Source organism: Cibotium barometz, chromosome 18 (assembly GCF_041138505.1).
Source record: "Cibotium barometz isolate CiBa-2024 chromosome 18, ASM4113850v1, whole genome shotgun sequence".
Taxonomy (NCBI): Eukaryota; Viridiplantae; Streptophyta; class Polypodiopsida; order Cyatheales; family Cibotiaceae; genus Cibotium; species Cibotium barometz.
This window is the reverse complement of record NC_141063.1, coordinates 42,294,436-42,438,614: the sequence shown is the minus strand read 5'-3', so window position 1 is coordinate 42,438,614 and position 144,179 is coordinate 42,294,436. Positions and strand designations below refer to the sequence as shown.

The following is a 144,179-nucleotide window of genomic DNA, read 5'->3' as shown; positions in this document are numbered from 1 at the left end:
CTGCTAGCCGAGGTGGCTGTCCGTAAAACTGGCAGTAGGCAGATATGAGCAGGTAGGAAGTGTAAGATCACAGAACTCTAGACTAGAAAGGCAGAGGCTATTCATTCATGTCAAGTGCTCCTCCTGCTGACAGATCCCATGACGGATGCGTAATCCAACATTGCTGGGGCTCATGTCGCCTTTTGCCTCAACAACAGCAGCAGCATGGAAAGGGTGGTCTGGACTCTGTCTCCTTCTCCGTCGTAAGGTTAAAAAAGGGTAGACTACTCTTTGGAAGCTAGTGCATGTGTTGGCTTCCAAAGCACAGTTTGCACCTCCAAAGCACAGTCTGCCCCTTATTTTTTCCTTGTGTTGTATGGAAACTTGCTAGCAAGTTTATCTTTTTTGTGTGATAAGAACCAGTTTAACTTTTGTGTGTGATGATTAGATAAGAGAAGCTTGTATGGTGAGTTGCTACACGCCATACCATTTCATAGAGTTGAGCTTGTACATTTGTGTGTGATGACTAACCTCTTTGTTATCACCAGGAGCATGCCATTTGATAGTGGCACAGTGAATGGAGTGCGACGGAGCTCAATGGAGTTCAAAGTGAGGGGTAGGTGATGGTAACTTTAGGGTTTACAGAGGCAAGCAATGGTAAAGTTTAGGGTTTAGAGAAAGAAATAGAAATGGCAAAGCGAGGGAAGAGATAGAGAGAAAGAAAGAGAGAGAAGAAGGGTGATTGGGGGGAATTGATTTACCATAATGTCTTTCACGTTAAGTAAAGCTTAATACTTATACATGTCAAAACTTTAGGTTGTCTCTGCCGAGGAGCTCACAAACACGCCAAGGACAAATCTTGCATACTCTAAAGATGGGAGCTAGATGGCAAGAGAGGGTCATAAGAGAAAGATAGCATTATATGATGCATGCGTATCAGACATGGCCAACTCTCTATTGCAAAGTGCAAAGAAGCATGCATACATGTTGGGAAAGCATGTAGGATTTGGACATAATCTAGAGACATTGATGGCTAGGATTGCTAATAGGAATGTTCCTCGTGCACTCGAAGTGGCTCCGGCTTGTGGAAGGAGGAGTTAGTGGAACTCCAATGTATCAAGATAATCGAGTATTAGAAGGTGATAGGAAAACTATGTATCGAAAGAAGGCCATCTCATGTGGTTAATGTGGAGGATAATAGTTCCCATCATCTCGAGTATAATTATGAAAATAAAAATAAACAACCACGTGACCAACCAAGGAGAATCTATTTCACAGAGCAAGATACAACACTCCAACATGGCACACCTACAACACAACTCTGATGTGGATGGAAGGTGTGGAGGGAAATTAGGAGGACACCTTTAAATAGTACGGTAAAATGCCTTAGGTGGATGTCCATGTTTTTTAAGAGAGAAATCACCTAGGACTAGGAGGTAAGAGGCACACAGGAAAAGAGAAAATCTACTCATGGCACTTACATTGATGGTTGGATAATTTTTTGGCACTTATGATTGCATAGTTTTTTGGATAATGTAGAGTTGATATTGTGACACCTAAACTTGAACATTTTTTTGGATAACATAAGCCTTGTTATTTTTTTTTTGATTTTGTAGATCTATCCACTTGCCATTGCCATGTTTTTTCAATATGAAAATAATATATTTACTTCAAATGTACCATGCTATTAATAATTTTTTGGATAACATAAGCCTTGTTATTAGGTTTTTGATTATGTAGATCTAGATATCCATTTACCATTGCCATGTTTTTTCAGTATGCAAAAATATATTCGCTTCAAAGGTGCTAGTTGTTAAATAATGTTTCTTGAATCGATATCCTACTAAAATATTTGGAAGAAAATCACGAGGCCTTCCTCAAAAGCTTGCTATAGATGCTCTAAAAAGCTCGCGTTGAAAAGCTTGCAAAAATTTCCCGTTTCTAAGCACCCCTATCATGTTAAAAATCATGACATTGGAGTGTTGCTAAGCACCCCTATCATGTTTAAAAACCCGAAAAACATTTAGAAAAAACCCTGAAAAAATCTAAAATCTTCAAAGAGAACCCTTGACTCAGCTTGCAAAAATTCCCTGTTTCTAAGCACCCCTATCATGTTAAAAATCATGACATTGGAGTGTTGCTAAGCACCCCTATCATGTTAAAAAACCCGAAAAACATTTAGGAAAAACCTTGAAAAAATCTAAATCTTCAAAGAGAACCCTTGACTCAACATATAAACTCAATTAGAAATAAAGTGAGAATCCCCCTTGATGACTAAAATGCAAATTAATATCTTCTTGATGTGAATATAGATCCTGATCTAGATGTAGCTCTCGGTATTTTTCATCCTTGATTTCATTGTTTAATGAAATCCTTGTAGGCAAAGATGGATCATTTTATCAATGTGTTCATGAAGCCTAACATGATGATGATGCATATCCCTTTCAGATGATTTAGCCTTATCAATGGCTAGTGTCTTGCCCTTGTACAATTGATTTATGAGTATGTTAGATGAGTTACATCTAGCATTCAAGCTCAAAAATCCCATTGTCGTGAACAATGCTAATGGAGATTTATAGCCAGTTTTGGATTAACAAATTGATCACTCAAATCAAGGGAAAAATCTGATTTGATGATTTACAGATATTTAGCAACACTTGAATGTGAGATATGACCCATTAATGGCCCTAAAAACCTCAAATGATTAGCACTAATCAAGGTATTAGTGAAATTAATTTTTTGATAACTATGCAAAGGATACCCTAATTTATAGAGCATCGTCAGAGGGGAAAATCAATTGGCTTTTTCAAGATGAAGCTTTGGCAAGCTGTAGCAAATCCCCAATGGTATCTTCGAACCCTTAATGGTAGAGAACCTTGATTGTAGAGCAGTGTTGGAGGGGAAAATCAAGGGGCTTTTCAAGATCAAGCTTTGGCAAGTTGTAATGGAATGAATATATGCATCACAAATCAATCTTTACATTACACAAGAAGTCTTGAAAAACTCCCTCTTCAAGCAAATCATTAGGAACCACCATCATACAATAAAACTATGGCCCATGCAAGTTAGATTCATCTACATAACTAAAACAATTCAATAATAATAGGAGCTTCTTCATCACAACTTCCTTGATCACGAGCAACCAACAAACCTTACTCTTACGCTATCCATGATCTAGTGCTTAAAAAAAGCCCCAACATTTTTCTTTAAATGACCCATCATCTAGTTCTAATAAAAACCCACCATACAACATAAGGCAAAAAAAAAAGGGTAGACTACTCTTCGGAAGCTAGTGAATGCGCTAGCTTCCAAAGCATAGTCTACCCCTTTTTTTTTGCCTTGTGTTGTATGGAAACTTGCTAGGAAGTTTTCCTTTTTTGTGTGATGAGAGCAAGTTTATCTTTTGTGTGTGATGACTAGATAAGAGAAGCTTGTATGGTGAGTTGCTATGCCCCACACCATTTCATAGAGTGGATCTTGTAAATTTATGTGTGATGACTAACCTCTTTGTTATCACAAGGAGCACGACGTTTGATAGTGGTGCAGTGAATGGAGTGCGATGGAGATCAAAGTGAGAGGCAGGTGACGGTAACTTTAGGGTTTACAGGGACAAGTGATGGAAAAGTTTAGGGTTTAGAGAAAGAAAGAGAAATGGCAAAGTGGGGGAAGAGATAGAGAGAAAGAAAGAGAGAGAAGAAGGGTGATTGTCCATTGGGGGGAATTGATTTACCATAATGTCTTTCACGTCAAGTAAAGCTTAATACTTACACATGTCAAAACTTTAGGTTTTCTCTACTGAGGAGCTCGCAAACACGTCAAGGACAAATCTTGCAGTCTAAACATGGGAGTTGGATGGCAGGAGAGGGTGGTCACAAGAAAAAGATAGCATTATATGATACATGCATATCATACATGGCCAACTCTTTATTACAAAGTGCAAAGAAGCATGCATATATGTTGGGAAAGCATGTAGGATTTGGACATAATCTAGAGACATTGATGGCTAGGATTTCTAATAGGAATATTCCTCGTGCAATCGAAGTGGCTTGGCTTGTGGAAGGAGCAATCAGTGGAACTCCAGTGTATCAAGATATTCAAGTATTAGAAGGTGATATGGAAACTATGTATTGTAAACGAAGGCCATCTCATGTCGTTAATGTGGAGTTTGCATGAAATGGCAAACATGCATTGCAAGAAAAGTAGAAAAGAGAATAGATTCTACATTAATAATGGAGCTTGTAGTACTAATTGAAAAGGTTGTTAATTGGCATGAGTATGAGATATTTAAGATAGAAGCAAATGGACTAGATAGGAAGTCTTGTGAAGTACATATACAGTCTTGTGAAGCAAATGGACTAGATAGGAACATTAGTGTACATGCCCATATTTTAAAAGATGTGTACAAGGGAAAATGTCTTATGTGGCACACAAACATATTTATGCGAGTTTTGGGGCTTGAAAACATGTTTATACACCAACCAAAGATACCCAATCATAATGTGAGGGAGGCTCTCTCCTGTCCATGGACCTATCCATGATATGGCTCTTCGGTCATGACTCTATTGCATCCAGGGGCATATCCATGATATGGCTCTTGGGTCATGACTCTATCACGTCCAGGGGCCTATCCATGATTTTGTGCATGGAAAAGAGAAAATCTACTCATGACACTTGCGCTTCTGGTTGGATAATTTTTTGGCACTTATGATTGCACAGTTTTTTTGAATAATGTAGAGCTGATATTAAGACACTTATAGTAGCTGAATATTTTTTTGGATAACATAAGCCTTGTTATTATGTTTTTGATTATGTAGATCTATCCACTTGCCACTGCCATGTTTTTTCAATACAAAAATCTTATATTTACTTCAAATGTACCATGGTATTAATAATTTTTTGGATTACATAAGCCTTGTTATTAGGTTTTGTATTATGTAGATCTAGATATCCAATTGCCATTGCCATGTTTTTTCAATATGCAAAAATATATTCACTTCAAAGGTGCCATAGTGTTAAATTATGTTTCTTGAATCGAGGTATCCTACTAAAATATTTGGAAGAAAAACATGAGGCCTTCCTCAAAAGCTTTCTAGATGCTCTGAAAAGCTCATGTTGAAAAGCTCGCAAAAATTCCATATTTCTAAGCACCCCTATCATGTTAAAAATCATGACATTAGAGTGTTTCAAGCACCCCTATCATGTTTAAAATCATGACATTGGAGTGTTTCAAGCACCCCTATCATGTTAAAAATCATGACATTGGAGTGTTTCAAGCACCCCTATCATGTTTAAAAACCCAAAAAACATTAGGAAAAACCCTTAAAAAATCTAAAATCCTCAAAGAGAACCCTTAACTCAACATATAAACTGGATTAGAAATAAAGGAGAATCCCCCTCGATGACTAAAATGTGGATGAAGATCTTCTTGATGTCAATGTAGATCCTAATCTAGATAGCTCTCGGTCTTCTTCATCCTTGATTTCATTTGTAATGAAATCCTTGTAAGTAAAGATGGATGATTTTATCAATGTGTTCATGAAGCCTAACATGATGATGATGCATATCACTTTCAGATAATAATGCATTAAATATGCTTAAGTGGATCTTAGCCTTATCAATGGCCAGTGTCTTGCCCTTGTACAATTGATTTATAAGTATCTTAGATGACTTACATGAAGCATTAAAGCTCAAAAATCCCATTGTCGTGAACAATGCTAAGAGAGATTTATACCCAATTTTGGATTAACAAATTGATCACTCAAATCAAGGGCAAAATCTGATTTGATGCTTTACAAAGGTTTAGCAACACTTGAATGTGAGATATAACCCATTAATGGTCCTAAAAACCTCAAATGATTAGTACCAACTAAGATATTAGTGAAAGTAATTTTTTAATATCTATGCAGAGGATACCCTGATCTATAAAGCATTGTTAGAGGGGAAAATCAAGGGGCTTTTTTAAGATGAAACTTTGGCAAGCTGTAGCAAATCCCCAATGGTAGCGTTGAACCCTTAATGGTAGAGCACCGTTGGAGGGGAAAATCAAGGGGCTTATTCAAGATGAAGCTTTGGCAAGTTGTAGCAAGTCCCCAATGGTAGGGTTGAACCCTCAATGGTCCATAAATACTAGGATTAATGTTGATTAATCATTAATTAGTAGAGATAATTAACTATTTGCAATATAAAGAAGAGGTCGACTTGGTGTGTGAAATTGAATCCCTTTCACAAATCTTCTTTAAAAAAGCTTTAAGAGGCAACTAGAGCACTGTGTTAACATGAGTTTAGAATCACTAAACATATGATTAGCCAAAATAATGACTCCTTAATCACCTCTATGCCAAAGTGTCTCTATGCCAAAGTGTATCTTTGTTTAGTGTGTTGGAATTAGGGTTGCAGGAAAGCACACAAAGCTTGGAGAAGAAGAAGCAAGAATGCACACAACACACAGTGTATTAGATTGTGTCAATGTACAACAATAAGTTAGCCCTAGAATATTGGGCGTATATACAAGCCGGGGGAAAAAACCTCCTAAAGAGGGAAAAAGTGCCCCGATGGTCCTAAGTGTGTTCACACACATCACTGCCTATATATATGGTCCTAAGTGTGTTCACACACATCACTGCCTATATATATGGCAACAAATCCCCCCTGGGAGTGATGGTGTGAACGAGAGCTGGCACTCATGTATAGGGAAGTGCCATGCCCAAAGTAGATCAGTTCACAAAGGGGAGCAAGCCCAAAGCTTTGCGGAAAGCTTCGAACTTCTCACGAGGAGGTGCCTTTGTGAAAAGATCGGCGAGGTTGTCCTGTGTTGCCACATAGGCCAAGCTGATCTCTCCCGCTGAGAGTCTCTCCCTGACATAGTGATAATGCACCTCAATGTGCTTTGTGCGAGCATGAAAAACTGGGTTTCTCGCAACTGCCAATGCGCTCTGACTGTCAGTGTAGATAGAGGTGGCAGACTCCTGTCCAACACCCAAGTCAGCCACCATAAGCCGTCTGAGCCACACACACTCAATCGTAGCTGTGAAAGCTGCCCTGTACTCAGCTTCACAACTAGAAGTGGCCATAGTAGGTTGCTTCTTGCTCAACCAAGATATTCATGAGCTATCGAGCATGAAACAAAAACCACTTGTGGACACTCTTGTGTCATAGCAACCAGCCCAATCTGAGTCCGAAAAAGCATGTAAATTTGGCGGCAACGATCCCCCCTTGGGATAAAACAACCCAAGATGTATGGTGCCACTTAAGTAGCGAAAGATGCGTTTAACTGCCTTCCAATGCTGAGACCCTGGGCTATGCATAAACCTGCTCACCTGTGAGACTGCAAACTGAATGTCCCGCCTCGTAATGCATACATAAATGAGGCAACCAACAGCTATCTGATAGAGTGTGACATCAAAGTGATCTCCAGCATCATGAAGACTCAACTTCAAACGTGTCTCCATTGGAGTAGCAATAGGCTTGCAGTCTTCAAGGCCAAATCTCTGCAACAATGTCAAAGCAATACCTCCATCACACTGCTTAAATTGTATCCCCAAATAATGATGCAAATGCCCTAAATCTGACATCTCAAAAGAGGCATTCAAATCAGCCTTAAAATCAGCAATATGACTCTCATTTGGTCCTCTGAGTAGCATGTCATCGACATAGAGAGCAATGATTAGATGTACATCATCCACACATTTAACATACAAAGTGCTTTCTGTTGGACTATTTGAAAACCATGTGCAGTCAAATATGCATGTATCTTTTCATACCAAGCTCGTGGAGCTTTCTTTAAACCATATAAAGCCTTTTTCAACCTGCACACTTTGTTTTCCTGCCCTCTTTGAACAAAACCACGAGGCTGCGATACATACACCTCCTCATGCAAATCTCCATTCAAGAATGCAGTCTTTATGTCAAACTGATGTACATTCCAACCATTATGAGCTGCCAATGCACAAATGCCACGAATGGTAGTCATACGATAAGTGGGAGCAAAGGTCTCATCAAAATCAATGCCCTTTTCTTGAGCATAACCCTTTGCAACAAGTCTAGCCTTATAGCGATCAACGCTGCCATCTGGCTTTCGTTTCAACTTAAAAACCCACTTACATGCAATGACCTTTTTACCAATAGGCAAATCACACAAAGACCATGTACCATTCTTCATTATAGCATCATATTCACTTTGCATTGCAGCCAACCAATTTTCTAATTTTTGTGCCTCATCAAACGAAAGAGGTTCTTCCTCTTCACACATACTAGACACAGCCAAAGCATAACAATCTGATGCATAAGAGGCATGCTGAAAACCTGAACGAGTACGACTAGACATAGGTGCATCAATTTTACCATCACGCATGGTTTGCACTAGCCATTTAGGCATACCTCTAGCCTGCTCATTTTCAGCCCTATCCTCATAAATTACATCCTGTAAATCTGCATCAGAAATAGGTTGATCTATGATGTCGTTTGAAATCTGCATAGGCTGAATATTTGCCTCATTAGGACTTACATTTGAATTCCCACTTGTAAACAGAGGCAACAACATATCAAATACATCCTGTGAGCTCACACCTATCTCTTTGGTACATGATAACAAAGGCTGCACAGCATCTTCCACAAAAACAACATCTCGACTAATCAAGATACGCTTTGACTGGCGAATGATACAATTTGTAACCCTTGCTCTCAGCACTGTAACCAACAAAAATACATTTGACAGCCTTATCATCCAATTTTCTACGTTGTTGCACAGGCACTAAAGCATAGGCCAAGCAACCAAAGACATGCAAGTGACCAATAGAAAGCTTCCTGCCATGCCAAGCTTCGTATGGAGTAATAGACTGCAAGGCCTTAGTGGGACACCTGTTGATGAGTACATATGCAGCACACATGACAGCCTCAAGCCAAAACGCATGTGGCAAAGCTTGGCTCTTGACCATACATCGTGCCATCTCCATAAGTGACCTGTTTTTTCTCTCAGCAACACCATTTTGCTGAGGGGTATACGGCACTGTACATTGGTGTTTTATCCCACGACTAGCCAGAAATGCATCAAACTCTTTAGACATGTACTCCCCCCCTCGATCAGAACGGAGGGTGCCCCACAGTACAATTGGATACATTTTCAACCATAAGCAAAAACTATTTGAAGCACAAAAACACTTCGGACTTTGCCTTCAGTGGATATACCCATGCATGCCTTGAGTAATCATCAATGAAAGTCACGAAGTACAAGTGTTTACCAAATGATGGAGTTTGCATAAGCCCACATACATCACTATGTACAAGTTGCAATTTGCGAGTGGCCCGCACAGAACCATCCTTTGGAAACGCAAAACGCTGCATTTTGCCCAAAATACAGCCTTCACAAACATGTTTCAATGGTGCCTCAAGAGGGGGCAATGAAGCAACCATATCAAATTTCTGCAAACGCAGCAAACTACCAAAGTTCAGATGACCAAAACGAGCATACCATAGTTTTGCATCTGAAACTGCCTTTTCATCAGAAACTGCATTTGCTGAATCTTCCACACACTTGTCATAAGAGTTGAGCCTATACAGCCCACGAAACAAGGTGCCAGATGCAATAATCGTATCACCAGAAGTCAAATCATGAACAGTACATCTGTCATCCACAAATTTGACTACAAATCCAAGTCTAGCAAGTGCAGAGATAGACAATAGATTCTTCTTTATCCCTGGCATATACAAAGCATCTGAAAGTGTGAAAGCGCTGCCATTTGCAGCAGTAAGCATAATTTTACCAACGCCCTTCACTGGGTAAGAAGCATTATTGGCACATGTGACAGTATTCCCATTAGGGACAGCCTCAAGACAAGTGAACATATCACGATGCGAGGTAATGTGCTTTGTAGCACCACTATCAAAATACCATACGTCAGAGTCAACAGAAACTGCCAAACATGCATCATGTACAGATGGGTCATACTGGCAATACACGCTAAACGCCCATTCTGTATCCTGCACAACATTTGCAGAATCTGCATTTGTAGAAGCATCCGCTATTGTGGCTGCATTTGACTCTTTCTTCTTTGCCTCTTTAGCCTTTAGCTTAGGGCAATTCTTAATGACATGATCAGTTGCCTTATAATAGTTGTACCTGATTTTTTTCTTACCTTTATCAAGAGCCTTCTCAGACCTATCGTTGCTACCTGTGGAAGGAGAAGAAGTTGCAGACCTACTAATAGGAGAAGAAACAGTGAAAGGGGCTGCCTTACCACTTCTTCTCTGCTAGGCAGCAATAAATGCTTGATCAACTGCATGCTATCTAGCCCTGTTTTGCCTGGACTGTGCTTCTTGCAAAAGCTTGTTGACTAAAGTATCATACTTGATAATATCCGGTCTGTTCAGTAATAAGTCTCCACATGGAAGCAAAAGTCTGATATGACTCAGGTAAAGCATCAAGAACAAGAGAATGATCAGGAATAATCTCACCTGTAGAAATCAACTGTTCCTTGAGATCTTTAATCTCAGCAAGAAAAACATTCATGTCATCATCTTCCTGCATAATCTTCGATTCTAGCTCTTTACGCAGGTAAGAGATTTTTGCCTCGTTACCTGCATACAAACCAGCTAGAATATTCCAAGCCTGTTTTGCTGTTTTAGCTGAACAAATATGTGGAGTGATGTTACGTTTGACAGAAAGTGCAATCAAGGCATGAGCCTGCGCATCTTTACGATCCCAACAACGAGCTTGTTCAACAGTGGGTAAAACAGCAGCAACAGTAGAGCTGCTAGAATCTGCAACATCCTCAACAGATCCTACATCCACAGAACCTGGACGTACATCCATACCCTGCACAATGTTCCACACTCCTTTTGCAACCAAAACATGCTACATCATGTATGCCCAAAGTGGGTCGTTGCTGTCTCCATCCAGTTTGTTCATCAGCAGGACAACATGCGAAATATATCATTGCTGTTATCAACCATGGCCACTGACTGAAACTAATGCAAAAGCTACCTGTAATGGAGCAAAGACTGAATAGAAAACAACTCGTGCTATGTAGCACCGTCCACAATAGAATACGTATGCCTGTTTTGCAGAAAACTGCACTGTCGAAATTTTTACACAAAATGACGAAAACACCTGTACAAATTTTGCAATGCAAAAACGGAGCCCGAAACGACCTCGGATGCTATTTCTGAGAACGCAAAGCTCTATGAGCATATTTGTAGAGTATATGGACTTGCAAGTGCTCGTCCTCGTGAAAGCTCACCTGAATCAGAGAACATGAGTTGGAGGGTGCTAGCAGCGTAGCCCTGGGAGCCAATGCTTGCTCTGATACCAATTGTTGGAATTAGGGTTGCAGGAAAGCACACAAAGCTTGGAGAAGAAGAAGCAAGAATGCACACAACACACAGTGTTTTAGATTGTGTCAATGTACAAAGATAAGTTAGCCCTAGAATATTGGGCGTATATACAAGCCGGGGGAAAAAACCTCCTAAAGAGGGAAAAAGTGCCCCGGCAGTCCTAAGTGTGTTCACGCACATCACTGCCTATATATATGGCAACATAATGCACAAGGCTGGAACGGCTCGTACATGCATTTTTAAAAAAAATCAATGTTGTAGCCATGTTTTTTATCGTTTTGAAAACCCTTGTGAAGGTGACGAATTGAGTCAAAATGCATAGATTCAACCGCTATTGCGTTTCCCCAAAAAAAAGTAACGTTTTGTTAATGGCTTGTTGTCGGCAATGTTGTGCGTGAATTCGTGGAATTGAATCTGCTAGGAGTTGTGACTATGCGGAGCTCGAAGAGGCCCTAAAGATTTGTCTTGAGCTTTAGTTGCTCCTATGAGGAGCAATCAAAGATCCACTGATTGTGGGAAAAGCTGCATTTTTATAACGAAGAGAAAAAAACTCAAAAAATAGTTCAATAAAGAGATTACTAGATCAATCATTGGATGGCTATGTGAGGAGCAATCTAAGATTTATTAAGCATGGGTTTGAGGTGATCACCTAAATGGGGAAAAAAAGATTAATTATTAATCATGATTAGTTTAAACGATAAGCTAAAGCTAATCAAGTTGAAGGAGAGTAGAGTAGATGATAAGCATAAACACTGAGAATCATGGTTCTGATACCATGTTTGCAAATCATAGGTATTCAATCATGGAGCTATGGAGGATGAAATCTCTCCATGATTGAGGAGTGTGAAGAAAAGAGAGAAGAGGAATCTTGAGCACAAAATGAAGTGAAAATTGGGAAAATACAAGATGATTGTATTATGATTGAGATGAATGAACCACCAACTATAATACCCTTTTATAGGCACCAAACCCTATCTTTTGACTCTAACTAAGAGGTAGTTCACACTTAAAGTGTTCACACCAAGTTGGCTATAGACCTAATGAACCATATGCTCATATCCCAAATGTCACATGATATTTTGGTGCATTTCTAACATTCTCTAAGGTTTTTCTCAGTTCTAGACTTAGATTTTTTTTGTTTTTTTTCCAAAAAGAAGCTGCAAAAGGCTTTTAACTCAAACTTTATAGGTGGGCTTCTTGGAGTGATATGCACATTGGATATTCTTCAACCCAAAAAGTAAATAGTAACCCAACTATGTCAGAATAGGACCAAATTTGGTGTGTAGGTGGTTTGAGGTTTCGTGAACACATATGTATGCTTAGAATTTGATATGGGTCCAAGACGAAGGAAATAGAAGAAGGCATGGAAACCTCGCTAGTTTCTGAGTTTGGTCCATAGTCGCACTGTGCTACACAAATCCAGAATGTAGGTTGTCTAGGTCCTATGTGGTATGGACCACCTCTGTGCAAAACCTTGGTTGGTTCTAATCAATAGTCTGTAAGTTTTAGCCAATCCAAGAATGCTATTCTCCTAGTGGCTTCAGAGTTGCAAACTTAGATTTTTTTTTTTGCTTTTAAGGTCAAAAGAGACCGAAAAGCCCTCTAACCGCCGGTCCCCGTAACTTGCCCAAATGCACCAAATTTGACAAGTTGGATGTTGGAATGTCAATCTCCCTATGGATCCTTAAGTCCCAGATTAAAAGTTAAATTTATGAGGGAAGGCTAAAGATAGGCAGTGAACTACCTATGTCCAATTCGAACCAAATTTGGCATCTAGGTAGTCCAAGCGTCCATGAGCATTGGTGTATGCTTTGATATGAGGTTAAATTTATCACGAAAGGCTAAAACTGTAGCCATATTTGCTAATGATGTGTGTGAACACACTAGGACCAACTGGGGTACTTTTTCCCTCTTTAGGAGGTTTTTTCCCCTGTGCTAGTATACTCCCATCTTGGGGTATGCTTATCATCTTTGTATAGGACACATTCATTATCTATCTATCATCTCATTGTGTGCTCCCTTGAGCTTCTCCATTGTGTGTGTGCATTCATGCAACCCTGTTTCCAACATTTGGTATCAAAGCATACGCTCATCCCCTATCCTTCACCCTGAGTCACCTATTTTCTTAAATCAGTTCGAGGAGCTCTTCTGGGAGAAGAAAGAGGACCGTGAAGTGTGGAGTACTTTGTACTGAAGTTTTGCAGTCTGATTTTGATTCAGGGGCCGTTCGTGTGGTTTTTACTTTTCTACAGACATCTTCAGGGGACCAGATTTGTGAGTGCGCATGTGCATTGTCACATGTGCACTGCCTTTTAGTGTTAGCCTATGCTTGTCAGCTACTTTTTCAGGTGCTACTGGTCCACATCTTCTGTCGGGTGGTTAACAGCTGCATCCTTTGAGCTTGGGTGTTTATGATGTACATCTTCACTCACCAAGATGTCCCAAGCCTCCTTGGGCATTTGTACATCCTTTATATGCACAATTTTAGAATATGTCATGCTGATAGACAATGACAAGTACAACACATTTCTAGCCCTTTTATGTTATGCTTTATATGCCTACACTTACTGAGGGGTGGGATTTTCTTCACCAATATCTGGCTCCTTTTCATCACCAATATCTGGCTCCTTTTCATCACCTGTGATGAACTCCAATATCCTTTTTGCATAAGGAAATTGGTTATCCTAAACTTCCATGCTTGGAAGTTTTTACCAGATGTTCTTTTGAAGCTTAGCAGTAGCCATAAGAAAGTTCCCTAACACCCATGAAAGGCAAGATGCATAGAACATGTATGTAATGTTCATGCATGAATTTCATAAGATAATCATGCCGCCATGGATATCTCAAGATAAACATTCTTAGAGCTTCTTAAAAGTTAGGGGAATAATAAAGGCCACTCAAACGCATGAAATTCAGAAAATCAGTTTGGCGTGAAAAACCAGTGGACATATTCATGCCGTGAAAAACTCAAGTTTTTCACGACCAAGAATTTGATCTCAACAACAACAGTTATCATTCTTAGATCTTCATAATGATTACGTGAACCATAAAATCACCTCAAAGATAGGCAATGCAAAAGTTCATTTACGTGAAAAACCAGTGGAAACTCATGACCCTGAGTATTTCAAGTTTTTCAAGTTTTTCAAGCCAAAAAATGTTATTCCAAAAGCAATGAAAACCATACCTGACCTTTTTAACAAACCACTTGAACATTGAGAGAACCTCAAAGGAAGAAAAATCAAAAGTTCAATTATTAATGTGAAAAACTAGTTAAAGTTCATGGCTTAAAAAAATCAACTCAACAACATGAAATTCAAAAGTTTTTTCAACATGAAAAACCAGTTAGATGTTCACGAAGCATGAATATCTCAAGTTTTTCACGTCTAAAAATGCGCTTCAATTCCATCAACTAAGGTGATCACAAGCTTCCACAAGGCTTAAAGAAAGCCTACATCTAGTCAGAATCATAAATTAACAAGAGTGCTGTACCATAATATCTCAAGATATTCATGACATGAATATCTCAAGAAATTCACGTCATGAAAAACTAGTCTAGTTTTTCACGTCAGCAAAAATGTTCAAGAAGAATGGCACTTCTCACATTAAGCTCAGCTTCTTTTACATAAGTGAACCATGTTAACATATTTGTTCCTTAAGATGGTGATGTTTCTCAAACATGAATATCTCAAGATATTCACGATCGTGAAAAACCAATCTAGTTTTTTCACACTAGAGGGAACCCTTCCAAGTCATTATACAGGCCTGTAGATCACTTGAATGCATGCACGCATGTGCGCACGCACGCACAAAAAGGAAAAAAGAAAAGGGAAAAAAAAGAAAAAGAAAAAAAGACAGGTGCAATACTTGGATGCAAGGTTAAGTATTTCATCAAAAGACAATCACATCAATAATGGGTAAGATTATTGTCTTACCATTCTTTCTTTAATTGGCTTACTATTTTAGTAGCTCTGTGAGTAACCATAAATACTCTCTTGGTGGAAAAATACAAGTTTATATGCACCATAGCCTTGTCATTTGGATCCTTCTAGGTACATCTTTCAATGGCGGAACATGGTGGGCAAAAGCATGTGGCCAAACGGTACACTTTATATCCTTTTCTTTCTGAGTTGTATCCCACAAAAATTTAGTTTGACATCTAATCATCTAACCTATTTCATCATTGCTTAGGAACAAGAGTATAAGTAAGATAGCCAAAAATATGCAAATGAGGCATAGTGGGCTTCGCACCATTTCAAGCTTCATAAATGATAATTGTCTGCAAGGCCTTGGTGGGGCATGTGTTAACTGGCATACAAAATTACCTCCAACCAAAGAACATGAGGCAAATCCTGGCCTTTAACCATGCATTGTGCCATCTCTATGAGAGATATATTCTTTCTCTTAGTCACATCATTTTTCTATTTCGAAAGTATTATTTTCATTGAAATTAAATATATGCTTAGTTAGATACATAAAAGATTTATTTTTATTTTGAAAGTGTTATTCTTATTAAAATGGAATTTATGCATAGTAAAATGCATAAAAGATTTATTTTTATTTTGAAAGTGTTATTCTCATTAAAATGAAATTTATGGATAGTAAAATGCATAAAAGATTTATTTTTATTTTGAAAGTGTTATTCTCATTAAAATGGAATTTATGCATAGTAAAATGCATAAAAGGTTTATTTTTAATTCAAAAGTGTTATTTTCCTTAAAATTGAACTTATGCCTAAATAGATGCATAAAAGGATTTTTATAAAAGTGTTATTCCTACTAAAGTTGTCTTTATGCCTAATTAGATGCGTAAAGAATCTTTATATCAAAAAATTAAAATTCTCCTACATTCTATAAATAGATGTGATAAGATGTGATAGGAATCAGATAGATGTAAATGGATGTGAGTATGGATGTGGATGTATGGATGTAGATGTGGAATGTGGATATGGATGTATGGATGTGAATATGGATGTGGATGTGGATGTATGAATGTAGATGTGGATGTGGATGTATGAATGTGAATGTGGATATGGATGTATGAATGTGGAATGTGGATATGAATGTATGGATGTATGAATGTGGATGTATGGATGTGGATGTATGAAAGTATGTATGTGGATGTGGATGTATGAATGAGGATGTGAAAATGGATGTATGAATGTGAATGTGGATGTGGATGTATGAATGTGGAATGTGGATATGGATGTATGGATGTGAATGTGAATGTGGATGTATGGATGTGGGTATGGAATATGGATGTATAGATGTAGATATGGAATGTGGATGTGGATGTATGAATATGGATGTGAAAATGGATGTATGCATGTGGATGTGGATGTGGATGTGGAAATGGATGTATGGATGTGGATGTGGATATGGATGTATGAATGTGGATGTGGATGTGGATATGGATGTATGAATGTGGATGTGGATGTATGGATGTGGATATGGATGTGTGTATGAATGCAGATGTGAAATTGGATGTATGATGTGGATGTACGAATGTGGATGTGAAATGATGTGTATGAAGAATAATGAATGCAAATGTGTATGTGAAATGATGTGTATGAAGAATAATGAATACGAATGTGTATGTGAAATGATGTGAAATGATGTGGATGTGTATGAAGAATAATGAATGCGAATGTGTATGTGAAATGATGTGTCGTCGATATGAGTGAATGGATGAGATGTGATGACATATGAATTGGGATGTGAATATATGATATGTGATGTGAATGAATCTGAGGTGATGAGATGAAAAATGATGTGATTGAATGAGAATGAGTACACATATGAATGGAATGTGAAATAAGTAATGTGGACTAATGAGGGATAATGTGGAAAGACGAGAGTTCAATATAGAAACTGTATTTGTGACCTGTTTGTAAATGACTGTTTTATGTCAAGAATGCTAGGGAAGCATTTTGATCGTCTTGTGATTAAAGTCATGGAGACCTAACTGATAAAGTTACAATTGCTGACGGAGAGTCAATGGAGGACGTCTCGCGTAGCAAGCCTCGGTTCGATTTAAATGGTGAGCTTCCGGTACGGTGGATGAGGGACCAAGGAAGCGGCCTATGAGTGAAGCGTTAGGTGACCTGCGAAGGATCCTAGAGGGTGCTGACCATACGGTGCTCGGACTCTGGGTCGCCGAAGATACCCACACGTGCGTCGTGGAAGATATTGGAACAAGGAGTAAGAGTTGTTTTCTGAAACCGAGTATGGATCTGGTTGATTGACCTTACTGGTCCTCAACTGAGAGTCCATAGCTCTCTTATATGGATCTGTTGGTTGATCTTGCTAATCTTCAACGAGGATTCCATCCTGATTTTTATAAGTGATTATCTGCCGGGTACTATGAGCTAGGAACTATAGAAAAGGCCCCTGCGTGAACAGGTGGTAAGCGTTCTGGTTGCCAATGATGCCATAGATACTCCGATGAAGGAATGATTGGAAATTAAGATTCAACCGGATACTTGTTGATCAGTAACACTATGATTTCATTAAATGACTGAATTAAATACATTTGAATCTAGGAAAAAGCATATTAGGTGTGTAAGTGGTGTGACTGGAGTTAAATTTGCTTGAAAATCTGGCTAGGGGGCCTGGGAACTCTTTTTCCTGCTACCCGGGAAAAAACCTAACCAAATTCCTAATTGGATCCCATCACTACAGTGGTTGGGCGGTTGGCTAACCCATGGGACTGGATGGGGTTAGGCTGGACTGATGGATCCGTAAATCGAGACTCAATTTCTGTTTAGTTCGATAGATGAAGTAAATCCAAGACAAAAATTGTTTTATGGAAAAGAATCCACGGCTCTGCCTCTCAATGAGGAAAAAAGCGTTGGTCTCTATGATCCAAGTACAGTCCCCCCTGATCTGGCTATGGGACTTACGGGTTCGGTCAGATGAGCTCTGTTAGTTAAGGCTTTTGACTACGTTAGGAAAAAGTTATCCTGGTGGAATCGCCCATGCTTTCCGAGCAAAGGAAGTTTTTCCGGGTTCGGTTTTGGAAAAACCGATGGATTAGTCTCTTGTCCGGTTATCCGTGGGGGCGAGGCCCCGAGTGTAGGACCCTACCCCGTGCAAGAAGTGCTACTTCCGCTGCTAGCACCCCTGAAATTGTTGCGCGGTGGGGACAGGGATCTTACAGTATTAAGGCATTACAACTCCTCCAAACTTTCGGATTTTGGGGGATGACCTGAGCAGAGAACCCTTGACTCAGACATAGATAAGATCTAGAAGTTGAGGGAGAATCCCTCCTTCTCGATGGCAGTGAAGATCCTTTTGTGGTGTCATTTCCAAGCAATGGATGCTTGGGTCATCCTTTTAGGCTTATGGGTAAGGGACGAGCACCCGAAAGTGGATGTGCTTGATGAAGAAGTGAGTGTCGATGCTAAACACATATGGCTTGAGACAAGCATCCATGCTGAAATATCCAATATCTCCATGAAAGAATCATAGGATTTAGACCTTGTGGTGGTCTCAACATCATAGGTGGAAGTACCTCTTGGTGCAACCTATGCCTCCTCCTTTAAGTAAAACATTGATAGAAATATTGACCCATTGAACATCTTAAAACAGAGTCATCTAACAATTACAACACACATGTTGAAGAAGTAATAATTATTATCAGTGATATCCATGCATATTCATAAGTGAATATGTACATGGAGTAATTAGAATATTTCTTTTAGATGCAAAAATGGTGGGAATTACTCTTTTGGAATAACATAAAAACAAACATTCTTTTTTCACAAAATTCTGGAAAATTTTGCCATAACCTCCTTTGTATGGTTGACCATTTCTTATTTGAGTTAAAAGCCTTTTGTAGCTTCTTTTTGGGAAAAAAGCCAAAAAAATTCTAAGTTTAGAATTGACAAAAAACCTTAGAGAATGTTAGAAATGCACCAAAATATCATGTGACATTTGGGATATGAGCATATGGTTCATTAGGTCTATAGCCAACTTTGTGTGAACACTTTAAGTGTGAACCACCTCTTAGTTAGAGTCAAAAGATAGGGTTTGGTGCCTATAAAAGGGTATTGTACTTGGTGGTTCATTCATCTCAATCATAATACAATCATCTTGTATTTTCCCAATTTTCACTTCATTGCGTGCTCAAGATTCCTCTTCTGGTATCAGAACCATGAATCTCAATGTTTATGCTTATCATCTACTCTACTCTCCTTCAACTTGATTAGCTTTAGCTTATCGTATAAACTAATCGTGATTAGTAGTTAATCTTTTTTTTCCCATTTAGGTGATCTCCACCTCAAACCCATGCTTAATAGAGCTTAGATTGCTCCTCATATAGCCATCCAATGACTGATCTACTAATCTCTTTATTGAACTATTTTTTGAGTTTTTTTCTCTTCCTTACAAAAACGCAGCTCTTCCCACAATCAGTGGAGCTTTGATTGCTCCTCATAGGAGCAACTAAAGCTCAAGACAAATTTTTAGGGCCCGGTTTCGAGCTCCACATAGGCACAACTCCTAGCATATTCAATTCCATGAATTCACGCACAACATCGTCGACAACAAGCCATTAACAAAACGTTACTTTTTTTGGGGGGAAACGCAATAGCGGTTGGATCTATGCATTTTGACTCAATTCGTCACCTTCACAAGGGTTTTTAATGATGGAAAACATGGCTACAACATTGGTTTTTTTTTAAAATGCATGTACGAGCCGTTCCAGCCTTGTGCACTAAACAAAGATACACTTTGGCATAGAGGTGATTAAGGAGTCATTATTTTGGCTAATCATATGTTTAGTGATTCAGAACTCATGTGAACACAGTGCTCTAGTTGCCTCTTGAAGCTTTTTTAAAGAAGATTTGTGAGAGGGATTCAATTTCACACACCAAGTCGACCTCTTCTCTATATTGCAAATAATTAATTATCTCTACTAATCAATGATTAATCAACATTAATCCTAGTATTTATGGACCATTGAGGGTTCAACCCTACCATTGGGGACTTGCTACAACTTGCCAAAGGTTCATCTTGAATAAGCCCCTTGATTTTCCCCTCCAATGGTGCTCTACAAATCAAGGTGCTCTACCATTAAGGGTTCAACGCTACCATTGGAGATTTGCTACAGCTTGCCAAAGTTTCATCTTAAAAAAGCCCCTTGATTTTCCCCTCTCACGATGCTTTATAGATCAAGGTATCCTCTGCATAGATATCAAAAAATTACTTTCACTAATATCTTAATTGGTGCTAATCATTTGAGGCTTTTAGGACCATTAATGGGTTATATCTCACATTCAAGTGTTGCTAAACCTTTGTAAAGCATCAAATCAGATTTTCCCCTTGATTTGAGTGATCAATTTGTTAATCCAAAATTGGGTATAAATCTCTCTTAGCATTGTTCATGACAATGGGATTTTTGAGCTTTAATGCTTCATGCAAGTCATCCAAGATACTTATAAATCAATTGTACAAGGGCAAGACACTGGCCCATTGATAAGGCTAAGATCCACTTAAGCATATTTAATGCATTATCATCTGAAAGGGATATGTATCATCATCATGTTAGGCTTCATGAACACACTGATAAAATCATCCATCTTTACTTACAAGGATTTCATTACACAATGAAATCAAGGATGAAGAAGACCGAGAGCTATCCAAATTAGGATCTACATTGACATCAAGAAGATCTTCATCCGCATTTTAGTCATCGAGGGGGATTCTCCCTTTAATTCTAATTCAGTTTATATGTTGAGTCAAGGGTTCTCTTTGAGGATTTTAGATTTTTTAAGGGTTTTTCTTAATGTTTTTGGGTTTTTAAACATGACAAGGGTGCTTGAAACACTCCAATGTCATGATTTTTAACATGATAGGGGTGCTTGAAACACTCCAATGTCATGATTTCAAACATGATAGGGGTGCTTAAAGCATCTAATGTCATGATTTTTAACATGATAGGGGTGCTTAGAAACAAGGATTTTTTGCGAGCTTTTCAACGTGAGCTTTTCAGAGCATCTAGAAAGCTTTTGAGGAAGGCCTCATGTTTTTCTTCCAAATATTTTAGTAGGATACCTCGATTCAAGAAACATAATTTAACACCATGGCACCTTTGAAGCGAATATATTTTTGTATATTGAAAAAACATGGCAATGGCAATTGGATATCTAGATCTACATAATAAAAAACCTAATAACAAGGCTTATGTTATCCAAAAATTTATTAATACCATGGTACATTTGAAGTAAATATAAGATTTTTGTATTGAAAAAACATGGCAATGGCAAGTGGATAGATCTACATAATCACAAACATAATAACAAGGCTTATGTTATCCAAAAAAATTATTCAGCTATATAAGTGTTGCAATATCAGCTCTACGTTATCCAAAAAAACTATGTAATTATAAGTGCCAAAAAATTATCCAACCAGAAGCGCAAGTGTCATGAGTAGATTTTCTCTTTTCCACCAAGCACAAAATCATGGATAGGCCCCTGGACGCAATAGAGTCATGACCCAAGAGCCATATCATGGATACACCCTTGGATGCAAAAGAGTCAAGGGTTCTCTTTGAAGATTTTAGATTTTTTCAAGGTTTTTCCTAAATGTTTTTTGGGTTTTTAAACATGATAGGAGTGCTTAGCAACACTCCAATGTCATGATTTTTAACATGATAGGGGTGCTTAGAAACGATAAATTTTTGCAAGCTTTTCAACGCGAGCTTTTTAGAGCATCTAGCAAGCTTTTGAGGAAGGCCTCATGATTTTCTTCCAAATATTTTAGTAGGATATCGATTCAAGAAACATTATTTAACAACTAGCACCTTTGAAGCGAATATATTTTTGCATATTGAAAAAACATGGCAATGGTAAATGGATATCTAGATCTACATAATCAAAAACCTAATAACAAGGCTTATGTTATCCAAAAATTATTAATAGCATGGTACATTCGAAGTAAATATATTATTTTCATATTGAAAAAACATGGCAATGGCAAGTGGATAGATCTACATAATCAAAAACATAATAACAAGGCTTATGTTTGTTAAATTTGCAGCAATGTGATGAGCTATGGTGGATCAAATGCTAGAATCAACATCATTAACAAAGAGATTAGATAATGATTAAGATGTGATTAATGAGCAATTAACTGATAGCTTAATGTAGGCATGGATAATCAAAAACCAACAAAATTCTCATTAGGCCAATGCCTCAATTTATAGAGTTTACATCCAAGCATCTAATCCCACTGATCTCTCCTTGATTCACTCCACCTCTTTTACTTGATTCTCCCCACCTCTTCCCGGAATATCTTCACACATCCTAAATCTTCTCATGCTACCCCTTTATTCTCTCCTAGTAGATACCTCTCACCTTTTCACCGCTTCTCTCTCATTTACAGATTCTCTTTTATAGCCTCTTGCTAAGGGCTTGTTCCCGCACACACCTATTCACTTGTATATTTCAACACCTCCCCTCAAGTGAACCGATGCCATTCCTTCTCCCACACACTGGGTTTGCTGTAGCAGTCTCTTGCCATGTGTCCTGGCTTCCCACAATTGTGGCAAGTGAAGGTCCTTCCTCCTACTCTGCCTCTTCCTTGTCCTCATCCTCGAGAGAATCCTCCTTGGGTGAAAAATGCTTTTTCTTCTCCAGCTGTTGAGTCCAACCATTTCTTCTCTTTGACCTTGGTCTCTTGCTCTAGTAGAGCTCCTTCTATCTCATGCAACTTCAGTTCAGGTGCATTCTTTAAGGTTGCTACAATGTTTTCATATTCACCTTTGTCCACACTCTTCAGCAGCACTGCTAGTGCCTCATCATCTTCTACCTTGCTAATGGATGCCAATTGTTGCTTAATGCTTTTGTATTTGTTTAAGTGCGTGATTAAAGGTTCACTTTCCTTCATATCCAGTTTGTAGAATTGCATTAACAAATTTATCTTTGAATTTTTTTCTTGAGTGCCAAATAATTTATTGAGTTCATCCCATGCATCTTTTGCCCATTGTATCCCTGTGATGTGATGAATGATTTCATCATTTAAACTGAGTGCGATAAGTCCTAATGCTTTCTCATTCCTGCTCTTCCACTCATTTTTCCCACTCACTTCTGGGCATTCATCTCTTCCCTCAACTAGCCCCCACCCACAGATTTTTCCTCATGAGCAAATACATGGTTTTTGTTTGCCATGTATAAAACTACTCCCCATTAAATTGTGCTGTGCTCATGATGATGTGAAGGGGATCTTATCTCTTGATCCAATTTCAAGATTCAAGGGCAGTGTCTACCCTTTTACAACTCAATCTGGTGTGTAAGTGATGATTACAACAAAATAAATTCACCAGAAATTACATAAAGCAAAGGGTAACAAATCTGTAATGAATGGTGGGAGTATCAAACCATCTCCGAATTGCAATTTGAAGTTATAGGGATCTGTATCAGATACCCAATGGTTAATTTGAACCCTCTATTGAACCAAAATACAGTGATTAGTATTGATTAATCATTGATTAGCAAAATAATCCTCTGTTTTGTGTGCAAAAAATAGACTATGTGGGAAGTCCAGATCTGGGGCCTTAGAGTTTAAATGAGCTCAACTCCTTTCAAAGCCATCAATAGCAGTTAGTCTAAAAGAGGATTAAGCCAAGAAACACAAGATTTGACCAAACATTGAATGCTTAATCTCTGTTTTACCAAAGTCACCCTATAGATTTGATGCAGAGCTTGGATCTCACTGTAAACTTGATGAAATCAAAAACTATCTTCACCAGCTTATAGAGCACCCTTGAAAACCCCTGGGGCCAAGAGGAATTAGGCCAATTATATCTGGTGGAGAGGGGATCTCAGTTTTCCTTCAAAAAAACGACGCTTAAAGAATTGCAAAAATCAGCACAGCTGTTTTCCTTCAGAAAAACGACGCTTGAAGAGTTGCAAAAATCAGAAGGCGGTTTGACGATTCGAGTTGATGGGCTGAAGCATAGGGAGTGTAGCTATGTTTGGCTAAAAGGGTTTGGACCAATGTTATGTGTGAAGGGAGAGAGAGCTCCTCCACCAGCTGGGGGTACAGAGGTTAATTGAAAAAGAGCTAAAAATTTGATTTTTTTTCTAATTCTAATTAACTAGGTGATTAGCAAGATAATGGACTCATAAATTTGATGGATTCTAAGCTAGACTCTGATACCATGTTAAATTTGTAGCAATGTGATGAGCTATGGTGGATCAAATGCTAGAATCAACATCATTAACAAAGAGATTAGATGATGATTAAGATGTAATTAGTGAGCAATTAACTGATAGCTTAATGTAGGCATGGATAATCAAAAACCAACAAAATTCTCATTAGGCCAATGCCTCAATTTATAGAGTTTACATCCAAGCATCTAATCCCACTGATCTCTCCTTGATTCACTCCACCTCTTTTGCTTGATTCTCTCCACCTCTTCCCAGAATATCTCCACACATCCTAAATCTTCTCATGCTATCCTTTATTCTCTCCCAGTAGATACCTCTCACCTTTTCACAACTTCTCTCTCATTTACAGATTCTCTTTTACAGCCTCTTGCTAAGGGCTTGTTCTCGCACACACCCTATTCACTTGTATATTTCAACAATGTTATCCAAAAAATGTTCAACTTTAGGTGTCACAATATCAACTCTACATTATCCAAAAAACTATGCAATCATAAGTGCCAAAAAATTATCCAACCATCAACGTAAGTGTCATGAGTACATTTTCTCTTTTCCACCAAGCACATAATTATGGATAGGCCCCTGGATGCGATAGAGTGATGACCCAAGAGCCATATCATAGATAGGTCCATGGGCATGAGAGAGCCTCCCTCACATTGTGAGATTGGGTATCTTTGGCTAGTATATAACCACGTTTTCATTTTGATAAAGTAAGACTTTTTCCCTTGTACACGTTTCTAAAAATCTGGGCATGTACATCAAGGTTGGGACTGTATATGTACTTCATAAGACTTACGATCTAGTCCATCCGCTTCTATCTTAAATATCTCATACTCATACTAATTAACAACCTTTTCAATCAGTACTATTCGATCCATTATTAATGTAGAATCTATTCTCTTTTCTACTTTTATTGCAATGCATGTTCGCCATTTCATGCAAACTCAACTTCTCCCAATTGAGTCCAACACTAGCAATACCTTCCCATGTGCCTTCATCTATGATGTTTCCATCCTAGGATGCATAACATTTCACGAGCTATGCCATTTGTTGTGATTAACCTAAATCCAGCACGGACCAATGTATTTGCCTCTTCCTGAGTCAATTTTGTTCCCTCCTCAATGGGCCAAATAGAAGCCACTTCGAGTGCATGAGGAACATAGCAATCCTAACCATCAATGTCTCTAGATTATGTCCAAATCCTACATGCTTTCCCAACATGTATGCGTGCTTCTTTGCACTTTGCAATAGAGAGTTGGCCATGTCTGATACGCATGCATCATATAATGCTATCTTTGTCTTATGACCCTCTCCTACCATCTAGATCCCATCTTTAGAGTCTGCAAGATTTGTCCTTGGCGTGTTTGTGAGCTCCTCGGCAGAGACAACCTAAAGTTTTGACATATGTAAGTATTAAGCTTTACTTGACATGAAAGACATTATGGTAAATCAATTCCCCCCAATTACCCTTCTTCTCTCTCTCTCTCTTTCTCTCTATCTCTTCCCTTGCTTTGCCATTTCTCTCTCTCTCTCTCTCTCTCTCTCTCTCTCTCTCTCTCTCTCTCTCTCTCTCTCTCTCTCTCTCTCTCTCTCTCTCTCTCTCTTTGCACTACCACACAACATAAATATCTTTCATCCTCCATTGCTACTTGCCCCTAATCTCTCCTACACGGTATCAAAACTAGGCTTTCAAATCGTTATGCTTATTGCGATTGCCGAGAGGTTATTGCCCCGCTAATTTAAAACTGGGAGCCACTAGGAGTTGGCTGCCCAGAGCTATCTCGTGGGCTGCCACCAATTTTGGACGGTGCTAGTGTAGAGTGCCCCACCTCCACTCAGCCCAACGGCACCATCGCTTGCCAATTTCATTGCCAAACTTGGATCATGAAAGTGTTGAGAGATATGCCGCCTTCGCCCAGCTCACCACCCTGTCATCGCACCATGCTTCTTTGCCCTCTTTGCTGTGCCATCACTTCTTTGCTTGCCTAGTTTGCTGCTTCTCTGCCCTGAGCACAAAGAGTTAGCAGAGAGCCCTCTGCACGTAACTTTGCCCACGGTTGGGAATATTTTTGGTGATGGTCTTAGCTATGGAGTTGACTTTGAAAGGGGAGGCGAAGGGCTTCGTAGTTTCGTGAGGCCATCACAGGCACCACATGCATGTGTTCTTTATTGATGGACACGATGTGATGAAGTGATGAAGAAAAATATGATGACTCCACACGCAAGGCCGTGCAGCACAGGCATCGCATGATGAACATGTGTTCTCTGGTGTAAGAGTTGATGGCCACGATGATGGACGATTGCGAGCAAGTTGCAAGAGTTTATGTCTAGATCCGGTGGGTGATATTGAAGATGAAGATGAAGACTTTGGCATGCACTGGTATAGGTGAAAGCTGGGGCTTTGATGTGAGAATCTTTACCTTGACACAACCCTTAAAGGTTTCATCTTAGGGTTTTTTGAAAGTGTGACTAGATTTGTGCCCACATCTAGAGCTGTTGTAGAAGCCAAGCTCGCCATGAGCCGATTCAAAGAGAACAGCTTTGAGTCTTAGGATATTCAATGTGCTATCTGCAAGGAGGATTTCTTGGCCCATTAGCTATAGCAAGTCTCCCTCATTGAGGAAGACTATGATTAAGCATTCTAGTTGTTTATGTGTGTGTTTTGTGAGTTCTCTGTGCAGGGAGTCTCCGCAAAATCTGATTATTGTGTTTTTCCTTTATATGTTTGTACTACCTTCACTTATAAAAGGCCCCATGTTAACTTTCATCCCATATAGATCCCCAAATTCATTCTTATATAGGGAAGCAAGAAGAGGGAGAACAAATTGTAACCCCATAGACATGAAGTTAGAATCCACCAAAAGAAGCTACACACACACAGACACACAAATAGGGTCAATGTGAGGAGCACATTGTAGATTTAAAAATAGGATGAGCTTAAGCTACTCTTGGCTACTAATGTAGTAACATATAATAACAAAGTCTTGATTTAGGATGAGGTATTCGAAGCCTCGTGTTTGTGAAATAGCCCTTAGATGTCTTAGTGTGTTGTTGTGTGTGAACAACCTCTCATAGTCGTTTTGTGTGAGCGTGGTAAGTAGTGATGTCATATGCTTAGCCATGTGTGATTGCCCCAATGTATGTGATGCGTCAAAGATAAAGCTTTTAAGCCTATAGAAGGCACAGTACTCTTTGAAGCTCATATAACATCATCAATAGAAGATATTATTGAGTTGTGCTATCTCTCTCTCTCTCTCTCTCTCTCTCTCTCCCAAGTGTGGGTGTGTGGGTGTGTGTGTGAATAAGAAGAGGAAAATGGGCTAACCTTTCTATCACCCAAGTGTGGTAGATTGGTTAGCTCATTTCCCTCTTGAATCAAAGGTCTTGAGTTCAAATCTTATCGGATAGATCAATTTGGTCTCTTGGGATAGTTTCCTACGACGTTAAAAAGTTCTCTTCTCTCTCTCTCTTCTCCATGTGTGTCTCTGCACTACCACACAACATGGATATCTTTCATCCTCCAAAGTAGCTTTCCCTTAACCTACCCTACATGGTATCAAAGCTAGGCTTTCAAATTGCTACCGCTAGCTTATTTCACTACTGTCCAGAGGTTATTGCTTGATGATTCTAAACCGAGAGCCATTATGAGTTGCCTACCAAGAGCCACTGTGAGCCACCACCAATTTTGGGCGATGCTAGTGCAAAGTGCACCATCGCTACTCAGCCCAATGACAATGCCGCGCCCACAAATTTCATCTCGCCAAACCTGGGTGATGCGATTGTGGAGAGAAATGTCGCCTCTGCCTAGCTCCCGACCGAGCCACCATGACACGCTTCTCTACCCTCTTTGCTGCACCATCGCTTCTTTGCCCAATTTGCCGCTTCTCCACCCTGTCTTCCCTCGCTCTGCAAAGACGGGTTTCTTGAGCACACACAGTCAGCAGAGCAGAGAGCCCTCTGCACATAACTTTGCCCATGGCTAGGCAATGGTCTTAGCTTTGGAGCTAGGCCTCTTTGTGGCGATGATCTTAGCTTTGCAGCTAACTTTTAACAGAGGAGGCGAAGGGCTTCATAACCTTCCGCGAGACCATGCACAGGCTCCACACGATGATGAACATACGCTGCCTGTGCACAGGCTGCCATCCATTCCATCAACATATGGATAAGGCCGCCTTTGAAGCCTTGATGAAACAAGTGGTAACAAGCAAAAGGTACCCAAAAGAGACTATCCCCAAACCTTACTAGGTTTCCCTGATCAGGCACGTAATACTCATGGAATGCTGGAAACAAACATTTTGCAAGAACGTTGGGTCAAACTAACACAAATCTAACTTCCCCAAATTTGGTTAAGTCCACAGGCTGCTTCCTTATCCAAATAATGAACCACATCAAGAGAATGCTGAGAAAGAAAAAAACATTCTAGCTAATCCTAAGCTCTAATACCAACTGTAGATCCAGTACTGCTGTGAGAGTGTTAACAGATAGAGAATCACAGTGGAAGGCTTATCCAAACACAAACAGACAAATAAGTATCTACTCCAATCAAATGTGCATCCCCAAGAAATCAAGTTCAATAAACAAACAAAACAATGTACGACGACTCCCTCAGATATACAAAATGCTCAACAAACTGACAAATGCAGCCAAGTTGATGACAAATGTGATGTCCACAATCTCCTATAGATTTTTCCTTCAAATGCATGGTTGGCCCTTGCTTTGCTGTTGGATTGCTATGTAAGGCTGAATATCTCATGATGATGAAAATGCCACACCTATTTATAGGGCCTTTTATGGGTCTACTTGATTGACCACACTTATTAAAGGATTAGCCGACATACTCTTTGCTGCAGGCTGACTACCATCCAGCCAGCCCTGCATCCCAACCCACTGCCTTCTGCCTACTAGTCCACGCACAACCAGCATGTCCTCTCCAGCCTGGCCAACCAGGCTACTAGCACCCAACCTAGCACCCATCATGTCCATTGTCTGGGGCAGCCAGTCCCTAATGGTGGCTGCCCGGCCGATCCAAGTCTCACCCAAGAAATTGAAAGTCTGAAGCACTGGGAGACCATTTTGTGTCCTACTTTGAAGCTAACATTAAGTCCTCGCCTTGTAAGCACAGAAGCTTGTAAATGCATCTCCACAGAAGACACCTAATCAAGCACCTCCCGTCCACCAACTCCACGGAAATATCCATGTGCTACACCCAACCAGAATCTCTGGGTAATGTCAAAGGAGGCAAATCCGAGACACAAGAAAAACAGAGGAGGAGCTTTCCCATCGGAAACATGCCACATGCCCAAGACATGCAACGGCACTTCCAAACAAAACTTGGGAGAAAAACTCCTCCACACATCCACCCAAGTCCACCAGCACACTTACATAATTACTCCTCCGTACATCCACCCAAGTCCACCATGGACTTTTTGCAATGCACTCGGGCATTGAAGAAATTGACAGTGAAACCAAAGATCCTTCACCCAGGTCTTTAAGGCTCCGAAGACTCGTGTTAGTCCCCTGACTGAAAACTTCTTCCTTCCGTCGCCACAGCCTCGGGAAACCGCTGGCCAGAAATACCCAGCTTTTCCATGCACTCAGCACAATTGGGCACAAGGTTTGTTCGATTAGTAAATTCAATCGATGGTTCAATCGATGGAAATCGTCCCCATTTACCATGGCATGACACTGCAAATAATCCTGACCCACCAAAACAAAGCAGCACCGTGAAAGTTCTCGGGATAAGATGACGATTATTACATCTGAACTGCCCGCAGTTGAAAGATTGACAGGCATCTCCTTGACCCAATTTGTAACTGCCTCAACATCCATCTTTCCATTGAACTTGGGGGGGCACTCCTCATGTTGCATGTGAGAGGAGGTTGGGATCCCTACAGACCCTCCGTGACATATAAGTGATGAAACAGGAGAGAAGGAACATGGTAAGGAGGGATCCCATGATGAAGACCGTCCACGGAATACATCCGAATCACACATCCGAATCACCCATCCGAATGACGACTCCCATGCTGGGGCTCATGCCAGCCCGAGCATTCCTAAAACCACCAAAAGCAACCTTCCAAATGTTGCTCAATCACCATGCTTAGGCTGGTCCACCTCTTGCTTGTGGTGGCCTTCCTGCTTGGATTGGCGGGCAACAATGGATGCAGAGTTCGAGCTCCGTGGGTCCAAATTTCCCGCCCCGCAAGGCACCAACCTCTTGACGAAAAGCCAACATCTGCTCGACTTGCGTGCGGGCCTTAACAGCCATCTACTCTGTCAACATACGGGTCAAGGGGCAACCATCATCTGATCCTTCACACCTGTAAAGAGAAACAAATGGTACCGAGTAGTAAAAGAGACTTTCCCCAAACCCTTACATGTTCCCTTGGTTCCACCCTAGTCATGCAGGCAACATACATGGGATGCTGCAAAATAAATGTTCACAAGAACCTTGGGACAAACTAACACAAAATCGAACTTTCTTCAAACCCGGATGTGCTCTCTTGACTCTACGGGCTGCTTCCCTAGCCAAACAATCAACACACACAGATGGAATGGCGGGAACTTGCTAGGGTTTAAGCAATTGTACACCAACAGAGTCTAAAGAGAGAATGGCAATGGAAGACTTACGCAAACACACACACACACAAGTATCTCCTCCAATATGGTGGCAAGCCAAGCTCAAGTTTACCACACACACACACTGTAAGATTCCTCCCCCAAACCCCTTTTTGATGTCTAGTATCTTCTTCTATAATCAATCCCTCTTCAGAAATATAAAAGACTTGTTTCTAACTGTTTTAACCTAGAGAGAGAAAATATTCTAGAGAGAGAATATTCAGATTTTTAATATTTTTGGATAGAAAATTATCTCATCTTATTAAAATAAGTTTCCCTGAAACAGAAATTCAAAAAGAACTTTCCAATGTGCAATTGGAATTAATTGGAAATGTGTATAAAGGACCTTAGTCTAAGGGTCTAGATTTTCAGAAATTTTTGGATTATGGTCCAATTAAGGTTCCTATGGACCAATAGCATCAATCCATGTGTAGGGAGGAGATAAATCCAATTTGAAAAAGAAGATACCAAAAAATGAGTAAATACTCACATAAGATGAAGAGTTGAAAATGTACAAGGTTTATTAGTAAAAAATTATGAGCAATATTAAAAGTATGACATATGTAAGGAAGGGGAGTTCTTTAAAGGAGGTGCATATTTCACATAAGATGAAGAGTTGAAAATGTACAAGGTTTATTAGTAAAAAAATTATGAGCAATATTAAAAGTATGACATATGTAAGGAAGGGGAGTTCTTTAAAGGAGGTGCATATTTCACATAAGATGAAGAGTTGAAAATGTACAAGGTTTATTAGTAAAAAACTATGAGCAATATTAAAAATATGACATATGTAAGGAAGGGGAGTTCTTTAAAGGAGGTGCATATTTCACATGCTTGAATGAGTTTTAAACTCATAAAAATTGAGATATTTCATCTCTCCTCTCTCCTCATTCAAGTCTAGTTCCAAAAAGTTAGCTTAACTGACCTAAAAATGGTCAAATATTGACCAAACTGATTTAGAAAATTCTAGAATCAGTTTGTTTGGTTAGGAGCTCAATTTTTCCTATAAATAGAAACCTCACCCTTGTTGAAAAATATATAGTGTTTATGCATCGTTACTCTACTCCACCTAAGCCAAGAGCTGTGAATTCATTTAATAATTCACTAGTTTTTGGAGCTTCCCTCTTTCTTCAATCCCTATTAGTGGCTCCATCAACATACTTAACCAATTGATTGGTTGGGGGCCTCTACCGTAAACAAAGAATCAAGCAAGTTGTAAGGTAATTAGTGAATATTGATCTTTCTATAATTTCTCAATGTTTCTCTCTTCTCAACCCCTCTCAAGCTTGAGAAGTTTAATTGGTATGGTTTTTTTTTAAATACTATTGAAGTTTGAATAGTAGTGAAGAGTTACATAAGTTAATAAATGCTATTGAAGTTAATTTTCATTTATGTTTAAATTCTAATGATTTTTATGTAAACTCTCTCTCTCACTCAAGAAATGGTCATACTCATGACCCGTTCTCAATCCAAATCAAGCTTTTCATAAAGCTTTTCCTTAACCCAAGATTAAGCTATGCTTGAGGCCAATTTAATGGCTTTTTTCTATGCTTTTAGTTTATGCATATTGATGATTCAATCCACTATAGATTAATGATCCAATTAGAGATCATTTTAATTATTTCCTTAATGATAAGCTTTATCCCTTAGAAAAAATTGAGATTTATCAGTCATAGCAGCGGAGCTATGGCAAAATTTTTATAAAAATTATGCATAAAATAATTTCATTCAAAGCATAAAAAGAGGACTTCCTACCATATTCTAGGAATTATCATCCTAGATTAATTGAAAGAATTTCATTATAATCATGGAGAAATTTAATTTTAATATCATGCATAAAGGATAATTTTTTTATATCAAAAGTGTTACTTTTATCATTTTTAATTTTCATGTATAGAAGTATGCATAAAGGATATTTTTTTATATTAAAAGTGTTACTTTTATCATTTTTAATTTTCATGCATAGAAGTATGCATAAAGGATATTTTTTTATATTAAAAGTGTTACTTTTATCATTTTTAATTTTCATGCATAGAAGTATGCATAAAGGAAAAATTTTATATCAAAAGTGTTACTTTTATCATTTTTAATTTTCATGCATAGAAGTATGCATAAAGGATAATTTTTTTATATCAAAAGTGTTACTTTTATCATATTGGATTTCATGCATAGAGGTATGCATAAAAGTTGAATATTTTATTATAAAAGTGTTACTTTTAGCATAATTGAATTTCATGCATAGAGGTATGCATAAAAGATATGGGAAGTGATAAGATATGATAAGATGCATGTGGATGTGGATATGGATGTGTATGTATGAATGTGGATATGGGATGTGGATGTATAAATGAGGATGTGAAAATGGAGATAAGCATGTAGATGTGGATGCATGAATGTGGATGTATGGATGTGAATGAGGATATAGATGTGGATGTATGGATGTGAATGTGCATGTAGATATGGATGTATATATGTGAATGGGAATGTGGATGTGGATGTATGTATGCATGTGGATGTGGATATGGATGTGTATGTATGAATGTGGATATGGGATGTGGATGTATAAATGAGGATGTGAAAATGGAGATAAGCATGTAGATGTGGATGCATGAATGTGGATGTATGGATGTGAATGAGGATATAGATGTGGATGTATGGATGTGAATGTGCATGTAGATATGGATGTATATATGTGAATGGGAATGTGGATGTGGATGTATGTATGCATGTGGATGTGGATATGGATGTGTATGTATGAATGTGGATATGGGATGTGGATGTATAAATGAGGATGTGAAAATGGAGATAAGCATGTAGATGTGGATGCATGAATGTGGATGTATGGATGTGAATGAGGATATAGATGTGGATGTATGGATGTGAATGTGCATGTAGATATGGATGTATATATGTGAATGGGAATGTGGATGTGGATGTATGTATGCTTGTGGATGTGGATATGGATGTGTATGTATGAATGTGGATATGGGATGTGGATGTATAAATGAGGATGTGAAAATGGAGATAAGCATGTAGATGTGAATGTATGGATGTGAATGTGGATGTGGATGTGGATGTATGAATGTGGATGTATGGATGTGAATGAGGATATGGATGTGGATGCATGGATGTAAATGTGGATGTGTATGTATGGATGTAGGCATGTAGATGTGGATGCATGAATGTGGATGTATGGATGTGAATGAGGATATAGATGTGGATGTATGGATGTGAATGTGCATGTAGATATGGATGTATAGATGTGAATGTGCATGTAGATATGGATGTATAGATGTGAATGGGAATGTGGATGTGGATGTGGATGTATGTATGTATGTATGTGGATGTGGATGTATGAATGAGGACGTGATAATGAATGTATGCATGTGCATGTGGATATGGATGTGTATGTATGAATGCGGATATGGATGTGGATATGGATGTGTATGTATGAATGTGGATATGGGATGTGGATGTATAAATAAGGATGTGAAAATGGAGATAAGCATGTAGATGTGGATGTATGGATGTGAATGTGGATGTGGATGTATGGATGTGGATATGGATGTGAATATATGATATGTGATGTGAAGGAATCTGAAGTGAAGAGATGGAAAATGATATGATTGGATGAGTACACATATAAATGAAATGTGGAATAAGTAATGTGGATTGTATGAGGGATAATGTGGAAAAATGAGAGTTAATATAGAAATTGTATTTGTAAATGCTGTTTGTAAATGGCTATTTTATGTCAAGAATGCTGGGAAAGCATTTTGACCGTCTTGTGAGTCAAACCTGTATCCACAAGTAACTCCTCAGCACCCTATGCTCGGACCAATATCCACCAACTCCATGGAAATATCCATGTGCTACACCCAACCAGAATCTCTGGGTAATGTCAAAGGAGGCGAATCCGAGACACAAGAAAAACAGAGGAGGAGCTTTCCCAGGCTCTAATAGCAACTGTAGATCCAGTACTGCTGTGAGAGTGTTAACAGATAGAGAATCACAGTGGAAGGCTTATCCAAACACAAACAGACAAATAAGTATCTACTCCAATCAAATGTGCATCCCCAAGAAATCAAGTTCAATAAACAAACAAAACAATGTACGACGACTCCCTCAGATATACAAAATCCTCAACAAACTGACAAATGCAGCCAAGTTGATGACAAATGTGATGTCCACAATCTCCTATAGATTTTTCCTTCAAATGCATGGTTGGCCCTTGCTTTGCTGTTGGATTGCTATGTAAGGCTGAATATCTCATGATGAAAATGCCACACCTATTTATAGGGCCTTTTATAGTCCCTTTTATGGGTCTACTTGATTGACCACAGTTATTAAAGGATTAGCCGACATGCTCTTTGCTGCAGGCTGACTATCACCCAGCCAGCCCTGCATCCCAACCCACTGCCTTCTGCCTACTAGTCCACAAACAACCAGCATGTCCTCTCCAGCCTGGCCAACTAGGCTACTAGCACCCAACCTATTGCTAGCACCCATCATGTCCATTGTCTGGGGCAGCCAGTCCCTGATGGTGGCTGCCCGGCCGATCCGTAAGTGCATTCGATTACCCACCACTAAGACTGAAACGACACTACAAAGTAGACATGGGTGCAACACACAAGAAACTCCATTCCAGTCTCACCCAAGAAATTGAAAGTCCAAAGCACTGGGAGACCATTTTGTGTCCTACTTTGAAGCTCCTCGCCTTGTAAGCACAGAAGCTTGTAAATGCATCTCCACAGAAGACACCTAATCAAGCACCTCCCGAGGAAGCACCTGCCATTAATGAGAATGCTCCTCTAGAAGCTCCAATTAAAACCTGTCATTGAGAACACCCCGAGAAATTCCTTTACAGAAGTTGCAAAAAAAAACATCCACTAGTGCATCTGCTCATATGGATGAATGAATCATAAAAGTAGACAACACTCCTTAGTACTGTTGAGTCAAACCTGTATCCACAAGTAACTCCTCAGCACCCTATGCTCGGACCAATATCCACCGACTCCACGGAAATATCCATGTGCTACACCCAACCAGAATCTCTGGGTAATGTCAAAGGAGGCGAATCCGAGACACAAGAAAAACAGAGGAGGAGCTTTCCCATCGGAAACATGCCACATGCCCAAGACATGCAACGGCACTTCCAAACAAAACTTGGGAGAAAAACTCCTCCGCACATCCACCCAAATCCACCAGCACACTTACATAATTACTCCTCCGTACATCCACCCAAGTCCACCATGGACTTTTTGCAATGCACTCGGGCATTGAAGAAATTGACAGTGAAACCAAAGATCCTTCACCCAGCTCTTTAAGGCTCCGAAGACTCGTGGTAGTCCCCTGACTGAAAACTTCTTCCTTCCGTCGCCACAGCCTCGGGAAACCACTGGCCAGAAATACCCAGCTTTTCCATGCACTCAGCACAGTTGGGCACATGGTTTGTTCGATTAGTAAATTCAATCGATGGAAATCGTCACCATTTACCATGGCATGATGCTGCAAATAATCCTGACCCACCATAACAAAGCAGCACCGTGAAAGTTGTCGAGATCAGACGACGATTATTACATCTGAACTGCCCGCAGTTGAAAGATTGACAGGCATCTCCTTGACCCAATTTGTAACTGCCTCAACATCCATCTTTCCATTGAACTTGGGGGGCCACTCCTCATGTTGCATGTGAGAGAAGGTCGGGATCCCTATAGACCCTCCGTGACATATAAGCGATGAAACAGGAGAGAAGGAACATGGTAAGGAGGGATCCCATGATGAACACCGTCCACGGAATACATCCGAATCACCCATCCGAATGACGACTCCATGCCAGCCCGAGCATTCCCCAAACCACCAAAAGCAACCTTCCAAATGTTGCTCAAGGCTGGTCCACCTCTTGCTTGTGGTGGCCTTCCTGCTTGGATTGGCGGGCAACAATGGATGCAGAGTTCGAGCTCCGTGGGTCCAAATTTCCCGCCCCGCAAGGCACCAACCTCTTGACGGAAAGCCAACATCTGCTTCGACTTGCGTGCGGGCCTTTACAGCCATCTACTCTGTCAACATACGGGTCAAGGGGCAACCATCATCTGATCCTTCACACCTGTAAAGAGAAACAAATGGTACCGAGTAGTAAAAGAGACTTTCCCCAAACCCTTACATGTTCCCTTGGTTCCACCCTAGTCATGCAGGCAACATACATGGGATGCTGCAAAATAAATGTTCACAAGAACCTTGGGACAAACTAACACAAAATCGAACTTTCTTCAAACCCGGATGTGCTCTCTTGACTCTACGGGCTGCTTCCCTAGCCAAACAATCAACACACACAGATGGAATGGCGGGAACTTGCTAGGGTTTAAGCAATTGTACACCAACAGAGTCTAAAGAGAGAATGGCAATGGAAGACTTACGCAAACACACACACACACAAGTATCTCCTCCGATATGGTGGCAAGCCAAGCTCAAGTTTACCACACACACACACACACAAGTATCTCCTCCAATATGGTGTCAAGCCAAGCTCAAGTTTACAACAACAAACAATTTCGACGAGTGTATGGGAAAAAAATGATCAACAAACAGAGAGATGCCCCATGCTCATGTCCTTTGATTCCCTCGCAATTTCGCCTTCAGCTGCAGGCTTGGCCCTTGCTCTGACTGCTGCTTCACTGTTGCGTCCCCCCATATGACAGTGTGTGCCATCCACCTCCTGATATTGAGAAGCTTCAAATGAGTGGAGAGATCTCACAGCCAATGAAGTGTGGGGCTAACTAACTAAGCAAGAAGGAGAACCTGGGGGGGACCAGGGATGAATCTGCCATGTGTGGTTGTGGTGGAAACCGATGATCCAAAGCCTCCTCCTTTATCCTGTAAGGAGAGCAAGAGAGGAATGTCAGGAAGAGAGAACACCATCCGGGGCAAAATCAAGAGCAGCAATGGTTCAGAACAAACATATGTGGATGAGGTCCATGGAGTCCCCTGCGCAGTCCAGTGCTGCTAGCCGAGGTGGCTGTCCGTAACTGGCAGTAGGCAGATATGAGCAGGTAGGAAGTGTAAGATCACAGAAGAAAGGCAGAGGCTATTCATTCATGTCAAGTGCTCCTCCTGCTGACAGATCCCATGACGGATGCGTAATCCAACATTGCTCCTTTTGCCTCAACAACAGCAGCAGCATGGAAAGGGTGGTCTGTCTCCTTCTCCGTCGTAGGGTATGCAAACCCCTTTCCCACGACACGCGTGCGGTTGGCAGCACTACCCTCAAAAAGAGTCGTACTTCCTTGAGGCTTGGAATAAGCTAAGCTCTCTCTACTACTACAAGTATCTTGTGGACATGCATGGCATGCAGCATCATGTTCATCATGTGGTGCCTATGCGCACGGCCTCGTGGAAGCTACGAAGCCCTTCGCCTCCTCTTCCAAAGTCAGCTCCAAAGCTAAGGCCATCGCCACAAAAAGAGGACCACCCATGGGCAAAGTTATGTGTGCAGGTGTCTAGCTTCTTCTGGTGGGATTCTAACTTCACATCTACGGTCTTGCAATTAGTTCTCCCTAGATTCCAAGTAGAAAGCTACTCATTTTGTGAGCCGCCCACAAAAGCAACTAACGTGATTGTTAGCTAGCATTTGTGAGGGGTACCCAGATAGCATTTGTTAGCTAGCATTTGTGAGGGGTACCCAGATAGCAATATCTCACCCATACCAATTTTACCTTATATTTGGCCCATTGAGGAGGGACAAAAATTGACTCAGGAAGAGGCAAATACATTGGTCCATGCTGGATTTAGGTTAGCCACAACAAATGGCATAGCTCGTGAAATGTTATGCATCCTGGGATGGAAACATCATAGATGAAGGCACATGGGAAGGTATTGCTAGTGTTGCATCAAAACTTTTGTGAGTGAATTCAACAAGATGGGCATAGACTCAATTGGGAGAAGTTGAGTTTGCATGAAATGGCAAACATGCATTACAATAAAAGTAGAAAAGAGAATAGATTTTGCATTAATAATGGACCGAATAGTACTGATTGAAAAGGTTGTTAATTAGTATGAGTATGAGATATTTAAGATAGAAGCAGATGGACTAGATCGTAAGTCTTATAAAGTACATATACAGTCTCAACCTTGGTGTACATGCCCAAATTTTTAGAAACGTGTACAAGGGAAAAAGTCTTACTTTATCAAAATGAAAACATGGTTATATACTAGCCAAAGATACCCAATCATAATGTGAGGGAGGCTCTCTCATGTCCATGGACCTATCTAACATTAGGAACCACCATCATACAATAAAACTATGGCCCATGCAAGTTAGATTCATCTACATAACTAAAAAAATTCAATAATAATAGGAGCTTCTTCATCACAACTTCCTTGATCACGAGCAACCAACAAACCTTACTCTTACGCTATCCATGATCTAGTGCTTAAAAAAAGCCCCAACATTTTTCTTTAAATGACCCATCATCTAGTTCTAATAAAAACCCACCATACAACATAAGGCAAAAAAAAAGGGTAGACTACTCTTCGGAAGCTAGTGAATGCGCTAGCTTCCAAAGCATAGTCTACCCCTTTTTTTTTGCCTTGTGTTGTATGGAAACTTGCTAGGAAGTTTTCCTTTTTTATGTGATGAGAGCAAGTTTATCTTTTGTGTGTGATGACTAGATAAGAGAAGCTTGTATGGTGAGTTGCTATGCCCCACACCATTTCATAGAGTGGAGCTTGTAAATTTATGTGTGATGACTAACCTCTTTGTTATCACAAGGAGCACGACGTTTGATAGTGGTGCAGTGAATGGAGTGCGATGGAGATCAAAGTGAGAGGCAGGTGACGGTAACTTTAGGGTTTACAGGGACAAGTGATGGAAAAGTTTAGGGTTTAGAGAAAGAAAGAGAAATGGCAAAGTGGGGGAAGAGATAGATAGAAAGAAAGAGAGAGAAGAAGGGTGATTGTCCATTGGGGGGAATTGATTTACCATAACGTCTTTCACGTCAAGTAAAGCTTAATACTTACACATGTCAAAACTTTAGGTTTTCTCTACTGAGGAGCTCGCAAACACGTCAAGGACAAATCTTGCAGTCTAAACATGGGAGTTGGATGGCAAGAGAGGGTGGTCACAAGAAAAAGATAGCATTATATGATACATGCATATCATACATGGCCAACTCTTTATTACAAAGTGCAAAGAAGCATGCATATATGTTGGGAAAGCATGTAGGATTTGGACATAATCTAGAGACATTGATGGCTAGGATTTCTAATAGGAATATTCCTCGTGCAATCGAAGTGGCTTGGCTTGTGGAAGGAGCAATCGGTGGAACTCCCAGTGTATCAAGATATTCAAGTATTAGAAGGTGATATGGAAACTATGTATTGTAAAAGAAGGCCATCTCATATCGTTAATGTGGAGTTTGCATGAAATGGAAATGGAGAGACGGAAAACTCTCTCTCTTGTAGTAAGAGGAGTACGATCCACACTAAGCTCAATCCAATGGGATTTGCATCCCTTTCGGAGCTAGGGATTCGACCCGTACCGGTGCACAAGAGCTTATCCACAAATGGAGAGAATGCTCATGGCTACCATCACATGACACTAGACTAAGCATACACACAAGCTCAACTTGTCCTCATTCCTACACACCCATTCATTCACAAATACAAGCAAGAGGAATACAATCACTATGCACTCAAGCAAAGAGAAAGACCTCACTCCACTCCTATCTTCCTACAAGCATGCATACATTCAAGCATCAAGCTTCCATGAAAGCTTCAAATCAATCCATGTACTCAAAAATGAAATACTAAAAGCATGCATAAGAGTAAAATGATTAGAGAAGAGGATGAGAAAGACTCATGACATTGCTAATGATTCAATGAAGAGATTAACCTCATACAATGATGTAGATGGGGTGAGAGAAGAGTCTTCACCTCTATGGAGAAGAGGGAGAGTAGGTCTCTCAAAGGAGCTCTTGCATGAACTAAGCCCAAAGTGTATCTAAGCTCTCAAATGAGCCACCTTTTATACAAAAATTCTAGGACTCCCATAAGTCCCCATGTGGGATTATTATCAAACCCTCTCCCACATTCATCTACAAAGTGGAACTCTTTTCAAGAGCCCTAAGTATTGTTTTTGTTGCATCCTGGTATTGGTATTGATCCTCATTTGCAAGCAACACTCCCCCCTTCCTATTTTGCGCACGTCCTCGAGCGCGGTAGTAGCAAGAGCTGCAACAAAAACAATTGATACGAGTAAAGTCCTTTATTGATAAAAAGAAAAGAAAAGCAAAATCAGCAATAATAATTACACACGTGAGCATACAAGTGCAAGGCTGATTAAAGTTTTAATGAGTACTAAAAGAGGTGAGTAAAAACTAGTCCAAAGTGAGACTTAGGTAGTAGATAATGCTATGCAAAGGCAAGTGTCGTTGTACACCTCCGGTTATGACCGCAGTCTCAATGTCCTATCAGTATGTAAGTTACTCCTAAGTGGCAACCCTACTCCTAAGTATGAGCAAAGGTGATTGGAGCTCTCTCTTGTTGTTTTTGTTTTTGTTTTTGTTTTTGTTTTTATTTTTATTTTTTTTTGATATGTGTGTAGAAGGTGATAAAGATTAAGGTTCTATCCCCATGAGACCCAAGCAATGGCCCAGAGACCTCCGCCAAGAGAATCTAAAGACCGCTAAGTATCTCAAGGGCGACAGACCTTTCTTTCTTTTATGACCTAAGGAGTACCCCTTGAAGATGAGGGCATCGGTTTCGAGGGCCCATAGTGTACCCCCGAGTCCTACCAACATCTATCAAGGCGATAGATTCCTCAAAGGTCCTCTATTGAAGCTTCTAGACATCAGTGTTCACCCCATGGAAACCAAGGCATCGGCCCCAAGGTGCTGAGACATCCCCAGGTCCTACCAAGCACTTCGCATGGCGGTAGACACTTCATGTCGCAATTCACCTTGTCTATATATTTTTGTAGGGTATATTTTCATAAATTTTTATTACTCGTAGCACCTAGCTCATATCTAAGAGATAACTACCACTAGGGATAACTAATATACCTTGAAGACATAAGTACTTGGCATACTCCCTTGGTATATATCCTACACTGTCTTTGGATAGAAATATCTCTTACTAAGTTTTCTAAGACTCTAGAATGTACTCACCACATTTTAACTACTAATCAAAACTCAAACCAGCCAATATTGTGTACATGCAAACCATATATTCGAAAGATAAGAGCACATAAAGAAATAAAGATTAAGATTTGCATACACCTGTTGTAGTGCCCTGTTGATGTTGTTCGTTTGCCTTGATTAATTGCTGATTTTGTGCAGATTGCTCCTCCTTGATCTTTGTAAGCATAGAATATCTCCCCCCTTCCTAATTTGTGTGCACGATAGGTGGACTGTAGGGGCGTATCTGATGCTCTTCTTAAGCTGAGATCTCTGCACAAAGTTTTATTAACAAACAAAAGAAAAAACAAAAGAATAAAATTTATTAGTGGTGCCAATCACCAAATATAGCCAAGGGGAAAAAACCCAATGGGAGAAAAGTGCCCTGGCTTGTCGTTCTTATTGTGGAGTCGATGTGCTTACCCTTGCGCTGGTAGTGGAGATCATCTCAAAAAGAACATAATCATTTAAAGGCGTAAGGAACCACTCTATACAAACATTGATCTACCAAAGAGTTTCATTTGTAGTGTTAATGCTTTATCTTTGGTTTTAGGTATGTCCTTCTTGGGTGTGAATTTTATCAATTGTCTTGGAATTTGAGCAAGATAAGAGGATTTAGGCAGTGAAGCACCAGAATCTATGCTCAAATGAGACTCCTTTGAACTTGTCGTAGGTACACAAGTTGTTGGTTGAATTGGGAAACAAGGATAAATAGAGACAACCAGTGTTTCATTACATGTTTTAGGAAGATCAACACAAGTAGATTTGTAGGTGCTATCACAGCCACCTTTCCTTTCTTGGAGAATTTGTGTTGATTTCTTTTGCACCCACTGATATGGGCAATCAGGGGTGGCTCTTGGAATCTTTCTGAAACACTCTTTTGCCCCTGTCAAAGCATGGCATTTTGGAAGCCAAATTGCTGTTGCACCCTCATAATAGCCTTGTGCTTTAAGAACCTGTTTGGGGACCCATCGAGTAACAACCCGAGGTTTAGGCTTGGAAATGATGTGCTTCTTAAGAGGCTTAGCAACTGGACTAGATGTTACCAGTTTGTACGCATCTTTAGGTAGCCACATTGATAATTCTTTTTTGCCTGGCCTTCTTTGAGCAGCAACTAGAGTAGTTGGAACATGCCAGCCATGGCCCTCACTTGAGTACTCATCAATTATCCACATCATTTGTATTGGAGCTTCAAGAGCAGATTTTGATTGTTTGTTGGGTAAGGTAGAAACATTACCCTTTTGACACGATAAAGCTCGTGGAGTAGCCGAGACTTCCTTAACATGCAATGCTGTTGTGGATGCATTCCTATAGTACAAATCATCTCGAAGGTTATGTGGTTGTACCATTCGTATAGGAACAATATCATATCCATCTGAGTCACAGAATTGAATTGGCTTCGGTAAAGTACATGTCGATAATGTTGCAAGGACATGACTCCATTCTAATGGATCAATTAAATGCTCAGGGAAGGGTTGTGGAATGTATGCCTCGTCTGATACACTTCGATTACCCTTAAGTCTCTCAGTGTTGAAATCCCTACATGAGGCTCCACACATCCATAGATCTTCCCGCCCATCTGACAATGTAATTTTTGAGCCCTCAAATGAAGCAGAATCAAACTCATCTATTGGAGACCTTGTTACATCACGATACGAGTGATTCCTTAGGTTGACCCTTGTGATGACAGAATCATGTCTGAGGTACAAGTAGTTGTATCCCCAATCTTGAATCATTTGAAATTGTCGCATGAATGGTCTACCCAATATTACTTCATAGTTTGGATGCTTTCCAAAATCCACCACTGCAAAGGTATGCTCATATTCAATCCCACATGTGGTGACCAATATGTTCTCAAGCAGCCCAAGGGGATGTTCTAAGCTTCCATCTGCTAGCTGCAAGCGCATCCTGGTACTCCTAATAGCTGGTTTGCCCCATTTCTCCCAAATGGACCTTGTTACAATGCCCACTCCTGCGCCACTATCAAGTATTGCAGTTGAAGATACTTTTCGCACTTCTAATGGGAGGGTAGCATTTCCCTGATCGTCTTCACAAAATTTTCCAACTTTGTTGATAGGAACTGGCATTACATGCTTTGTCTCAGGGTGTATAGTACACTCATGGGGACCCTTTTGTAGCAATACCTGCTCCGACAAACATGTGGCAATATCATTCCACAACTCAGGTTTAAGCTTTATCAACTCGTGCAAAGGTAAGTTACAAGCCACTGGTGCAGATAAAATAGCTTGCACCATACTCATATCTTTCTCCTTAGTCAACCTTTTATGCATGGAGGGTATCCTCAAGGTTTGAGAACAGTTCTCATATTCTCCCAGATAGGATGGTAAGGTTTTCATTGTATGCTTACTTCTAGGAGAAACAATTGTTTGACCTTCCTCCTGGATGCTTGGGCGTCCAAAATTGTTTTCCGAATCTCTGGTAAAATCCACCTCAGAGAATGGAGGCGAACTAACAGAAGACATGTTTTCATTTATTTTCTCATTTACTGCGGCCCACATGTCATTTGCCATGTCCTCATTAGCATCAATAATTTCATCATTGCATGGGAAGACAAGGCTAGGTGATGGTAGACTTTCTTCTTTCAATGGAGTGTCAATTGGTGTCGATCTTTCGCTTTGAGCTTGTGAAATGAACTCACTTTTCATTTCCTTACTTGATGACACTTCTGGTATAGTTTCTAATGTTGGCTTAAGAGAGGTTGGGCCCCGAGGAATAGGTGGTGGTGGTCCCTCAAGTATCGACTGAGCTTCCCTAATGAGTTGCTGATGTACAGCTAGATTGATCTTCTCCTCACGAGGGTTTGGGTATTCTTGAAGCTTTTTGGGTAGCTCAGATAAAGCTGCAATGCGACTTCTATGAGCATCAATGATGGCCTCTAGAGTCTCATTCACTTTATCCACAAAAACAGAACCCCCAGAACTATCCTCAGTCGTACTAGCCTTATCTGGTTTAACACTAGGCTCAGGTTGAGGTTGATGTTCCTCACGCACTTCCTGGGATGTAAAAGTTTTATCCTGTATGTTTTGTTTAGAGTTCTCCTGAGAACTAGAAGTGGATGCACTTTTAGTTTTCTTGTTTCGGTTCTTCTTTCTCCTAGTGGTTTTTTTTCTACTGGACTGTAGGGTCTTGTCCACTAGATGTGTCTTTGCATCCCTAGTTCGAGGTGTCTCATCAGTTTGTATTTCAGCGTTTCGTGTCTGTGATCGAGTCATGACTCTAAGTGGCACGACATCCTCATTCTCAGATGAAGGTGGTGATGGAATTGCCCCTACAAGGTTAAGTGAAACCTTTGGTTGAGAGTTGCCCTCCTCATGTGGTTTCAACAGACAATCCTTCGGGAAGTGTTCGACACAACACCCCAGACAATATCTTTCTATTGGTGGAAACTGTTGTGCTGTTGTATTGGACCTAGATGCTTGCCTTGAGCGATGTGGACAATCACGAGCCCAATGGGGTTCTCCGCACTCATAACAGGGGCCCATTGGTTTGGCCTCTACTTTCCTTGGCTGCCATTGACCTGAGGGGCCTGGAGTCCTAGGTTGGTAGCCGCCTAGCAACATTAAAGAGTTTTGTTCCCCTGGTTGAATCTCCACCAGTGCTTGGTTTGGGTATGTGGGACTTTCAAAGGTATTATCCTTGGATGAATATGATACATATTCTTCCTCCACATATCCTGGGTTTACCAATTCTCTACACACATTTGAATTGTCATAGTCCACAATCCTTACAGGAGCAGTCCCTGGAGCAGGAGGTTGAGCACCAAGAACAGGTCGTGCTTGTTCTTGTGCCATCGGTGGCTTACGTTCAAAATTTGTATATTGTTGATACATTTGTGGAGCCACTCCACCCCTCGGTTGCTCACGTTCCTGTCTCATTCTCGCAATGCGAGTACAATCCTGGGTGGTATGAGTAAAGTTCCAAGCACAGGCTTGGCACCACTTCTTTGTGGGTTGGTTTGTGACTAGAGGAGAAAAGGTATTACAGTCCTCTGTTTTATGGTCACCGCCACATGCTCCACAAAGATGAGGACCTGTAGGAAGTACACTCCTCATTCTCTGCTGCTGTTGTTGTGGCTGCATGGGTGGACGATAGGTTTGTCCTAATCTCCTTAGCACTAGGTTGGCTATCTGATCTGGATTTACCAGCGCGCTAGACCCTGAACTTTGATCATCACCCCATTGATTTCTAGGTTTAACCTCAGGGCCAGACCCATCCTGGAACTTGAAGTTATCGGTGAAATCCATAGCATCATGGCAACACTCATTAAAACTTGTATGTTTCTTAGCATAGAGATGTGTATGCAGTGTCGAATTTTTGAGGCCTTTTAAGAAGAGAGAAATTAATCGACTTTGGGCGGGCTTCTCATCTTCTGGGCATCGGTTAATGTACTGCTTCATTCTATTTACACAGTCTCTAACACTCTCATTCTCACCTTGTTTGAAAGAGTAGATATGCGCTACTGTGTCATGTTGAATTCCCATCAAGGAAAAAGCAGCAATGAATCTCTCTTCCAAAACTCGTAAAGAAGTTTTGTCAGAAGCTTCTAATGCCTGAAACCAAGCAAGGGCTTTTCCTTCAAGAGTGAGTCCAAACCCTTCTATTTGAGTATGCTTATCAGCAACTTGCTCAGCTCGAACTGCTTGCCTAAAAGCTGCTACATGATCGTATGGATCTCCCGACCCTTCATATTTCTTAACCAATTTCTGAAGAGTTGATGGTCTTACTTGTCGTGAATACTCATCATAGGGCCTACGGCCTCTTACCCTTAGTGGAAATTGTTCCTCTCTTTGGAAAGATGGTCCACATGTTTCCAAAATTGGTGTGGGTACCCTATTACCAGCCTCACCAAACCCCTCTAAAGATCTTGTCACCCTCATTTCAGGAGGTGCACTTATAGGAGGCCGAGTTGGCTCCCCTCTCATCCGATTGTCATAGTGGGAAAGATGTTGTTGTGGTGGTGTGATCTGTGGTCGCACATTTGGTGTAGGACGATATCTTGGTGCTAGAGTTGGGCTACTAGCAGTGGTCCACTTAGATGTTGAAGGTCCCTCTCTAGTGAACTCTCGTAGGGGAGGAGCAACATTTTCTCCAAGAAAGGCTGTCTCTCCTGGTTTGGCTGTATGTGTCGAGAACACTTCCATAAATAATGGTTGTCCTTTCCACGTGAGTTCCCTAATCTCTTTCCAATCTAACGTTCGATATTCATTGGCCCATTTATCAACTATTCTGTGCATGTGTCCTGCACACTTCTCAACTACCACTACATAAGCTAGAGGAAGATCCAGCTCTGGCGATTTAGTTGTGGCATAATATCCCTCTAACGAATCCTTATAGACCTCTTGAAGTGGGTCATCCTGTAAGACCTTAGTCACAGGAATTTGTCGTACAAACTCCCATTGGCTTTCAGCCCCCTGATCCATTTTACACTTGCCTTTCCTATCCTTGTCCAAATTGAGATCTACAAGAAGTAAATCATCTATGGATGGCTTTGAGGATTGGGCATTGGATGGTCCAGGCATGTCCGGCTCGATGAGCCAGTCATCTCTAGACTCCCTTGCTCTGGAAAGTTCTGATAAATCTAAGAACTCGGTTTTAGAGAGCTCTCCTAATTTGTCTACCTTTTTTGGATGGTAGGTGACTTCATAGCGAACACCATCTCCACCCATATACATGTTACCCTGGTCATTGACTAGAGGTGCTCTATCAAGTTCTGAGAATATGTCGGCAATCTTAACAAGGTACCGTTGTTGTGGGTCCCTAAAGATCTCAGCTCCTTGAGCATTTGTGTAGACATATTGGAGTCGCACATTGAATATTAACCCCATGGTGTCGGCCTCAAATGGATTAAAGGATCTCGAGGGTGTCCTATTTTGGACTACGGGATGACTAGTTGATGGCCCCAGATTGTCCATGGACAATGAACTATTTGTTCTAGAGGAAAGGGTATCGGATTGGGATTCAGAAAGGGTTTCAGCAATATCTGCCAAATTTCCTACTAATTGGGTCCCACTTTCTTGCGTAGGTACTCTAGAAGGTGCCCTAGGTCCTATGGCAGAATCTATCAGACGTCCTGACCGTAAGTGCATAAGGTCAAAATTTTGTTTTGGGTTTTTTTTATGTGTTTTTGTTTTGTCTTGGTTTTGGTTTTTGTGTTTTTGTTTTTGTTTTGATAAAAATATATATATATATATATATATATATATATATATATATATATATATATATATATATATATATATTTTTCCCTACCTAATCACTAACAGCAACTAAAAAGAAAATGTGTGGCGTAACTATCTATCCTATTTTTTTTTTTAAATGAAGAATTGCAAAATATGCAAAAAATAATAGACTCCTTAAAAAAATCAAAAATTTTCTTTTGTTTGTTTTTTCCTCCTTTTGTTGGTTTTTATTGTTTGTTGGTTTGTTTGTTTTTTTTTTTTAATAAAATGAATAAATTTCGTGCCAAATATAAAATTATAAATCTACTAATTATGCATGCAGTTACAAAAATTCTAAAAAATGCAAGCTACTTAAATTATGCAAAATTTTGTACAGAAATTTAAATAATTTACAATGGATTCCAAAAAATAAAAATTATTTTTTCTTCTTTTTCTTTTTTCTTTTTGTTTTGTTTTGTTTTTAAACTACTAAATTTCGTTGCCTAATTACAAAAAATATATAAATCTACTGATTATGCAATAATTACAAAAAATTCTAAAATGCAAACTACTTTAATTATGCAAAAATTTAAATGATGAACAATGGTTTCAAAATACAAAAAATTATTTTTTTTTCTTTTTTTTTAAATTCTCTTTTTTTTTTTTGGTTTTGTTTTGTTGTTTTTTTTTAAATATATTACAAAAATTTAAAACAATGCAAATTACACTAAATATGCTAAAAATTACAGAAATGAAAAAAATAAAAATATGCACACACTATGGACTCCTAAAAACAAATAAGAAGAATTTTTTTTTTATTTTAATTTTTTTTTATTTTAATTTTTTTCTTAATTTTTTTCTTTCTTTCTTCTCTCTATTTTTTTTTTTAAAGATTTTCCACTATTTTTTTTTTCTTTTTTCAAAATCTCTATTTTTCTTTTTCCTGTATTTATTATTTTTTTTTTATTTTAAAAAATAAAAAAAAACTCGAAAAATTAATAAATAAAAAAATAAAAAAATAAAAAAATAAAAATTCTGCACCTACCTTATCTTTTTCGGCGCTCCACTGCTCGCTGCCCGCATTCGTCGCTGGGACTTCACGTGGCCACCTCCTCGCCTTCTACCTTCGGCTGCCCACCTACCTCCACGATGCAGCCAACTACAGCCGCCTTAGAGCCTCAGCCTCTTCTAGTCGTCTCTGCAGGCCACGCCCCCACGCCTCTCCTCTTCTTCTCCTTCGCACTGCTCCCGCTTACACTGACGCTGCTGGCCACTCTGCTCTGCGCACTGCCGCTTTCAGCCGTTTCCACCTCCCTCCACTGCTTCTCTCTCACCGTCTCTTGCCACCCGACGCCTGAGCGCTTGCAGAGAACAGCCGCCTGCAGAGAACAGCCGCCTCCGCTTGGCTGACGACCAGTTGACGTAGCCGTCTCTCGCCAGCCACCCGCCTCTCGGCTGCCGTCAACGTTTGCACGCTGCCTCTGTCGACGTTCTCTTGCTGCCGCCAATCGTCTTCTTGCTGCCGCCGTCAACGCTGCCGTCAACGTCTTCACGCTGCCTCTGTCGACGTTCTCTTGCTGCCGCCGTCAACGCTGCACGCTGCCTCTGTCGACGTTCTCTTGCTGCCGCCAATCGTCTTCTTGCTGCCGCCGTCAACGCTGCCGTCAACGCTGCAAATATATATATATATATATATATATATATATAGATTAAATTATTATTTTTTTGTTAAAAAAGAAAAAGGCCGCCTTCTATTCAGACTTTCACTTCTTTAATTCTTTTTGCTGCGCCTTGAGTGACGTGCGGCTAGAGTGAAGATCAATGCAATATTCTCAAACAAAATAAAAAATAAAAACAAATTTTCAACCTCTCCTCTCTTCCTTTCTCCCTTCTCTTTCCCTCTCTCCTCTCTTTCTTAAGCGGGCTTCACGCTTGAGAGTCCATGGAGCTTGCATAAGCTATGGAAGAGCTTAGCAACACACCTCTTTTCTTTTTCTTTTTTTTGACTAATCACGTGTTAACGAAGAGCATGAAAGAATGAAATGACAAAAAACAATGAAGGTAAGCATAATGAACGGTACTTGAAAAAGCATAAAAGCAATGAAACATAAAAAACAATGCGGGAGAAACCTCAACCGCTCAATGGTTAACCTTATCCACTCACACCGGGATCACACACCCAAACTTAACCTAATCACTCAATGGTTTTGCAACCAAAAGAGGAAATAGTGGTGGTTTCCACACACTCTCAACCGGATTTGAGTCTTCTCCCCGGCAGCGGCGCCAATGGAGAGACGGAAAACTCTCTCTCTTGTAGTAAGAGGAGTACGATCCACACTAAGCTCAATCCAATGGGATTTGCATCCCTTTCGGAGCTAGGGATTCGACCCGTACCGGTGCACAAGAGCTTATCCACAAATGGAGAGAATGCTCATGGCTACCATCACATGACACTAGACTAAGCATACACACAAGCTCAACTTGTCCTCATTCCTACACACCCATTCATTCACAAATACAAGCAAGAGGAATACAATCACTATGCACTCAAGCAAAGAGAAAGACCTCACTCCACTCCTATCTTCCTACAAGCATGCATACATTCAAGCATCAAGCTTCCATGAAAGCTTCAAATCAATCCATGTACTCAAAAATGAAATACTAAAAGCATGCATAAGAGTAAAATGATTAGAGAAGAGGATGAGAAAGACTCATGACATTGCTAATGATTCAATGAAGAGATTAACCTCATACAATGATGTAGATGGGGTGAGAGAAGAGTCTTCACCTCTATGGAGAAGAGGGAGAGTAGGTCTCTCAAAGGAGCTCTTGCATGAACTAAGCCCAAAGTGTATCTAAGCTCTCAAATGAGCCACCTTTTATACAAAAATTCTAGGACTCCCATAAGTCCCCATGTGGGATTATTATCAAACCCTCTCCCACATTCATCTACAAAGTGGAACTCTTTTCAAGAGCCCTAAGTATTGTTTTTGTTGCATCCTGGTATTGGTATTGATCCTCATTTGCAAGCAACAGCATTGCAAGAAAAGTAGAAAAGAGAATAGATTCTACATTAATAATGGAGCTTGTAGTACTAATTGAAAAGGTTGTTAATTGGCATGAGTATGAGATATTTAAGATAGAAGCAAATGGACTAGATAGGAAGTCTTGTGAAGTACATATACAGTCTTGTGAAGCAAATGGACTAGATAGGAACATTAGTGTACATGCCCATATTTTAAAAGATGCATGTTAACCCATGGCGGACGTACTATATTTTACGTCATTAATTTAAATATTCTGAGTCATGGGCCGGGCTTGTCGGCACCATATATTAAGGATAAAGGGATTGGGTGATCGCCGATGAGAGGCGCACCTTGGATATCAGTAGGATAAGGGTTAGGGTTGGCCGGCCATGTATGGGCGCCCAAGTGTGAACGGCCAAGTCACCTATAAGAGTCAAATGTAACCCTAAACTCCTCATTCTCATGTGTTGTGAATACAAGAGTGCTCTTGCCTTATCTCTTTGGTTTCCTTCTCCTGCGTGTGTGAGAGAGAGAGAGAGAGTGAGAGAGCGATCGAGCACTGTGTAGCGGCACGGCGGCGGAGAGGCGGTAGAGCGGCGACGACGGCGGCTCCTCCTTCACGGCTGCGACGCGGGAATCCTTCAAGGTGGCGGTTGAGCGGTGAGTGACACACCCTTTGGCATTCTGTTTGAGCTTCCTTCCCTGGTTGTATGCTTGCAGCCATTCGTGGCTCGCGTACGGTGTCCGGCAAGTCCCCAGCTACGACCTGTGCGGCAAAAGCGCACATTTTTGGCGCCGCTGCCGGGGAGTTGCCCTGCACCAAGCTCCAGTTTGCAGCTCGGCTGCTGCGTGAAGTTTAACCTACACTGTAGGAAAGCGACTGTGTGTTTGCTGTTGAGGTGTTTCTGTGGTTTACAATCTCTGTTTCTGCAATTTGTCTTCTGCATTTCTGTTTATTTTGTTATTTTTTCGCTCCGCGTGTGGGCGCACGATCGGTTATCTGGTTTTCTGCGTAGTGTGAGGGGGGTTTCTGAATCCCCAGATCTGGGTTGTGTGCGAACTGCGTCGCGGCCAAGACTGAACCCTAAAGAAACCCTAGAAAACTTATCTCCAAAAAAAAAAACAGAAAATAAAAATTTAAAAAAAATTCAAAAAATAAAAAACAAAAAAATTAAATTTTATTTTTAAAGAAAGAACCAAACGTGTGGAGAGGAAGAGAGGAAAGATTTTCTAATTGAAAAAAAAAATTTGAAAAGAAAGAACCCCAATTGACCCCTGGCCCCGGCCTCGGTCTCAGTCTTTTGATATATATATATAGGAGAGTGAGCCTCCATAGCTTTCTCTCAAGTGAGAGCTTATGGGAAGTCGTGCCCTATATGTAGCCCACTCCCCAAGGAGTAAAGTGAGCATGTGGGATAAAGCCCTCACCCTTTCCTCCACAAGCAAATAGGCTTTTGCCCCTTCCCCCCAAAGGAAACGGACTATTTTGAGGACTACAGGAGCTCTAGATAGGCGAACACGGTGCTGTAAAGCACACTAGGACCCTTTAAACGATACGCTCGTTTCGAGCTATCACACGCCCTAGTCCAAGTTCGACCGTAAGTAAGGGGGTCAAAAACGGGTTAAAAACAACACAAAAACAAGTAAAAACGGGGTGCGAAACACCTAAGAAACCACTTGTGTGAGTTTCAAGGGTAGTTACCAACGCACGTAGGGTACCCACGTCACATGCATCTACGCTCTGGTCGGGTGCTAGAGCCTGAACCACTAGAAAGCGTTTCAGTCTACGCAGGCTCACACCATCCCTCCACGTTGGCATCTTGGCCTTCGGCTGGAACCCAAGGGAGTGCAACCCAAGATCCACGAATAGTGGATAGTGACTCATCCTCTGACTCAGAAGCCATGGAAGGGCACCCTACCAAGAACCCTGAGGAGACAAGCCAAAACATGCCAGTGTGGGCCCCACAACCCGGATCTAGCATGTTTAGTCGTCTAATAGAGACCTTTAGTAGAGCTACACGCTCTGAACATGCGACAAGCGAAGTAAATGAGGAGGGAGGGGTAGTAGATTCGCCATTCACATCTTATGTAGACCCTACCCTCCCAAAGAGTGTCCATGTGGATATTCTACCCACTTCGTTTAATGAGGGCCCTACTGAGCTACCACATTCCGATGCTCTTCCTAAAGTAGAGGTCCCTAGAAGCCAATCCATAAGAAGTGACATTGCGTCCACTTCAAGAGAACCATTTGGCACACCAAGTCTAGATGGGATATTTCTCAATGAAAATTGGGAATATGATCTACACACAGAGACTCTAACTGACCTATACACAGGTTACACATACCATGTAGGTTGGTTAGAAGTCCTACGATCTACATCTAGCGCCACTAATCTAGAGGAGCAACAACACATGATATGTGAGGTGATTCATAGAATTATCCAAATTGAGAGGCAAAATAGGGGAGTGAACCTAGTTTCCACTGGCCCTATGAGGTTTTTGGATACGGGCAAGGCCAAACAACCAACCCTATCACAATTGGAGACTCCCTCGATGAGTCCCATAGACCCTTCATATGTTGTTTCGCCTGGAGTCTCAATGCAGGTTGAGCCCACGAGTAGTAACTTTAGCTTTCCAACCTTGGCTCAACTTTCCATTAGGGAATCCGCAATGCCTACCCCAATGATGAGCATAGCTGGAAGTGCACCTGTTACCGCTATAGTTAGTACGACACCACTACCTAGTGGAACAGTACCTACAACAGTGCGTGCCAGTGCCTATCGACCCTATGTACCTATCGCTACTCATGCTCAGGTAGCTCCTACGCCTCTTAGTATGCCAATGGCGTATGCTCCACGACCGCCTTATCATAACCATTATCCAAGGGGAGCTAGGCCTAGTCACATATCATATCCTACGTCATTTGCCAACCTACTCAGACCAACGCCAACTCCTATCAGCCAGGCTATCCCAAAAGTGCCTCCACCAGTTATGCCTGCTCACCTAGGTGATCTCGCAGCGTTTGCTCAGACGATCGGACGATCCATTGCGGAAAACATGCGGGGCATGCCTGAGAGAGAACCTAGAAGCAAGGCCGTACAAGTGGCTAAGCTCACTCAAAACTTCAGTGGTAACGAGGATGTTAGGAAGCACATTGAAGTCTTTGAACACGTGTGTGATTCCTTGGAAGAGCACAATGAGTTGCATAAGTGTAAAGCCTTAGGCTTAACCTTGAGTGGGAAGGCCGGAGATTGGTATCGAACCTTAAGGGTTGAAGAGCGCACTCACTACCCCACTCTCAAGAGATTGTTCTTGAAAGAATACATACGTGAGGGTGTGCTTTGGGGGGTAGCATCTCAACTTCAAAAAGCTGAACGTGAGAAAGGGGAGTCAGTGAGAGACTTCATAAGTCGATTGAAGCATCTAAATTCTCGCTGCACTCCCGACGAACGCTTCAATAACAACCAACTCCTCGATAGATTCATCCGAGGATTGCGCCACGAGGACATTTACAATGGCCTAGTCATTAGAGGTCTTACAACGTGGGAAGCAGTCACTGCCAATGCAATCCAGTTAGAAGACAACTTGATGATTGCAGGTAAAAAGGTGTCTTCAGAAACAAAATCCGTTAGTTCGCAAGTATCTGGGCACGAGCCAATGACGGTAAAACCTATTGCCAAGGAGCCCAAGATATCTGAAATGTCTGTGACCGACCTTACTAAGGCTCTCCAAGAATACTTCAGGGGTAATCGAGCCCCTCAGAATAGCCATATGTACCCAAGGAGAGAGCAACAATGGTGTTCGGTGTGCTTAGGACCACATAGCACGAGTGAATGTCCCACATTCAGAGTCAAATTCAATGGAAATTGCAATGCATGTGGTAAGTATGGCCATCAATCTAAAGATTGCCTAACACTTAAGCGAATGTTGGCAAACCAGGCACCACTAGCTTGGTCAAACACACCTCAAGTACCCGCGCTAATGCCTGCACAACCTATCGAGCAACCGTCACAGCACATAGTTCCAAGGAATCCGAATGTAGTCCAGTCTGTGCCGTTACCACCGCCAGTGCTAGGACCACAACCTCCACATCTAAGGATTACTCCTATAAACCAGATGGGTTGTGAGTCACATAGTGCATGTGGGGATTATGAAGAGGAGATAGACCCCACTGCTCCATATGGGATTGATACGTTTGAAATGATTCCCCAGTACTACATGGAGGATCATTTCGGGCAAGTCAAGCCTGTATATCAAGCGGCTGCTCTCGCCACAAGAGGGCAAAACCTTAATACCTTGGCGAGGAGACCACCTCTTCAATGCTACGATTGTGGTGGACCGCATCGTGTAGCAGAGTGCCCTAATAGGTTACAAAAGATCGCTACTCAGATGCAACCAAATCAAGGGAGCACATCGGGAATGCCGGTACTTACATGTAATCGTTGTGGCATAGATCATTTGATCGCTCAATGTCCACATAATCCTAATGCACCCAAGATTACGCCATTGAATTTGGTTGAGGTCACCAACCAGGCACGAGGAACCACACCCGTTGTACCCGCGAATGTAGTTACACGGTCAATGCTTCAAAATCAAAACTACATTCTTGAAGAGAGGGATACTGCATCAATCGCTCAGGCAAAGAAAAAGAAAACACGGCGGAAGAGATCGCTTAATGCCACGAGCTCCAAGCCCAGTTCAAAGACCAACATAGGGACAGGAGACGACCCCGTGTATATGAATGATCCTGAAGATGATTCTGATTCAATAGAAACCATGGGGACCAAAGCCACTACCTTAAGGGAGGAACCCACTCGGGAGCTCAATGAAGGAGAATCAAGCGAGTACAAAAATAAGGGGAAACAGAAGGAAACTTCCTCGGCCCCACAACCAAGTCAGTTAATGCCCTCTCGACCACCCAAACTGACTGAGACTCCCCAAGACAAGCCACGTGGGCCAAAAACCCTCAAGAAAAAGATTGGAACTTACCCAAACCCAATTGAGGAGATTGAACAAGTGCAACACTTAAGGGGTTTGGTGGAAGAAACACAAAGAGAACTGGAGCCAAACCCTAGAAAAATCAACATTCCAGACACAGTGTTTCCTACGCAAGTTCAGCCTCACCGGAACCATAAACCGTTAGCTATACCTAGCATCATTCGGGAAGAAAGTGAGGATAGGACATCAGGAAGTGGGCAAACACCCTTTTTGCTTGAAAGAATGTTTAGTGAGGGAATGCCTGACCCCATCGAAGAGGAAGTGATTCCATCTTCACCAGTCCCTAGTCAAGGGGCGATGTCTCGAAAAGTACCGTTGAATGTGTCCAAGCTAATGGATTTTATGTCCTCCGAGATCAGAACCACGATCATATCCAAATTATACGGAGATCCTGAGCTATTCTTAGCTCTTCGGGCATTTCTCAATGGAGAACTAAAGGCGGGGCTACCACAATTTGCAAATATGGATAGACCTGACACACTTCAAGATGAAGGGGAGCATTGGGATCTACAACCCAACCTAGATGAAAACTCGGTCGTTGAAATACCTGTTAACAAGTTGGGACAGTACTTTGAAGGTGATGAATCTAATGCAACCCTCCCCATTACTACCAAGGGATTAACTCTAAAGGGAATCCTTGATGGTGGTGCTGGAGTGAGCATTGTGACTAAAAACTGTTGGGAATCCATGGGGAGACCTCACCTCGAAGTCACAAACATAGTGGTTAAGATGGCAAATGGAACTATTGCTAAACCTATTGGAATGTTAAGGGACCTTAAGATCAAGGTTCTGGGATACAAGGTACGACATACCTTCATTGTAATGGATTTCTCCAAGCATCCTATGTCATATCAAATGATCGTAGGACGTCCTTTCATGAGGGAAGCACAAATGGTGCATGACTGGTCAAAAAACCATGTCTATCTACAATTCCAGGACTCTGTCATTCGAGTTGATCTTGAGAATGGTCGTGCGCATCCCTTAGGAAGCAAGGTTATCATTGATAATCGATCGGATACCACTGTTCACTCTGCCCCATTAAGGTATTGCTATACATGCAAAAAAGAGACTGATGATGGAAAAGATTCTCCTTATATGGATGTTCTACCGGGTATGACTGAGTCGGATAACGTGGATTGGGTACACCTAGCGGCAACCATAGACACATGGGGAAATAGAGGCACAAGTTGGGTAACACCTGAGGGGCAAGATATGCCACCGTTAGTGCCAATAAACATGATAGGTGTTATGCACTTGACTCCTGATGGCGAGAACGTGGCAAACTCCACTGACACTGAAAGTAGCGAAGACTCTGACCAATGCAACTCTGAGTATGAATCTCAAGAAGAAACTGACCCTGAGCCTGATGGGAAAAATGAATCAAATATTCACCCAAATGTGGAAGCAAGGTGCTCAACGCCTAGGACAGTGGCCTCCTGCAGTTCATCCGAAAGTGAAGATCGACCAAGTGAGTCCGAATCTGATAGAAACAAAAATCAAAAACTTGGTAAGAAGAAAACGAAACATAAGCGCCAACGCTATCGAGCTAATGTACGCACTGCAATAAACAAGGAAAGATCCACTGCAGAATGGCTTAGTTATGTAGGAGCCATTGATGCTCATCGGAAGATAGCGGATAATTGGGGACAATACCTCCAAAGTGTCATGTGGTGTATTCCGCAACCTCATGACGTCGCCCAATTAGAAATCGAAAAGAAGCCGAAACTAAGTCGTACTGCAAGAAGGCGGCAAAACCAAGAGTTGGCTCAACAACAAAAGGAGGCGGAATTAAAAGAAAAAAACCGGGACAACAAGAACGAGTAGACTTACACCCCGCACCTGAGCATTTCAAATCATTCACCACAGGGGAACGTAAAGTAGTCTACACAAAAGCCCAACGAACGCCTACCAATGGGAGTAGCGGTGTTTACGATGGCCCTGCGGTAGTTAAGGAGATAGATTTAGCAGATCCGGGTGAGGAGTCTAAACCAGTTTATATTGCTCAAGACCTCACCAAGGCGGAAGAAGCTGCACTTACAAAGCTTCTTAAAGAATTCAAGGACATATTTGCTTGGACATATCATGATATGAAGGGTGTTCCACCCTCGGTGGTGCAACACACGATTCCAATGATTAGCACTGCTAAACCAGTCCAGCAACGTCCCTACCCAATGAATCCTAAGTACGCAAAGATTGTACAAGAGGAAATTGAAAAGCTTGTAAAATGTGGATTCATATACCCTATTGAGCACTCAGAATGGGTTTCTCCGATAGTCATCGTACCAAAGAAGAATGGGAAACTCAGAGTGTGCGTTGATCTCAAAAAGGTTAATGCAGCCACCAGAAGGGATCATTACCCCTTGCCGTATTCTGAACATGTGCTTGAAAGAGTGGCAGGCAAGGAGGCATATAGCTTTTTAGATGGGTACTCGGGTTACAATCAGATGACAATTGCAGTCGAGGACCAAGCTAAAACAGCATTTATCACGGAGTTTGGAGTGTTTGCCTTTCGCGTCATGGCTTTTGGCTTGACCAATGCACCTGCAACATTCCAACGATTGATAAACACGGCCTTTAAGGAATATCTAAGGGACTTCTGTGAAGCTTTCTTAGACGATCTTTGTGTTCATTCCTCTTGGGATGAGCACTTGATGTGTTTACGAAAAATATTTGAAAGGTGTAGATTATATCGCATCTCCTTGAATCCTTTCAAATGCCAATTCTGGGTTAAACACGGAGTTATCTTAGGGCATATAGTGTCCAAAAATGGGATTTCCACTGACGAGAGTAAAATCAAGGTCATTCTGGAATTACCACCACCCACCAACTACAAGGGAGTCCAACGCTTTATGGGCCACGTTGGTTATTATCGAAGGTTTATTCTATTCTTCGCCGAGATAGCTCGACCATTGTATAAGCTTCTCATCGAGTTTATTTGGACCGAAGAATGTGACCGTGCCTATGAGCTATTAAAGAAGGCCTTGGTGAGTGCTCCAATCTTGAGAATGCCTAACTGGGATTTACTCTTCCATGTACATATTGATGCATCAAACTTTGCTATTGGGTGTGTGTTAACTCAACCTGGAGAACACAAGCTAGACTACCCCATTAGCTTTGCCAGTCGCCAGTTGAACGATGCTGAGATGAACTACACCACTACGGAGCGAGAAGGGTTGGCAATGATATATGCAGTAAGGAAATTTCGTTATTACCTCCTTGCCACCAAGTTTGTTTTCTATGTGGATCATCAAGCATTGTTGTATCTGGTAAACAAACCATGCTCCACAGGAAGAATCACACGATGGTTATTGATTCTTCTTGAGTTTGATTTCACTGTTGTTGTGAGACCTGGCAAAAAACATGTTATGGCTGATCATTTGTCTCGCATACCTAATGGTGAGGCTCCTACGGGGGTTGATGATGACTTACCTGACACTTCCCTGTTCATGGTGGAGACAATGCCTGAATGGAGTGAGAAGATTGTTAACTTTTTAGTTAATGGCTTTCCACCCAAGGAGCTTCGTAAAGATCTAGCTCGAAAGCTAATCAAAGAATGCGAACCCTATTGCCTGATAGCAGGGACTCTTTATAAAAGAGGAAAGGATGACGTTCTTAGGCGTTGTGCCCGAGAAGATGAGTATCTATACATTTTGCAAGAGGCACATATGGGCGTAGCCGGTGGTCACTTCTCAGGAGACTTAACTGCGCGAAAGATCTTACAATCAGGGTATTGGTGGCCCACTATGTTCCAAGATGCATCACTCTTTGTGAAGGGTTGCGATGAATGCCAACGATATAAGAAACCCTAGAGGAAAGATCAGATGCCCCTACATCCAATCAAAGTAAACCAACCATTTGAAAAGTGGGGTTTAGACTTTGTAGGTCCAATTAGCCCAACGGCCCGAAACACACAATCTCGCTATATTATTGTGGCCACTGACTATATGACCAAATGGGCTGAAGCGAAAGCGACACGTAAGGCAGATGCGAGGACAACAGCCAAGTTCCTCTTTGAAAATATAATCACACGATTCGGTTGTCCTTTGGAACTTGTGAGCGACAATGGCACGCATTTTATAAATGAAGTGATTAAGGAGCTCACAACAAATTTCATGATATCCCATCATAAATCTACTCCTTACTATCCGCAAGCGAATGGCCAAGCCGAGAGTACCAACAAGACTTTAATCTCTATTTTGACAAAGACAGTTGAAGCTCATCGCACGGATTGGGATCTAAAGCTTACGACAGCTTTATGGGCCTATCATACTGCGTACAAAGTGGCTATTAATTGCACACCATTCAAAATGGTATATGGCCAAGAAGCAGTCATGCCGTGGGAATTTGTCATTCCAAGTCTTCGTGTTGCTACTCAAGAGGGTTGGGATGGTAATCCCTTAGCAGAACGTCTGTATATCCTTGAGCGGCTAAACGAAGAAAGACAATTGGCTGTATACAATGCCCTTGTGGAGAAGGATAGAAGGAAAAAATGGTTTGATCGCCATCTAAAGGACAAGGACATCAAGGTTGGGGATAAAGTCTTGATGTATGGAGTGCGAAACGAAAAGAAGAAGCTCAAATATGCTGGTAAGGGACCGTATAGAGTATGTGAAATTACACCGCAAGGTACCATCAGAGTGGAGACTCTCGACGGAGTTGAAACCATTGGATTCCTTAATGGGAGTAAATTCAAAAGATACTATGACCCCCTGAGCCAGGAGGAGTTACACGCAATCCATCAAAAGAAGGCAGCTAAAGAACAGGCTGAGCTTAAAAAGATACAAGCAAGAGTCGAAGCCAAAGAACGTCAACAGCGTGCCAGGAGACAACGAGAAGCCAACTTGGGAATTACGCAAGTATTTTTCGAGGAAGCAAAGGAGGATGCATTGGAATCTGACCCACCTCTAAGATACCCAATTGAGTTACAGAGTCCTTACGGGGAGGTGCTGTATAATGCATTATTGGATACAGGAGCTCAACACAATTTGCTATCATATGGCGTGTGGTGTCAACTGGGAAAACCACCTTTAACCAAGAGTTCTATCCAAGTTCAAGGAATCAACAAGAAGAAAACCCCTGTCTCAGGAATTCTGCACACTCCGGTTGCTTATGACAAGGGAACCATAATTCAAAGCTTTTTGGTTATGCCTGCTGGTACCATGGAAGGGACTGTAATCTTAGGGCGCAAATGGATGATGGCCACCAAGTGCAATATCGATTGGGCAACCAGACAAGTCACAACGCAAGAACCAACACTAGGTCTGCTGACCGCTCAAAATCCCACACCTAAGTCATCCACTCAAATATTAGATAATGAAAAATCACAAAGTCCAGTGGTGGCAAAACCATCTTCGATTGTAGGCCACCCCTCTAACGCTTCAACGCCAAGAGTGGAAACAGGCAAGGTGGTCCCTAAAGCTTCGCTTACTATGCCAAAGAGTACATACAAATGGGTCCCCAAAGCTTCGTTAACAGCTACTTCCCCTGCTCAATCTCGTTCAGCCACCAAGAAGCCTCGTAAAAGGAAAGCAGCTACCCACCCGAGAAAGGGCAATGTAACATCGCGATGGATCCCTAAAAATTTATTAGTAGCCCAAGGGTACTACGAGGGGAATGACCAGATTTGGGTCCCTAAACATAAGCTGAATCCCTCTACATCACCTGTGAAACCTTGCAAACCAATTGTTGCCACCCCAACGACAATTCAAGATCGTGGTAAGGGAAAGGTAATAGAGTGCTCCGCACCACTTCTTCCAGAGTTAGTTTGGATTCCCAAACGATATCGATCATTACCACCTAGCTCAGGAAGGGGGGAGCCACATGAAGCTTCTAGCTCCTCATGCCAGGCACACACTCATATAGAAGTTTCTACATGCTCTACACCTACTCTTGTCAACACCCAACAAAAAATCGATGAGTCTACGTCTCCCCTTGTAATAGTATCATCGGAAACCATTTCCTCCATTCGTCAATGGGAGCGTACACTACCATCTCTGCAATTGGATGTGGCCACAAGGGTCATAAAAAGCTATCTGCCCACATCACAACCTATGACCCGCTGGACAAATTGGTTCCAAGAGGCTGCAACATCATTGCAAATAATATGATCTACCCAAGGAAAGGAGGAGCATGTACTCACGCTCGACATTCTAATGCTTCCTCCTTATAACCTTCTCCCCTGACCATGTAATTGCCAAATTCAAGGGGATGTATATATATAGCTTCATACATTTAAAAAAAAAAACAAAGAAAAGAAAAACAAAAAATAGTAAAAAGAGCAAGAGCACAAAAACAAGAGAAATATCCGTATACAATCAAGAACTAGATTGTCCTGTCATAAACCTACTGATGCTATATCTGTGTTTGCAGATATGGCAGATGCCCGATCATCATACACTTCATCCACTCCTACCTTTGGTGAGAGGTATCATCTGTACCTTTCTCAGATATTCCACATGTGCTATCCTGTATAATTGAAACTGAATGGGATCATATAGATGTATTAGCCAGAGAGAAAAATATTGAGGAATTAGAATGGCTAATTTGCCTATTGACCATGACTGACCCCTACTCCGTAGAGGACATATCCCCGATAGCCCAATGCTTTCCTTTTCCACAAGATGATTATCCTCGCATGGTTACATTCTTGATGAGTCTATGTGGATGGGAAAATGAAAAGGAAATATCTGACAATGATGAATGGACGGATGAAACTCATGGCACTACTGAGGTTGACTTTATTTGTTTGGATGATGCGGATAGAGGCTTAGCCTTAGGGCTAGAGCCAGGACTCTACAACATCCTCTTACCGTATCCTCAGTAGTAGTGTGGTAACTGGTAGGTAGGTTAGTGTTTTCAAGTTTTTTTCTAGTTTAGATTCCTTAAACGAGTCTTGAAATTTTCCACACTGATGTGCCTCTCGAGTATAGTGCTTGTTAGTTGATTGTACAGGTTAAAAGGTTTGAGGTGGGTTCGCTTTCAAGTCCTGAGACTGCCGCAACGTTCATCAAAATATATCTACATCAAATTGCAAGCTGTCTCGTTAAATCAAGGAGATCTCCAATAACAGGTGTAATTCTTCCATACCCACTCTCTTTCGTTTTTACTGTTCAATTAATTTCATAAACTATAAGGCAATTGGAAATATTCCTAGGCAGCATGACGTCTTTAGTTAACCTTGGAATACAATTGTCTTAGGTCTAAGGTCAAACCATCTTAATGTTTGAACACCTGGCTGTGTGTGTGTTGACCTCTAGGACATAGCTTTTACCCCTTGTCGAAAGGATGTAAGAACACATTTTAGTTCAGGAGCGAAGATCAAAAGAAACTTTATTAAAAAAAAAAAAGCCTACAATAAATGGCAATACAAGTCTATGATGTGCTTTAATGCTGGCCTATCGCCTTATTGATACTTGGTAGGCGAGGAGTATTCTACTCCAGACCGATGCCTTGGTTGGTAGGGGGTAGCCTTGCCTAAAGTGAGCTAATAGATTCCTGGATAATGCCTTGTGTTAAACATGGTACCAGGATCGATGTTAGTTTTGCCTTAGGAAGGTCGCCATTGTGTATAAAAATTGTCACGTGCGTGAAGAAATAAAGGCAAAAGGCTCCTGTAACTCTAATGTTTCTTGTGTCCCTAGGCTTGGGGTGTAAACTTGTTCTTAGAGTAGACACCGTGTGGTCATCTGTTTATTTATTAAGCTTGGTTCTTTTCCTTGACTTAGGCCAGTTATAAACCTTGCTTAACCTTTGACACCTTGCTAACTCTTGATTTACTTTCAATAATTTTAAACTCCTGTTAATTTACTACACTAGCTCATTCATGTGACCCTTAAACTAAGTTCTCATCGCAACATCCATTGTGGTCTAACATGCTTGAATTTCTACACTTTATATCTTTTGAATTCTAGCATACTTTCACTCTACTTCCCTATTTTGCAGACGGTCTACCACAACAACCCTCTCGAGCTTACCATACCATAGCTTCCGAGGACGGAATCTACATCAGGAAGGGGGGCATGTTAACCCATGGCGGACGTACTATATTTTACGTCATTAATTTAAATATTCTGAGTCATGGGCCGGGCTTGTCGGCACCATATATTAAGGATAAAGGGATTGGGTGATCGCCGATGAGAGGCGCACCTTGGATATCAGTAGGATAAGGGTTAGGGTTGGCCGGCCATGTATGGGCGCCCAAGTGTGAACGGCCAAGTCACCTATAAGAGTCAAATGTAACCCTAAACTCCTCATTCTCATGTGTTATGAATACAAGAGTGCTCTTGCCTTATCTCTTTGGTTTCCTTCTCCTGCGTGTGTGTGAGAGAGAGAGAGAGTGAGAGAGCGATCGAGCACTGTGTAGCGGCACGGCGGCGGAGAGGCGGTAGAGCGGTGACGGCGGCTCCTCCTTCACGGCTGCGACGCGGGAATCCTTCAAGGCGGCGGTTGAGCGGTGAGTGACACACCCTTTGGCATTCTGTTTGAGCTTCCTTCCCTGGTTGTATGCTTGCAGCCATTCGTGGCTCGCGTACGGTGTCCGGCAAGTCCCCAGCTACGACCTGTGCGGCAAAAGCGCACAAATGTGTACAAGGGAAAATGTCTTATGTGGCACACAAACATATTTATGCGAGTTTTGGGGCTTGAAAACATGTTTATACACCAACCAAAGATACCCAATCATAATGTGAGGGAGGCTCTCTCCTGTCCATGGACCTATCCATGATATGGCTCTTCGGTCATGACTCTATTGCATCCAGGGGCATATCCATGATATGGCTCTTGGGTCATGACTCTATCGCGTCCAGGGGCCTATCCATGATTTTGTGCATGGAAAAGAGAAAATCTACTCATGACACTTGCGCTTCTGGTTGGATAATTTTTTGGCACTTATGATTGCACTGTTTTTTTGAATAATGTAGAGCTGATATTAAGACACTTATAGTAGCTGAATATTTTTTTGGATAACATAAGCCTTGTTATTATGTTTTTGATTATGTAGATCTATCCACTTGCCACTGCCATGTTTTTTCAATACAAAAATCTTATATTTACTTCAAATGTACCATGGTATTAATAATTTTTTGGATTACATAAGCCTTGTTATTAGGTTTTGTATTATGTAGATCTAGATATCCAATTGCCATTGCCATGTTTTTTCAATATGCAAAAATATATTCACTTCAAAGGTGCCATAGTGTTAAATTATGTTTCTTGAATCGAGGTATCCTACTAAAATATTTGGAAGAAAAACATGAGGCCTTCCTCAAAAGCTTTCTAGATGCTCTGAAAAGCTCATGTTGAAAAGCTCGCAAAAATTCCATATTTCTAAGCACCCCTATCATGTTAAAAATCATGACATTAGAGTGTTTCAAGCACCCCTATCATGTTTAAAATCATGACATTGGAGTGTTTCAAGCACCCCTATCATGTTAAAAATCATGACATTGGAGTGTTTCAAGCACCCCTATCATGTTTAAAAACCCAAAAAACATTAGGAAAAATCCTTAAAAAATCTAAAATCCTCAAAGAGAACCCTTAACTCAACATATAAACTGGATTAGAAATAAAGGAGAATCCCCCTCGATGACTAAAATGTGGATGAAGATCTTCTTGATGTCAATGTAGATCCTAATCTAGATAGCTCTCGGTCTTCTTCATCCTTGATTTCATTTGTAATGAAATCCTTGTAAGTAAAGATGGATGATTTTATCAATGTGTTCGTGAAGCCTAACATGACGATGATGCATATCACTTTCAGATAATAATGCATTAAATATGCTTAAGTGGATCTTAGCCTTATCAATGGCCAGTGTCTTGCCCTTGTACAATTGATTTATAAGTATCTTAGATGACTTACATGAAGCATTAAAGCTCAAAAATCCCATTGTCGTGAACAATGCTAAGAGAGATTTATACCCAATTTTGGATTAACAAATTGATCACTCAAATCAAGGGCAAAATCTGATTTGATGCTTTACAAAGGTTTAGCAACACTTGAATGTGAGATATAACCCATTAATGGTCCTAAAAACCTCAAATGATTAGTACCAACTAAGATATTAGTGAAAGTAATTTTTTAATATCTATGCAGAGGATACCCTGATCTATAAAGCATTGTTAGAGGGGAAAATCAAGGGGTTTTTTTAAGATGAAACTTTGGCAAGCTGTAGCAAATCCCCAATGGTAGCGTTGAACCCTTAATGGTAGAGCACCGTTGGAGGGGAAAATCAAGGGGCTTATTCAAGATGAAGCTTTGGCAAGTTGTAGCAAGTCCCCAATGGTAGGGTTGAACCCTCAATGGTCCATAAATACTAGGATTAATGTTGATTAATCATTAATTAGTAGAGATAATTAACTATTTGCAATATAAAGAAGAGGTCGACTTGGTGTGTGAAATTGAATCCCTTTCACAAATCTTCTTTAAAAAAGCTTTAAGAGGCAACTAGAGCACTGTGTTAACATGAGTTTAGAATCACTAAACATATGATTAGCCAAAATAATGACTCCTTAATCACCTCTATGCCAAAGTGTCTCTATGCCAAAGTGTATCTTTGTTTAGTGTGTTGGAATTAGGGTTGCAGGAAAGCACACAAAGCTTGGAGAAGAAGAAGCAAGAATGCACACAACACACAGTGTATTAGATTGTGTCAATGTACAACAATAAGTTAGCCCTAGAATATTGGGCGTATATACAAGCCGGGGGAAAAAACCTCCTAAAGAGGGAAAAAGTGCCCCGATGGTCCTAAGTGTGTTCACACACATCACTGCCTATATATATGGTCCTAAGTGTGTTCACACACATCACTGCCTATATATATGGCAACAAATCCCCCCTGGGAGTGATGGTGTGAACGAGAGCTGGCACTCATGTATAGGGAAGTGCCATGCCCAAAGTAGATCAGTTCACAAAGGGGAGCAAGCCCAAAGCTTTGCGGAAAGCTTCGAACTTCTCACGAGGAGGTGCCTTTGTGAAAAGATCGACGAGGTTGTCCTGTGTTGGCACATAGGCCAAGCTGATCTCTCTCGCTAAGAGTCTCTCCCTGACATAGTGATAATGCACCTCAATGTGCTTTGTGCGAGCATGAAAAACTGGGTTTCTCGCAACTGCCAATACGCTCTGACTGTCAGTGTAGATAGAGGTGGCAGACTCCTGTCCAACACCCAAGTCAGCCACCATAAGCCGTCTGAGCCACACACACTCAATCGTAGCTGTGAAAGCTGCCCTGTACTCAGCTTCACAACTAGAAGTGGCCACAGTAGGTTGCTTCTTGCTCAACCAAGATATTCATGAGCTATCAAGCATGAAACAAAAACCACTTGTGGAAACTCTTATGTCATAGCAACCAGCCCAATCTGAGTCCGAAAAAGCATGTAAATTTGGCGGCAACGATCCCCCCTTGGGATAAAACAACCCAAGATGTATGGTGCCACTTAAGTAGCGAAAGATGCGTTTAACTGCCTTCCAATGCTGAGACCCTGGGCTATGCATAAACCTGCTCACCTGTGAGACTGCAAACTGAATGTCCCGCCTCGTAATGCATACATAAATGAGGCAACCAACAGCTATCTGATAGAGTGTGACATCAAAGTGATCTCCAGCATCATGAAGACTCAACTTCAAACGTGTCTCCATTGGAGTAGCAATAGGCTTGCAGTCTTCAAGGCCAAATCTCTGCAACAATGTCAAAGCAATACCTCCATCACACTGCTTAAATTGTATCCCCAAATAATGATGCAAATGCCCTAAATCTGACATCTCAAAAGAGGCATTCAAATCAGTCTTAAAATCAGCAATATGACTCTCATTTGTTCCTGTGAGTAGCATGTCATCGACATAGAGAGCAATGATTAGATGTACATCATCCACACATTTAACATACAAAGTGCTTTCTGTTGGACTATTTGAAAACCATGTGCAGTCAAATATGCATGTATCTTTTCATACCAAGCTCGTGGAGCTTTCTTTAAACCATATAAAGCCTTTTTCAACCTGCACACTTTGTTTTCCTGCCCTCTTTGAACAAAACCACGAGGCTGCGATACATACACCTCTTCATGCAAATCTCCATTCAAGAATGTAGTCTTTATGTCCAACTGATGTACATTCCAACCATTATGAGCTGCCAATGCACAAATGCCACGAATGGTAGTCATACGATAAGTGGGAGCAAAGGTCTCATCAAAATCAATGCCCTTTTCTTGAGCATAACCCTTTGCAACAAGTCTAGCCTTATAGCGATCAACGCTGCCATCTGGCTTTCGTTTTAACTTAAAAACCCACTTACATGGAATGACCTTTTTACCAATAGGCAAATCACACAAAAGACCATGTACCATTCTTCATTATAGCATCATATTCACTTTGCATTGCAGCCAACCAATTTTCTAATTTTTGTGCCTCATCAAACGAAAGAGGTTCTTCCTCTTCACACATACTAGACACAGCCAAAGCATAACAATCTGATGCATAAGAGGCATGTTGAAAACCTGAACGAGTACGACTAGACATAGGTGCATCAATTTTACCATCACGCATGGTTTGCACTAGCCATTTAGGCATACCTCTAGCCTGCTCATTTTCAGCCCTATCCTCATAAATTACATCCTGTAAATTTGCATCAGAAATAGGTTGATCTATGATGTCGTTTGAAATCTGCATAGGCTGAATATTTGCCTCATTAGGACTTACATTTGAATTCCCACTTGTAAACAGAGGCAACAACATATCAAATACATCCTGTGAGCTCACACCTATCTCTTTGGTACATGATAACAAAGGCTGCACAGCATCTTCCACAAAAACAACATCTCGACTAATCAAGATACGCTTTGACTGGCGAATGATACAATTTGTAACCCTTGCTCTCAGCACTGTAACCAACAAAAATACATTTGACAGCCTTATCATCCAATTTTCTACGTTGTTGCACAGGCACTAAAGCATAGGCCAAGCAACCAAAGACATGCAAGTGACTAATAGAAAGCTTCCTGCCATGCCAAGCTTCGTATGGAGTAATAGACTGCAAGGCCTTAGTGGGACACCTGTTGATGAGTACATATGCAGCACACATGACAGCCTCAAGCCAAAACGCATGTGGCAAAGCTTGGCTCTTGACCATACATCGTGCCATCTCCATAAGTGACCTGTTTTTTCTCTCAGCAACACCATTTTGCTGAGGGGTATACGGCACTGTACATTGGTGTTTTATCCCACGACTAGCCAGAAATGCATCAAACTCTTTGGACATGTACTCCCCCCCTCGATCAGAACGGAGGGTGCCCCACAGTACAATTGGATACATTTTCAACCCATAAGCAAAAACTATTTGAAGCACAAAAACACTTCGGACTTTGCCTTCAGTGGATATACCCATGCATGCCTTGAGTAATCATCAATGAAAGTCACGAAGTACAAGTGTTTACCAAATGATGGAGTTTGCATAAGCCCACATACATCACTATGTACAAGTTGCAATTTGCGAGTGGCCCGCACAGAACCATCCTTTGGAAACGCAAAACGCTGCATTTTGCCCAAAATACAGCCTTCACAAACATGTTTCAATGGTGCCTCAAGAGGGGGCAATGAAGCAACCATATCAAATTTCTACAAACGCAGCAAACTAGCAAAGTTCAGATGACCAAAACGAGCATACCATAGTTTTGCATCTGAAACTGCCTTTTCATCAGAAACTGCATTTGCTGAATCTTCCACACACTTGTCATAAGAGTTGAGCCTATACAGCCCACGAAACAAGGTGCCAGATGCAATAATCGTATCACCAGAAGTCAAATCATGAACAGTACATCTGTCATCCACAAATTTGACTACAAATCCAAGTCTAGCAAGTGCAGAGATAGACAATAGATTCTTCTTTATCCCTGGCACATACAAAGCATCTGAAAGTGTGAAAGCGCTGCCATTTGCAGCAGTAAGCATAATTTTACCAATGCCCTTCACTGGGTAAGAAGCATTATTGGCACATGTGACAGTATTCCCATTAGGGACAGCCTCAAGACAAGTGAACATATCACGATGCGAGGTAATGTGCTTTGTAGCACCACTATCAAAATACCATACGTCAGAGTCAACAGAAACTGCCAAACATGCATCATGTACAGATGGGTCATACTGGCAATACACGCTAAATGCCCATTCTGTATCCTGCACAACATTTGCAGAATCTGCATTTGTAGAAGCATCCGCTATTGTGGCTGCATTTGACTCTTTCTTCTTTGCCTCTTTAGCCTTTAGCTTAGGGCAATTCTTAATGACATGATCAGTTGCCTTATAATAGTTGTACCTGATTTTTTTCTTACCTTTATCAAGAGCCTTCTCAGACCTATCGTTGCTACCTGTGGAAGGAGAAGAAGTTGCAGACCTACTAATAGGAGAAGAAACAGTGAAAGGGGCTGCCTTACCACTTCTTCTCTGCTAGGCAGCAATAAATGCCTGATCAACTACATGCTATCTAGCCCTGTTTTGCCTGGACTGTGCTTCTTGCAAAAGCTTGTTGACTAAAGTATCATACTTGATAATATCAGGTCTGTTCAGTAATAAGTCTCCACATGGAAGCAAAAGTCTGATATGACTCAGGTAAAGCATCAAGAACAAGAGAATGATCAGGAATAATCTCACCTGTAGAAATCAACTGTTCCTTGAGATCTTTAATCTCAGCAAGAAAGACATTCATGTCATCATCTTCCTGCATAATCTTCGATTCTAGCTCTTTACGCAGGTAAGAGATTTTTGCCTCGTTACCTGCATACAAACCAGCTAGAATATTCCAAGCCTGTTTTGCTGTTTTAGCTGAACAAATATGTGGAGTGATGTTACGTTTGACAGAAAGTGCAATCAAGGCATGAGCCTGCGCATCTTTACGATCCCAACAACGAGCTTGTTCAACAGTGGGTAAAACAGCAGTAACAGTAGAGCTGCTAGAATCTGCAACATCCTCAACAGATCCTACATCCACAGAACCTGGACGTACATCCATACCCTGCACAATGTTCCACACTCCTTTTGCAACCAAAACATGCTACATCATGTATGCCCAAAGTGGGTCGTTGCTGTCTCCATCCAGTTTGTTCATCAGCAGGACAACATGCGAAATATATCATTGCTGTTATCAACCATGGCCACTGACTGAAACTAATGCAAAAGCTACCTGTAATGGAGCAAAGACTGAATAGAAAACAACTCGTGCTATGTAGCACCGTCCACAATAGAATACGTATGCCTGTTTTGCAGAAAACTGCACTGTCGAAATTTTTACACAAAATGACGAAAACACCTGTACAGATTTTGCAATGCAAAAACGGAGCCCGAAACGACCTCGGATGCTATTTCTGAGAACGCAAAGCTCTATGAGCATATTTGTAGAGTATATGGACTTGCAAGTGCTCGTCCTCGTGAAAGCTCACCTGAATCAGAGAACGTGAGTTGGAGGGTGCTAGCAGCGTAGCCCTGGGAGCCAATGCTTGCTCTGATACCAATTGTTGGAATTAGGGTTGCAGGAAAGCACACAAAGCTTGGAGAAGAAGAAGCAAGAATGCACACAACACACAGTGTATTAGATTGTGTCAATGTACAAAGATAAGTTAGCCCTAGAATATTGGGCGTATATACAAGCCGGGGAAAAAAACCTCCTAAAGAGGAAAAAAGTGCCCCGGCGGTCCTAAGTGTGTTCACGCACATCACTGCCTATATATATGGCAACATAGTGCACAAGGCTGGAACGGCTCGTACATGCATTTTAAAAAAAATCAATGTTGTAGCCATGTTTTTTATCGTTTTGAAAACCCTTGTGAAGGTGACGAATTGAGTCAAAATGCATAGATCCAACCGCTATTGCGTTTCCCCAAAAAAAGTAACGTTTTGTTAATGGCTTGTTGTCGGCAATGTTGTGCGTGAATTCGTGGAATTGAATCTGCTAGGAGTTGTGACTATGCGGAGCTCGAAGAGGCCCTAAAGATTTGTCTTGAGTTTTAGTTGCTCCTATGAGGAGAAATCAAAGATCCACTGATTGTGGGAAAAGCTGCATTTTTATAACGAAGAGAAAAAAACTCAAAAAATAGTTCAATAAAGAGATTACTAGATCAATCATTGGATGGCTATGTGAGGAGCAATCTAAGCTTTATTAAGCATGGGTTTGAGGTGATCACCTAAATGGGGAAAAAAAGATTAATTGTTAATCATGATTAGTTTAAACGATAAGCTAAAGCTAATCAAGTTGAAGGAGAGTAGAGTAGATGATAAGCATAAACACTGAGAATCATGGTTCTGATACCATGTTTGCAAATCATAGGTATTCAATCATGGAGCTATGGAGGATGAAATCTCTCCATGATTGAGGAGTGTGAAGAAAAGAGAGAAGAGGAATCTTGAGCACAAAATGAAGTGAAAATTGGGAAAATACAAGATGATTGTATTATGATTGAGATGAATGAACCACCAACTATAATACCCTTTTATAGGCACCAAACCCTATCTTTTGACTCTAACTAAGAGGTAGTTCACACTTAAAGTGTTCACACCAAGTTGGCTATAGACCTAATGAACCATATGCTCATATCCCAAATGTCACATGATATTTTGGTGCATTTCTAACATTCTCTAAGGTTTTTCTCAATTCTAGACTTAGATTTTTTTTTGTTTTTTTTCCAAAAAGAAGCTGCAAAAGGCTTTTAACTCAAACTTTATAGGTGGGCTTCTTGGAGTGATATGCACATTGGATATTCTTCAACCCAAAAAGTAAATAGTAACCCAACTATGTCAGAATAGGACCAAATTTGGTGTGTAGGTGGTTTGAGGTTTCGTGAACACATATGTATGCTTAGAATTTGATATGGGTCCAAGACGAAGGAAATAGAAGCAGGCATGGAAACCTCGCTAGTTTCTGAGTTTGGTCCATAGTCGCACTGTGCTACACAAATCCAGAATGTAGGTTGTCTAGGTCCTATGTGGTATGGACCACCTCTGTGCAAAACCTTGGTTGGTTCTAATCAATAGTCTGTAAGTTTTAGCCAATCCAAGAATGCTATTCTCCTAGTGGCTTCAGAGTTGCAAACTTAGATTTTTTTTTTTGCTTTTAAGGTCAAAAGAGACCGAAAAGCCCTCTAACCGCCGGTCCCCGTAACTTGCCCAAATGCACCAAATTTGACAAGTTGGATGTTGGAATGTCAATCTCCCTATGGATCCTTAAGTCCCAGATTAAAAGTTAAATTTATGAGGGAAGGCTAAAGATAGGCAGTGAACTACCTATGTCCAATTCGAACCAAATTTGGCATCTAGGTAGTCCAAGCGTCCATGAGCATTGGTGTATGCTTTGATATGAGGTTAAATTTATCACGAAAGGCTAAAACTGTAGCCATATTTGCTAATGATGTGTGTGAACACACTAGGACCAACTGGGGTACTTTTTCCCTCTTTAGGAGGTTTTTTCCCCTGTGCTAGTATACTCCCATCTTGGGGTATGCTTATCATCTTTGTACAGGACACATTCATTATCTATCTATCATCTCATTGTGTGCTCCCTTGAGCTTCTCCATTGTGTGTGTGCATTCATGCAACCCTGTTTCCAACATTTGGTATCAAAGCATACGCTCATCCCCTATCCTTCCCCCTGAGTCACCTATTTTCTTAAATCAGTTCGAGGAGCTCTTCTGGGAGAAGAAAGAGGACCGTGAAGTGTGGAGTACTTTGTACTGAAGTTTTGCAGTCTGATTTTGATTCAGGGGCCGTTCGTGTGGTTTTTACTTTTCTACAGACATCTTCAGGGGACCAGATTTGTGAGTGCGCATGTGCATTGTCACATGTGCACTGCCTTTTAGTGTTAGCCTATGCTTGTCAGCTACTTTTTCAGGTGTTACTGGTTCACATCTTCTGTCGGGTGGTTAACAGCTGCATCCTTTGAGCTTGGGTGTTTATGATGTACATCTTCACTCACCAAGATGTCCCAAGCCTCCTTGGGCATTTGTGCATCCTTTATATGCACAATTTTAGAATATGTCATGCTGATAGACAATGATAAGTACAACACATTTCTAGCCCTTTTATGCTATGCTTTATATGCCTACACTTACTGAGGGGTGGGATTTTCTTCACCAATATCTGGCTCCTTTTCATCACTTGTGATGAACTCCAATATCCTTTTTGCATAAGGAAATTGGTTATCCTAAACTTCCATGCTTGGAAGTTTTTACCAGATGTTCTTTTGAAGCTTAGCAGTAGCCATAAGAAAGTTCCCTAACACCCATGAAAGGCAAGATGCATAGAACATGTATGTAATGTTCATGCATGAATTTCATAAGATAATCATGCCGCCATGGATATCTCAAGATAAACATTCTTAGAGCTTCTTAAAAGTTAGGGGAATAATAAAGGCCACTCAAACGCATGAAATTCAGAAAATCAGTTTGGCGTGAAAAACCAGTGGACATATTCATGCCGTGAAAAACTCAAGTTTTTCACGACCAAGAATTTGATCTCAACAACAACAGTTATCATTCTTAGATCTTCACAATGATTACGTGAACCATAAAATCACCTCAAAGATAGGCAATGCAAAAGTTCATTTACGTGAAAAACCAGTGGAAACTCATGACCCTGAGTATTTCAAGTTTTTCAAGTTTTTCAAGCCAAAAAATGTTATTCCAAAAGCAATGAAAACCATACCTGACCTTTTTAACAAACCACTTGAACATTGAAAGAACCTTAAAGGAAGAAAAATCAAAAGTTCAATTATTAATGTGAAAAACTAGTTAAAGTTCATGGCTTAAAAAAATCAACTCAACAACATGAAATTCAAAAGTTTTTTCAACATGAAAAACCAGTTAGATGTTCACGAAGCATGAATATCCCAAGTTTTTCACGTCTAAAAATGCGCTTCAATTCCATCAACTAAGGTGATCACAAGCTTCCACAAGGCTTAAAGAAAGCCTACATCTAGTCAGAATCATAAATTAACAAGATTGCTGTACCATAATATCTCAAGATATTCATGACATGAATATCTCAAGAAATTCACGTCATGAAAAACTAGTCTAGTTTTTCACGTCAGCAAAAATGTTCAAGAAGAATGGCACTTCTCACATTAAGCTCAGCTTCTTTTACATAAGTGAACCATGTTAACATATTTGTTCCTTAAGATGGTGATGTTTCTCAAACATGAATATCTCAAGATATTCACGATCGTGAAAAACCAATCTAGTTTTTTCACACTAGAGGGAACCCTTCCAAGTCATTATACAGGCCTGTAGATCACTTGAATGCATGCACGCATGTGCGCACGCACGCACAAAAAGGAAAAAAGAAAAGGGAAAAAAAAGAAAAAGAAAAAAAGACAGGTGCAATACTTGGATGCAAGGTTAAGTATTTCATCAAAAGACAATCACATCAATAATGGGTAAGATTATTGTCTTACCATTCTTTCTTCAATTGGCTTACTATTTTAGTAGCTCTGTGAGTAACCATAAATACTCTCTTGGTGGAAAAATACAAGTTTATATGCACCATAGCCTTGTCATTTGGATCCTTCTAGGTACATCTTTCAATGGCGGAACATGGTGGGCAAAAGCATGTGGCCAAACGGTACACTTTATATCCTTTTCTTTCTGAGTTGTATCCCACAAAAATTTAGTTTGACATCTAATCATCTAACCTATTTCATCATTGCTTAGGAACAAGAGTATAAGTAAGATAGCCAAAAATATGCAAATGAGGCATAGTGGGCTTCGCACCATTTCAAGCTTCATAAATGATAATTGTCTGCAAGGCCTTGGTGGGGCATGTGTTAACTGGCATACAAAATTACCTCCAACCAAAGAACATGAGGCAAATCCTGGCCTTTAACCATGCACTGTGCCATCTCTATGAGAGATATATTCTTTCTCTTAGCCACATCATTTTTCTAGGGTGTGTAAAACATCGTGCATTGATGTTTTCTATCTCTTTCACCCATATATGCATGAAACTCTTTTGACATATAATCCCCATGTTTTCTTGGTTGGTTGACCAACCTTGACGAGCTGTGTTTATCTCCTCTTATAGAAGCTCACACAGCCATCTTCCATGCATTTTCAATAATGATTCTCACACATAGCTGGTATAGTCACCTTATGGGAGTCACCTTATGGGCTCCATTTTCTCACCCATGTGTCTGTCTCCTATGAGCCACGTATGGTGCAATTTTTTCATATGCTATAACTAGCCTATAATTAATGCTCTTTCCTCATTTAATAGCTTTCTGATCTACGTTTTCTTCCCATAAAGTGTCTCATACTATGACTAGCATACAATCAACATTTTTTTTTTATCATGAAGTATCCACACTACCATGCTTACACAAGATGACATAAACCTGTAGCCATAATAGTCATTTTATCATGTGTTTTTTACACATGGATGCCTTCTAAAGTCATCATCAACAAGGGGCCTCTACACTAATCTATAGCATAAAGGCATACAAAGGCAACATGTGTGTTTTCATCAGAAATGACATAAACCTGTAGCCATAGTAGTCATTTTGTCATGTGTTTTTCACACATGGATGTTTCTACAGTCATCATCAATAAGGGGCCTCTACACTAATCTATAGCATAAATGCATACAAAGGCAACATGTGTGTTTTTATCATCAACAAGGGGCCTCTACACTAATCTATAGCATAAAGGCAACATGTGTGTTGATGATGCCTTTTAAAGTCATCATCAACAAGGGGCCTCTACACTAATCTATAGCATAAAGATATACAAAGGCAACATGTGTGTTTCCATCAGCAATATCTTCTACTTCTTCAACATGTGCATTGTAATTGTTAGATGACTCTGTGGTAAGATGTTCAATGGGTCAATCTTTCTATCAATGTTTTACTTCCTTAAAGGAGGAGGCATAGGTTGCACCAAGAGGTACTTCCACCTATGATGCTGAGACCACCACAAGGTTTAAATCCTATGCTTCTTTCATGGAGATATTGGATCTTTCAACATGGATGCTTGTCTCAAGCCATATGTGTTTAGCATCGACACTCACTTCTTTATCAAGCACATCCACTTTCGGGTGCTCGTCCCTTACCCATAAGCCTAAAAGGATGACCCAAGCATCCATTGCTTAGAAATGACAACATAAAAGGATCTTCACTACCATCGAGAAGGAGGGATCCCTCAACTTCTAGATCTTATCTATGTATGAGTCAAGGGTTCTCTGCTTAGGTCATCCCCCAAAATCCAAAAGTTTGGAGGAGTTGTAATGCCTTAATACTATAAAAGATAAAGATGTATTCGTATCCCAACTAGGAGTCGGGGAGGTGACTAAGCAAAAATCTCAGCTTCGGTCATAAGTTATTTGAGGGAATAGCACAGCACGGGAAGTGTGCATGGCAAGTTTACCTCTTTGCAGATGTTGGAGACAAATCTCCATCGTCCTTCCATCGTCCTATGTATGCATGAGGATAACATAGACCTTATTTATGCATAAGGATAACTTAGACCTTATTACACATAAGGAAGTCAACATGTCTTTAGCTTGTGTTAAGAGGCCTTGAGTTAAGCTTATCTTTACCTTAAGTTAAGTGTGTGTTAAGCTTGTGTTATGAGGTCTTGAGTTAAGCTTTTCTTTAGCTTTTATTAAGCTTGTTTTAAGAGGTCTTAAGTTAAGCTTGTGTTCAAAGCAGGTCTCTAGTTATTAGTAATAGGTTGGGTTTGTAAATTAAGCTTGAATATAAGGATAACATAGACCTTATTTATGCATAAGGAAGTCGGCATGGCTTTAGCTTGTGTTAAGAGGTCTTGAGTTAGTAACTAAGCACGTTTTATAAAATATTTCTAGGTTTATAGTTGGAGTCATATTATTTGAAAGGAAAGATTGAATAAGGCTTGTGAAAAAGCTAAGATTGTGGATTTGTAATCCTAGGTTTAAGGATAAGTCAAATTTTGAGTTGGTTCTTAATTTTCCAAAGTTATAGAAGGATTGTAGGGTGAATAATGTAGGACTTAGTTATAAATCCAAATAGTTCCTTGAGAATGTGAATTATGATTAGGGATTGGAATTAAGTTTAGATAGTTTTGGGGAAGTTCTTATATTCTATGTTTCAAATTGTTTTCCAATTATGGTATCAAGTGTTGTAAGTTTTGTGTTAAGTGAATGATTGAGATTTGACTTCATTGTCTTATGACTTTAAGGGGATTTATTCAAGGATTAGTGAAGGAAATGAATTGGGTATGTATAATAACCAATCCTATAATATCCCTTGGGTGTAAATCCCTATAAAGAATGATCACCAATCTTGTAATATCCCTTGGTTAGGTGTAAATCCCTATAAAGAATGATCACCAATCATGTAATACTAGTTTAGTTCCCTTGGGTGTAAGTCCCTATAAAGAATGAGATTTAGACATTAATAATATGATTTATATCCTTCATAAGAACAGAATTAAAGAATAAGATTCTGAGAAAGGGGATTCCTTTGGTTTGTAACGAATCTAAGTCCCAAGGAAAGGTTCCTCATACACATATAAGATGTGGGGGAAAACTAATTTAAGAGAATGATGTATTCAATGTTTGCAACTTGTTTGTAAGAACCAGTGGGGTGTAAATAATGAGATTTAGATATTAATAATATGATTTATATCCATGTTAAGCAGAGAATTAAAGAATAAGATTCTCAAAAAGTGGATTCCTTTGGTTTACATCATGAAATGAAGAATGAATCTAAGGACTAAAAATAAACCCCATTGAATTTATACAAGCTTAGTCCCAAGGGATGGTTTGTCATACACATATAAGATGTGGGAAATAAAGAGAATAATGTATTCAATGTTTACAACTTGTTTGTAAGAACCGGTGGGGTGGCCTCCCATTTGGAAAATGATCTCAACTTTGCTATTTGGCCACAAGGTAGATTTTGTTGAGAGTAGAGATTTTGTCTTTAATGGAAACTCGATTTAGCCCATGCTTTTATGCAAAAAAACATAAAAATGTATCGTCTCGCGGAGGACATCTTCGATATACTGCTATCTGTGAACAATACCGGGGAGTCCTATGTGGAGCAAATGAATGCTCAACTAGGTGCTACAAATCAGCCCATATATCAGTTCAAAATCAACTCAAATTTCAATCCACAGATCAACCTATTGATGAGGCATTTGTGGATGATGTAGTGGATTACAAAAGGTCATCCATAGAGGCATCCAAGCGTATATCAAAATGGCTAGTGGTGCAAACATCGAGGGATAACAAATTAGCTACTCCTTTGTCTAACAAGACACATGCAAGTTCTCATTATGCATCTTATTCTTTTATGGATCATGCATTGATTTCCATCATATGTGGTGAAGAGGAACCTATTTCCTTTGAGGAAGCAACGAAAAATAATCATTGGATGGATGCAATCCATGCAACATGAGTACGACTCAATCCTAAAAAATGACACTTGGTATTTGGTAAATTTGCCTTATACTAAAAAGGCCTTTGGTATGATGTGGGTTTATATGCTTAAGCATAAAGCTAATGATAATGTTGACCACTAAATTGCAAAGGGTTATGCTCAAAAGAAGGATGTAGATTATGATGGTACCTTTGCCCCCACGTCTCGCATGACTACAATTTGGTGTATTATTGCATTTGGCTGCGTACCATGGAATATACACCAGTTGGATATCAAGACTACCTTCTTGAATGGTCATTTAATGTATCTCAACCTCATGGTTTTGTTCAAAAGGGACATGAGTCTAAAGTATGTAGGTTAAGAAAAGCTTTATATGGCCTTAAGCATGCTCCCAAAGCAATGTACGAGAAGATAAATACACACTTGATTGCAAATGGTTTTTGTAAAAGTCGAACTAAAAGTACCCTCTATGTAAAGAGGAGTAAGACTTGTTTCTTGGTCATTGTTTTATACGTTAATGACATACTGCTCTCATAAGCCCTAATGAGGAGAAGATTTCAAACTCCAAGGATGAATCACGTGTGTCATTTGAGATGACAATTTGGGCTCATTATATTATTTTTTTGGCGATACAACTTATGTAGTATGATGATGGTATTGTGATACAAAGACTGCTTACATGGTTTGGTCTTAAAGACTAAGTCTGTTGCTACACCAATAGACATAGGTGCTAGGCTTAGTCTCCAAGATGTAGGTGAACTATTTATGCAATATGAGGCCAAACATTTAGTTTGGGGTCTCTGAATTGAGCATGTTTATGCACAGTCCTAGAAGTAAGCATTGGTAGTAAGCACACCAAGTATTCCAATACTTACAGGACAATGTTAAGAGGGGTGCTATTCATCTATATGCTTTCAGCGACTCTAATTGGGTTGGATGTTATGATACGCAGTGTTCTACTGGTGGACTTTTCTTTCATCTTGCTCTTTCATGTATATCATGGCTCAGCAAGAAGTAGTCATCGACACGATGATGGCCACTTCGAGAGCTCTGAAGTTGTGTTTATAATAATTGTGGAGTGTATATGGCTCATATGTCTTTAAATGTCTTTAAATGGTAGATCTTGTGTTGGACAACAATTCCCTACTTCCATCTTCACTGATAGCCAATTGCAAGAAGTAACCCAATGTTACATGATAGTGCAAAGCGCATTGAGGTGCATTATCATTATGTGAGGGAAAGCCTCATTGGTAGGAGAGCCTGGCTTATGTTTCTACACACGACAATGTGGTAAATATGTTCATGAATACTCTCTCACAAGAGAAGCTCATAAATACTTTTTTGCTCCGTAAGAGCTTTTTTTCCTAGAGTGTGTGTACACTCTTATGAGTGGGTGTGTAAGTGACTTCACTTATACTTCACTCATTCTCATTAATCTATTATTGTACTTTTATAATTACTTTTGATACGTCTATGTGTGTGTGTTGCTATCTTTGTCTCCACTCTAACAAGAACATGGGTTCCCTACCACTTGAAGGATATATGAATGTGTTCCTACCACTTGAAGGATATATGAATGTGTTCCTACCACTTGAAAGGGTATATTAATATGGTGGATTTGAAATACCATAATTGAAAAACTGTATAAAACATAGAATATAGGAACTTCCCTAAACTTAATTTCAATTCCTAATCATAATTCACGTTCCCCCCACGGAACTATTTGGCTTTATAACTAAGTCACTCTATAATCCTTCTATAAAATTTAGCATCCACTCATAATTTGACTTATCCTTAAAGCTAAGATTTTACAAATCTACAATCTTAGATTTTTCAAAAACATTTATTCAATCTTTCCTTTAAAATAATAAATTCTTGTGAAAAATCTAAAATCTTAGACTTTTCACAAGAATTTATTCAATCTTTCCTTTAAAATAATATGACCTGAACCATAAACCTACAAATATTTTATAAAACGTGCGTACTTATATCTCAAGACCTCTTTACCCAAGGTAAATCCATGCCAACTTCCTTATGCATAAATAAGGTCTATGTTATCCGTATATTCAAGCTTGATTTACAAACCCAACCTATTACTAACTCAAGAACTCTTTTAACACAAGCTTGATTTACAAATCAAACCTATTACTAACTCAAGACCTCTTAACATAGGCATAACAGAAGCCAAAGCCCTGCCGACTTTCTTATGCATAAATAAGGTCTATGTTATCCTTATATTTAAGCTTGATTTACAAACCTATCCTACATGGTAAATCAACCTAACTCTTTATGCATGCGAATGCTCATAAATGAAATATTCATAACCACATTTAAGTAATACTTAAATAACTCTTCTTAGTCTTACAATTACTCATAACCTAAAGCTAGGTGATTCCCCATAACTTAAATACTCATAACCTAAAGCTACGTGATTCCCCATAACATAACCTAAAGCTAGGTGATTCCCCATAACTGAATTACTGGTGTTCGGTTCATTATTTAGAATGTTTTATTACCTATCGGCGGCAAGAGGGAATTATTATGCTATTTCATGCATGCTATATACTCATGGATATATACTAAATCTTGGACAAATCTGAGAAGGATACGGGGGAGAGGATGATTTCGACTCACAGTACTATTATTGATTGCTTTGGCCTTTTCTAGAAACAAATTCACAAGAGACTACCTTAGTAAGCTATAATCACCATGGGTATCTTTCCAATGGTCAAGCTCATAACCCTCAAGGTCTCCAAGATCCACAAGAGACTACCTATGTAAGCTATGGGGAACTTTCCAATGGCCGAGCTCATAGCCCTCAAGGTCTCCAAGCTCCACACCTCCTTGGAGAGGAATTCATGTCAGCATCTCCCACCATGAGCATTATCACATTATCGTGTTGTCATGTTAGACTATGGGTACTCATCCCTCCTTTCTCGCCTCAAAACACTCATTCAATCTCACTATCATGCATTAGAGAAGAAGATTAGAGAAAGAATTAGCACAAGAGAAAGATTCTATTGCACAATGGAGAGTATGTTGTATTGTAAGAGAAAACTAACTTATATACAAGGCAATGAGTATTCACACACATTCAAACTATGGTCGATCGGGCAACCAAGGTTCATAAATGGTCTATTTCTTTGTACAATGTTTAAGCTCATATTACATGCATGAAGTAGATTCATAGGTAATCCATTCTAGCTTGTTGCCACCCACACTTAGAGCGAGAATCGTCATAAATATTCCACCATTTTTGGGTGCCCATCCCATTTATAGATTTGAAAACAATTGCTTCATAAATTGATCATACATGCTTGTGGTGTCTGTATGTTCAATGTAGAATTATAGTGACAACTCTTATCAACCACAAAATGGACTAACATTCTCCCCTTCATGATGTCGTGAGTGACTGCATCCTTGTGATTGAGTAGAAGACTTTGTTGTGGGGAGAATTGAGATGTTGTTTTGTTAATGTTTATGATGTTGCATGAATGTTCATGGTCATTGCTCCTCCGCAAAGGATAGTTAGTACATGATGAAGTTAGGAAACCGGGATATACATTTTGTGAGTGATTTCCTCTTTTTGTTAATGTTTATGATGTTGCATGAATGTTCATGGTCATTTCTCCTCCGCAAAGGATAGTTAGTACATGATGAAGTTAGTAAACGGGATATACATTTTGTGAGTGATTTCCTCTTTTTTAATTCTTTTTTTTTCTCAATCGCAGGCAGGATTACATTGATTATTTTAAGTTAGCAGTGAGTCCAAGGCTTATTAGAAAGGGAGGGGAAGAGGTGGGGGTTTTGGAGGAATGTTGACACAATCATCATAATAAGAGAATGGCTATAAGAGGAGGTTCACACACACATGAGGCTCCAAATACCCAAGAACTGTAAGCCAAGTCTATCATCCTTTGTCCACTAAAATCAAGACTTTGTTATTCTATGTCATTACATTAGTGACCAAGAGTAGTTCAACCTCATCATCCTGTTCTTCAATCTAGAATGTTCTCCTTACATTGATCCTCAGCCAGTCGAAACAGAAGCGAAAACCACCAATGCGTTGAGGAGAAATCGACGATTTTGCAGGCGCATTTTTTCTGAGGAAAATGAACATTGCAGCTTTCACAAATCAAAGCTCTCTAATTCCTCTTAGCCCAAGGTGTTTTCAAGCATGCTCTACAAGCTGGTGAAGACAAAATTCAGTTTCATCAAGTCCAGTGAGATCCAAGCTCTTCATCAAATCTGCAGGTGACTTTGGTAAAACAGAGATTAAGCTTTCAATATTTGGTCAAATCTTGTGTTTCTTGGCTTAATCCTCTACTAGACTCATTGCTATTGATGCCTTTGAAAGCATTTGAGCTCATTTGAAGTCTAAGGCACCAGATCTGGACTCCCCGCGTACTCTATTTTTTGCACACAAAATAGTGGATTAATTTACTAATCAATAATTAATCAGTACTAATCACTATATTTTAGTACAATTGAGGGTTCAAATTAACCATTAGATATCTGATACAGATCCCTATAACTTCATATTGCAATTCGGAGTTGGTTTGATACTCCAACCATTCCGTACAAATTGGTTACCCTTGATTTAATGTAATTTCTGGTGATTTTATGCTGATAAATTTATTGTAATCATTTATTAAACACCAGATTGAGTTGTAAAAGGGTAGACACTACCCTTGAATCTTGAAATTGGATCAAGAGGTAAGACCCCCTTCACACCACCATGAGTACAACACAGGAAATAGCCAAATTTAATGGGGAGCAATTTTATACATGGCAGACAAAAACCATGTATTTGCTCATGAGGAAAAATCTGTGGGGATTAGTTGAAGGGAGAGATGAATGCCCAGAGAGAGGGGAAAATGAGTGGAAGAGCAGGAATGAAAAAGCATTGGGACTTATTGCACTCAATTTAAATGATGAAATCATTCATCACATCACAGGGATACAATGGGCAAAAGATGCATGAGATGAACTCAATAAATTATTTGGTACACAAGCAAAAAATTCAAAGATAAATCTGTTAACGCAATTCTACAAATTGGGCATGAAGGAAAGTGAACCTTTAATCACACACTTGAACAAATATAAAAGCATTAAGCAACAGCTGGGGGCAGCTATTGGCAAAAAGGTAGAAGATGATGAGGCACTAGCAGTGCTTCTGAAGAGTGTGGACAAAGGTGATTATGAAAACATTGTAGCAACACTAAAGAATGTACCTGAATTGAAGCTACACGAGATAGAAGCAGCTCTACTAGAGCAAGAGAGTAGAGGCAAAGAGAAGAAATGGCTCGACTCAACAGCAGGAAAAAAAAGCATTCTTCACCCGAGGAGGATTCTCTCGAGGACAAGGACGAGGAAGAGGCAGAGAAGGAGGAAGGACCTTCACTTGCCACAAATGTGGAAAGCCAGGACACATGGCGAGAGACTGCTACTACAGCAAACCCAATGGAGAAGGAACGACATCGGCAAACTTCATGGAGGCTCCAAAGGAAGTGGAGTCGGATCATCTTTTGAGAGAGAGAGAGAGAGAGAGAGAGAGAGAGAGAGAGAGACCCCACAACCCAATGTAACCTGCCCCAACAAAGTAAAACCACCTCTGAGCCACCGATGATGTAGGCCACGTGGTAGATGTATGTGTGAGCACTTTAGTCAAGGTCGCGGGCAACTATAGTAAGCCTTGGACACATAGAGAGAGAGTGTGTCAAGGACTATGGAGTTTAGGGACTTGAGGCACTGGTCGCGGACTGTCAAGTAAGAAAGAAACTTGATACACGGTCCAGGTGTGCTAAGACAACTTAAGGGGAGGTGTAGGCACTAGTCGTGGACTATCAAGTAAGGGGAGGCAAACTTGGTATAGGGTCTAGGTGTACTAGGAGTATTCACTTGAGGGGAGGTGTTGAAAATACAAGTGAATAGGGTGTGTGCGGGAACAAGCCCTTGGTTAGAGGCTGTAAAAGAGAATGAGTAAATGTGAAAGAACCTGTGAAAAGGTGAGAAGAATCTATTGGGAGAGAATAAAGGGTAGCATGAGAAGATTTAGGAAGTGTGGAGATATTCTGGGAAGTGTGGAGATATTCTGGGAGATATTCTGGGAAAAGTGAAGAGGTGGAGATATTCTGGGAAGTGTGGAGATATTCTGGGAGATATTCTGGGAAAAGTGAAGAGGTGGAGAGAATCAGGGAAAAGAGGTGGAGTGAATCATGGAGAAATCAATGGGATTTGATGCTTGATGTAAACTCTATAAATTGAGGCATAGCCCTAATGAGAATTTGCTGGTTTTTGAGTATCCATGCCTACATTAATCTATTTGTTAATTATCCACTAATTACATCTTAATTATTTGCTAATCACTTTGTTAATGATGTTGATTCTAGTGTTTGATCCACCATAGCTCATCACAATGCTCAAATTTCAACAGGGAGGAGATAAATTAAAGAATAAAAGAACACCCCCCCCAAATGAGTAAAAGAACACCCCCCCAAATGAGGAGATAAATTGAAGAATAAAAGAACACCCCCCCAAATGAGTAAATGCTCACATAAGATGAAGAGTGGACTAAGGACCAAAGAAAAAAATAAAAAAACTGAATTTTGACACCTCAGTGTGGGGATCTCCCCTCATGAAGTAGGCACCTTTTTCTCATCATTACCCCCAATTTTTAATCAATAAAATGAGATATTTTAATCTCTCCTCTCTCTTGTTTCAAAACTAGGTCTAAAAAGTAAGCTAAACTGACCCAAAAATGGTCAAAAATTGACCAAATTGATTTGATAAATTCTAGAATGAGTTTGCTTGGTTAGAGGCTCACTTTTTCCTATAAATAGAAGCCTCCCCCTTTGTAAAAGCTTAATGGTGTTTTATGCACTGTTACTCTACTCTTGTCCTGATCCATCTACATTGAATTTTTTAATAATTTAATTATTTTTGGCCTAATCCTCTCCAAAGTGAATTGGTGGCCACTATTGCTTCACAAAATAGTAGAACCCTCAATCCCTCAAGCCAAAGGAGAACTTACAAGCTCCACGTAAGCTAATTTTCTTCCTTTGTTTATACAAATTTTAATGAAAAATCTATGGTTTTCTTGATTTTTATGAATTGCAGATGATTGAATTAAATTCAAATGCTATGCCTTTGATGAAAAGGCCACCCCCTTCTCTTCTTTACATTCCAACCCTTCTTAATCCTAGAAACATTAACTAAGTGATTAATTAAACTCTTCTTATTGTTTACTCTCTTGAATTTAGAAAATTGTATAGATTAGAGTTCTATAACTCTAAATTGGGTTAATTAAGTCAATTGTAGAAAGATAAAAATGAGAAATGGTCAGCCATACAAAGGAGGTTATGGTAAAATTTTCCAGAATTTTGTGAAAAAGAAAGTTTGTTTTTATGTTATTCCAAAAGAGTAATTCCCACCATTTTTGCATCTAAAAGAAATATTCTAATTACTCCATGTACATATTCACCTATGAATATGCATGGATATCACTGATATTAATTATTAAATTTGATTTTTATGCATAGAAAGATGCATAAAGGAAATTTTTTATTACAAAAGTGTTATTCTTATTAAATTTGATTTTTATGCATAGAAAGATGCATAAAGGAATTTTTTTTATTATAAAAGTGTTATTCTTACTAAATTTGATTTCTATTCATAGAAAGATGCATAAAGGAAATTTTTTAATTATAAAAGTGTTATTCTTATTAAATTTCATTTCTATGCATAGAAAGATGCATAAAGGAAATTTTTTTTATAACAAAAGTGTTATTCTGATTAAATCTGATTTCTATGCATAGAAAGATGCATAAAGGAAATTTTTTTAATTACAAAAGTGTTACTCTAATTAAATTTGATTTCTATGCATAGAAAGATGCATAAAGGATTTTTTTAATTACAAAAGTGTTATTTTGATTAAATTTGATTTCTATGCATAGAAAGATGCATAAAGGAATTTTCTTAATTACAAAAGTGTTATTCTGATTAAATTTGATTTTTATGCATAGAAAGATGCATAAAGGATTTTTTTATTACAAAAGTGTTATTCTGATTAAATTTGATTTCTATGCATAGAAAGATGCATAAAGGAATTTTTTTATTACAAAAGTGTTATTCTGATTAAATTTCATTTCTATGCATAGAAAGATGCATAAAGAAGTTTTTTAATTACAAAAGTGTTATTCTGATTAATTTGATTTCTATGCATAGAAAGATGCATAAAGAAATTTTTTTTATTACAAAAGTGTTATTCTAATTAAATTTGATTTCTATGCATAGAAAGATGCATAAAGGAAATTTTTTTATTATAAAAGCGTTATTCTTATAAAAATTGATTTTTATGCATAAATAGATGCATAAATTTTATTATTATTTTAAAAGTGTTATTCCTATTAAATTTGATTTTATGCATAAAAGGATTTTTTTAATTTCAATGAAGTTGATTTTTATGCATAAATAGAGGGAAAAAGGATACCAAAGTAGGGTTGACGTTCCATATAAACTTGCAAAAAAACGATGAAATAGTACTATAGCCTATGAAATTTAAAAGATTAATGTGAAGCCCTTAGGTTTGTGGAGTTTTCTCCTAACAGTTAAGACACTCTTGATTATTAAAGGACCTATAGCACTGATGTGGATGATCATGTCAATGTTTTCCCCTAACAATTAAGACATTATTAATTATCAAAGGACCTATAGCACTTATGTGGATGATTGTGTCAATGTATAAATTCCTATCTAAGAAAAATCAAAGAAACAAGCACTAATAAAAGATAATCACTTTTATCTAGCTCTTAAATATTGGTATCAAAGCAAGGCTTGAACCCCCCAAAAAAGGATAATTTTTTGATGAGGAAAGAAGTTTGTGTTGTGTTTCAAACAACATGTGGTAGTTTTTTGCATTGGGGAGGGGCATATACATGATGATATTAGAAATTGTTATGAAAATGATTAACTTAACACAAAAAAATTAGGCACCAAATGAATTTAAAAATAAAATTACACACTAGATTAATTAAAAAAGAAATTAATCAACCACACAATCTTGCAATGTATATGCTACTTCCACTCCCATTATTCCCTTTCCCCCCCTCCAAAACTACCCCCTTCTATATTGAAATGAGAATGAGAGTTTGCAAGGAAGGAAACACCGATAGCTCACCATTACTTGTGGTTTGAGAGGAGGAAATCATGTGGCTTCCTTGTAAAACTCAAATTAAGAGTATATCATCATGCAAAGGGAATTTATCTAGCCAATTTTCTTTCAACATGTGTATGGGGCCATACAAGTGACATAATAAGATCACTTACACACCCACTCATAAGAGTGTACACACGCTCTAGGAAAAAAACCTCTTACAGAGCAAAAAAGTGTCTTGGCCCATTATTAACCTATGTCCATATATCACTACTACAAATCCCCCTTGTTCACATAATCACTACTATCACTATAAATCCACATTGTAGTGACGATGTGAACATGTATAGAGAGATCATGTGGTTGATTAATCCACAAATGTCAACAATAAGCCCAAATATTTATGAACTTCTGCTGTGAGAGAGCATTCATGAACATATTTTCCACATTGTCATGTGTAGAAACATAAGCTAGGCTCTCCTGCCAATGAGGCGTACCATGGAATATACACTAGTTGGATATCAAGACTACCATCTTGAATGGTCATTTGATGTATCTCAACCTCATGGTTTTGTTCAAAAGAGAAGGATCTCCAACTTGTATTCCCAGAAGGTGATTCCAACCTTCCTCCGCCTAAGAGATATCAGGGTCAAACCCAAGAAATGGGAAGTTCCAGAATGGAAGAAATGTCCTTTTCCCGAAACTCAATCCCCTGGATTTCAACTTCAGAAGTTCCACCCTTGAACAAGAGAGTGAAATGCTATAATTGTCAAGGGTTTGGACATCGCAGCATGGATTGCCCAACTCCTTTTGGATCAAGATTCCAGACTCCAGCCCCTTCAGTCCAGAGTAATCAGGGTTCTATCCGCCAAAATCAGGGAAATCCGAGAGGTAGACCCTCTATCCAACCTGCAGTTTCAATCCAAGGTAATGCAAGACCTCCACCTCAGAATAGAGGAAGTCAAAGAGAGTTGTTCCCAAATCGGCCGTCCACTTCTAAGAGGTAGTAACACTGGAAGTGATTGAAGAAAAAGAAGAAGATGAAAGAGATCATACTCCACCTACGAGATGAGGACATCTCGCGTTTTTTAAGTGAGGTAGAATGTAAGATTCCTCCCCAGCCTCTCAGGATGTTCAGTATCTTCCCCTGTAGTCATATCCCTCTTCAGAAATATAAAAGATCTTGTTTCTACCAGTTTTGGCCTAGAGAGAGAAAAGCTTCTAGAGAGTGGTAATCCAGTTTTTAAATATTTTTAGATAAAAAAATATCTCTTTTTATTAAAATAAGTTCTCCCGAAACAGAAGTTCAAAAAGATTTTCAGAAGGTGCATTGGAAATCAAGTATAATCTGTTCAAGAGGCCTTATCCTGAGGGTCAAGTTTTTTTGAAATTTTAAATTAAGGTTCCTATGGGCCAATAAGATTCATCCAAATGTGTGGAGGAGATAAATGGAAGAAATAAAGAAAATCCCCCCAAAAATGAGTAAATACTCACATAAGATGAAGAGTTGACTAAGGACAAGGTTATCAGTTAAAAAAGAGAGATATTTAGAAGAAATGATGCATTTTTGACACCTCAATATGGGGGAATTCCCCTCATTAAGGAGGCACCTATTTCACATGTGGGGGAGAGTTTTAAACTCCCAAATAATGAGATATTTTTATCTCTCCTCTCTCTTGTTTCAACTAGATCCAAAAAGTGAGCTAAACTGACCTAAAAATGGTCAAAAATTGACCAAACTGATCTAGAAAATTCTAGAATTAGTTTGCTTGGTTAGAGGCTCACTTTTTCCTATAAATAGAAGCCTCCCCCTTTGTTGAATCTTAATAGTGTTTTTTGCACTGTTACCCTGCTTCTCCCAAGAGCCAAAAACTGTGAATTTACTCATAATTCATTAGTTTTTGACCTTCCCTCTTCTAAAGATTGGTGGCCACTCTTGTTTCAAACAAGAGTAGATCTCTCAAACCATCAAGCCAAAGGAAAGCTCTCAAATTCTCCTTGTAAGTTGAAGATTCTTCTCTTTTCTATTTCATTTTATGGTTTTTATGATTTTTTTCTTCTCTAAAATGATTATGATGTTATGCCTCATTGAAAAAAGGCATTCCCCTCTCTTCTTTAGTAAATCCAACCATTCTTTATCCGAGATGAATGATTAATGGATAAAATCAAGTTTTTCATAATGTTTCGCTTTGATAAGTAGAAAATGTTTACATTAGAAGGATTTAAATACTCTTGGTGAACTTTCAATTAATTTTAGAGAATTAAAAATTAAAAAATGGTCAGCCATACAAAGGAGGTTATGGCAAAATTTTCTAAAATTGTGAAAAATAAGTTTAATTTTTTTAATTCAAAAAGAGTAATTCCCATCGTATATGTATTCTTAAAGTGTTAATTTTCATCCTAGGTATAAGAAAATGCGTACTAAAAATATTTGATTAAAAAAGTGTTACTTTCTTTAGAATTAAATTCCATGCATAGAAGGAAGTATATTGAAATTGTTATTTTGATTATAAAAGTGTGATTTTCATCATAAATGATTTTTATGCATAAAAGAAATTCTTTTATATTAAAAGAGTGATTTTCATCATAAATGATTTGTATGCATAAACATATGCATAAAGTATTTTTTTTATATTAAAAGTGTAATTTTCATCATAAATGATTTTTATGCATGAATAGATGCATAAAAGAAATTCTTTTATATTAAAAGAGTGATTTTCATCATAAATGATTTTTATGCATAAATAGATGCATAAAAGAAATTCTTTTATATTAAAAGAGATATTTTCATCATAAATGATTTGTATGCATAAACATATGCATAAAAGATATTTTTTTATATTAAAAGTGTAATTTTTCATCATAAATGATTTTTATGCATAAATAGATGCATAAAAGAAATTCTTTTATATTAAAAGTGTGATTTTCATCATAAATGATTTTTATGCATAAATAGATGCATAAAACAAATTCTTTTATATTAAAAGAGTGATTTTCATCATAAATGATTTGTATGCATAAAAGATATTTTTTTATATTAAAAGTGTGATTTTCATCATGAACGATTTTTATGCATAAATAGATGCATAAAAGAAATTCTTTTATATTAAAAGAGTGATTTTCATCATATATGATTTGTATGCATAAAAAAGATATTTTTTTATATTAAAAGTGTGATTTTCATCATAAATGGATTTTGTGCATAAATTAGATGCATAAGAGAAATTCTTTTATTCTAAAAGTGCAATTCTTACTAAATTGGATTTATGCATGGAAAGATGCATAAAGAATTTATTTTAATCCAAAAGTGTTATTCTCATCGATTTTGATTTTATGCATAAATAGATGCATAAAGAATTTTATTTTTAATTCAAAAGAGTTATTTTCATCAGTTTTGATTTTATGCATAAAGAATTTTATTTTTATTCCAAAAGAGTTATTCTTATCAATTTTGATTTTATGCATAGAAAGATGCATAAAGAATTTTATTTTTGATTCAAAAGAGTTATTTTCATCAATTTTGATTTTATGCATAGAAAGATGCATAAAAATTTTATTTTTAATTCAAAAAAGTTATTTTCATCAATTTTGATTTTATGCATAAATAGATGCATAAAGAATTTTATTTTTATTCCAAATGAGTTATTCTTATCAATTTTGATTTTATGCATAGAAAGATGCATAAAGAATTTTATTTTTAATTCAAAAGAGTTATTTTCATCAATTTTGATTTTATGCATAGAAAGATGCATAAAGAATTTTATTTTTAATTCAAAAGAGTTATTCTTATCAATATTGATTTTATGCATAGAAAGATGCATAAAAGATTTATTTTTATTTCAAAAGTATTATTTTCATTGAAATTAAATTTATGCATAGTTAGATGCATAAAAGATTTATTTTTATTTTCAAAGTGTTATTCTCATTAAAATGGAATTTATGCATAGTAAAATGCATAAAAGATTTATTTTTATTTTGAAAGTGTTAAGCATAGTAAAATGCATAAAAGATTTATTTTTATTTTGAAAGTATTATTCTCATTAAAATGGAATTTATGCATAGTAAAATTCATAAAAGGTTTATTTTTAATTCAAAAGTGTTATTTTCCTTAAAATTGAACTTATGCCTAAATAGATGCATAAAAGGATTTTTATAAAGTGTTATTCCTACTAAAGTTATCTTTATGCCTAATTAGATGCGTAAAGAATCTTTATATCAAAAAATTAGAATTCTCCTACATTCTATAAATAGATGTGATAAGATGTGATACGAATCAGATAGATGTAAATGGATGTGGGTATGAATGTGGATGTATGGATGTAGATGTGGAATGTGGATATGGATGTATGGATGTGAATGTGGATGTGGATGTGGATGTGGATGTATGAATGTAGATGTGGATGTGGATGTATGAATGTGAATGTGGATATGGATGTATGAATGTGGAATGTGGATATGGATGTATGGATGTGGATGTAAGGAAGTATGTATGTGGATGTGGATGTATGAATGAGGATGTGAAAATGGATGTATGAATGTGAATGTGGATGTGGATGTATGAATGTGGAATGTGGATATGGATGTATGAATGTGGAATGTGGATATGGATGTATGGATGTGAATGTGAATGTGGATGTATGGATGTGGATGTATAGATGTAGATATGGAATGTGGATGTGGATGTATGAATGTGGATGTGGAAATGGATGTATGCATGTGGATGTGGAAATGGATGTATGGATGTGGATGTGGATATGGATGTATGAATGTGGATGTGGATGTATGGATGTGGATATGGATGTGTATGTATAAATGCGGATATGAAATTGGATGTATGATGTGGATGTATGAATGTGGATGTGTATGAAGAATAATGAATGCGAATGTGTATGTGAAATGATGTGTCGTCGCGATATGAGTGAATGGATGAGATGTGATGACATGTGAATTGGGATGTGAATATATGATATGTGATGTGAATGAATCTGAGGTGATGAGATGGAAAATGATGTGATTGGATGAGAATGAGTACACATATGAATGGAATGTGAAATAAGTAATGCGGACTGATGAGGGATAATGTGGAAAGACGAGAGTTCAATATAGAAACTGTATTTGTGACCTGTTTGTAAATGACTGTTTTATGTCAAGAATGCTGGGGAAGCATTTTGACCGTCTTGTGATTAAGGTCGTGGAGACCTAACTGATAAAGTTACAACTGCTGAGACAGAGAGTCAATGGAGGACGTCTCGCGTAGCAAGGTTCGGTCGAGGTCTTGACCAGCCTCGGTTCGATTTAAATGGTGAGCTTCCGATACGGTGGATGAGGGACTAAGGAAGTGGCCTATGAGTGAAGCGCTAGGTGACCTGTGAAGGATCCTAGAGGGTGCTGACCATACGGTGCTCGGGCTCTGGGTCGCCGAAGATACCCACACGTGCATCGTGGAAGATATTGGAACAAGGAGTAAGAGTTGTTTTCTGAAACCGAGTATGGATCTGGTTGATTGACCTTGCTGGTCCTCAACTGATGAGTCCATAGCTCTCTTATATGGATCTGTTGGTTGATCTTGCTGATCTTCAACGAGGATTCCATCTTGATTTTTATAAGTGATTATCTGCCGGGTACTGTAAGCTAGGAACTATAGAAAAGGCCCCTGAGTGAACAGGTGGTGAGCGTTCTAGTTGCCAATGATGCCATAGATACTCCGATAAAGGAATGATTGGAAATTAAGATTCAACCGGATACTTGGAAGTTTATGATCAATAACACTATGATTTCATTAAATGACTGAATTAAATACATTTGAATCTAGGAAAAAGGCAATTTCATATTGGGTGTGTAAGTGGTGTGACAACTGGAGTTAAATTTGCTTGAAAATCTGGCTAGGGGGCCTGGGAACTCTTTTCCCTGGTACTTGGGACAAAACCTAACCAAAATCCTAATTGGATCCCATCACTAGAGTGGTTGGGTGGTTGGCTAACCCATGGGCTGGACTGATGGATCCGTAAATCGAGACTCAATTTCTGTTTAGTTCGATAGATGAAGTAAATCCCGGACAAAAATTGTTCTATGAAAAAGAATCAACGGCTGTGCCTCTCAATGAGGAAAAAAGCGTTGGTCTCTATGATCCAAGTACAGTCTTTTTCCCTATGACTATGGGACTTACGGGTTCGGTCAGATGAGCTCAGTTAGTTAAGGCTTTTGACTACATTAGGGAAAAGTTATCCTGGTGGAATCGCTCGTGCTTTCCGGGCAAAGGAAGTTTTTTCGGGTTCGGTTTTGGAAAAACCGATGGATTAGTCTCTTGTCCGGTTATCCGTGGGGGCGAGGCCCCGAGTGTGGGACCCTACCTCACGCAAGAAGTGCTACTTCCGCTGCTAGCACCCTTGAAATTGTTGCACGGTGGGGAGAGGGATCTTACAGTTGGTATCAGAGCGAATTGACTAATGAGGATCAACCAAAAAGCTAAAAATGTCAAAAATTTATGAAGTAGCAGTATAAGATCAGAATTGTGTGATGAAATTCATACAAATTGTTATTTGAACTGAAATTCATAAATTAGTAATTGGGTCTTCAGATGGAAGTACCACAATTGTATGGAATCCCTGACTTGCTTGAGGCCTAGACATGATGGTCTTTACCTTATAATTCCAAGGACCATGACTACCCGTATATACCAAGAGTATAACTGCAACTCTTTACTGGGAGTATATACGAGTAAATCTAAGACTTGAAATTATAAGCATTAATGCTATCGAGATGATGAATTCGAATGTGGTTGATATGATTTTTAAATTCTGGTTGTGAACTGATGAATTGATTTGGATTCTGATTGAAAAATGATGATTCCTGAAATTTGGTTGAAATGTAATAAGCCGAGCAAAACCACAATGAGGATGAATGGGACAAGTCCCTATGATGATTCTGATTGAAAAATGATGATTCCTGAAATTTGGTTGAAATGTAATAAGCCGAGCAAAACCACAATGAGGATGAATGGGACAAGTCCCTATGATAATGTTCGTAGCTAGAATGACATTAATGACTTCAGCAAATCACTATGAGATTAGTGGATTGTGCTGGCAGATTACTACTATTAACTTTTGATCAGTGGATCAAGTTAAGGGTTGATAAATTAAAAATCTGAAAATTTGAAATCCCCATGGAGGATTGTTTAGATAGAAAAATTCAATCTGGTGGACCATTATTGTGTTAAAGATATGAATGAGATAATTCTGAATGAATTGTTAACTGATAATGCGTTCTATATGAGTATCTTTATCCCTTGACTCTGTGGGGAGCCGACCTATTTAGAGAACCCCGAAATCAGTTGAATCAAAAATCGGATCGAATCATAAATAAAGAGACTTAACAAGAATTTTCGTATTGATAGGAACATGGATCGAGGTCGTCGTTTGGTAGAAATGTTAACCCCCAACTCGATGAAGAAGAGCTCGACCTGGATGTTCGTAAAACTCTTCATAGTTTGCAGCTGAACCTTTCAAGGGAGAAGGGGAAAACTTGGGCGAGGCTGTGGAGAAGTGGATCGAATCAATGGAAGAATACTTCGATGTCACCGGGTACAATGAGAAGAGCAAAATGGCTCTTGCAAGGCTAAAGATAGTGGAGTCAGTAGAGTGGCATGGAGAAACCACTGTGAGGAGACAAACCGTCTCGACCGAAATACCCAAACCCAGACTGATCTCAAAATTTACCTAAGGATGAGGTTCTGTCCTCTCGACTTTTTAGAAACAAAGATGAACGAATTCTTAGAGTTAACCCAAGGGAGTAGAACTATTGAAGAATATCACCAAGCATTCGCCCTCCCCTCAAATACTGGCCTCCGCTAGATAAAAAACAGCTGATGGCCAGGTTTATTTGGGGACTGTACGATTCTTTGAATATCCTAGTGAAGAATGCCAAGCCAGCTTCTATGGCCGAAGCAGCAGATGGCGAAGGATTTCGCCAAGGCCTTTGATGTCGAAGTCTCGCCAAAGCTAGCACCATCACCTTTCAAAAGGTTTTTATTCCCAGAAGGTGATTCCAACCTTCCTCTGCCTAAGAGATATCAGGGTCAAACCCAAGATATGGGAAGTTCCAAAATGGAAGAAATATCCTTTTCCCGAAACTCAATCCCCTGGATTTCAACTTGAGAAGTTCCACCCTTGAACAAGAGAGTGAAATGCTATAACTGTCAAGGGTTTGGACATCGCAGCATGGATTGCCCAACTCCTTTTGGATCAAGGTTTTCAGGGCAGCAAAATCAGGGATCAAGATTCCAGACTCCAGCCCCTTCCGTCCAGAATAATCAGGGTTCTATCCGCCAAAATCAAGGAAATCCCAGAGGTAGACCCTCTATCCAACCTGCAGTTTCAATCCAAGGTAATGCAAGACCTCCACCTCAGAATAGAGGAATTCAAAGAGAGTTGTTCCCAAATGTGATTGAAGAAGAAGAAGAAGATGAAAGAGATCATACTCCACCTGCGAGATGAGGACATCTCACGTTTTTTAAGTGGGGTAGAATGTAAGATTCCTCCCTAACCTCTTAGGATGTCTAGTATCTTCCCCTGTAGTCAAATCCCTCTTCAGAAATATAAAAGATCTTGTTTCTACCAGTTTTGGCCTAGAGAGAGAAAATATTCCAGAGAGTGATAATTTAGTTTTTAAATATTTTGGATGAAAAAATATCTCTTTTTATTAAAATAAGTTCTCCCGAAATAGAAGTTCAAAAAGATTTTCAGAAGGTGCATTGGAAATCAAGTATAATCTGTTCAAGAGGCCTTATCCTGAGGGTCAAGATTTTTTTGAAATTTTAAATTAAGGTTCCTATGGGCCAATAAGATTCATCCAAATGTGTGGAGGAGATAAATGGAAGAAATAAAGAAAATCCCCCCAAAAATGAGTAAATACTCACATAAGATGAAGAGTTGACTAAGGACAAGGTTATCAGTTAAAAAAGAGAGATATTTAGAAGAAATGATGCATTTTTGACACCTCAATATGGGGGAATTCCCCTCATTAAGGAGGCACCTATTTCACATGTGGGGGAGAGTTTTAAACTCCCAAATAATGAGATATTTTTATCTCTCCTCTCTCTTGTTTCAACTAGATCCAAAAAGTGAGCTAAACTGACCTAAAAATGGTCAAAAATTGACCAAACTGATCTAGAAAATTCTAGAATTAGTTTGCTTGGTTAGAGGCTCACTTTTTCCTATAAATAGAAGCCTCCCCCTTTGTTGAATCTTAATAGTGTTTTTTGCACTGTTACCCTGCTTCTCCCAAGAGCCAAAAACTGTGAATTTACTCATAATTCATTAGTTTTTGACCTTCCCTCTTCTAAAGATTGGTGGCCACTCTTGTTTCAAACAAGAGTAGATCTCTCAAACCATCAAGCCAAAGGAAAGCTCTCAAATTCTCCTTGTAAGTTGAAGATTCTTCTCTTTTCTATTTCATTTTATGGTTTTTATGATTTTTTTCTTCTCTAAAATGATTATGATGTTATGCCTCATTGAAAAAAGGCATTCCCCTCTCTTCTTTAGTAAATCCAACCATTCTTTATCCTAGATGAATGATTAATGGATAAAATCAAGTTTTTCATAATGTTTCGCTTTGATAAGTAAAAAATGTTTACATTAGAAGGATTTAAATACTCTTGGTGAACTTTCAATTAATTTTAGAGAATTAAAAATACTCTTGGTGAACTTCCAATTAATTTTAGAGAATTAAAAATTGAAAAATGGTCAGCCATACAAAGGAGGTTATGGCAAAATTTGCTAAAATTATGAAAAATAAATTTTATATTTTTTTATTCAAAAAGAGTAATTCCCATCGTATATGTATTCTTAAAGTGTTAATTTTCATCCTAGGTATAAGAAAATGCATACTAAAAATATTTTATTAAAAAAGTGTTACTTTCTTTAGAATTAAATTCCATGCATAGAAGGAAGTATATTGAAATTGTTATTTTGATTGTAAAAGTGTGATTTTTATCAAAAATAATTTTTATGCATAAATAGATGCATAAAAGAAATTCTTTTATATTAAAAGAGTGATTTTCATCATAAATGATTTGTATGCATAAACATATGCATAAAAGATATTTTTTTATATTAAAAGTGTGATTTTTATCATAAATAATTTTTATGCATAAATAGATGCATAAAAGAAATTCTTTTATATTAAAAGAGTGATTTTCATAATAAATAATTTGTATGCATAAAAAGATATTTTTTTATATTAAAAGTGTGATTTTCATCATCAATGATTTTTATGCATAAATAGATGCATAAAAGAAATTCTTTTATATTAAAAGAGTGATTTTTATCATAAATGATTTGTATGCATAAACATATGCATAAAAGATATTTTTTTATATTAAAAGTGTCATTTTCATCATAAAAAGATTTTATGCATAAATTAGATGCATAAGAGAAATTCTTTTATTCTAAAAGTGTTATTCCTACTAAATTGGATTTATGCATGGAAAGATGCATAAAGAATTTCTTTTAATCCAAAAGTGTTATTCTCATCGATTTTGATTTTATGCATATATAGATGCATAAAGAATTTTATTTTTAATTCAAAAGAGTTATTTTCATCAATTTTGATTTTATGCATAAAGAATTTTATTTTTATTTCAAAAGAGTTATTCTTATCAATTTTGATTTTATGCATAGAAAGATGCATAAAGAATTTTTTTTTTAAATTCAGAAGAGTTATTTTCATCAATTTTGATTTTATGCATAGAAAGATGCATAAAGAATTTTATTTTTAACACACACTAAAAATTTAGAAACGTTCTTTGTATGGATACAAGTTGTTATCTTGACTCACCACCATGAGTTGATCAAGGAGTTATTTTCATTAATTTTCATTTTATGCATAGAAAGATGCATAAAGAATTTTATTTTTAATTCAAAAGAGTTATTTTCATCAATTTTGATTTTATGCATAGAAAGATGCATAAGAAATTTTATTTTTAATTCAAAAGAGTTATTCTTATCAATATTGATTTTATGCATAGAAAGATGCATAAAAGATTTATTTTTATTTCGAAAGTATTATTTTCATTGAAATTAAATATATGCTTAGTTAGATACATAAAAGATTTATTTTTATTTTGAAAGTGTTATTCTTATTAAAATGGAATTTATGCATAGTAAAATGCATAAAAGATTTATTTTTATTTTGAAAGTGTTATTCTCATTAAAATGGAATTTATGGATAGTAAAATGCATAAAAGATTTATTTTTATTTTGAAAGTGTTATTCTCATTAAAATGGAATTTATGCATAGTAAAATGCATAAAAGGTTTATTTTTAATTCAAAAGTGTTATTTTTCTTAAAATTGAACTTATGCCTAAATAGATGCATAAAAGGATTTTTATAAAAGTGTTATTCCTACTAAAGTTGTCTTTATGCCTAATTAGATGCGTAAAGAATCTTTATATCAAAAAATTAGAATTCTCCTACATTCTATAAATAGATGTGATAAGATGTGATAGGAATCAGATAGATGTAAATGGATGTGAGTATGGATGTGGATGTATGGATGTAGATGTGGAATGTGGATATGGATGTATGGATGTGAATATGGATGTGGATGTGGATGTATGAATGTAGATGTGGATGTGGATGTATGAATGTGAATGTGGATATGGATGTATGAATGTGGAATGTGGATATGGATGTATGGATGTATGAATGTGGATGTATGGATGTGGATGTATGAAAGTATGTATGTGGATGTGGATGTATGAATGAGGATGTGAAAATAGATGTATGAATGTGAATGTGGATGTGGATGTATGAATGTGGAATGTGGATATGGATGTATGGATGTGAATGTGAATGTGGATGTATGGATGTGGGTATGGAATGTGGATGTATAGATGTAGATATGGAATGTGGATGTGGATGTATGAATATGGATGTGAAAATGGATATATGCATGTGGATGTGGATGTGGATGTGGAAATGGATGTATGGATGTGGATGTGGATATGGATGTATGAATGTGGATGTGGATGTGGATATGGATGTATGAATGTGGATGTGGATGTATGGATGTGGATATGGATGTGTGTATGAATGCGGATGTGAAATTGGATGTATGATGTGGATGTACGAATGTGGATGTGAAATGATGTGTATGAAGAATAATGAATGCAAATGTGTATGTGAAATGATGTGTATGAAGAATAATGAATACGAATGTGTATGTGAAATGATGTGGATGTGTATGAAGAATAATGAATGCGAATGTGTATGTGAAATGATGTGTCGTCGATATGAGTGAATGGATGAGATGTGATGACATATGAATTGGGATGTGAATATATGATATGTGATGTGAATGAATCTGAGGTGATGAGATGGAAAATGATGTGATTGAATGAGAATGAGTACACATATGAATGGAATGTGGAATAAGTAATGTGGACTAATGAGGGATAATGTGGAAAGACGAGAGTTCAATATAGAAACTGTATTTGTGACCTGTTTGTAAATGACTGTTTTATGTCAAGAATGCTAGGGAAGCATTTTGATCGTCTTCAATGGAGGACGTCTCGCATAGCAAGCCTCGGTTCGATTTAAATGGTGAGCTTCCGGTACGGTGGATGAGGGACCAAGGAAGCGGCCTATGAGTAAAGCGCTAGGTGACCTGCGAAGGATCCTAGAGGGTGCTGACCATACGGTGCTCGGACTCTGGGTCGCCGAAGATACCCACACGTGCGTCGTGGAAGATATTGGAACAAGGAGTAAGAGTTGTTTTCTGAAACCGAGTATGGATCTGGTTGATTGACCTTACTGGTCCTCAACTGAGAGTCCATAGCTCTCTTATATGGATCTGTTGGTTGTAAATCGAGACTCAATTTCTGTTTAGTTCGATAGATGAAGTAAATCCAAGACAAAAATTGTTTTATGGAAAAGAATCCACGGCTCTGCCTCTCAATGAGGAAAAAAGTGTTGGTCTCTATGATCCAAGTACAGTCTTTTTCCCTGATCTGGCTATGGGACTTACGGGTTCGGTCAGATGAGCTCTGTTAGTTAAGGCTTTTGACTACGTTAGGAAAAAGTTATCCTGGTGGAATCGCCCATGCTTTCCGAGCAAAGGAAGTTTTTCCGAGTTCGGTTTTGGAAAAACCGATGGATTAGTCTCTTGTCCGGTTATCCGTGGGGGCGAGGCCCCGAGTGTAGGACCCTACCCCGTGCAAGAAGTGCTACTTCCGCTGCTAGCACCCCTGAAATTGTTGCGCGGTGGGGACAGGGATCTTACAGTATTAAGGCATTACAACTCCTCCAAACTTTCGGATTTTGGGGGATGACCTGAGCAGAGAACCCTTGACTCATACATAGATAAGATCTAGAAGTTGAGGGAGAATCCCTCCTTCTCGATGGCAGTGAAGATCCTTTTGTGGTGTCATTTCCAAGCAATGGATTCTTGGGTCATCCTTTTAGGCTTATGGGTAAGGGACGAGCACCCGAAAGTGGATGTGCTTGATGAAGAAGTGAGTGTCGATGCTAAACACATATGGCTTGAGACAAGCATCCATGCTGAAATATCCAATATCTCCATGAAAGAAGCATAGGATTTAGACCTTGTGGTGGTCTCAACATCATAGGTGGAAGTACCTCTTGGTGCAACCTATGCCTCCTCCTCTAAGTAAAACATTGATAGAAATATTGACCCATTGAACATCTTAAAACAGAGTCATCTAACAATTACAACACACATGTTGAAAAAGTAATAATTATTATCAGTGATATCCATGCATATTCATAAGTGAATATGTACATGGAGTAACTAGAATATTTCTTTTAGATGCAAAAATGGTGGGAATTACTCTTTTGGAATAACATAAAAACAAACGTTCTTTTTTCACAAAATTCTGGAAAATTTTGCCATAACCTCCTTTGTATGGTTGACCATTTCTTATTTGAGTTAAAAGCCTTTTGTAGCTTCTTTTTGGGAAAAAAGCCAAAAAAATTCTAAGTTTAGAATTAACAAAAAACCTTAGAGAATGTTAGAAATGCACCAAAATATCATGTGACATTTGGGATATGAGCATATGGTTCATTAGGTCTATAGCCAACTTTGTGTGAACACTTTAAGTGTGAACCACCTCTTAGTTAGAGTCAAAAGATAGGGTTTGGTGCCTATAAAAGGGTATTGTACTTGGTGGTTCATTCATCTCAATCATAATACAATTATCTTGTATTTTTCCAATTTTCACTTCATTGCATGCTCAAGATTCCTCTTCTGGTATCAGAACCATGAATCTCAATGTTTATGCTTATCATCTACTCTACTCTCCTTCAACTTGATTAGCTTTAGCTTATCGTATAAACTAATCGTGATTAGTAGTTAATCTTTTTTTTCCCATTTAGGTGATCTCCACCTCAAACCCATGCTTAATAGAGCTTAGATTGCTCCTCATATAGCCATCCAATGACTGATCTACGAATCTCTTTATTGAACTATTTTTTGAGTTTTTTTCTCTTCCTTACAAAAACGCAGCTCTTCCCACAATCAGTGGAGCTTTGATTGCTCCTCATAGGAGCAACTAAAGCTCAAGACAAATTTTTAGGGCCCGGTTTCGAGCTCCACATAGGCACAACTCCTAGCATATTCAATTCCATGAATTCACGCACAACATCGTCGACAACAAGCCATTAACAAAACGTTACTTTTTTTGGGGGGAAACGCAATAGCGGTTGGATCTATGCATTTTGACTCAATTCGTCACCTTCACAAGGGTTTTCAATGATGGAAAACATGGCTACAACATTGGTTTTTTTTTAAAATGCATGTACGAGCCGTTCCAGCCTTGTGCACTAAACAAAGATACACTTTGGCATAGAGGTGATTAAGGAGTCATTATTTTGGCTAATCATATGTTTAGTGATTCAGAACTCATGTGAACACAGTGCTCTAGTTGCCTCTTGAAGCTTTTTTAAAGAAGATTTGTGAAAGGGATTCAATTTCACACACCAAGTCGACCTCTTCTCTATATTGCAAATAATTAATTATCTCTACTAATCAATGATTAATCAACATTAATCCTAGTATTTATGGACCATTGAGGGTTCAACCCTACCATTGGGGACTTGCTACAACTTGCCAAAGGTTCATCTTGAATAAGCCCCTTGATTTTCCCCTCCAATGGTGCTCTACAAATCAAGGTGCTCTACCATTAAGGGTTCAACGCTACCATTGGAGATTTGCTACAGCTTGCCAAAGTTTCATCTTAAAAAAGCCCCTTGATTTTCCCCTCTCACGATGCTTTATAGATCAAGGTATCCTCTGCATAGATATCAAAAAATTACTTTCACTAATATCTTAATTGGTGCTAATCATTTGAGGCTTTTAGGACCATTAATGGGTTATATCTCACATTCAAGTGTTGCTAAACCTTTGTAAAGCATCAAATCAGATTTTCCCCTTGATTTGAGTGATCAATTTGTTAATCCAAAATTGGGTATAAATCTCTCTTAGCATTGTTCATGACAATGGGATTTTTGAGCTTTAATGCTTCATGTAAGTCATCCAAGATACTTATAAATCAATTGTACAAGGGCAAGACACTGGCCCATTGATAAGGCTAAGATCCACTTAAGCATATTTAATGCATTATCATCTGAAAGGGATATGCATCATCATCATGTTAGGCTTCATGAACACATTGATAAAATCATCCATCTTTACTTACAAGGATTTCATTACACAATGAAATCAAGGATGAAGAAGACCGAGAGCTATCCAAATTAGGATCTACATTGACATCAAGAAGATCTTCATCCGCATTTTAGTCATCGAGGGGGATTCTCCCTTTAATTCTAATTCAGTTTATATGTTGAGTCAAGGGTTCTCTTTGAGGATTTTAGATTTTTTAAGGGTTTTTCTTAATGTTTTTGGGTTTTTAAACATGACAAGGGTGCTTGAAACACTCCAATGTCATGATTTTTAACATGATAGGGGTGCTTGAAACACTCCAATGTCATGATTTCAAACATGATAGGGGTGCTTAAAGCATCTAATGTCATGATTTTTAACATGATAGGGGTGCTTAGAAACAAGGATTTTTTGTGAGCTTTTCAACGTGAGCTTTTCAGAGCATCTAGAAAGCTTTTGAGGAAGGCCTCATGTTTTTCTTCCAAATATTTTAGTAGGATACCTCGATTCAAGAAACATAATTTAACACCATGGCACCTTTGAAGCGAATATATTTTTGTATATTGAAAAAACATGGCAATGGCAATTGGATATCTAGATCTACATAATAAAAAACCTAATAACAAGGCTTATGTTATCCAAAAATTTATTAATACCATGGTACATTTGAAGTAAATATAAGATTTTTGTATTGAAAAAACATGGCAATGGCAAGTGGATAGATCTACATAATCACAAACATAATAACAAGGCTTATGTTATCCAAAAAAATTATTCAGCTATATAAGTGTTGCAATATCAGCTCTACGTTATCCAAAAAAACTATGTAATCATAAGTGCCAAAAAATTATCCAACCAGAAGCGCAAGTGTCATGAGTAGATTTTCTCTTTTCCACCAAGCACAAAATCATGGATAGGCCCCTGGACGCAATAGAGTCATGACCCAAGAGCCATATCATGGATACACCCTTGGATGCAAAAGAGTCAAGGGTTCTCTTTGAAGATTTTAGATTTTTTCAAGGTTTTTCCTAAATGTTTTTTGGGTTTTTAAACATGATAGGGGTGCTTAGCAACACTCCAATGTCATGATTTTTAACATGATAGGGGTGCTTTGAAACGATAAAATTTTGCAAGCTTTTCAACGCGAGCTTTTTAGAGCATCTAGCAAGCTTTTGAGGAAGGCCTCATGATTTTCTTCCTAATATTTTAGTAGGATATCGATTCAAGAAACATTATTTAACAACTAGCACCTTTGAAGCGAATATATTTTTGCATATTGAAAAAACATGGCAATGGTAAATGGATATCTAGATCTACATAATCAAAAACCTAATAACAAGGCTTATGTTATCCAAAAATTATTAATAGCATGGTACATTCGAAGTAAATATATTATTTTCATATTGAAAAAACATGGCAATGGCAAGTGGATAGATCTACATAATCAAAAACATAATAACAAGGCTTATGTTTGTTAAATTTACAGCAATGTGATGAGCTATGGTGGATCAAATGCTAGAATCAACATCATTAACAAAGAGATTAGATGATGATTAAGACGTGATTAATGAGCAATTAACTGATAGCTTAATGTAGGCATGGATAATCAAAAACCAACAAAATTCTCATTAGGCCAATGCCTCAATTTATAGAGTTTACATCCAAGCATCTAATCCCACTGATCTCTCCTTGATTCACTCCACCTCTTTTGCTTGATTCTCCCCACCTCTTCCCGGAATATCTTCACACATCCTAAATCTTCTCATGCTACCCCTTTATTCTCTCCTAGTAGATACCTCTCACCTTTTCACCGCTTCTCTCTCATTTACAGATTCTCTTTTATAGCCTCTTGCTAAGGGCTTGTTCTCGCACACACCTATTCACTTGTATATTTCAACACCTCCCCTCAAGTGAACCGATGCCGTTCCTTCTCCCACACACTGGGTTTGCTGTAGCAGTCTCTTGCCATGTGTCCTGGCTTCCCACGATTGTGGCAAGTGAAGGTCCTTCCTCCTACTCTGCCTCTTCCTTGTCCTCATCCTCGAGAGAATCCTCCTTGGGTGAAAAATGCTTTTTCTTCTCCAGCTGTTGAGTCCAACCATTTCTTCTCTTTGACCTTGGTCTCTTGCTCTAGTAGAGCTCCTTCTATCTCATGCAACTTCAGTTCAGGTGCATTCTTTAAGGTTGCTACAATGTTTTCATATTCACCTTTGTCCACACTCTTCAGCAGCACTGCTAGTGCCTCATCATCTTCTACCTTGCTAATGGATGCCAATTGTTGCTTAATGCTTTTGTATTTGTTTAAGTGCGTGATTAAAGGTTCACTTTCCTTCATATCCAGTTTGTAGAATTGCATTAACAAATTTATCTTTGAATTTTTTTCTTGAGTGCCAAATAATTTATTGAGTTCATCCCATGCATCTTTTGCCCATTGTATCCCTGTGATGTGATGAATGATTTCATCATTTAAACTGAGTGCGATAAGTCCTAATGCTTTCTCATTCCTGCTCTTCCACTCATTTTTCCCACTCACTTCTGGGCATTCATCTCTTCCCTCAACTAGCCCCCATCCACAGATTTTTCCTCATGAGCAAATACATGGATTTTGTTTGCCATGTATAAAACTACTCCCCATTAAATTGTGTTGTGCTCATGATGATGTGAAGGGGGTCTTATCTCTTGATCCAATTTCAAGATTCAAGGACAGTGTCTACCCTTTTACAACTCAATCTGGTGTGTAAGTGATGATTACAACAAAATAAATTCACCAAAAATTACATAAAGCAAAGGGTAACAAATCTGTAATGAATGGTGGGAGTATCAAACCATCTCCGAATTGCAATTTGAAGTTATAGGGATCTGTATCAGATACCCAATGGTTAATTTGAACCCTCAATTGAACCAAAATACAGTGATTAGTATTGATTAATCACTGATTAGCAAAATAATCCTCTGTTTTGTGTGCAAAAAATAGACTATGTGGGAAGTCCAGATCTGGGGCCTTAGAGTTTAAATGAGCTCAACTCCTTTCAAAGCCATCAATAGCAGTTAGTCTAAAAGAGGATTAAGCCAAGAAACACAAGATTTGACCAAACATTGAATGCTTAATCTCTGTTTTACCAAAGTCACCCTATAGATTTGATGCAGAGCTTGGATCTCACTATAAACTTGATGAAATCAAAAACTATCTTCACCAGCTTATAGAGCACCCTTGAAAACCCCTGGGGCCAAGAGGAATTAGGCCAATTATATCTGGTGGAGAGGGGATCTCAGTTTTCCTTCAGAAAAACGACGCTTAAAGAATTGCAAAAATCAACACAGCTGTTTTCCTTCAGAAAAACGACGCTTGAAGAATTGCAAAAATCAGAAGGCGGTTTGACGATTCGAGTTGATGGGCTGAAGCATAGGGAGTGTAGCTATGTTTGGCTAAAAGGGTTTGGGCCAATGTTATGTGTGAAGGGAGAGAGAGCTCCTCCACCAGCTGGGGGTACAGAGGTTAATTGAAAAAGAGCTAAAAATTTGATTTTTTTTCTAATTCTAATTAACTAGGTGATTAGCAAGATAATGGGCTCATAAATTTGATGGATTCTAAGCTAGACTCTGATACCATGTTAAATTTGTAGCAATGTGATGAGCTATGGTGGATCAAATGCTAGAATCAACATCATTAACAAAGAGATTAGATGATGATTAAGATGTGATTAGTGAGCAATTAACTGATAGCTTAATGTAGGCATGGATAATCAAAAACCAACAAAATTCTCATTAGACCAATGCCTCAATTTATAGAGTTTACATCCAAGCATCTAATCCCACTGATCTCTCCTTGATTCACTCCACCTCTTTTGCTTGATTCTCTCCACCTCTTCCCAGAATATCTCCACACATCCTAAATCTTCTCATGCTATCCTTTATTCTCTCCCAGTAGATACCTCTCACCTTTTCACAACTTCTCTCTCATTTACAGATTCTCTTTTACAGCCTCTTGCTAAGGGCTTGTTCTCGCACACACCCTATTCACTTGTATATTTCAACAATGTTATCCAAAAAATGTTCAACTTTAGGTGTCACAATATCAACTCTACATTATCCAAAAAACTATGCAATCATAAGTGCCAAAAAATTATCCAACCATCAACGTAAGTGTCATGAGTAGATTTTCTCTTTTCCACCAAGCACATAATTATGGATAAGCCCCTGGATGCGATAGAGTCATGACCCAAGAGCCATATCATAGATAGGTCCCATGGGCATGAGAGAGCCTTCCTCACATTGTGAGATTGGGTATCTTTGGCTAGTATATAACCATGTTTTCATTTTGATAAAGTAAGACTTTTTCCCTTGTACACGTTTCTAAAAATCTGGGCATGTACACCAAGGTTGAGACTGTATATGTACTTCATAAGACTTACGATCTAGTCCATCCGCTTCTATCTTAAATATCTCATACTCATACTAATTAACAACCTTTTCAATCAGTACTATTCGATCCATTATTAATGTAGAATCTATTCTCTTTTCTACTTTTATTGCAATGCATGTTCGTCATTTCATGCAAACTCAACTTCTCCCAATTGAGTCCAACACTAGCAATACCTTCCCATGTGCCTTCATCTATGATGTTTCCATCCTAGGATGCATAACATTTCACGAGCTATGCCATTTGTTGTGATTAACCTAAATCCAGCACGGACCAATGTATTTGCCTCTTCCTGAGTCAATTTTGTTCCCTCCTCAATGGGCCAAATAGAAGCCACTTCGAGTGCATGAGGAACATAGCAATCCTAACCATCAATGTCTCTAGATTATGTCCAAATCCTACATGCTTTCCCAACATGTATGCATGCTTCTTTGCACTTTGCAATAGAGAGTTGGCCATGTCTGATACGCATGCATCATATAATGCTATCTTTGTCTTATGACCCTCTCCTACCATCTAGATCCCATCTTTAGAGTCTGCAAGATTTGTCCTTGGCGTGTTTGTGAGCTCCTCGGCAGAGACAACCTAAAGTTTTGACATATGTAAGTATTAAGCTTTACTTGACATGAAAGACATTATGGTAAATCAATTCCCCCCAATCACCCTTCTTCTCTCTCTCTCTCTTTCTCTCTATCTCTTCCCTTGCTTTGCCATTTCTCTCTCTCTCTCTCTCTCTCTCTCTCTCTCTCTCTCTCTCTCTCTCTTTGCACTACCACACAACATAAATATCTTTCATCCTCCATTGCTACTTGCCCCTAATCTCTCCTACACGGTATCAAAACTAGGCTTTCAAATCGTTATGCTTATTGCGATCGCCGAGAGGTTATTGCCCCGCTAATTTAAAACTGGGAGCCACTAGGAGTTGGCTGCCCAGAGCTATCTCGTGGGCTGCCACCAATTTTGGACGGTGCTAGTGTAGAGTGCCCCACCTCCACTCAGCCCAACGGCACCATCGCTTGCCAATTTCATTGCCATGAAAGTGTTGAGAGATATGCCGCCTTCGCCCAGCTCACCACCCTGTCATCGCACCATGCTTCTTTGCCCTCTTTGCTGTGCCATCACTTCTTTGCTTGCCTAGTTTGCTGCTTCTCTGCCCTAAGCACAAAGAGTTAGCAGAGAGCCCTCTGCACGTAACTTTGCCCACGGTTGGGAATATTTTTGGTGATGGTCTTAGCTATGGAGTTGACTTTGAAAGGGGAGGCGAAGGGCTTCGTAGTTTCGTGAGGCCATCACAGGCACCACATGCATGTGTTCTTTATTGATGGACACGATGTGATGAAGTGATGAAGAAAAATATGATGACTCCACACGCGAGGCCGTGCAGCACAGGCATCGCATGATGAACATGCGTTCTCTGGTGTAAGAGTTGATGGCCACGATGATGGACGATTGCGAGCAAGTTGCAAGAGTTTATGTCTAGATCCGGTGGGTGATATTGAAGATGAAGATGAAGACTTTGGCATGCACTGGTATAGGTGAAAGCTGGGGCTTTGATGTGAGAATCTTTACCTTGACACAACCCTTAAAGGTTTCATCTTAGGGTTTTTTGAAAGTGTGACTAGATTTGTGCCCACATCTAGAGCTGTTGTAGAAGCCAAGCTCGCCATGAGCCGATTCAAAGAGAACAGCTTTGAGTCTTAGGATATTCAATGTGCTATCTGCAAGGAGGATTTCTTGGCCCATTAGCTATAGCAAGTCTCCCTCATTGAGGAAGACTATGATTAAGCATTCTAGTTGTTTATGTGTGTGTTTTGTGAGTTCTCTGTGCAGGGAGTCTCCGCAAAATCTGATTATTGTGTTTTTCCTTTATATGTTTGTACTACCTTCACTTATAAAAGGCCCCGTGTTAACTTTCATCCCATATAGATCCCCAAATTCATTCTTATATAGGGAAGCAAGAAGAGGGAGAACAAATTGTAACCCCATAGACATGAAGTTAGAATCCACCAGAAGAAGCTACACACACACACACACACACAAATAGGGTCAATGTGAGGAGCACATTGTAGATTTAAAAATAGGATGAGCTTAAGCTACTCTTGGCTACTAATGTAGTAACATATAATAACAAAGTCTTGATTTAGGATGAGGTATTCGAAGCCTCGTGTTTGTGAAATAGCCCTTAGATGTCTTAGTGTGTTGTTGTGTGTGAACAACCTCTCATAGTCGTTTTGTGTGAGCGTGGTAAGTAGTGATGTCATATGCTTAGCCATGTGTGATTGCCCCAATGTATGTGATGCGTCAAAGATAAAGCTTTTAAGCCTATAGAAGGCACTGTACTCTTTGAAGCTCATATAACATCATCAATAGAAGATATTATTGAGTTGTGCTCTCTCTCTCTCTCTCTCTCTCTCTCTCTCTCCCAAGTGTGGGTGTGTGGGTGTGTGTGTGAATAAGAAGAGGAAAATGGGCTAACCTTTCTATCACCCAAGTGTGGTAGATTGGTTAGCTCATTTCCCTCTTGAATCAAAGGTCTTGAGTTCAAATCTTGTCGGATAGATCAATTTGGTCTCTTGGGATAGTTTCCTACGACGTTAAAAAGTTCTCTTCTCTCTCTCTCTTCTCCATGTGTGTCTCTGCACTACCACACAACATGGATATCTTTCATCCTCCAAAGTAGCTTTCCCTTAACCTACCCTACATGGTATCAAAGCTAGGCTTTCAAATTGCTACCGCTAGCTTATTTCACTACTGTCCAGAGGTTATTGCTTGATGATTCTAAACCGAGAGCCATTATGAGTTGCCTACCAAGGGCCACTGTGAGCCACCACCAATTTTGGGCGATGCTAGTGCAAAGTGCACCATCGCTACTCAGCCCAATGACAATGCCGCGCCCACAAATTTCATCTCGCCAAACCTGGGTGATGCGATTGTGGAGAGAAATGTCGCCTCTGCCTAGCTCCCGAACGAGCCACCATGACACGCTTCTCTACCCTCTTTGCTGCACCATCGCTTCTTTGCCCAATTTGCCGCTTCTCCACCCTGTCTTCCCTCGCTCTGCAAAGACGGGTTTCTTGAGCACACAGAGTCAGCAGAGCAGAGAGCCCTCTGCACATAACTTTGCCCATGGCTAGGCAATGGTCTTAGCTTTGGAGCTAGGCCTCTTTGTGGCGATGATCTTAGCTTTGCAGCTAACTTTTAACAGAGGAGGCGAAGGGCTTCATAACCTTCCGCGAGACCATGCACAGGCTCCACACGATGATGAACATACGCTGCCTGTGCACAGGCTGCCATCCATTCCATCAACATATGGATAAGGCCGCCTTTGAAGCCTTGATGAAACAAGTGGTAACAAGCAAAAGGTACCCAAAAGAGACTATCCCCAAACCTTACTAGGTTTCCCTGATCAGGCACGTAATACTCATGGAATGCTGGAAACAAACATTTTGCAAGAACGTTGGGTCAAACTAACACAAATCTAACTTCCCCAAATTTGGTTAAGTCCACAGGCTGCTTCCTTATCCAAATAATGAACCACATCGAGAGAATGCTGAGAAAGAAAAAAACATTCTAGCTAATCCTAAGCTCTAATACCAACTGTAGATCCAGTACTGCTGTGAGAGTGTTAACAGATAGAGAATCACAGTGGAAGGCTTATCCAAACACAAACAGACAAATAAGTATCTACTCCAATCAAATGTGCATCCCCAAGAAATCAAGTTCAATAAACAAACAAAACAATGTACGACGACTCCCTCAGATATACAAAATGCTCAACAAACTGACAAATGCAGCCAAGTTGATGACAAATGTGATGTCCACAATCTCCTATAGATTTTTCCTTCAAATGCATGGTTGGCCCTTGCTTTGCTGTTGGATTGCTATGTAAGGCTGAATATCTCATGATGATGAAAACGCCACACCTATTTATAGGGCCTTTTATGGGTCTACTTGATTAACCACAGTTATTAAAGGATTAGCCGACATACTCTTTGCTGCAGGCTGACTACCATCCAGCCAGCCCTGCATCCCAACCCACTGCCTTCTGCCTACTAGTCCACGCACAACCAGCATGTCCTCTCCAGCCTGGCCAACCAGGCTACTAGCACCCAACCTAGCACCCATCATGTCCATTGTCTGGGGCAGCCAGTCCCTGATGGTGGCTGCCCGGCCGATCCCAGTCTCACCCAAGAAATTGAAAGTCTGAAGCACTGGGAGACCATTTTGTGTCCTACTTTGAAGCTAACATTATGTCCTCGCCTTGTAAGCACAGAAGCTTGTAAATGCATCTCCACAGAAGACACCTAATCAAGCACCTCCCGTCCACTGAAACCGATCCCGTCAAGTGGGAAAGACTCCGCTGGACACCCACACGCTTAATAGCACAACTTTAAAACCACAAATTTGAAATGGACGACTTTAAAACAACTTGAATTTAAATGAACAGAAATGGAAAGATGGACACCAGCACTGGGGCCGGAACGGGCCGACCCCCCCCTCAATATATGATATATTTATTGGGAGTATTTAATGAATACAATGCTCCATGGGTTCTGAGAACCAGATAATGTCCATGTACATATGAAAACAGTACCAAACAAGTAGGCTCGGATTTCGATGTAGAGACTCGAAGCAGAACGACCACTAGTGTGGTCCAATCGCTACGGTCCTGTGCTTTCACTGGACTCCGCGGAGAGCGCCACACTGGTGTTCCGAGACCACGCACAGACAGGCGCTCTCGTACTAACGCCTGGCTCTCCCGATCTCAGCACCTTTGGACCGAGGTGTGCCAAAATAGCTTGGACAACCCGGCACCGAACGGGTGTTGCCGTAGAGGGATGAATCCCTTATCAGATTTAAACATTAAATGCTTTATTCAAATCTGAAAATCACTTACTTGTAGTTGGTTGACAAAAGACCAAAACTTGCGGAATGATGAAGCCACTCAGGTGATGCGAAGTCTTCCTTGTAGTACACCCGTGGAGATGATGTACCGCCACAAAGGACACAGCCTGATAGTGATGGATACACAGCCGCCTGGGGGAAACAATTCAGAGGTAATACGTGGCCTTCATGTGATGGCAGCCAACTCTGTGTAAGCAAAACATGTAATGGGCGCCTGGCTGTATGCGCAGCAGTGCTTTGAGAAGAAGGCCCACGTCTGAGTGCAGTAGCAGCCGCCTGTAGAAGCAACAATACATCAGCCGCCTGGAGAGGGGCAGCAGTAAGGAGGAGATGGAAGACAGCCGCCTGCAGATGGAAGCTCAGTCGCCTGTAGAGGGGCAGGTGCAGCAACGGCAGCCAGAGTGTAGGCAGTCGCCTGTAGGAGCAGAGGCTGCACACTGTAGTCAGGAGCAGCCGCCTCTGTGCTGCTGTAGCAATCTGTTGGAAAACAGGCGCAGCCCTCTTGTAGTAAAATCAGCCGGCTGTAGAGAGACAGGCGCAGCCAGCACAGCAGTGGGTACTGCAGTCGTACAAGGAAGGCAGCCAGCCGCTTGGGAAAAACCAGCGAAGAGAAGATGGTTGCCGATTTCTCCACGCAAGTTGGTGGTAGCGACGGGTGATGAACAAACGCAAGAAGCGATGGATTTCTCACGCTTGAAGGAGGGAGTCTTTTTAATAAAATTTAATGTGGAGATAACCTTAGTGTTGTCCACGCTTGCATGTGGGGGATTAGTGGGGGTAGGTGACCATGCCCACCCCCACACTCACTTAAAAGTGAGGCTCCCCACCTTGGCCCCAAAGTGGGTGCCCAAAGGGGGTGCCCACTTTTAAATAAGTGTGAACCCCTAACCTTATAAATCAAAGGGTTAGAATTTAAAACATTAAAACAACATGTACCATATACTTACCACCTGTTCACATGCACTGAAACTCGTCAGAATACAGGGCAGACTTCACGACTCACTGGCAGGCGTCCCCGCTCAGTAAGTAACACGTCAGGCAGGCAAACACACGAATACATGTCATGCGAAAACAGTTTCAAGCATGCAAATCATGTGTGCATGTGCAAATAGTAACATGGACATATCTCCCGTTCATGGAACATGTACAAAATATCTGTCGGCATAGAACTGGCACGACATAAAACATAAAAACCTGGTCTTCCTATGGAGTGACAGTCCCATAGGTAAGACACAGTTCCAGGCACGAGTTTCCCTATGGTGTGACAGTCCCATAGGCAAAACACGGCACGAATACTGGCTCTTCCATGGCGTGACAGTCCCATGGATCGAGCACAGTCCAGGTCATACACGGGTGGCACTGATCTGGCTCCCGTCCATACGACACCATCCTGCTAACACACGGGTGGCACCAGTCTGGCTCCCGTCCATGTCAGCAAAATACTGGCCTCTTCACACGAGACACCGGCCTGGCCTCAAGTGAAAGAGACGCAAAAACTAGGAATGGACCAAATGGTCGGCCAATTGGTGACATCCCCCCGGGCTTCTAAAGAGTTGACCTCAACTTAAAAGCCTCAAGATATGCCTGCAACAATTGCGGATAATCTGCAAAATAATCCTCATTTACCCATTTGGCATCAATAGGCAAATAATTTTTAAACTTCACAAGGTATCTCCTGGAAAGCTTTCCTGCAGGTAGCTTTCTCTCCTTGTGAAAAACAATCTGTTCTGGCTGGAGGATCTCCTCAAGCTCTTCAATCTCTGGCGGATCTTCTGTGAGTGACAGGCTCATCAGGATCTGGCCCCACATATTTCCGAAATAGACTCACATGAAAAGCATTGTGAATCTTCCAATGACTAGGTAAAGCAAGCCTGTAGGACACTTCATTGATCTTCTGAATCACCTTGAAGGGTCCATAATAGCAAGGAGAAAGCTTAGGATATGATCCTTCTCGTCCTGGCCTCTTCCGAAGCCTAGCCTTCTCAAATTTCAGCAATACCCAATCACCTTCTTTGACTTCCATGTCCCTTCTATGCTTGTCAGCAGCCTTTTTATGCTTATCCTGAGATCTTGCAATGGCTGTCCGCACCTGACCAAAGGCAACATCCAAGTCACGAACATATTCATCAGCTGCAAAGATCTCATCCTTGGTACGAAGGATGGGTGGCAAGACCACTCTGCCATAAATAATCTCAAACGGAGCCTTTCCTGTGGAAGCATGGATCGTATTGTTGTAGGCAAACTCAACAAGTGGAAGATACTTCTCCCATGCACTCTTTTGATCTGCCACATAACACTTCAACAAATCCAACACGGCTGAATTTGCAGCTTCACTTTGGCCATCCGTTTGGGGATGATAAGCTGATGAAAACTCAAGCTTAGTACCCATATTATCAAACAAAGCCCTCCAAAATAGGCTTGTAGTCCTGGGATCTCTATCCCCAACAATGGATTTAGGCATACCATGATGCTTGAAAATATTAGCAAGAAAAAGCTTTACCATATGATCAGCTTTAATGGTTTTCTTGAAGGGCAAGAAGTGAGCTTGCTTGCTAAACCTGTCCACAATAGTCCAAATAGCATCATTCCCATGCTGGGATCTAGGCAAATCCATGATAAAATCCATCGTGATACTTTCCCAAGGTTGCGAGGGAATAGGCAATGGCTGAAGCAAACCTGGAGGCTTTTGCCTATCAAATTTCACCTTTTGGCAAGTGATACATGCACGCACATAAGCCTCAATGTCTTTACGCATGCTTGGCCAAAAGAAATACCTCTCAATCATGCGAGTAGTAGGCATAATACCTCTATGACCAGCATATGGTGGAGCGTGACATTCGTCCATAACCTTAGGACGCAAATCCTTCACCACACATAGGGAATTATCCTTCATGAGATAACCCTCGTTGATAACATAAGAGGCATGTGAATGACCAGCCATCAAATCAGTCCATATATGGCAAAAATCAGCATCCAAATGATACAAATCTGTCATAGCAGATAGATCTCCATGAGAGGCCACTGAGACTGCAGCAACATAAGGCCTCCTAGAAAGTGCATCGGCCACCACATTTTTCTTTCCTGGAGTATGCACAATCTGAAAATGAAACATGGAAAGAAAATTTGCCATTCTCATCTGCTTTTCTGAAAGCTTGGTTTGAGATAGAAAGTATCTCAAGCTTTGATGATCTATCTTGACTACAAATTCAGCCCCAAGAAGGTAGTGTTTCCAAATCTTTAAGGCGTGAATTACAGCCAAGAGCTCTTTCTCATAGATATCCATATGAAGCTCAGCATCATGAAAATGACGGCTCTCGTATGCAACTGCATGCCCTTCTTGATTTAGGACAGCTCCTATGCAATCACCACAAGCATCACATTCAACCACGAATGACTTGTGCAAGTCAGGAACAATCAATACTGGACCACATATGATCGCATGCTTGAGCTACAAGAAAGCATCCTGTTCCTTTGAAGTCCATTTGAAAACAGTTTTCTTCTTCGTGAGATCATGTAGAGGAGTGGCAATCATAGCAAAATGCCTTATGAAACGCCTGTAATACAAACATAATCCCAGAAAACTACGTACTTGATGTACGTTTTGCAATTCGGGCCAATTCCGAATAGTCTCTATCTTTGCAGGATCCATTGTAACTCCATCCTTGGATACAATATGTCCCAGATAATGAATCTCTGAAAGGAAAAACTCACTTTTCTTGGCATTCACGAAAAGTTTATGCTTCCGCAACTCTTCGAACACTGTGACCAAATGAGTTCTGTGTTCCTGCTCATTCTTGGAGAAAACCAAGATATCATCAAAGAATACTCCTGTAAACTTGCGATGGGTTCGGAATATCCTATCCATCATACGATTAAAAGTAGCAGGAGCATTGGTGAGACCAAAAGGCATTACCAAGAATTCATATAATCCGAAGGCTGTCCTGAATGCAGTCTTATGGACATCTTGTGGCACCACGCGAATCTGGTGATAACCACTCTTCAAATCAAGTCTGCTAAAGCAAGCTGAGCCATCAAGTTTATCCAAGATATCATCAATACGTGGAATAGGAAATCTGTTCTTGATGGTAAGCTTGTTCAAAGCTCTATAGTCCACACACATACGGAATGATCCGTCCTTCTTTTGAACAAGAAGCACAGGAGAGCAGTAAGGTGAGGAACTGGGCTGAACCAAACCTTTCTCTAAAAGCTCGTTTACCTGCTTCATAATTTCTTCTTGTTGTGCAGCACTCACTCGGTATGCGGGTTTGTTAGGAGGAGAACTACCTGGCACAAGATCTATGCGATGATCTTCGGGCCTTTGGGGAGGTAATTCACCTGGCAACGAGTCAGCAAAACAGTCGTTGAATGCATTAAGAAAATTCAGCCTATCATTAGACATAGCATCCACATTTTGTTGATTTGGCACAAGACTATCACGCACAAAAACCAAGTACGCTGAAAGACTCTTTTTCATTGCTTTATTAATTTGGATGTGTGATACAACTGGGATGGAATCCCCTTCTTTGCCAGCATCAATAAAATGCATGCGGCCTTTATGCATAAAAGAAATCATATTGGACTTGTAGTCTTTGCGGGGCTCAAGCCTATGGTGCCACGGCTTGCCCAACAATACATCACATCCATTCAAAGGAGCAACTAGGAAATGCTCATTATCAAGATAGCCCTGTATATGAATACGCAACTTCCCAATCAAAGGGGTAACCTGCACCTCTTTGCCAATAAATGCAGCTTCAGCTTCAATCTGAGGTCCCATGTTTTCAACCTCAATACCCAATGCAGCTGCCATTTGCATAGAGATGAAATTGTCAGTTGCACAGTCATCAAACATAAAAAGTGCGGGCTGATCCTTGATTTGCCCCCAAGCCTTGCAAACCATACGCTCTTTAGCATCATGACCTGTATTACCTTGCACATCAGGAACTGCATGAACATTTGCTTTGGTGTGCTTGTCCTCGTGCTTTGGTTTGCGATCTGGGCATTGCCGAAACATGTGGTCTTTGCTACCACAAGAAAAGCATTTTCCATCCTTAGCATATTGCTCTCTTTGCTCCGGGGTTAATCCAAATTTGTTCTTCCTTGGGCCCTGTTCTTTGGATGTGTAATTTTCAGCTTTACCACCCTTGTAAGGCTCCCGGAAGTTCTTTTTAGATGGCTGTCCACCCTTTTGCTGATTTGGGACAGCCTTGTCCTTCCCCTTGGAACCTCCTTGATCTTGCTTGATCTTGAGCACCAATTGCTCTGTAGCAAGGGCAGAAGCTGTGAGTTGCTGCAACGTATGTTTTGGGTGCAATTCAATACCCGATCTATATGCAGGTTGCAATCCAGAACGAAACTTCCTCTTTCTTTCCTCCTCTGAGATTAGCATGAAGGGAGTCACTTCCAGCAACACTTTCCAAAATTTGTTAACATACTGTTGCACACTCTCATTATCTTTTTGTTCCAGCCTGTCCCACTTTTGAGTGAGAGTTTGCTCCGCGTTGGGTGGCAAGAACTGAGCATAAAATCTATCTTTGAATTCCTTCCAAGTAGAGATGGGATCCTTGGTGATCTTTTCGGTGATCCACCAATGGGCAGCAGTGCCTTTCAGAAACATGCTAGCATGGCGCACCTTCGACTTTTCTGTAAAGTCCTCATCGCTAAAAGCAATGTCGAACTGTGCCACAAACGCTAACACCTTAGAAGCATCATGTTCACCATGAAAGACATCAAATTTGACAGATTTATCACCTGCTTTGAACTCCTTGAGCTTCCTGGCATGAGGCTCATGGTCCTCTCTTTTTCTTTTCCCCTTATCCAACGGGGTAGCCCTGTCTGCATGGGCTCCATGGGCCGTCATAGAAGCTTCATGGGGCACGGTGGCATGTGCTCCACGCACTCGAAGCTCAGATGCATGTGACTTACCTGCATATGGCATAGTCTCTCCATGGGACAACTCAGAAGGCAAAATTTTTCTGGAAGCAGACCTGTCACCATGAGATACATATCTGGCATGCATGTGACTTTCGCGCCCTCCATGAGCACTGGCATACATAAATCTGTCAGGCTTAGTGCCTTGGGGAGAGGATGCATGTCGAGAGGTGACAGTCACCTCTTCCTTTTGCATATAAGATTTCAGCCTCTGGGATGCGGGATCTCCATGCTTCAAACGAGGTGGATTTCTGAAAATCAGCTCCCCGTCATCCCCCTCTTTGATATCTCCTTTGCGAAGGAGATAGGCAAGTGCCAACTCCCTTGGTTTCTTGCCCACTTCACGAGCCATTGATTCAAAGGTTACATCAACCATAGCATCAGCCTTCCTGGCTTCAATAGCACTTTGCAAATGTGGATCTTCATGCAAAAACTTCAATTCTTGCTCTTGAGCCTGCAAAAGTTTTCTCATATGTTCCATTTCAGCTTTCATAGCATTAGGGTCTTGTTCAAGCATAACTGTCTTCCCTGGAGACAGTTGACCCTTGGATTCACTATCAAGAACCCTTTCAAGGGGCTTGTGCCTACCACGCAGGGCATCAGACCCACGAGAAGCACTAGAAGGACCCCTTGAATTTGGTACTTCCAAAGGGTTGCCTTGGCTGTCCATTGTGTTTTAAGTTTGCTAAAAGCGGGATGTCCAGTACACAGGTTCGTTTCCCCACTAGGAAGAGGGAAACAACCGTGGCTCTGATACCAATGAAACCGATCCTGTCAAGTGGGAAAGACTCCGCTGGACACCCACACGCTTAATAGCACAACTTTAAAACCACAAATTTGAAATGGACAACTTTAAAACAACTTGAATTTAAATGAACAGAAATGGAAAGATGGACACCAGCACTGGGGCCGGAACGGGCCGACCCCCCCCTCAATATATGATATATTTATTGGGAGTATTTAATGAATACAATGCTCCATGGGTTCTGAGAACCAGATAATGTCCATGTACATATGAAAACAGTACCAAACAAGTAGGCTCGGATTTCGATGTAGAGACTCGAAGCAGAACGACCACTAGTGTGGTCCAATCGCTACGGTCCTGTGCTTTCACTGGACTCCGCGGAGAGCGCCACACTGGTGTTCCGAGACCACGCACAGACAGGCGCTCTCGTACTAACGCCTGGCTCTCCCGATCTCAGCACCTTTGGACCGAGGTGTGCCAAAATAGCTTGGACAACCCGGCACCGAACGGGTGTTGCCGTAGAGGGATGAATCCCTTATCAGATTTAAACATTAAATGCTTTATTCAAATCTGAAAATCACTTACTTGTAGTTGGTTGACAAAAGACCAAAACTTGCGGAATGATGAAGCCACTCAGGTGATGCGAAGTCTTCCTTGTAGTACACCCGTGGAGATGATGTACCGCCACAAAGGACACAGCCTGATAGTGATGGATACACAGCCGCCTGGGGGAAACAATTCAGAGGTAATACGTGGCCTTCATGTGATGGCAGCCAACTCTGTGTAAGCAAAACATGTAATGGGCGCCTGGCTGTATGCGCAGCAGTGCTTTGAGAAGAAGGCCCACGTCTGAGTGCAGTAGCAGCCGCCTGTAGAAGCAACAATACATCAGCCGCCTGGAGAGGGGCAGCAGTAAGGAGGAGATGGAAGACAGCCGCCTGCAGATGGAAGCTCAGTCGCCTGTAGAGGGGCAGGTGCAGCAACGGCAGCCAGAGTGTAGGCAGTCGCCTGTAGGAGCAGAGGCTGCACACTGTAGTCAGGAGCAGCCGCCTCTGTGCTGCTGTAGCAATCTGTTGGAAAACAGGCGCAGCCCTCTTGTAGTAAAATTAGCCGGCTGTAGAGAGACAGGCGCAGCCAGCACAGCAGTGGGTACTGCAGTCGTACAAGGAAGGCAGCCAGCCGCTTGGGAAAAACCAGCGAAGAGAAGATGGTTGCCGATTTCTCCACGCAAGTTGGTGGTAGCGACGGGTGATGAACAAACGCAAGAAGCGATGGATTTCTCACGCTTGAAGGAGGGAGTCTTTTTAATAAAATTTAATGTGGAGATAACCTTAGTGTTGTCCACGCTTGCATGTGGGGGATTAGTGGGGGTAGGTGACCATGCCCACCCCCACACTCACTTAAAAGTGAGGCTCCCCACCTTGGCCCCAAAGTGGGTGCCCAAAGGGGGTGCCCACTTTTAAATAAGTGTGAACCCCTAACCTTATAAATCAAAGGGTTAGAATTTAAAACATTAAAACAACATGTACCATATACTTACCACCTGTTCACATGCACTGAAACTCGTCAGAATACAGGGCAGACTTCACGACTCACTGGCAGGCGTCCCCGCTCAGTAAGTAACACGTCAGGCAGGCAAACACACGAATACATGTCATGCGAAAACAGTTTCAAGCATGCAAATCATGTGTGCATGTGCAAATAGTAACATGGACATATCTCCCGTTCATGGAACATGTACAAAATATCTGTCGGCACAGAACTGGCACGACATAAAACATAAAAACCTGGTCTTCCTATGGAGTGACAGTCCCATAGGTAAGACACAGTTCCAGGCACGAGTTTCCCTATGGTGTGACAGTCCCATAGGCAAAACACGGCACGAATACTGGCTCTTCCATGGCGTGACAGTCCCATGGATCGAGCACAGTCCAGGTCATACACGGGTGGCACTGATCTGGCTCCCGTCCATACGACACCATCCTGCTAACACACGGGTGGCACCAGTCTGGCTCCCGTCCATGTCAGCAAAATACTGGCCTCTTCACACGAGACACCGGCCTGGCCTCAAGTGAAAGAGACGCAAAAACTAGGAATGGACCAAATGGTCGGCCAATTGGTGACATCCACCAACTCCACGGAAATATCCATGTGCTACACCCAACCAGAATCTCTGGGTAATGTCAAAGGAGGCAAATCCGAGACACAAGAAAAACAGAGGAGGAGCTTTCCCATCGGAAACATGCCACATGCCCAAGACATGCAACGGCACTTCCAAACAAAACTTGGGAGAAAAACTCCTCCACACATCCACCCAAGTCCACCAGCACACTTACATAATTACTCCTCCGTACATCCACCCAAGTCCACCATGGACTTTTTGCAATGCACTCGGGCATTGAAGAAATTGACAGTGAAACCAAAGATCCTTCACCCAGGTCTTTAAGGCTCCGAAGACTCGTGTTAGTCCCCTGACTGAAAACTTCTTCCTTCCGTCGCCACAGCCTCGGGAAACCGCTGGCCAGAAATACCCAGCTTTTCCATGCACTCAGCACAGTTGGGCACAAGGTTTGTTCGATTAGTAAATTCAATCGATGGTTCAATCGATGGAAATCGTCCCCATTTACCATGGCATGACACTGCAAATAATCCTGACCCACCATAACAAAGCAGCACCGTGAAAGTTCTCGGGATAAGATGACGATTATTACATCTGAACTGCCCGCAGTTGAAAGATTGACAGGCATCTCCTTGACCCAATTTGTAACTGCCTCAACATCCATCTTTCCATTGAACTTGGGGGGGCACTCCTCATGTTGCATGTGAGAGGAGGTTGGGATCCCTACTACAGACCCTCCGTGACATATAAGTGATGAAACAGGAGAGAAGGAACATGGTAAGGAGGGATCCCATGATGAAGACCGTCCACGGAATACATCCGAATCACCCATCCGAATGACGACTCCCATGCTGGGGCTCATGCCAGCCCGAGCATTCCTAAAACCACCAAAAGCAACCTTCCAAATGTTGCTCAATCACCATGCTTAGGCTGGTCCACCTCTTGCTTGTGGTGGCCTTCCTGCTTGGATTGGCGGGCAACAATGGATGCAGAGTTCGAGCTCCGTGGGTCCAAATTTCCCGCCCCGCAAGGCACCAACCTCTTGACGAAAAGCCAACATCTGCTCGACTTGCGTGCGGGCCTTTACAGCCATCTACTCTGTCAACATACGGGTCAAGGGGCAACCATCATCTGATCCTTCACACCTGTAAAGAGAAACAAATGGTACCGAGTAGTAAAAGAGACTTTCCCCAAACCCTTACATGTTCCCTTGGTTCCACCCTAGTCATGCAGGCAACATACATGGGATGCTGCAAAATAAATGTTCACAAGAACCTTGGGACAAACTAACACAAAATCGAACTTTCTTCAAACCCGGATGTGCTCTCTTGACTCTACGGGCTGCTTCCCTAGCCAAACAATCAACACACACAGATGGAATGGCGGGAACTTGCTAGGGTTTAAGCAATTGTACACCAACAGAGTCTAAAGAGAGAATGGCAATGGAAGACTTACGCAAACACACACACACACAAGTATCTCCTCCAATATGGTGGCAAGCCAAGCTCAAGTTTACCACACACACACACACACACAAGTATCTCCTCCAATATGGCGTCAAGCCAAGCTCAAGTTTACAACAAACAATTTCGACGAGTGTATGGGAAAAAAATGATCAACAAACAGAGAGATGCCCCATGCTCATGTCCTTTGATTCCCTCGCAATTTCGCCTTCAGCTGCTGCAGATGAAGATGCCATTAATGAGAATCCTCCTCTAGACGCTCCAATTAAAACCTGTCATTGAGAACACATTCGAGAAATTCCTTTACAGAAGTTGCAAAAAAAACATCCACTAGTGCATCTGCTCATATGGATGAATGAATCATAAAAGTAGACAACACTCCTCAGTAATGTTGAGTCAAACCTGTATCCACAAGTAACTCCTCAGCACCCTATGCTCGGACCAATATCCACCAACTCCATGGAAATATCCATGTGCTACACCCAACCAGAATCTCTGGGTAATGTCAAAGGAGGCGAATCCGAGACACAAGAAAAACAGAGGAGGAGCTTTCCCAGGCTCTAATAGCAACTGTAGATCCAGTACTGCTGTGAGAGTGTTAACAGATAGAGAATCACAGTGGAAGGCTTATCCAAACACAAACAGACAAATAAGTATCTACTCCAATCAAATGTGCATCCCCAAGAAATCAAGTTCAATAAACAAACAAAACAATGTACGACGACTCCCTCAGATATACAAAATCCTCAACAAACTGACAAATGCAGCCAAGTTGATGACAAATGTGATGTCCACAATCTCCTATAGATTTTTCCTTCAAATGCATGGTTGGCCCTTGCTTTGCTGTTGGATTGCTATGTAAGGCTGAATATCTCATGATGAAAACGCCACACCTATTTATAGGGCCTTTTATGGTCCCTTTTATGGGTCTACTTGATTGACCACAGTTATTAAAGGATTAGCCGACATGCTCTTTGCTGCAGGCTGACTATCACCCAGCCAGCCCTGCATCCCAACCCACTGCCTTCTGCCTACTAGTCCACAAACAACCAGCATGTCCTCTCCAGCCTGGCCAACTAGGCTACTAGCACCCAACCTATTGCTAGCACCCATCATGTCCATTGTCTGGGGCAGCCAGTCCCTGATGGTGGCTGCCCGGCCGATCCGTAAGTGCATTCGATTACCCACCACTAAGACTGAAACGACACTACAAAGTAGACATGGGTGCAACACACAAGAAACTCCATTCCAGTCTCACCCAAGAAATTGAAAGTCCAAAGCACTGGGAGACCATTTTGTGTCCTACTTTGAAGCTCCTCGCCTTGTAAGCACAGAAGCTTGTAAATGCATCTCCACAGAAGACACCTAATCAAGCACCTCCCGAGGAAGCACCTGCCATTAATGAGAATCCTCCTCTAGAAGCTCCAATTAAAACCTGTCATTGAGAACACCCCGAGAAATTCCTTTACAGAAGTTGCAAAAAAAAACATCCACTAGTGCATCTGCTCATATGGATGAATGAATCATAAAAGTAGACAACACTCCTTAGTACTGTTGAGTCAAACCTGTATCCACAAGTAACTCCTCAGCACCCTATGCTCGGACCAATCTTGCTTGTGGTGGCCTTCCTGCTTGGATTGGCGGGCAACAATGGATGCAGAGTTCGAGCTCCGTGGGTCCAAATTTCCCGCCCCGCAAGGCACCAACCTCTTGACGGAAAGCCAACATCTGCTTCGACTTGCGTGCGGGCCTTTACAGCCATCTACTCTGTCAACATACGGGTCAAGGGGCAACCATCATCTGATCCTTCACACCTGTAAAGAGAAACAAATGGTACCGAGTAGTAAAAGAGACTTTCCCCAAACCCTTACATGTTCCCTTGGTTCCACCCTAGTCATGCAGGCAACATACATGGGATGCTGCAAAATAAATGTTCACAAGAACCTTGGGACAAACTAACACAAAATGGAACTTTCTTCAAACTCGGATGTGCTCTCTTGACTCTACGGGCTGCTTCCCTAGCCAAACAATCAACACACACAGATGGAATGGCGGGAACTTGCTAGGGTTTAAGCAATTGTAGACCAACAGAGTCTAAAGAGAGAATGGCAATGGAAGACTTACGCAAACACACACACACACACAAGTATCTCCTCCGATATGGTGGCAAGCCAAGCTCAAGTTTACCACACACACACACACACAAGTATCTCCTCCAATATGGTGTCAAGCCAAGCTCAAGTTTACAACAACAAACAATTTCGACGAGTGTATGGGAAAAAAATGATCAACAAACAGAGAGATGCCCCATGCTCATGTCCTTTGATTCCCTCGCAATTTCGCCTTCAGCTGCAGGCTTGGCCCTTGCTCTGACTGCTGCTTCACTGTTGCGTCCCCCCATATGACAGTGTGTGCCATCCACCTCCTGATATTGAGAAGCTTCAAATGAGTGGAGAGATCTCACAGCCAATGAAGTGTGGGGCTAACTAACTAAGCAAGAAGGAGAACCTGGGGGGGACCAGGGATGAATCTGCCATGTGTGGTTGTGGTGGAAACCGATGATCCAAAGCCTCCTCCTTTATCCTGTAAGGAGAGCAAGAGAGGAATGTCAGGAAGAGAGAACACCATCCGGGGCAAAATCAAGAGCAGCAATGGTTCAGAACAAACATATGTGGATGAGGTCCATGGAGTCCCCTGCGCGGTCCAGTGCTGCTAGCCGAGGTGGCTGTCCGTAGTAACTGGCAGTAGGCAGATATGAGCAGGTAGGAAGTGTAAGATCACGGAAGAAAGGCAGAGGCTATTCATTCATGTCAAGTGCTCCTCCTGCTGACAGATCCCATGACGGATGCGTAATCCAACATTGCTCCTTTTGCCTCAACAACAGCAGCAGCATGGAAAGGGTGGTCTGTCTCCTTCTCCGCGTAGGGTATGCAAACCTGTTATGGGACCTTTCCCACGACACGCGTGCGGTTGGCAGCACTACCCTCAAAAAGAGTCGTACTTCCTTGAGGCTTGGAATAAGCTAAGCTCTCTCTACTACAAGTATCTTGTGGACATGCATGGCATGCAGCATCATGTTCATCATGTGGTGTCTATGCGCACGGCCTCGTGGAAGCTACGAAGCCCTTCGCCTCCTCTTCCAAAGTCAGCTCCAAAGCTAAGGCCATCGCCACAAAAGAGGACCACCCATGGGCAAAGTTATGTGTGCAGAGGGCTCTCTGCTAAATCTTTGTGCTGCTCAAGAAACCCTTCTTTGCACGGCGAGGGCAGAGAGGCAGCAAACTCGGGCAAGAAACCCTTTACTCGCACCACCCAAGTTTGGCGGCAAAATTGGTGGGTGGCACCGTCGTTGGGCTGAGTGGACTCTCTGCACACCAGCAGCACCGCTCAAAATTGGTGGCGGCCCATGGCGGATCTAGGCAAGCAACACCTAGTGGCTCTCCCGGTTTTGAATCAGCGCGGGCCGGGCAATAACCTCTGGTGGGGTCACTAGCAGCAACAAGCTAGCGCTGCAGCAATTTGAAAGCCTAGCTTTGATACCGTTCACGAGGAGATTAGGGGCAAGCAACTAATCATCCTTTATCCACTAAACTCAAGACTTTGTTATTATATGTCACTACACTAGTAGCCTACCAAGAGTAGCTCAACCTCATCCTATTCTCTTCAATCTACAATGTGCTCCTCACATTGACCCTATTTTTGTGTGTCTAGCTTCTTCTGGTGGGATTCTAACTTCACATCTACGGTCTTGCAATTAGTTCTCCCTAGATTCCAAGTAGAAAGCTACTCATTTTGTGAGCCGCCCACACAAAAGCAACTAACGTGATTGTTAGCTAGCATTTGTGAGGTTATAGCAAGAATAAATATTTATGAGGGCTTTCCTTGAACTTTGCTCGTTAGACCACTTGTGTAAAGCTTCCATTAGGCACTCTTGCCAATGGTGGAGGCTTTTCTACTTACATCGGAGTAGCAGGTAGAAACCCAAAGCATGTTATGTCCATTGTCAAAGAATAGGCACATTAGGATGAGCTTCTACTCCTACTTACATTGAAGTAGAAGCTGGAAACCCAAAGGGCATGTTCTCTCACATCACATACAATGGGACAATGACACATCACATACACTGGGATAATGACACATGGCTAAACATATGACATCACTGCTTATCACACTCACTCATAAAACGGCTATAAGAGCTCATTCACACACATAAACACACTAAGTTATCTAAGGGCTGTTTCACATACACATAAGACTCCGAATACCCAACAAACCTCCCTTCAGAGCAAAGGGGGTAAGACACGACATGCAAAAGAAGTAGCTACCTTCTAGCTTCATCACATGTTGCAAGGGAGCGATCTAGCCATTTGCAACTCCCGTGCCATGCCAATCCTCCAATCAACAAAGTGACCGAAGCAGCAAGTCTAGCTCTTCATCACACTCGTCCCCCCAAGCTCCTAACACGGATCAAAGATAACATGGAGCCTTTTATAAGTGAAGGCAATACAAACATATATAGGAAAAAAACACACATAAAAACAAGTGGAATGCCCATCCTCACTAAGGGAGACTTGTGCTTGCTGCAACTAACGGGCCAAGAAAACCTCCTTGCAGATAGCACACTAAATGTCCTCAGACTCAAAGCTGTTCATATTGAGTTGGCTCGTGGTGGGCATGGCTTCTACAACAGCTCTAGATGCAGGCAAGGATCTAGTCACATTGTCTTCACTTTCTAAAAACCCTAAGATGAAAGCTTTAAGGCATGTGTCAAGGTAGAGATATCTCACATCAAAAGCCTAGCTTCTAGTGCAAGCCAAAGTCATCATCTTTATCTGCAATATCACCTACTATCTTTAGACATCTTTATCTTCATCTTCAATATCACCCATTGTTTTTAGACATCTTCATCTTCAATATCACCCACCGTCTCCAGACAGAAACTCTTGTAGCCTACATGTAGTCATTAGATTTTTCTTCATCATCATGATGAATCGACTCTTACATCAGATACCGCATGTTCATCATGTGATGCCTGCGCACGGCCTCGCATCTACAATCATCAAATTTTTCTTCATCGTGGCCATAAACTCTTACACCAGAGAACACATGTGGCATGTTCATCATACGGTGCCTGTGCATGTACCCGTGCCGCCATACAGTGCCTGTGCACACAGTGCCCGTACACATGCACCGCATGTTCATCATCATGTGGAGCCTGTGCATGGTCTCACGGAAGGTTATAAAGCCATTCGCCTCCTGTGTTAAAAGTTAGCTCCAAAGCTAAGATCATCGCGTGAAAGAGATCTAGCTTCAAAGCTAAGACCATCGCCCAGCCATGGGCAAAGTTATGTGCAGAGGGTTGTCAGCTGTGCTGACTCTTTGAAACCCATCTTTGCAGCGAGGATGGATAGGGTGGAGAAGCGGCAAACTGGGCAAAGAAGCGATGGTGCGGCAAAGAGGGTGGAGAAGCATGGCATGGTGGCACTGTGGTATGGGGAGCTGAGCAGAGGCGGTAGATCTCTCCACAATCGCATCAACCAAGTTTGGCAAGATGAAATTTGTGAGCGTGGCACTGTCGTTGGGCTGAGTAGCGATGGTGCACTAGCATTGCCCAAAATTGGTGGCGGCGGCGACTCTGGGTAGGCAACTCCTAGTGGCTCCGGGTTTTGAATCATCTGGCAATAACCTATGGGCAGTAATGAAATAAGCTAGTGGTAGCTAGCTTTGATACCATGTAGGGTAGATTAGGGGCAAGCAGCTTTGGAGGATGAAAAGATATCCATCTTGTATGGTAGTGCAGAGGCACACATGTATAGAGAGAGAGTGTGTTTTGTGTTTGCCTTAATTTCTCTTTGGGTTGATCCTGAAGCGGTTCCTCTAGCTATGCTGAGCTCTGCTAGCATTGTAGCCCCCTTTCAAAGCCATTCGTGCAAATAAATTTTCCATCTGGGCACAGTGGAGAATTCACGATAGCAGTTGCACATAGATTTACAGCATGCATAGTGTTTGTGTTTGCCCTAATTTCTCTGTGGGTGAGCCTGAAGTGGTTCCACCAGCTATGCTAGAGTTTTACCCTTCTTTTGAAGCCATTTGTGCAGATAGATTTTCCATTCTTCGGGCAGTGGATCTTCTCCTCTTTGTTTACAAGGTTGAAACATAACTCTTCTTCTTCTTCTTTTGGTGGAAGCATTAATTTTTAGTGTTGAGTAGTGGAAATAAGTCAAGGGACCATAGATATGGATTTTGTAGAGGCACAGGTCTCAACAAAAGATGTAGAGAAGTTTGAGGGTGGAGGGCCAGAGCCTGAGCCTAAACATCAGGCTAAAAGGCAGAGATTGATTAGAGGTGAATATGGAGGGAAGGAGGCTGGTCGAATGCTTCAGGATACGTTGCTTCTTGATGCACCTCAAGAAGAGAACCATAAGGTGGCTTTTGACTTTCAAGTTGCATAAGCTAATGAGATTTGGCAGCCATATGTGATGGCAAATCATGTTAGGGCTACCAAGGTTCCAATAGAGGAAGTGGTAGATGGCCGAGTAGTGGAAACATGGCGATTGTGGCACAAGTGGAATCCTTTCATAACAAGGTTGCAATTTGCTTTTTTACTGGACGAATTCCATTCTTTAATAGGATTACAAATTGATTACATGATTTATTAGATGGTAATTTTGTGGAGAAGATCTTCGACGTTCCTAGAGGATTCTATGAGGTCCTATTATCATCCAAAGAAGTTCGAGATTTGGTTATGCAAAAAGTCATGTTATTTCTAGATGGACAGTTGGTGCATGTTGTATCTTGACGCCCTATGGTAGAGTATAGAGATATGTTGCATAGGCATGCCTTATTTGGGTTAAGGTTGTAGACTTTTCATCAACTATGTGGGAATTGTTACCATTGGCCATGCATACTATTGGTGAGGTGTTGGTGGACCCTATAATGTCGTCCGAGAATAAAAACAGGGTTTGCATGTTGTGGGATATTGGGAAGCCCCGACCTCGATAATTGAGGTTATGTATGGATGGATTTGACTCTGTATTTCGAATTAAAGTGGGGATCATTTGCAGGCCATTGCTTCTGTTGTGGGGAGATGGGTCACTTCAATTCAGAGTGTCTAGAGGAGGCCTAGCTCCAAAGCTAAGACCATCGCCTAGCCATGGGCAAAGTTATGTGCAAAGGGATCTCTATTGACTCTTTGTGCTCAAGAAATCTGTCTTTGCAGAGTGAGGGAAGACAAGGTGGAGAAGCGGCAAACTGGGCAAAGAAGCGATGGTGCGGCAAAGAGGGTAGAGAAGCCCTTCTCCTGTGCATGGCCTCACGGAACTACGAAGCCCTTCACCTCCTCTTTCAAACTCACTCCATAGCTAAGACCATCGCCAAAAAGATGCCCACCATGGGCAAATTTACGTGCAGAGGGCTCTCTGCTGACTCTTTGTGCTCAGGGTGAAGAAGCAGCAAACTGGGCAAAGAATCAATGGCATGGCAAAGAGGGCAAAGAAGTGTGGTGTGATGACACAGTGGTGAACTGGGCGGAGGTGGCAACTCTCGCAACACTTTCATCACCTAAGTTTGGCAACGAAATTAGCAAGCGACAGTGCTAATTGGGCTAAGTGGAGGTGGTGCACTCTACACTAGCACCGTCCAAAATTGGTGGCAACCCACGAGATAGCTCTGGGAAGCCAAGTCCTAGTGGCTCCCGATTTTAAATTAGCGGGGCAATAACCTCTGGGCAGTCGCAATAAGCTAGCGATAACGATTTGAAAGCCTAGCTTTGATACCATGTAGGGGAGATTAGGGGCAAGCAGCAATAGAGGATGAAAGATATTTATGTTGTGTGGTAGTTCAAAGAGAGAGAGAGAGAGAGAGAGAGAGAGAGAGAGAGAGAGACAGAGACAGAGACAGAGACAGAGACAGAGAGACAAACAGAGAGACAGAGAGAGTACCATGTAGGGGAGATTAGGGGCAAGCAGCAATAGAGGATGAAAGATATTTATGTTGTGTGGTAGTTCAAAGAGAGAGAGAGAGACAGACAGAGAGACAGAGAGACAGAGAGAGTATATTTAAGAGAGAGAGAGAACTATTGCATGACTCAATAATATCTTCTATTTATTGATGTCATATGAGCTTTAAAGAGTACAATACCTCAAGAATTGTAAGCCAAGTCTATCATCCTTTGTCCACTAAAATCAAGACTTTGTTATTCTATGTCACTACATTAGTAACCAAGAGTAGGTCAACCTCATCCTGTTCTTCAATCTAGAATGTTCTCCTTACATTGATCCTATTTTGTGTGTGTGTATTTTCTCTAATGGATTCTGACTCCACATCTAGGTTGTTGCAATTATCTCTCCCTCTTCTTGCTTCCCTCCACATAAAGCACTTCTATATAAGAATGGATTTGGGGATCTATGTTGCTTATAATAGATTCCAAGTAGAATGCTACTCATTGTGAGCCACAAAAGCAACTAACATGATTCTTAGCTAGCATTTGTGTGGTTATAGTAAGAATAAATATTTATGAGAGCTTTTCCTGAACTTTGCTTGTTGGACCACTTGTAAAGCTTCGATTAGGCACTCTTTCTAGTGGAGTCTTGTCCTACTTACATCGGAGTAGAAGGTGCAAACCCAAAGGATGTTATGTCCATTATTAAATAATAGGTGCATGAGGACGATCTTCTACTCCTACTTGCATCGGAGTAGAATGTGGAAACCCAAGGGATGTTATGTCCATTGTCAAAGAGTATGCAAATGAGGACGAGCTTACATCGGAGTAGAAGGTGGAAACCCAAAGGGCGTGTTCTATTCACCATCATCAAAGAATATGTGCAATAGTATCACCTAGGACCAGGAGGCAAGAGGCACAATTCAGGTGGTTTTTCCCCGATGATGTAGTACACTATTGGGACCGAGATATCAATATCTCACCCATACCAATTTTACCTTTTATTTGGCCCAATGAGGAGGAAATAAAAGTGACTCAGGAAGAGATAAATACATTGGTCCATGCTGGATTTAGGTTAGGCACAACAAATAGCATAGCTCTTGAAATGTTACGCATCTGGGATGGAAACATCAAACATCATAGATGAAGGCACGTGGGAAGGTATTACGAGTGTTGCATCAAAGACTCCTGCGAATGAATTCAACAAGATGGGCATGGAATCAGTTGGGAGAAGTGGAGTTTACATGAAATGGTGAACATGCATTTCAAGAAAAGCAGAAAAGAGAATAGATTCTGCATTAATAATGGAGCGAGTAGTACTGATTGAAAAGGTTGTTAATTAGTATGAGTATGAGATATTTAAGATAGAAGCAAATGGACTAGATAAGAAGTCTTATGAAGTACATATACAATCTCAACCTTGGTGTACATGCCCAGATTTTTAGAAATGTGTACAAGGGGAAAAGTCTTATGTGGCATGCAAACATATTTATGTGAGTTTTGGGGCTTTATCAAAATGAAAACATGTTTATACACTAGCCAAAGATACCCAATCATAATGTGCGGGAGGCTCTCTCATGTCCATGGACCTATCTATGATATGGCTCTTGGGTCATGACTCTATCGCATCAAGGGCCTGGCCTATCCATGATTTTGTGCTTGGTGGAAAAGAGAAAATCTACTCATGACACTTACGCTTATGGTTGGATAATTTTTTTGGTACTTAATTATGGTTGCATAGTTTTTGGGATAATGTAGAGCTGATATTGTAACACTTATAGTTGAATATTTTTTTGGGATAACATAAGCCTTGTTATTATGTTTTTGATTATGTAGATCTGTCCACTTGCCGTTGCCATGTTTTTTCAATACAAAAATAATATATTTACTTCAAATGTACCATAGTATTAATAATTTTTTGGATAACATAAGCCTTGTTATTAGGTTTTTTATTATGTAGATCTAGATATCCAATTGCCATTGCCATGTTTTTTCAATATGCAAAAATATATTCGCTTCAAAGGTGCCATGGTGTTAAATAATGTTTCTTTAATCGAGGTATTCTACTTAAATATTTGGAAGATAAGCATGAGGCCTTCCACAAAACCTCGTTAGATCCTCTAAAAAGCTTGCATTGAAAAGCTCTCAAAAATTCCCTGTTTCTAAGCACCCCTATCATGTTAAAGATCATGACATTGGAGTGTTGTTAAGCACCCCTATCATGTTAAAAAACCTTAAAAAAACATTAACAAAAACCTTGAAAATTTCTAAAATCCTCAAAGAGAACCCTTGACTCTACATATAAGCTAAATTAGAAATAAAGGGAGAATCCCCCTCGATGATTAAAGTGCGGATGAAGAGCTTCTTGATGTCAATGTAGATCTTGATCTAGATGTAGCTCTGGGTCTTCTTCATCCTTGATTTCATTGTGTAAAGAAATCCATGTAGGCAAAGATGGACCATTTTATCAATGTGTCCATGAAGCCCAACATGATGCTGATGCATATCCCTTTCAGATGATAGTGAGTCTTAGCCTTATCAATGGCCAGTGTCTTGCCCTTGTACAATTGATTTATGAGCATGTTAGATGAGTTACATAAAGCATTCAAGCTCAAAAATCCCATTGTCCTGAACAATGCTAATAGAGATTTATACCCAGTCTTGGATTAACAAATCGATTACTCAAATCAAGGGGAAATTTTGATTTAATGCTTTATAGAGGTTTAACAACACTTGAATGTGATATATGACCCATTAATGGCTCTAAAAACCTCTAATGATTAGTACTAATCAAGGTATTAGTGAAAGCAATTTTTTGATAACTGTGTAGAGGATACCTTGATCTATAGAACATTGTCGAAGGGGAAAATCAAGGGGCCTTTTCAAGATGAAGCTTTGGCAAGGTGTAGCAAATCCCCAATGGTAGCGTTGAACCCTCAATGGTAGAGAACCTTGATTTATAGAGCAGTGTTGGGACAAATCAAGGGACTTTTTCAAGATGAAGCTTTGGCAAGTTGTAGCAAGTACCCAATGGTAGGGTTGAACCCTCAATGGTCCATAAATACTAGGATTAATGTTGATTAATCACTGATTAATAGAGGTCGACCTAGTGTGTAAAATTGAAGCCCTTTCACAAATCTTCTTCAAAAAAGCTTCAAGAGGCAACTAGAGCACTAAGTTAACATGAGTTTAGAATCACTAAACATATGATTAGCCAAAATATGGAGGATGAAATCTCTCCATGATTGAGGAGTGTGAAGAAAAGACAGAAGAGGAAGGTTGAGCACACAATGAAGAGAAAATTGGGAAAATACAAGATGATTGTATTATGATTGAGACGAATGAACCCAAACCCTATCCTATAGGCACCAAACCCTATCTTTTGATTACACTGATCTAGAATGTAAGTTGTCTACAGAGGGTCCTATGTGGTATGGACCACCTCTATGCAAAACCTTGGTTGGTTCTGATTAATAGTCTGTAAGTTATAGCCAAACCAAGAATAGTCTTCTCCTAGTGGCTTAAGAGTTGCAGACTCGGATTTGCCTTTTCTTTTAAGATCAAAAGAGACCAAAAAAGGCCCCTAACCGTCGTTCTCCGTAACTTGCCCAAATGCACTAAATTTGACAAGTTGGATGTTGAGAATGTGTCACAGGATCTTTAAATACTTGATGAAGAATAATACAAAACTCAAATAATACAAAGAATATGGCCATTCAATTGAATACAAATTAAAGTATGCATGAAATAAATTTACAAAACAAAGAAATAGAGTAGAAGGTACCACACAAGAGACCAATGCTGGGTGCAATCTCCCCCCTCAAGCATGTAGCTCCCACTTCCACGACTTGAGTATTTAGAGAATTCTATTTCATAAAAATAGCCCCAAGGAGCTAATAATAGTGGTGCGTACAATTTTGGGCTTGCTTTTCCCACTTTTGGGCTTTTCTTTACATTTTAATAACCACATCAAGGTTCATAAGTTTGTACATATCAAAACCTTTGCCCAAATATAAATACCCATGGGCCTTTACACATGAAATAACCTTGTGCACACTTTCACATAAAATAACCTAGCTACATGCCATTCATATGACACCTTAATCGGTACCCTCGTATAGTGCGACACCTCAATCAGTACCCTCACACATCTCATGCCATGCGACACCTGAATTGGTACCCTTGCATATCTCGGTACCTATACTCATAGACACAATCCATGTTAGTTAAACAATTAATTGAACACATCAATTAATCCCAACGTCGTCATAAGATATAAGCAACCATAAAAATCAAATTACACGTATCAACATGCACGACACACACGAGCGTCCCCGATATAAAATAAGAAATATAACTTTTAGTAAACAAGAGTAATTCTCATATTAGAATGTCAATGTTTGTGTGGATCATTAAGTCCCACTTTTTTTAGAATAAAATAGGCAACCATAAAAATCAATAATTCCTAATAAACAAGAGTAATTTTTATATCAGAATGTCAATCTCCCTGTGGATCCTTAAGTCCCACTTTTTTTAGAATAAAAGCTAAATTTAATAGGGAAGGCTAAAAATAGGCAGTAAACTACCTATGTCGAATTGGGACCAAATTTGGCATGTAGGTAGTCCAAGCGTCCATGAACACTAGTGTATGCTCTAATATGAGGCTAAATTTATTAAGGAAGGCTAAAAAAGTAGCCATATATGGTAATGATGTGTGTGAACACACTAGGACCAATTGGGGTACTTTTTTCCTCTTTAGGAGGTTTTTTTTTCCTATGCTAAATACACCCATGTTGGGGTACACTTATCATCTTTGTACAGCACACATTCATTATCAATCCATCATCTCATTATGTGCTCCCTTGAGCTTCTGCACTGTGTGTGTGTGTGTATGCGCGTGCACGCATTTCTATAACCTTGTTTCCAACATTTGGTATTAGAGAATATGTTCATCCCCCCCTATTTGCTACCTATTACCTACCCTTTACGCTGAGTTACCTATTTTCTTAAATTCGTTCAAGGAGCCTTTCTAGAGGAAGAAAGAGGACCGTGAAGTGTGGAGTACTTTGTACTGAAGTTTTGCGGTTTGATTTTGATTCCGGGCACGTTTTGGGGGCCGTTCATATGGTTTTTCAATTTCCTGTAGACATCTTCAAGGACCATATTTGTGAGTGCGCATGTGCACTGTCGGCCTATGTTCGTCGGCTAGTTTTTCAAGTCCCACTAGTCCGTAGCTTCTATCTGTAAGATTCCTCCCTCCAGCTTTTGAGGTGTGCAGGTGTAAGAACCTCCCCTTCTGATCTTATAATTATTCCCCTCTCTGAAATAAAATAAAGATCCTATTTTACCCTATTTTGGCTTGGAGAGAGAAAATGTCTAAAGGGAGGTAATTTAAAATTGAGATATTTTTGATATAAAAATCCTCCTAGTGTCTAAAATGGTTTCCCTTAAAACAGAAATTCAAAAAGAACTTTCCAATGTGCAATTGGAATTAATTGAAAATAGGTATAAAGGACCTTAGCCTAAGGGTCCAGATTTTTAGAAATTTTTGGATTATGGTCCAATTAAGGTTCCTATGGACCAATAAGATTAATCCAAATGTAGGGAAGATATAAATTGAAGAATAAAAGAAAAACCCCCCCAAAAATGAGTAAATGCTCACATAAGATAAAGAGTGGACTAAGGACCAAAGAAAAGAATTTAAAAATTACATTTTGACACCTCAGTGTGGGGATCTCCCCATCATTATCCCAAATTTTTAATCAATAAAATGAGATATTTTCATCTCTCCTCTCTCATGTTTCAAAACTAGATCCAAAAAGTAAGCTGAACTGACCCAAAAATGGTCAAAAATTGACCAAACTGATCTAGAAAATTCTAGAATCAGTTTGCTTGGTTAGAGGCTCACTTTTTCCTATAAATAGAAGCCTCCCCCTTTGTAAAAGCTTAATGGTGTTTTATGCACTGTTACTCTACTCTTGTCTTGAGCCATCTACATTGAATTTTTTAATAATTCAATTGTTTTTGGCCTAATCCTCTCCAAAGTGAATTGGTGGCCACTATTACTTCAAACAATAGTAGAACCCTCAATCCCTCAAGCCAAAGGAGAGCTTGCAAGCTCCATGTAAGCTAATTTTCTTACTTTGTTTATAAATTTTAATGAAAAATCTATGGTTTTCTTGATTTTTATGAATTGCAGATGATTGAATTAAATTCAAATGCTATGCCTTTGATGAAAAGGCCACCCCCTTCTCTTCTTTACATTCCAACCCTTCTTAATCTTAGAAAGATTAACTAAGTGATTAATTAAACTCTTCTTATTGTTTACTCTCTTGAATTTAGAAAATTGTATAGATTAGAGTTCTATAACTCTAAATTGGGTTAATAAAGTCAATTGTAGAAAGATAAAAATGAGAAATGGTCAGCCATACAAAGGAGGTTATGGCAAAATTTTCCAAAATTTTGTGAAAAAGAAAGTTTGTTTTTATGTTATTCCAAAAGAGTAATTCCCACCATTTTTACATCTAAAAGAAATATTCTAATTACTCCATGTACATATTCACCTATGAATATGCATGGATATCACTGATATTAATTATTAAATTTGATTTTTATGCATAGAAAGATGCATAAAGAAAATTTTTTATTACAAAAGTGTTATTCTTATTAAATTTAATTTTTATGCATAGAAAGATGCATAAAGAAAAGTTTTTTATTATAAAAGTATTATTCTTACTAAATTTGATTTCTATGCATAGAAAGATGCATAAAGGATTTTTTTTAATTATAAAAGTGTTATTCTTATTAAATTTGATTTCTATGCATAGAAAGATGCGTAAAGGAAAAAACAATTATAACAAAAGTGTTATTATGATTAAATTTGATTTCTATGCATAGAAAGATTCATAAAGGAAGTTTTTTTTATTACAAAAGTGTTATTCTGATTAAATTTGATTTCTATGCATAGAAAGATGCATAAAGGAATATTTTTATTACAAAAGTGTTACTGTGATGATGTTTGTAACTGGAGTGCAGGTGTAAGAACCTCCCCTTCTGATCTTATAATTATTTTCCTCTTTGAAATAAAAGAAAGATCCTATTTTACCCTGTTTTGGCTTGGAGAGAGAAAATGTCTAGAGGGAGGTAATTCAAAATTGAGATATTTTTGGATATGAAAATCCTCCTAGTGTATAAAATGGTTTTCCCTGAAACAAAAATTCAAAAAGAACTTTCCAATGTGCAATTGGAATTAATTGAAAATAGGTATAAAGGACCGTAGCCTAAGGGTTCAGATTTTCAGAAATTTTTGGATTATGGTCCATTTAAGGTTCCTATGGACCAATAAGATTAATCCAAATGTAGGGAGGAGATAAATTGAAGAATAAAAGAACCCCCCCTCCCCAAAAAAAAGAAGAGAGTAAATGCTCACATAAGATCAAGAGTGGACTAAGGACCAAAGAAAAGAATTAAAAAAACTGAATTTTGACACCTCAGTGTGGGGATCTCCTCTCATGAAGTAGGTGCCTTTTTCTCATCATTACTCCCAATTTTTAATCAATAAAATGAGATATTTTTATCTCTCCTCTCTCCTATTTCAAAACTAGATCCAAAAAGTAAGCTGAACTGACCCAAAATAGTCAAAAATTGACCAAACTGATCTGGAAAATTCTAGAATCAATTTGCTTGGTTAGAGGCTCACTTTTTCCTATAAATAGAAGCCTCCCCCTTTGTAAAAGCTTAATGGTATTTTATGCACTATTACTCTACTCCTGTCCTAAGCCATCTACATTGAATTTTCAATAATTCAATTGTTTTTGGCCTAATCCTCTCCAAAGTGAAATGGTGGCCACTACTATTTCAAATAATAGTAGAACCCTCAATCCCTCAAGCCAAAGGAGAGCTTGCAAGCTCCATGTAAACTAATTTTCTTACTTTGTTTACAAATTTTAATGAAAAATCTATGGTTTTATTGATTTTTATGAATTGCAGATGATTGAATTAAATTCAAATGCTATGCCTTTGATGAAAAGGCCACCCCTTTCTCTTCTTTACATTCCAACCCTTCTTAATCCTAGAAAGATTAACTAAGTGATTAATTAAACTCTTCTTCTTATTTACCGTCTTGAATTTAGAAAATTGTATAGATTAGAGTTCTATAACTCTAAATTGGGTTAATAAAGTCAATTGTAGAAAGATAAAAATGAGAAATGGTCAACCATACAAAGGAGGTTATGGAAAAATATTTCAAAATTTTGTGAAAAAGAAAGTTTATTTTTATGTTATGCCAAAAGAGTAATTCCCACTATTTTTGCATCTAAAAGAAATATTCTAATTACTCCATGTACATATTCACCTATGAATATGCATGGATATCACTGATATTATTTATTAAATTTGATTTTTATGCATAGAAAGATGCATAAAGAAAAATTTTTTATTCCAAAAGTGTTATTCTTATTAAATTTGATTTTTATGCATAGAAAGATGCATAAAGAAATTTTTTTAAATTATAAAAGTGTTATTCTTACTAAAGATGCATAAAGGAAATTTTTTTATTATAAAAGCGTTATTCCTATAAAAATTAATTTTTATGCATAGAAAGAATTGATTTTTTATTCCAAAATTTTGTGAAAAAGAAAGTTTGTTTTTATGTTATTCCAAAAGATCAATTCCCACCATTTTTGCATCTATAAGAAATATTCTAATTACTCCATGTACATATTCACCTATGAATATGCATGGATATCACTGATATTATTTATTAAACTTGATTTTTATGCATAGAAAGATGCATAAAGGAAATTTTTTTATTACAAAACTGTAATTCGTACTAAATTTAATTTTTATGCATAGAAAGATGCATAAAAAATTTTTTTTATTACAAAACTGTTATTCTTACTAAATTTGATTTCTATGCATAGAAAGATGCATAAAGGAAATTTTTTTAGTATAAAAGTGTTATTCTTATTAAATTGCATAGAAAGATGCATAAAGGAAACTTTTTTTATTAGATTAAATTTGATTTCTATGCATAGAAAGATACATAAAGGATTTTTTTTAATACAAAAGTGTTATTCTGATTAAATTTGATTTCTATGCATAGAAAGATGCATAAAGGAAATTTTTTAATTACAAAAGTGTTATTCTGATTAAATTTGATTTCTATGCATAGAAAGATGTAAATGGAATTTTTTTTATTACAAAAGTGTTATTCCAATTAAATTTGATTTCTATGCATAGAAAGATGCATAAAAGAAATTTTTTTATTACAAAAGTGTTATTATGATTAATTTGATTTCTATGCATAGAAAGATGCATAAAGGAATTTTTTATATTACAAAAGTGTTATTCTAATTAAATTTGATTTCTATGCATAGAAAGATGCATAAAGGATTTTTTTTAATTATAAAAGCTTTTTTCTTATAAAAATTAATTTTTATGCATAAATAGATGCATAAAGAAATTCTTTTTATTTTAAAAGTGTTATTCCTATTAAATTTGATTTTATGCATAAATAGTTTTTTTTAATAAAAGTGTTATTGCCATTGAAGTTGATTTTTATGCATAAATAGATGCATAAAGAATTTTATAGCAAAATTAGAATTCTCTTAAATTCTATGTTTAAATTCTATGAGTATTTGATAAATGAATAATTAAATACTCTAAGAGAGAAATTTCTATCGTTTTATATTCACACGGATCGAAAAAAAATTCAAGAAAACTATCGAGATCGAAATATTTAGATGAATGATTAATTTATTTCTCATTGGAATTCGTAACAAATTTAGAATTCAGTTAAGTGAATATTCAAAGAAAGAAATTCAGTAAAAGAGTAACCGAATTATCAAACCTTTTCGAGAAAGATAGTTCAGGAAAAATCTTATCCGACTTGAACCTTGAATCAAACTATGACCAAGACCAAACTCTTTCACCAGTTTCGAGGAAAGAAGGTGTGATCAGTTTAGAAAAATACATTTAAAACTCTCGCCAAATCTGAAACTAAGTTTGAGACCCTTCGAATTGATATGTGGATCAAGGTTATAGAATTCGAGGAATTCTGGTATGAAATTCAAAATTTTGATCAAGAAGTTTTGGGGATACTGATTCAAGAAATACCCCTTGTATTCAAAAGAAAATCAAACTGAAAACTTGCATAGAAACCCTATTTTCTTAAAGGACTGTCTTACGCCGCCAGAATGAGATGTGTGATGACATGTGAATCAGATAGATGTAAATGAATGATATGGGATGTGAATGGATGATATGTGATGAAAATGGATGTGAATGTGTATCTGAAGAATGGATGTGTATGTGTATGTGAAGGATGGATGTGGATGTGTATGTGAAGAATGGATGTAGATGTGTATGTGAAGAATGGATGTGGATGTATGTGAAACAATGGATGTGGATGTGTATGTGAAAGAATGGATGTGGATGTGTATGTGAAAGAATGTGATGTGATGTAAAGAGATGTGATATGACATGAGTATATGTGGATGTGAAGTGATAGATATGAATGTATGGATAGATGTGGGTAGTCGTACATGTGAACGATTAGATGGATGTGGATGACTGAGATGAGATGTGTATGAATGAGATATGATGTGGATAGAATGTACGTGATGGGATGATGATAAGAATGAATGTGATGGATATGAATGAATGTGATGTGATGGATGTGAATGGATGGAGGTGATGTGATGTAAAATGGATATGGATGGAGGTGATGTGATGTAAAATGGATAGATGTGAGTGAATGAGATGTGATGTGAATTGGAATGTGAATGAATGAGATGTGATGTCATGTGAATCGGGATGTGAATGAATGATAATGGATAAGATGTGATGTGATGTGAATCGGGATGCGAATGAATGAGATGTGCATGGATGAGATGTGATGGGATGTGAATCGAGATAGATGTGAATGAATGAGATGTGAGGTGAAATGGATGTGATGTGGATCAGGGTAGATATGAATGGATGAGATGTGAATGAATGTGATGTGATGAGATGTGGATATGGGTAGATGCGAGTGGATGAAATCTGACGAGGATAAATGAGGAAAGATGTGATGAGATGAAAATGATGTGATTGAATGAGAAAGGGAATACATATGAAATGGATGTGGATTAAATAATGTGGATTGATTGGAACAATGTGGAAAGACGAGAGTTCGTTATAGAAACTGTATTTATGACCTATTTTTAAATGACTGTTTTATGTCAAGAATGTTGGGGAAAGATGTGATGAGATGAAAATGATGTGATTGAATGAGAAAGGGAATACATATGAAAATGACGTGATTGAATGAGAAATTGAATACATATGAAATGGATGTGGATTAAATAATGTGGATTGATTGGAACAATGTGGAAAGACGAGAGTTCGTTATAGAAACTGTATTGATGACCTATTTTTAAATGACTGCTTTATGTGAAGAATGTTGGGGAAGCATTTTGACCGTCTTGTGAATGAGGTCGTGTGAAGACCTAACCGATCAAGTTGCAACAGTTGACGGAGAGTCAATGGAGGACGTCTCGCGTAGCAAGGTCGGCCGAGGTCTTGACCAGCCTCGGTTCGATTTAAATGGTGAGCTTCCGGTACGGTGGTTGAGGGACTAAAGAAGCGGCCTATGAGTGAAGCGCTCGGTGACCTACGAAGGATCCTAGAGGGTGCTGACCATACGGTGCTCGGGCTCTGGGGTCACCAAGATACCCACACATGCGTCGGGGAAGATATTGGATCAAGGAGTAAGAGTTATTTTCTGAATTCGGGCATGGATCTGGATGATTGACCTTGCTGGTTCTCAACGGGTGAGTCCATGGCTCTTTTATATGGATCTGTTGGTTGATCTTGCTGATCTTCAACGGAGATTCCATTTTGATTTTTATAAGTGAATATATTACCGGGTACTATGAGCTAGGAATATATTGCCGGGTACTATGAGCTAGGAACTATCGAAAAGGCCCGAGTGGAAAGGTGGTG

The 144,179-nt window shown here is 39.7% G+C and overlaps 2 long non-coding RNA genes across 5 annotated transcripts; both read right to left on the bottom strand.

The window, feature by feature from the left end:
- Positions 1-29,568: 29,568 nt before the first annotated feature.
- LOC147629364 (uncharacterized) lies at positions 29,569-127,231 on the bottom strand. Of its 4 annotated transcripts, none has more exons than XR_015267934.1 (5): positions 126,764-126,915; positions 124,658-126,680; positions 123,691-124,527; positions 35,864-36,960; positions 29,569-29,637 (listed from the first exon to the last, which is right to left on the bottom strand). It is a non-coding gene; the product is annotated as an uncharacterized LOC147629364 (long non-coding RNA). The 4 variants fall into 4 exon arrangements; XR_015267935.1 differs by lacking the exon at positions 29,569-29,637 and adding an exon at positions 126,923-127,231 and having other exon boundaries at positions 35,166-36,960; positions 126,764-126,838; XR_015267936.1 differs by lacking the exon at positions 29,569-29,637 and having other exon boundaries at positions 35,166-36,960; positions 124,658-125,690; positions 125,821-126,680.
- LOC147629365 (uncharacterized) lies at positions 35,905-38,046 on the bottom strand. Its single transcript, XR_015267937.1, has 2 exons — positions 37,889-38,046; positions 35,905-37,805 (listed from the first exon to the last, which is right to left on the bottom strand). It is a non-coding gene; the product is annotated as an uncharacterized LOC147629365 (long non-coding RNA).
- Positions 127,232-144,179: the final 16,948 nt, after the last annotated feature.